A 144179-nucleotide genomic window follows, 5' to 3' on the forward strand; every position below is an offset into this window, starting at 1 on the left:
CGGTTCAATACTTTGGTTAAAATGGGCAATCGAACTACAACATATCCAGGTAATGAGTCATGTACTTATTTCTCAGTCTTGGTTCTTATACGTATCACATGATGGCAAACTTTTTCAGGATGAACTGTTTCTTGACAAAGATGGCGGAGGTTACTTCAACACTCAAGGTGATGATCCTTCAGTTCTCCTACGTGTGAAGGAAAACCATGATGGCGCAGAACCCTCGGGAAACTCTGTTTCGGTAATCAATTTAGTAAGATTGGCTTCTTTGGTTGCAACGAATTCCGACCATTACAGGCACAACGCAGAACATCTACTGGTATGCTCTTGATATGCTAAATACTGCTATTCTGCATTAAATTAATACTTATAAGTTCTGAAGGTCTTGTTAATGCTTCTGTTGGTAATAAAGTATTTTAAACTGCATAGCAATATGAGGGTTACATTTATATCTTGTACGACACAGTCATGCATTGAAGTTGCTCCCCAATATAATCAATGTACAAGGAGTACTTCCGCACGAGTTGCATAGACAAGCGCTCCTGGAGTCGCCTTTGTTTTATTCCTTTTACCTCTCAATTTGTGATCTTACAGGCCGTCTTCGAGAAAAGGTTAAAAGAATCGGCAATGGCTGTGCCTCTGATGTGCTGCGCTGCAGATATGCTTGCTGTACCTTCAAGAAAGCAAGTTGTCCTATCTGGTAACAAGTCTTCTCCGGAATTTGACAGCATGTTAGCCTCTGCTCATGCATCCTATGATCCTAACAAAACAGTAAGCACCTCTCCACAAACAGTACTACTCAGATTCGCCTTCTCTGATTTACATCCTTAGATCTTTTCGTGGTCTTTTGGTATTGACGACAGGTGATTCATATAGACCCTCTGAATGCCGAAGATATGGGATTCTGGGAGGACAAGAACCAGAAGATCGCCATGATGGCTAAAAACAACTTTGCTTCCGGCAAGGTAGTGGCTATTGTGTGCCAAAATTTCACGTGCAGTCCTCCGGTGCACGATCCCACGGCTCTCGAATCTCTGCTCCTGAAGATATCCCATATCTAAAGGCGAATATGTCAGCGTACAACGATACTAGGAATTGATGTAAGATATTAGGTACCAATGTAATATGATATCCCACTGACAGGAAGAATGTTGTTTTTGGAACTTCAACTTAAGAACAGAGGTTTATAAAAGTATATGAACAATGGTTGAAGATATCAGTGCTGTGCTGATTTGGTAAGTATTTTCCAATTATTCGGACGACTCGATATGAATGCTATTTGCACGCCATCTCCTTTCAGCAGCTGGCACAACGGAACGGACATAGGAAATTTTGCTTTTGTATTTATAATACATGAAAGCATTTTGATTTATCTGAAAATTCAAGGGAGACAAAAAGCAAGTCTCGAATATCGAGATGAATTTGAAATTTTCACAATAATTAAAAAATTATTAATTGAGAATTTAAATTCACTCTTAAGTTATTTTGTTTAAATGTATAAAGGATTTAAAATCTTTAATTTGTTGAATTTAATAGTAGAAAGATCAAAATAAGAGGAAATTGATTTGTGTATTATTTTAATTAAACACTTCTATGTATTTGTATGGTTAAATACTTCTTGCAAAGAGATTAGTACATAAAATGAAGATTACAGTGTTATCGATCAAACCAACAACCTACAAATATATATAATACTTCAATTTAGATGATTTTAAATGTTGTCTCATTAAAATCTTGAACGTAAAATCTGATAGAAAAAAAACACGAACGAAAGAAAGAGAATACAAAAATAATTACTCTCCTTGAATTCAATCACCAAGTATCATTTAATTGATACATATCTCTCTTAGTCATCAATTTCTTGAATATGACGTCGACCACGCATTTGTGAATAAATTATTTTCGCTACAATAAATTTGTTGGACATTAATATCATCTTTCTGTTGGAGTTCGTGTGTATAAAAACTTTAACGAAATATACGTTGTTCTATTTCCTTTTATTTGTGCAATGTAAACAACATTATCTTTGAATATAGCTGATAGATTCTTGAATATGCTATGTCATGGATCTTAACCATTTACATCCTCGACTTGCTTCATGTATTGCAATTATTTTAGAGTGATTCGATATGTTGTTAAACATTGTTCATCGATTTCTATGATACAACAATGCAATATGGTTTTATGTGGATTTAAAAGATAGTCTACATCTGCATACCTAAAGGTGAATTTAATTTTGATGAATAAAATAATCTCATGTCTGTTATACTAAGAAATACCAAAATTTATACTTTACACCATTTTAATGTCTTTGGGTTGGAGGAAAAGAGATATATCTTGCTAAAAGGTTAATAAAAAAAGTATATCTGATCTAGTTCAAATTGCAATATATGATAATGCACAAATTGCATTAAGATATGATTTTTCATGACCAATAAATATTTCTTCAAGTGGACGAAAATTATATTTCTTATTGTCAAGCCATCGAACAAATATTGGTGATGTCAATGGATATGTTTTGTCCATTTAAAAATGTTTTTAATGTTTTTATAACGTATGAAGATTTATTAACAAATATTTCTTCTGATAAATGTCCAATCTGCAATCCAATACAAAATTTTGTTTTTCTCATGTCTTTCATCTCAAATTCAATTTTTAAATAATTGGCAATTTTGGCGAGCTATTCGGGAGTTCTTATAAGATTAAGATCATCAACATAAACTGCCACAATTGCAAACTCTCGTATGTTTTTTATATATATATAAAAATACATGGACAAATAGAATTATTTATGTAACCTTCTTGTATTAAATACTTACTAAAGCGATTGTACCATATGCACCTAGATTATTTTAATCCATATAACGACTTTTGCAATTTTATTGTGAACATGTTCATAGGGGTTGTGTCATTTTCTTCTAGTGGTTTAAATCTTTAATAAATTTTAATATATATGTCATTATCAAGTAAACCATATAAATATGAAGTGATTGCATCCATAAGTCATATGTCCAGTTTCTTCCGAAACAACCAAGCTAAACTAAAAATTGAAAAATAGTGGCATCCATCACAAGTAAATATGTTTCCTTGTAGTTGATTTCATGTCTATGAGAGAAACCTTGGGCTACAAGTCTGACTTAATATCTTACAATTTTGGAATTTTCATTTCTTTTTCGTACAAATATCCATTTGTATTCTATAGTGATTACATTTTTGATGTTCAAACTATAGGTCCAAATACTTTACGTTTCTCTAGAGATTCCAATTTAGCCTATATGGCTATCTTCCAATTTGGCCGATCATACTTTTGTTGACAATCCCTAACAGATTGTGGTTTGGGATCTTCATTACTGGGCACGATATCAAAGACTACATTAAAGGGTGAAAACATTATCAATTCATTGTATTACTACGATGCTATATCTTATGAGATATCAAATAATTTGTTGAAATCTTAATATTTTCATGTGCATGTGATTCTTCAGGAATCGTATTATCCACATTTGATTCATTTATTTGTGTTACCGTATCATGTAAAATTATTTTTTTCTAGAGTTTTTAGTTCTTATTTTTCTTGTACTTTTTTCTTTCGAGGTACTATATCATTCGAACCAAACGATCGACCACGCTTCTAGGCTATTTTATTTTCATTTGCAGGAGAATATTACATGGTCCTGCAGGAATATCGATCTTCACTATAGTATTCTTTACTTGTATGTGTGAATTTTCATACAATTGGTTTGCAATTCTTTGCAAGTGAATGATTCTTTCAACTTCTTGCTGACTTTGATTGTTTCGGGGATCCTAATGAGATAATGTTTTCTCATCCAACAAAATTTTCATTGTTCTTCACTTCACGATACAACTCCCCCTTTTGTGTGATAAATCCTTCATCAAAGTGAAAATATGCAAATCTTACCGTAAATAAGTCACTAGTTAAAGGTTCTAAATATCTAATAATAGATGGTAAATTATATCTCACAAAAATTATTAATCTACGTTGTGGACTCATTTTGGTCTGTTGTGTAGGTAAGATGGGGACTTGTATTGCACAACCTACTCGAAGACGAGAAACTCTAGATTCTCAAACATATGCAAGTTTCAAACATGAGTATTGGTGATAATTAATTGGTCTTACATGAATCAATGATGTAGAGTGTATTATGGCATGACCCCAAGAAGAATATGTTAGTTTTGTTTTCATGAGTAGTGGTCTAGCAATTAATTTAAATTGTTTAAATAAATGATTGTACAATATAATTTTGTGTATGTACATGGAAACTAAATGCTCAACTTAAATCCCGATTGACATAAAAATTCATCAAATGTTTGTGATTTGAATTCAACACCATGATCAAGGCGAATTGTCTTGATTGGGTAATCAGATAATTGAGGTCGTAATTTAATAATTCACCCAAGTAGTCTAGCAAAATCCATATTTTGATATGAAAGCAAATTAATATGTTATCACTTATTTGAGGCATCAATCAATATCATGAAGTATCGAAATAATCCATAATGGGTGCATAAACCCACAAATATCCACATGAATTCTCTCCAAGAGGATTGAAATTTCAATATCAACCTTTGTTGGAGAATTTTTTATAATTTCTTTGTCTTGTGAACAAGACACACAAAGAAAAATCATCATGTAAAAGAATTTTCTAATTCTTTAAAAGATGTCCACATGAATTATTTATTATTATTTACATCATTGTTATCCCAAGGTGACCAAGTCGATCGTGTCATATTACAAAACTTTTCTTATCAACAAACTTATTGTTTGTGATTGTGTTTGCCTCAATTTCTTTTATTATTGTGCAATACATCCCATAAGGGAGTGTGCACAATCTTTCTTTTACCCACTCTGGTCAGATATAATAGATGTAATGAAAATGTATTCAACATTGTTTGTATATCTTAAAAACTAAGCAAATTTTTACTGGAGTTTCTAGAATAAAATGCATTTTCAATATATAGGTTTGTCTCGTTTGGTAAAATGGTTTTTTTCCATGATCTTCGATAAATTTTGATCCACCCGATATTGTTATAGCATTATTTTTAATAATATTAATTCCAAAAAATACCTTTTGCTTTGAAGGACGGTGTGTGTCGGACCACTATCTGCTAGACATTTATCTTGATATTCCGTCATTAATCTAAAAAAACAAATGCATAATTGAATTAGTTATAACTTGAAGATGATTAAATCCAAGGTTTATAAATAAGGCACTTAATTAAATGAAACTCGAAAGTAGTAACTTCGATTACAACTGAAAATAAGATTGAACTTCGAAAAGACACTAAACCGAATGATAGTTATTCCATACTTTCTTCAAACATCAATGACAACTTAAACGGAAACTAAAATTTTGTGATGCCCGAGATTTTATATCGTGTTAAATTACGATTATTGATTTTAATCGAAACGATTATGAAAGGGCTAAGCGAGACAGCATGTAAGATTGTTGATGCGAGAACCGAAGGTCTCGCGCATATGCGCGAAGAGTAAGCGCGCATATGCGCGAGTAGTGCTGAAGCCCATGATGCGGGACAGAACACTGGGCGCACATGCGCGACTTGTATACGCGCACATGCGCGAGAGGTCCAGAGAGTTGGGTGCACATGCGCGACTTGTATACGCGCACATGCGCGAGAGGTCCAGAGAGTTGGGCGCATATGCGCGGAAATGTGTCGCGCATATGCGCCAGCAGTTGGGAAGACACGCGCCGAGACTTAAGGTCTCGCGCATATGCGCCGGTTGATGTCGCACATATGCGCGAGACGTGTTGTTTAAAGGATGTGCCATTTGCCTTCTTGCATGTTAGGAAAGAAGAATCGAGAAAGGGCCGAGGAAGGAAAGAAAATCCTTACGCCTTTTGGGAGAAATCCGTCTATCTGATTTTGAATCTGACTTCAGTACTGTGTTCCTATTGACGTAGGCTACAACTGGACGTATGTTTTACTACGTTTTGATATGGTTTGAAATTATGGTATTGTCAGAATCTGATATGATTCTTATATGATGTTCTGGTCATGTTAGACATCGTATAATCGAAACCAAACTGAAGAATAAATACCATATGAAATTGTTATGAGTTTTGGAGTAGTTTTGGAGTCGATTTGATATCAGAATTGAATTGTTATCGATTATGAGGGTTGAGATTGATATCTGACTGATACGGTAGTGCTGGATATATTGAAATCATGACGTTATATTGTTGAAACAGAATTTGATTGAATTCTGATTATATCTAGTATTGATTGAGTGGTGTATTGATGCCGTACCCTCAATATTTTTATTGTCAGATTGAGTATTGACAGGCTTTGAGTTCGAGACTTCGACAGAGTCAGAGTATCAGAAAGAAAGGTATAAATTAATGTTGAGTTGGGATTGCACAACTCGAGTGAGGTTTGACTCGAGTTTTCCTAAATCACATACTTAGTTTATTGCATTGATATTTTTAATTGATGAGATTGATGTTTGTAGTCTATTGATTTATAGCCACTGCATGTATTGACTACTGATTCGCTAGTCATCGGCTGATTCGCCTAGTTACTGTATGCATGTATTGACTGCTGATTCGCTAGTCATCGGCTGATTCGCCAAGTTACCGGCTGATTCGTCTGGCTATCGGCTGATTCGCCTAGTCCCTGACTGATTCGTCTAATTATTGGCTGATTCGCTTAATCCTTGACTGATTCGTCAATTCTGTGGCTGTTTCGCCCAGACACTGGATATAGGAATTATATCGATGCCGTTTAGGATTGAGTCATTCCCATCGACTGAGATTCGATATAATTCTCAATATTCAAAACCGGGATCCCTAGATTAGGAATGAGTCGAGTCTGAGACGACGCGTTGTTTGAGTCAAGTCTGATACGACTAGTTGATTTACAGTTTTGATATCATACATGTTTGTTGATTGGCTGCATGTGAATGATAATTTTTATATGCTTTTGTATATGTTTTTATATGATTGCATGTTTACATTGTTTATACTGGGATTTATTCTCACCGGAGTTATCCGGTTGTTGTCTTGTTTTGTATGTGTGCATGACAACAGGTGGGACAGGTTCAGGGTTGAGGAGATGAAGAGAGATCGTGATTAGAGTGGAGGCTCCGGACTTGGATTAGAGATAGGGTTAGACACGTGATATTAGCTGTTAAACCTTAGTTGAATAAATGTATGTGGTACAGGACTTGTACTTTTATACTGAGATGTATATACGTTTTATTTCACTACGTTCCGCATTTAAAAAAAAATTTAGACCCTGTTTTATAATTGATTAATTAGTCCCGATGATGATTAAGAACATGATTAGCGTCCGGGTCCCCACAACAGGTGGTATCAGAGCCATAGATCCTTTAGACTGAGATAGAAGCTAGTGAGCGGGGTAGATTGAGTTTTCTTTCCTTGCTTGTGATTGCTAGTATGCTTTACTGCTTTATATAATACATGTTACTTGACTCATCTGAATTGATTTTGTAATATGTATTGTTGGAAACGAATTTGAACCGATTCTCGATCAGCAGTAAGATGATCGGAGGAGGGACTGAATTGAAACAAGTTTGTTGGATTGGGTTACTAATCCTTTTGATATTCAGATATGCCTCCTAGAAGAATACCAGAACAGGGTAGCACATCGAATCCTCCAATGGATGTTACAGCAACTCCGATGGAGACATTATTGAAAAGATTTCAGTCGTTCAAACCACCGACACTGAAGGGTACTGAGACATCAGTTGAATGTGAGAGTTGATTAGATAACATTGAGATGCTGTTTGATTCACTGGAGTACAGTGATGAGCGCCGAATTAAATTGCTGGGCACCAGTTGCTTGATGTTGCAAAGAACTGGTGGATTACGATGAAGAGGGCCTTGGAACAGCGAGGTACGACTATTACTTGGGATGTATTTAAAACTGAGTTTTATCAAAGATTTTTCCCAGTGTCGTACAGGAAAGACAAGGGGGCGGAGTTTGCCAATTTGAGACAGGGTCAGCTGAACATTGAAGAATATGTGACCAAGTTCTCTACCTTATTGAAGTTTGCTCCACATGTGGCTGGAAATGACGAAGCCGTTGCTGATCAGTTCATCAATGGCTTGAATCCCGATATATTTACATTGGTGAACACAGGGCGACCGAATAACTTTGCTGATGCCATGAATAGAGCAAAAGGCGCTGAAGCGGGCCTGATAAGGCAGAGAGGAGCTGCAGATATTCCTCCCGCACCGAGACCACAGCAACCACCTCCCCGATTTGAGAGTGATAGTAGCAGTGGTGGAAAGAAAGATTTTCTGAAGGCTAGAGGAAAGCAGTTTAAGAAGTCTGGCGGCAGTTCTTCTAGCTCCAGTGGTTCCAAACAGAGTTATACCGGAACTTACTGCGGAAATTGTGGAGGGAGACATTCCACTGAGCAATGCCAAGGAGTACTTGGTAGTTGCCACTTCTGCAAACAACAGGGACATTTTGCCAGAGTGTGTCCACAGAAGGGTTCTCAAAGATTCCAGGGAGCCGAATCATCTGGATCAGCGGCACAGTGGAGTAGACGATCAGCTGCTGTTCCTTCATTTTAGCCAGCACCATCTCAGTCACAGCAGAGGCCAGGAGGAAGCCAGACAGTTGGCCAGCCTCCTAGACAGCAGGCCAGAGTATTTGCTTTGACCGAGGAGCAGGCTCAGGAAGCACCAGATGATGATGTTGCAGGTAACTGTTCTTGATGTAGTTATCCTGCTTTTGTATTGATAAATACGGATGCTTCCCATACGTTTATTCTTGAACGATTTGCATTGAGTCATGCATTACCTGTTGAGTCTTTATCTACTGTAGTGTATCTCTTTACCGGTTAGGGAGAGTTTTTATATCAGTGAATTCTGTAAAATATCGTATACTACAGTAGGATGAGAATGAGATTGAGTTAGATCGTGTGGTAGCTTGTATTGTACTAGTGTTGTCTGGTTTTGAGACTGCATTACTGATATTGATATGCTGACCAAGTACAGAGCTACCCTAGATTAGTTCCAGAAGATGGTGAGAATCGGACCTGAGATGGCCAAGGGATGAATAGTGTACGATAAGGATTCTAGATTGAGAATTCCTTTGATAATTCGTACTATCTATAACTTGATTATTACAGAAAGGAACAGATGGATTCCTTATGTATTCAGTTGATTTACTGAAGTTGAGTCTATCATTGGCTGATTTACCAATGATAAGAAAGTTAATAATGTTTTTCCCGATAAGACTTCTGATTCGATTCCAATCAGAGAGATTGATTTTAGCCTTGATTTGATATCAGAAACAGATTGCATCCTGATTGAGACAGATTGCATTCAGGGTATGTTATATCTGAAGATGATGTATCTGTTGAATTTAGCAGAATTAAATCGGAATTATTTGGCCGAGGTGGATATCAGTGTCAGACATTTGCGGTTTATGAGTTTAGCAGATCACTACCGATGAGTGATGTTTTGAATCTGATTGAAGCTTGCTGTTGTTTTGAATCCGTGTTTGAATCAGGTAAGTAATACTGTATTGTATATGAATAACTAATCTGTTGTTCCAGATGTTCCGAATTTAAAATGATAAATATTGCCAGACAGTGTGCAATAATCTATGCGGTATGCATTTTGATAGCTGAAAAGGTGTTGATAGAATGCTTGAATCTGCATATATTAGGTGTACAGGATGATGTACAGATAAGATCAGACGATCAAGAGTTATGTCAGAAGAGTGATTAGACTGCATTGAATGCCAAAATTGACTATATCATACCATAATTTTCGGTTGATTTTGTATTTTTGGCAGAATATATTATAAAATCCTTCACATACTGTCTATAGATTGACGGATAGTCGGAGCAAACTATCCGGATACTGGAGAATATCCAAGAACTGTAGTGCTGGATTTTAGCACTAGTTGACATGATTTATTGTCATTTATGAATTATCGTACAACCACAGCTATCAGACGAGTATTGAAATGACTTCTTTCGAAGCGTTGTACGGAATGAAATGTTGATCCCCTCTTTATTGGGATGATATCTCTGAGGTTCCTGAGATCGGATCTGGCATGATCAGAGATATGACTGAAAAAGTGAAGCTGATTCAGAAGAAAATGAAGGCAGCCCAAGAAAGACAAGCCAAATATGCCAATGTCCGACGACGACCGTTGGTATTTGAGGCTGGAAACTGAGTATTTTTGAAAATTTCACCTTTCAGTTGAATTGTCAGATTTGGCAAGAAAGGGGAGTTGTCTCCACGATATATTGGGCCGTATGAGATTCTTGAGAAGATAGGAGATCATGCATATCGACTAGCTTTAATCGCCTTCATTATATGGGATACAAGACTTTTTTCATGTTGTTCTTGCGAAAATACCTGTCTGATGCTTCACATGTCATCCAACCCAATGAGGCCGAGTTGGATGAGACATTGAGTTATTTCAAAAAGCCGATTCAGATTCTTGATCGGAAGGAAAAGTAGCTCAGAACGAAGACTATTCAACTTGTGAAAGTTCGGTGGAGTTAACATGGCATTGAAAAAAAAACTACTTGGAAAACTGAGTCTGATATGAGACAGAGGTTCCCAGTTTTATGTCACTAAGGTGAGTGGTTTACTTAACTTCTTCTATATACCTTCTTATTGATACGATTGATTGCCTGTGATTTCGGGGACGAAATCGTATCTTAGGGGGGGAGAAATGTAATGCCCGAGATTTTATATCGTGTTAAATTACGATTATTGATTTTAATCGAAACAATTATGAAAGGGCTAAGCGAGACACGGATTGAAAGTTTGCATGTAAGATTGTTGATGCGAGAGCCGAAGGTCTCGCGCATATGCGCGAAGAGTAAGCGCGCATATGCGCGAGTAGTGCGGAATTCCATGATGCGGGACAGAACACTGGGCGCACATGCGCGACTTGTATACGCGCACATGCGCGAGAGGTCCAGAGAGTTGGGCGCACATGCGCGACTTGTATACACGCACATGCGCGAGAGGTCCAGAGAGTTGGGCGCATATGCGCGGAAATGTGTCGCGCATATGCGCCAGCAGTTGGGAAGACACGCGCCGAGACTTAAGGTCTCGCGCATATGCGCCGGTTGATGTCGCGCATATGCGCGAGACGTGTTGTTTAAAGGATGTGCCATTTGCCTTCTTGCATGTTAGTGTATGAATATATATATATATATATATATATATATATATATGCACGAATTCTTCAGAAAAGGAGAGGAAAGAAGAATCGAGAAAGGGCCGAGGAAGGAAAGAAAATCCTTACGCCTTTTGGGAGAAATCCGTCTATCTGATTTTGAATCTGACTTCAGTACTATGTTCCTATCGACGTAGGCTACAACTGGACGTAAGTTTTACTACGTTTTGATATGATTTGAAATTATGGTATTGTCAGAATCTGATATGATTCTTATATGATGTTCTGGTCATGTTAGACATCGTATAATCGAAACCGGACCGAAGAATAAATACCATATGAAATTGTTATGAGTTTTGGAGTAGTTTTGGAGTAGTTTTGGAGTCGATTTGATATCAAAATTGAATTGTTATCGATTTTGAGGGTTGAGATTGATATCTGACTGATACGGTAGTGCTGGATATATTGAAATCATGACGTTATATTGTTGAAACAGAATTTGATTGAATTCTGATTATATCCAGTATTGATTGAGTGGTGTATTGATGTCGTACCCTCAATATCGTTATTGTCAGATTGAGTATTGACAGGCTTTGAGTTCGAGACTTCGACAGAGTCAGAGTATCAGAAAAAAAGGTATAAATTAATGTTGAGTTGGGATTACACAACTCGAGTGAGGTTTGACTCGAGTTTCCCTAAATCACATACTTAGTTTATTGCATTGATATTTGTAATTGATGAGATTGATGTTTGTAGTCTATTGATTTATAGCCACTGCATGTATTGACTACTGATTCGCTAGTCATCGGCTGATTCGCCTAGTTACTGTATGCATGTATTGACTGCTGATTCGCTAGTCATTGGCTGATTCGCCAAGTTACCGGCTGATTCGTCTGGCTATCGGCTGATTCGCCTAGTCCCTGACTGATTCGTCTAATTATTGGCTGATTCACTTAATCCTTGACTGATTCATCAATTCTGTGGCTGTTTCGCCCAGACACTGGATATAGGAATTATATCGATGCCGTTTAGGATTGAGTCATTCCCATCGACTGAGATTCGATATAATTCTCAATATTCAAAACCGGGATCCCTAGATTAGGAATGAGTCGAGTCTGAGACGACGCGTTGTTTGAGTCAAGTCTGATACGACTAGTTGATTTACAGTTTTGATATCATACATGTTTGTTGATTGGCTGCATGTGAATGATAATTGTTATATGCTTTTGTATATGTTTTTATATGATTGCATGTTTACATTGTTTATACTGGGATTTATTCTCACCGGAGTTATCCGGCTGTTGTCTTGTTTTGTATGTGTGCATGACAACAGGTGGGACAGGTTCAGGGTTGAGGAGATGAAGAGAGATCGTGATTAGAGTGGAGGCTCCGGACTTGGATTAGAGATAGGGTTAGACACGTGATATTAGCTGTTAAACCTTAGTTGAATAAATGTATGTGGTACAGGACTTGTACTTTTATACTGAGATGTATATACGTTTTATTTCACTACGTTCCGCATTTTAAAAAAAATTTAGACCCTATTTTATAATTGATTAATTAGTCACAATGATGATTAAGAACATGATTAGCGTCCGGGTCTCCACAAATTTGAGATAAAAAAAACACTAGAATTAAAAGTGACTAATTCCATTTTTTATAACACACTACCATTCATGTAATCAATATTCCCACTTGGATTATCATGCTGTTAGATATTGTTTTATATGATTAAACACTCGACTATTGAGTTATGCTTGATTGTGTTATTGTTTTTATTTTAATTATTGAAGTCTCGTTAACTTTGATAATGCTTTATATTGTGAATTAAGTCGAAAGAATAGTTTACAATAGAAAAGAGTAACACATACTGTGGTTTTATAATTTTCATAGACATATGAAATTGAATATATGTTGATAGTCATAGTCCAATAGGTCGAAAATTATAGGATTTCATGAATCATGTCACGCCCCGAAACTTAGGGTTGACACTGGTGTTGTTTAACAATCATACAATCGAAAACAACCAGCCTCGTAGCACAGTATAAACCGAAACCAGTTTATATATCATAATTCAAATGAGATAACAATTGTTTTTACAACTCTCAGAAACCCAAAAAAACGACATAGTCTAATGCGGAAACGTAAAACTGAATAAAAAGTTCAACTTAATCTAAATTTCGAAGTCTCGAATTTCACCAGTTCCAAAACTGGTCCGACTCCTTTTCCTCAACATGTTCTTCGGATTTATCTGGGAGGGGAGAATAAGGGGGATGAGTATTTGGGAATACTCAGCAAATGGAGGCGTATCGAGCACAACACAAAAAAATATTTAATCCATTTTTGAAAACAACACATAAATACATCATGCTTTTCGTAACGTAATATCATATTCATAACATAACAGCACTGCGATTTTTCCACCTTCTATGGTTTACTGATATCAGTCCCTAAGTTTTAATCCTCTAAGGGGGCGAGGCCATAAGACGGTTCTATCCCACCGTGAAGGGCCATATGTTGGAATTTCACCCATTTTCAGGGAATCCTCACAATGCCAACACGTAAACGTACCAAAGTTTCGAAAAAAAAGCGAACAGAACGATGGTGCTCGACCGTATTTATGAAAAAAACGAACATATGCGAAATCTGAAAATTTAAACATTTAAAACAGCTCACTTACAGTATTTTTAATTGCTAAAAACGTAGGTGATCGGCTTCGGGAAGTGGATCGTTCCTTGTTCTTCACTCGGCGGCACATCGGCTTGATTTTCTTGGATGATTTTGAGCAAGTTTTTGGCTAGGTTAGCTGCTGAATTTTCGAGTTTTTCAGCTAGGGATTTCGAAAATTGGTATGAGGAAAGGGCTAGGGATGATGAACTATTTATAGGGGAGAGGGTTAAACTAAATTTGGTGGCTAAATCATGACCAAAATTTGTGCCCCATTCTCATAAATTGACTCCAAATATCCTTGCCATGGCTGATGATTTATATTCCTAAATTGTGGGTTTTCTTCCTTGATTCCCACCCTTGGATGGCTCGAAAATATGGTACCTAAATTAGGGATTTGCTTCCTTTTTTGTGGCTTATTCTTGCATGTGATTATATCTTTAGGCATCACAATATTTATGCAAAATATTTAGTGGATTTTCGAAATTTGCTTGTAAAGATCAAGCCTTAATTCCTCTACTTTGTATGATATTCCAAATCTTGTAAATTCCCTTGCATATTTTTCGAAAATATGCATATTCATGAGTAGGGATATTAAAGATTGTATTTCCAAAGTATCACAAAATAATCCCTTGCATATTAAAGATTTGTATTTCCTAAGTGTTTTTTTAAAAAAATCTCACCTAAAATATGTACACCAAAAAATTACTAACTCATAAAATTTAAAGTTGCCTAGTTGGGTTTTCACAAATCATGCATGCAACTCACATTCGATAATAGTTAAAGACCTTAGATTATTTCATTTTGTCAAGCTGGTTTAGCATATGTAAGGAGTAGATGAACCAAAATTCCTAATAAATTCGTTTTAAATTGATTCTTAACATTTATTTTTATATTAATTATTTTCATTTAACATATAAAGTATATTTCACTTTGAAATTATAATAAATCACAAACTAATCTATTGTTTACACTTTATTAAAGATTGATTTATGAAAATAACAATTGTATGAGACGGTCTCTTTGGGATGATATATGTACTTCGTACATTATACTACAACTTGACTTATGCACTTGAGATTTATTCGAGCATAAAAGATATAATTTTATTTAAGAATTTACAGTGCAGGAAAAGCTCGATCAAGTTTTTAGCACCGTTGTTCGGGGACTGTTATTTTATAATATTATTTTCTTTTATTATTTTTAATCATATTTATTTGTATTGGTCTAATGCTCTTTGTTACTTCAGATATATTTCTCAGTGCATGTGACAATCGGACAATTTTGATTTTGATCATTTTGTTCTCGAGATCGAAAGAACTTTTTGAAGAAGAAGACAACAACAAAGAAACATGGACAAAATGGAAGGACCTAGACAAGATGAAGAACAACACGTCGATATGCCATGATGCATACCCATGCTGGAGTATGCACAAACTTTTCTTGATAGTACACGACCAAACGTAATCTGACCAGTTGTGAATGCAAATCGATTTGAAATCAAGCCAATCATTATACATATGATTCGGAACATAGTTCAGTTTGGGGAAACAACGCTTGATGATCCTAATATTTATATCGCAAATTTCCTTGAGATCAGTGATACTTTCGAACATAATGGAGTTTCTAATGATTATATTCAGTTATGCTTATTTCCCTTTTCTTTAAGAGATGGAGCTAAAGCTTGGTTAAATTGTTTGTATGTAGGTTCATTCACAACTTTGGAGGATATGCCCAAGACGTTTCTAACAAAGTACTTTACTCCGTCAAAGATAATGAAATTGAGAGCTGACATCACAACCTTTGCTCAATATCAGCAAGAATCGTTGTATGAAGCACGAGAGCGCTACAAAGACTTATTGAGAAGATGTCCACATCACGAACTGCCTATTGGACTTGTGGTATACATTTTTTACTATGGTTTAATTACGTCTAATCATACAATGATAAATGCAGTTGCATGTTGAACATCTTTGAAAAATACTGTGGAGGAAGGATATGAGTTGTTGGAAGATATGGTTGCTAGCAGTTATCGTCCTCATTGAGAGAGAAATGGTTAGATGAGGGATGTTGTAGTGAACCAAGTGAATGATTTTACTGCTTTGGTTGCACAATTGAAAGCTTTGAATAAGAAGATTGGTAATCTAAGTGTGAGTGGTACTGCTATGCGTTTACAGGAAATATTTTGTGATGATTGTGTGGGTGAACATTTTACTAAGGATTGTCAAGACGAAAATCTTTTTTATGTGCGTGATGGGGCACCAGTCAATCAAGTGGGTAGCCAGAATCACCGAAGGAACAATCCCTGTTTTAATACATACAATCTTGAATGAAAATAACATACAAATTTTTTATGGGGTGGTCAAAACCATCGGAATTGCCCTAAAATAGGCCAACAACATGGGAAACAATCGATGTACAAGTCTGAGCCTCAAGAGGAAAAGTTTAGTTTGGAGCATATGATGTAAAAATTTATCCCTTCTACTGAAATTGGGCTACAAAATCAGGATGCATCAATTAAAGGCATGGAGAATCAAATAGGACAGGTGGCCAAGATGATTTCCAGTAGAGAATTGGACACCTTTCTAAGAAACACAGAAACGAACCCAAAAGAGCAATTGAAGGCCATCGAATTAAGAAGTGGAAGAATTCTAGAACAAGATGAGTGAAAGCAAGTCAAAAGAGAAAGAAGAGGAAATTTGGCTCGAGATCATGTAGATAATAGATTGCGAAAGCTTCGATCTATTCTTCAATCTTGAATCTACCTATTTAGACTAGAAATTCTTATAACGGTAATAAACTTTCTAATGATCATGTGTACTAGCATATGACAAAAGAGCATTGTTAGTTTCTCTTTATAGTGCACTGCATTTAATGTGCATTTAATAATTCTTGTAACTAACGACTTCTGCTTTTGAAAAGTTGATTGATCATTGATATTTTAGAAAGCATTCTTATAAACCGAACGTAATTTATCGCGGATATATGATTGCACAAGGATAACTAGCTAGAACCAATCTGAAACTTGAGCTTCTTATGCTATCTGGTTAGAGCTTGAATGAATCTTGACTAATCCAGTTGAACCTGAATCTTTTGGAGAACTCTATCCGTCTTTGATTTCATATTGTTCAACCAAAAAATTAAATATACGCAAATAACAGTTGGACCCTAAAGCAAATCGATGTTGTTTGTTATCATCGAAACTTAGTATATTTTAAAACTAACAATAACATTAATAGCATAAAATTGTATTTCTATCAATAAAAATAAATAAGTTAAATAACAAAACAAATTATGCAAGAACAACCACATATTGTCAATTTAAATATGCAACTACAGAGAATAACATAAATAAATATCATTTAACGATTATTTCTATGAGTTATGTGAGATGTACACTTAATGTTACATTCATGATAATATTTTTTTTTCGAGAGTAATAGATAAAAAATAATAAATAGATGTAATTGGATTTTAAGAGTAATTTTGTAATTTATAATAAAAAAATATAAACATGAATATAACCTAAAGTGTACACCCTAAATTTTATTTATTTATGTAGTATACTTGCACACTTTGTTTCTATTGTTTTACCTATTACTCAATTTCTCTATTTTCTAAAAGTAACAAATAAAATCTTGGTTCATCGGTCAAATCAATTTATGTAAAAGTAAATCTCTTCTGATATGATCACACAAATCTATGTTCGTGAGTATATTTATCCAATTCATATCTTCAATAAAAAAATAATATTTTTCCACACATCGGATCAAACTGAAAATATGTCTCACAAGATTGACATGTGAGATCGTGTCCCAAAAATTTTGATGTATAACTGATATGTCCTTGATTTTACTACATAAAATTTCAAAAGTCTATTTCTTCGAGAGCATTAATATAAACTTATAATATGTGGTACTTCAATAACATCAATATTAAATATATGTTACTTTAGGAACATTAATATAAAACCACACTCAATAACATAAAGCTAATTTTTTGCTGCTTCGAGAGCATCAATATTAAATCTAAATAATGTACTATTTTAGGAACATTAATATAATCATTAACATAAAACTAAAATTTATACTATTTTGAGAGCATTAACATAAAATCTATATATTAAATTTCTTCTAGAACATTCATACAAACAATAAGAATAAAATTATTTGTATGTATATTTCTTGAAGAGTATTCAAGCTGATTAACGTGTTTCATGTTATAATTTAATAGTTGAAGTATAAAAAAATAAGAGAGAATTGAGTTGTCTATTATTTCAACTAAATATCTCTATTTATAAGTTGATGGATTGATACATAAAATAATAATAAAATAATATATCAATCAAATCAACGATCACTTACTATCGTCGTTATATAACATAATTTATACTTTATTATTATTAATATTTTAAAAAGTGGATGATTTTAATACACTTAGGCCCAGTTTGGTTAGTAGTATTAAGGTTGGATAAATTATTAATATTTTGTTTGCTTTGATTTTTAAACTTGACATTGACTATTTCTTTGACAACTTTTACTGTTTGTGTTGGAGAAGAAATCTAGACATCGAAGAAGGATAAAAACTATCCGACTAAACCATAAAAGAGTAATGACCTAAATACCCCTGATTTTAAATATCAAATTTGCAATTGTGTCTTCTTTACGTCATTCTCCTAATTTCTTCAGAAGACTCTTGACATTGACCGCTGCTGAAGAACTTCGAAATCGACGGGGGACTACCAAATCCTCCTTTCTATTATAGATCTGAAGAAATTTGAAGCTTATTCGAAGGTAAAACTTGATAAATTACAGCTTTTAAGCTACGTTTGATTAATGATGTTGGATCTGTTACATAACGCCTTTGACAGTAGATTTGTGAGCAATTTATGTTTTTGTGTTTTCGCTTTCTGGTAAGAATGTATTGTACAAAACAATAATGTTATGTTGTTGTTTGTTTGGTGTGTTCTTCTATTGTACTGAGAATTTATATTTTTAGAAAAATCCTAAAACATTTAGCTCGTCTTAGATTGTAGTAGACATTCGTTGTCATTTTCTCTTCGGGTGTTGTACAAGAAATATTTTTTTTTGTAACATGTATAATATTTCTGTATTCGTAATGATGATGTACAAAAGTTTTAATTTTATTAACAATATTTGTAAGATTTGTTAATTTATGTATTGGTTTGATCTAACATTTTTTATATTTTGTAAGTAAGTGTGCGAAATGGACCGTAAACGTCATAACATTAGAATTTTCCTGCTGCTACACCAACTGATGATCCGTACAATTTTTATGGTTTGTCTTTTAACACGACATTGCACAAAATTACTCGCCGAACGACGTCGTCAAGAACGTAGAACGTCAGCTTCGTCCAACATGATGGGAAGAATGAATGCACAAATGAACCATTTAAGAAGAATTATTGAAATCGGAGATGTTCAATGTGTGTTTAATTTGAGGATGAACATAAATTCATTTGCACAACTATGTTACTCGTTAACTCATGTCGGCGGGCTGGATCATTCTACATATGTTAGGATTGAAGAAAAGGTGGCTATGTTTTTGTCCATTTTGGCTCATCATAAAAAAAAAAACCGAGTGATCGGTCATGATTATATACGAAGTGGTCAAACAATCAACACACATTTCCATGAAGTCTTGGGGTCAGTACTGAAGCTACATACTATACTGCTTGTCAAACCTTCCCCTACCGATGAAACCTGCACTGACGAGACGTGGAAATGGTTCGAGGTAATATGAACATTTGATGAATACTACTTATTACAAATTCCATTTATAATGTTGTACATACAATACCTTTTAGTAGACATCCTGATACATATTATTCATAATTCTGTAACTTATTTTGCAGGGTTGTGTTGGTGCGTTGGATGGTACATATATAAATGTGAATGTGCCTATTTTAGAGAAAGGAAAGTACAGAACCAGAAAAGGAACCATAGTAGTGAATGTTTTGGAAGTGTGCAACCGAGATATGAACCTCATTTATGCGCTTTGTGGGTGGGAAGGATTGGCAGCGGATGCTCGAGTTCTTCGTGATGCATTATCACGTGATGACGGACTTAAAGTTGAAAGAGGTTAAAATATTGTTTAATATAGTCATATTATTTCAACATTCTTTTTTATTGGATTCCTTTTGTAATGCCCGAGATTTTATACCGTGTTAAATTACGATTATTGAATTTTAATCGAGATAATTATGAAAGGGCTAACCAAGACACGAAATGAGATCGCGTGTGAAAATTGATGTGCGAGGACAGTAGCATCGGCGCACATGCGCGACCGGATGCGCGCACATGCGCCAAACAGGTAGAAGACCTCGCGCATATGCGCGGAAGATGTCGCGCATATGCGCGAAGCCTATGCGAGTAACTCCAGAGAGTCACGCGCATATGCGCAGAGATGAGTCACGCATATGCGCGAGGCGATGTGCAGGATACGCGCGAAGACCGAGTGTCTCGCGCATATGCGCCGATTGGGGTCGCGCATATGCGCGAGACGTGTGCTACAAAGATTAAGCCACTCGTCTTTTTGCATGTACGTGGGTGAGAAAAGGTCGAGGGAAGATTTTGATTTGAAATTGAAGATTTTGGGATCCGTCCGTCCGAACTTGAATCGAGTACGACACCGTGTTCCTAGCGACGACAGCTACAACTGGGCGTAAGTTTTGTTACGTTTTGATGTCGTTTGAAATTATGATGTTATCAGAATTGAATAGGAATCATATATGGTGTTTCTGATACAGTGGACATCGTATAATCGAAGTCAGATTAAAGAACAGACTGGTTATGTAATTGTTATGATTTTTGGAATTGATTAATTGAGATTCGATTGTATTGTTATTAAAATTATGAGTTGCACCGATATTGATCATGAGTTCTGGTATTATATCTGTGGTGTTGGACTTGACGGGGTTATCGAGACTGTATTGTTATACCGTCGAAACATCCGTAAATTGATATTGATCAGACTCGGTATTGGTTGAGATGGTATTGTGGTATCATATGTCGATTGGCATTGATCGGATTATGTTTTGATTTGAGTATTAATCAGAACAGGTTTTGAACTGAGTTATATACTGATATTGTATCTATTCGATTGTCATTATCAGATTGGGTATGGACAGAGTTGACTTCAATACTTCGTCTTCGTCGGACCGAGAAGATAAAGGTATAAATTAATGTTGAGTTGGGATTGCACAACTCGAGTGAGGTTTGGCTCGAGTTTCCCTAAATCACATACTTTACCTTATTGTATTGATTTGATTGATGTACTTGTTCTCTTGATTTATAGACAGCAGGTATTAGATGAGTAATCTTGTGACAGAAGTGCCTGATAGTGGTGGGATCGCCACGGGCACATTGCACGATGTCACAAGATAGTGTATTGGCGATTGTGCCAAAGTCTGTCACCGGATGTTTGGCTATCGATGTGGATAGAATTATAACTTCTTCTATTACTGATGATCGATATTATATCGATGTGGATAGAATCGGAGCTTCTTCTATTACTGGTGATCGGTACCGTATCGATGTGGATAGAATCATAACTTCTTCTATTACTGATGGTCGATATCATATCGATGTGGATAGAATCGGAGTTCTTTCTATTACTGGTGATCGATACTATACCGATGTGGATAGAATACGAGCTTCTTCTATTACTGGTGATCGATACCATATCGATGTGGATAGAATTGGTATTTCTTCTATTACTGATGATCGATACCATATCGACGTGGATAGAACTGTAGTCTTTTCTATTACTGTTAGTCGATATGGGAATGCTAACTTCTGGAAACCGGGATCCCTAGACTAGGATTGAGTCTAGTCTTAAATGTGAAGTCATGAGTCTAATTGACAGTTATATTGATTCATGTTGATTATATTCCTGAATATGGTATATATGGATTTATGTTCCTGATGATGGTACATGTTTAGAATAGGATTTATTCTTGATATGGATTTATATTCTGATTTGAATACATGTTAGAAATATATGTTATATGTTTTTATATTGTTTTTATGATTGCATGTATACATGATTTATACTGAGAATATAATTCTCACCGGAGTTATCCGGCTGTTGTCTTGTTTGTATGTGTGCATGGCAACAGGTGGGATAGGATCAGGGTCAAGAAGAGAAAGAGGCTGGAATAGATAGCGTGGAGATCCGGACTTCGAAGCAACTTAGGATTCAGCACTGATATATAGTTGAACCTAGTTGAATTCTTGTGGATAATAAAAGAATTGTATATTTATGTTTAATATGTAATTTGAATTGAATTACATTACGTTTCCGCTTGTATTTTAAAAAAAAAAATTAGACCCTGTTTATTATCATTATTTGAATTAGTCCTAAAGACGATTAAGAAGATGATTAGCGTCCGGGTCCCCACACCTTTTGCATTAATGTTTAAAATTGAAATTTATTAACGAAATATATGACTTCGATGGTAGGTTATTACTATTTGTGCGACAATGGATATGCAAACGTCCAGGGATTCTTGACTCCATATAGAAGAGTACCATACTATAGGGATGCTTGGGGCAATCGCACAAATGCTCCACAAAATTATAAAAACTCTTCAATTGGAGACACAGCAAAGCTAGGAATGTGATTGAAAGAGCTTTTGGCTTGCTTAAGAAAAGATGGGCTATTCTGCGAAGTCCTTCATTCTACCCACTAAAAACTCAGAACAGAATCATAATGGCTTGCATTTTGTTACACAACTTCATCCGATCTCAAATGCCGGATAATCTTGTTGATGAGATTGAAGAGAAGACATTAAGCCCAACGCCACTGACTGAGAATTACTTCATTGAGGATTTTAATTCCTCCGATGTATGGGATATGTGGAGAGATAACTTTGCAATGTCGATGCACCACAACTAAGACAAATGTTTTATGTTATTGTATTTGGATTGCAAACTTGATTTTTTTTGGTAGTTACGTACTAATTATGTTTGTCAGAATAATTGTTTTGTGAATTATGTATTGGATTGAGTGTTGTATTTTAAAATATGTTTTCAAATGTGTTTTTCATTTTTGCAATATAATGTTGCCTATCTCATTCTAACTTCTCACATTATTTTGTAACAGGTTAACATTGCAAACACATTCGAATCAATGGATAGCACAAGTGTGAATCCGAAAGGTAAAAAAACAGATAAGTTGCGTCGTACTTGGACAGCCCCTGAGGAAGAGGTTCTAATTGTGGCATTGAAAGATATAATAAGCAAAGGATATAAAACGGAGAACGGATTCCGTAATGGCTATTTACCATTATTGGAATCTGCACTTAAAATGCTTTCAAAGATTCAGATTTACGTGGGCATCCCCACATAACTTCGAAAAATACATGTCTGGAAGAAACATTATGGATGTTTGACAACAATGCTAGCAAAAAGTGGGATTGGTTGGAATGACAGAAAACATGATAGACGCTACAAATGAGGCATGTGATACGATACTCAAGGTTAAAAATTTTAGTAAAATGTTTAAGTTTAATATTTAAAATGTATACTCTATTAAAACGAAGATTTTTCAGGTGGACAATAGTGCTCGAGTTATGCGTTACAAGCAGTGGCCACACTATAAAGATTGGTGCGAAATCTTTGGCTACGATAGGGCAACAGGTGATCGAGCGGAGACTTTTTCAGCAGTTGTTCATGATGTCTTGAATATGACTGAGAATGAACCCATTGACATGGAATTTGGCATGTATGACTTTTACCGCCCACTGGAAGGAGATGTTGAATCAATGTCTGTAGCTCAGACTCTCCCTTCAAACCCAAAAGAAGTCTCAAAGGTGAGGTCAAAGAAACGCAAGCAATTAGACGATGTTGAAAACCAAATTGTTGCTGCAATCAATAATTTAGCTGACATCACAAAGGAGACAATGTCAAACCTCATCAAAGAAATGTCATCTGAGTAAAAAATTGAATATGCTATGGATAATATGTTGGCCACCTTAGGAACCATCCCGGAATTAACTTCAGACAAGAAAGTGCGTGTGGCGGAGCTACTGGTGGATAACCCCAACAAACTAGCTTTGTTCTTGCGGCTTAACCTTGAAGGAAAGATCGGCTTAATTAAACGGCTACTAAATCCATAAGCTCACATGCTATGCGGTACATGAACTTGATGGTTTTGGTTTTTATGTAATGGCCCAAAGTATTTTGTGTGTGGATGTTCCCACTTTTGTATGATGATGTATAAGGTATCATATTTTGGCACATTATTATAATACCTATGTTTTGGTGTATGAAGTTTTGCTGGTGTATGTACATTTGCTGGTGATATGTACATTTGCTGGTGTTTCGGTTGGCAGTTGGTCCGGTCTTGGTGTATGTACATTTGCTGGTGCTATCGGTTTCCTCTTCTCCGTAGATTCATATATGAATTTACATGGAACAAATGACAGTGTTTTAATACTACCACTTGAAGTTATGCCAAAATGCATTAGGACCAAACTTGTAATGACTATGATGAGGAGAGTCATTATGGAGATTGCTATTGCTTTTAATACTCATAACAACTGTGAAGAGCATAAGAGATTTGAAATATTATAAGGGTCAAAATGGACAAAATTGACAAGATTGCTATCGTCAAATTACAGTCCCAAGTTCACTGAATCATTTATGTTTCAATTGTACGTCGTCCAAAAGCAGAAAGGCCTATTCCAGCACTCGATTTTCTTAGTTGGTGGAAATATCACTGCCGCTGGAAGATTGTTTGGTCGTGGAGGTGTTCTTGAGGTAAACAAACACGCACTTATATTGAAATGAACTCATTGTCGATCACTTTCTCGAGCCTACTAATAAATATAAAAAGATAGACTTCAATATTCATATCGAAGTTCCGTTGTGATATTAAGACAACACTCTAACAAAGAAACAAAATAACATGGTTGAAATCGACGTAAGAATAGCTTGGAGTTGGAATATTTAGTCGCAAAAAGTCAATTTAGTCATTAGTTAAATATCCACATTTACAGTGTCATCCTTCTCCACATGATGCTTTAACATCCAAAAACAAAAGTTGATACAAACACCACAACGACATACGTCTCGCAAAGCAAACACCACTTGCGATCGAACGTTTAAAACAAAATGTGGATGCATACAGGAGATAGTCCGTCGAAGAAAGATAAATAAGGTAGCATAATTATGATATACTTGTCCGAAGTTTCATGTGGAATGCGCTGAGTCATCCGAGCTACTGATTAACACATATCCATCTGTTTCATGCTGCCATAAGGTTCTCTTGGAAGGGCGACCAGTGGGAAGATCGTTGGAACGTTTGTTGCATGCTTTGAAAGGTAGCATGTTCGTTTTGTAGTAGTCTTCCAATGACTTCTTGCAGGGATTGTTGTTGGTAGTGCTTAGTTTTGGTAGATTCGAAACTTTGATTGAAACATGCTCCACTTCCTTGCGCACATCAGTATATGCTCCTTCTTCATTCACTTGTTCATCATCCGAGATGATAATCACATCCACTTTGTACTTGCTAGTTACACTCACTTCCGAAGACGATTTGTACGTGACAGACATTGTGGGTGTGTTCTGCAGAATTAGCAAAAGTTGATAAACTAAACCGAGCATATATTTGTGGTGTGGCCCATGAATGTGTGCTAATTTAAGTAACACAAACACATTAAACAATGTTTACCAACCCAAGAGTAAATGCTTGTCATTCAAAAGAGATAGATGATCATATTGATTTGATATCCCACCATATGTCAACATCTATTGTCATAATGATTTTGGGTAGTGATCAAGTGTAAACAGTCATAATATGTGAAGGTAGACGCCTAATTTGGTGATCAAGTGTAAACAGTAAATAGCTTGTACAGACGACTCATAAATAATAAATGACAATTCTGAATAAAATAAAGAAAATTGAGAAGACCATTTACTAATAACATAATACATCAATGCAATAAAATATGTTTTTGTAGCATTTACATCCACCAGTTCGAATTTTTTTTTGAAATAGATCCGTGTTTAACAAAAATCTAACTCATATTTTAAATAAATCATATGAACGCTTACCTATTATGACAATTTATTAACCCCCTCCCTAAATGTAGACTCCTCAACAAATCACCATTGCAGAGAAACACTTGTTTCATAATCGATATAAATCGCGAGCATGTACACCATTTCGCATTAAACGCAGAAATATGTAAAATGGAATAACATTAAAATCATATTTCCAAAAAAATTACTTACCCGTCACTACTTTGTAACGTTCACTGCTACACTTAATGACTTGTGTTGTATATATGATTGAGCTAATATAGGTGCTCATCTTGTCGCACATAAAACTAAAGAAAAGTTAAAAATCAGACAATTGTTCATAACTAAATCAAAAACCATGAACAAATCCAAATAAATAACTCCACATAAAACTTGTTCGTAGAACTTGCACACAACACATATGTCTCATATGTCAAAAGTTATGCAAGTAAATGTCATAAAGTTGGACAAAACAATTTTAAGACACCAGTACATACAAAAAAATGCAATTTATCAGAATCTCAAGAGAATGACTATAATGAGGAGGATAAGAACGCAGATCAACGAACATGTGAACCCAAAACAACAACAAACATGATCACGTGAATAAGGTGTACTCTTCAATCCATGATTCGGTAACTCATATCTTGTACTTGACATGCTACGTTCCATTTCATAATATTGGTTGCTGGCATGTGGATGAGCTTCCTTCGAACGACGAGCGTATGGCCCGGAGGATGAGTTCATTGACTCCTTCTTACAAAACATTGGGGTACTAGTATGACATGAATGATCTTCAAAATTAGTTGAGTAGTTTTCAGATTTATACGACTGTTCCTCGGTGGGTGTTACATTCCTTCCATGGTACTCAAGGTACCAAGAGAAACTTTTCCGATGTTTCAGACCCGCTGGACATACATAGTAATAGTGCCCAGGACGAGTCGAGTAATCCCCAGCTTTCCGTAATATCATTTCTCCGTTTCCACAATTGCACTGTGGTGGTGTATTCATTTCCATGATACCTATAAATCAGTACCTCATTTTTTAAACCCTCGTACACAGATTCACAAAAACGAATTATGTTGGATTAGTTATTCAAGTGACGTATTTGTACATCTATGTTGTAAAGTATGTTTGAAGAAATTACTGGATTTGAGAACAAAGTAGGAAAAATTTCAGCTTAAAAACACAATCTTTTATGTATTTTCATAATATCATTCAAATAATAAAAAATTCGATGAGTGAAAAATGACTGAGACAAGAACCATAATAGGATACAAAACTAAAAAATGTTAAGCCAAATACACATAAAAAAATGTCTACGCTGCGTCAAACTAGTTAAATTTGGTTTCTGTTAAACTCGGAATTAAAAGATTACTTGAATAAGAATTTCGAAAATTACTCACAATTACTTGTTTTCACACGTAGCTCTTGCTCTCTTCCACTGGATCGAACGATTTTTGTAGATTAATATATGATCTCATTTGTTAAAAAAGAATATTAAACTCAGAAAAACATGCTCAAGGTCTCTGTTGCCTCTTCACCGAAGAAAAGTGAGAGGGTTTACAATTGACGTGTGCTTTTTGAAAAACAAGCTGTAGGTTTGGGGAGGAATAAAACTTTAATGAGAAATAAATTAAATATTAAGCTGAATGGTATTTTTGTTATTAATGCATTTATCATGATTTTATCCATCTCACTAATTTCACACCACACATGATATTATATATCTCTCAAATTATATATCTTATCATATCAAACATTTATCAATCAAATTATTAATCATTCAATTATCACATTCTACAGACCAAGCGAACCCTTAAAGTAAAATACATGGTTATTTTCAACAAGATAAATAAATATTTTTTAATTAAAAAATGGAATATTTTTACCAACTCAAAATAAATTACATGGCTAAAAAATATTTTTAAAAAAGTGAAGAGCATAAATGTTTTTTTTTTAAAAAAGTAAAGTACATAATTCTTTTAAAAAAAATAAATAAATCCGCTCGAAAATAAATAAAGTACCCAATTGATATAAATTAATAAATAAGGGACATTTTGCAATTTAGTCGTCTCATTGTGTCGGGGAAAAAGCTGCCGGAACTCGAAGTGCTGACGCCATTCGCAGACGGCCTTGAATTGCTAAATATCCGATAGATGAGGGCTTAGGGTTTTGTGCGAGTGATGGTGGAGAGCAGGAGGAGGAAGCCCTTGGTGCTTGCTTCCACTGAAGCACTTGTTAATTCCTTGCTCAATCCTTTTAAACACATTGATGAAGAAGCCGAAGGAAGTCACCGGATCGCCCCATATCCATTGCAAGTAACTGCTGGAATTCTTAGACTCTGCAAGGACGCAACTGTAGATTTTCCTACACTCGATGATTCTTCATTGGTTGGGTTGTCCGCTTCTCTGCTTAAAAGATTATCCATTACTTCAGGATCGCTGGTAATGGATTTACGCCACTTTTGTGTTTTACGGCTACTCGGTGATGTTTATTTCAACAGATTGTGAAGTTACTATGCTAAAGCAAATATTCCCCTTTGTCTCAAGTTTGCTGGCATGTCAAGTTCTCATTTTTTCTTTTAAAATCTGGTGTTCTGTTTGGTATAGAGGAAAACAGATGGTTGATGAGTTGTTTAAAAAAAAATTATTTGCCTTTCGATTATGTGTAGATACGTATCAAGAATTCTGATGCGAACATCAGTAGAATTGGGCAAGCTGTTGCTTTGGACCCTCCCAATGCCGATGAAAACTCGTCGGGTGATGGTTCACTCTGCTCGCAGTCTCCGAGGACGATGGTGATCTTTCCATCATACTCCTACCCTCGAATTCAGTCAGCAACTTTGGATCCTGGAGTGGCTTTTTTATCTCCGATCCTAGCATTTAACTTGAACTTGCACCATTCATGCTTAAAATCTGTTGTGCAGCAAGGCATAGAGACTCTGTCATCTTTGTTTGAAGTAAAAAGGGATGGTGAAGAGATTGGGAAAGTAAATGAGTCGTTTATTACTATAGGACTTGAACCTTGGGTGCAGTTACCTAAGTATGCCTCACACTTGAGAGCATCTTTTGTAAAGATACCAAAGTGTGGTACCCTTGAAAGTCTTAAAACTAGTTCATCAGTTGAAGCAAAAGATCGTCAAGAGTTGATCGATGTGGCTTTAAATGCGTACTTTTCCGTTGACAGATTTCTTTCTAGAGGTGATCTCTTTGCTATCTGTGCACGATGGAGCTGTAAATCAGAGTTGTGCATCTCCTGCAACCGAAAGATGTTGAATGGTGGCGATGATTTGATATACTTCAAGGTCAGTTATTTTATGAATAGGCTGTTACCTGTTCTACACATCCCGAGAGTGTCTTGAGGATTCCTGATCGTATATTAGATTTTTTTACCGGTTTTCAGGTTGTAGCTATGGAACCATTAGAGGAACCTGTTCTGAGAGTCAATCGCACTCGAACTGCACTTGTTCTAGGAGGGGCCGTCTCTTCTGCTGTTCCTCCAGATCCTTTAATTTCACAAATAAAAGGTTTTTCACCTTTACAAGAGGATACAGTGCAGACTTTAGCCTCCATACTTGCACCAACATTGTGTCCATCAGCGCTTTTATCAAAATTCAGGGTTGCTATCCTATTGCATGGTCTTCCTGGTCTGTTATAAATTTTTAGCTCCGGTTGTTTGAAAATGTCCTTGTACTTATCATAGTTCCCCAGAATAAATTAATTTGTGAACAAACATCTGAATTTGCTAGCCTGTGCTGATCCCAAAGCTAATTGCAGGTTGTGGGAAAAGGACTGTGATCAGATACGTTGCTCGTCAACTGGGTTTGCATGTGGTGGAATATAGTTGTCATAATTTCATGACATCTTCTGAAAACAAAGCATCAGTTGCTCTGGCTGAAGCCTTCGATGTAGCCAGCAGGTATTCTGATGCTGTTATGGTGTTGAACGTTAAGCTATAGTTCCTTTCTGTTTTCATTTTCTTGCATGGGGTTTTGGTGGAATGGGGCATTTGCTAAATCCTTGCTCTGTATGCGTCTGTTCTTATCTCTTCTGAGCTGGTGATATTTCTGTTTTATTCCATTCAAATTCCTAGTATTTTTTACATGCTATTACTATTGTAGATATCGTCCAACCATTCTTCTTCTTCGACATTTTGAGGTTTTCAGTAAACCGACCTCTCAAGATGTGTCATCTCACGAGCAAGTTGGTGTTAACTCAGAAGTTGCATCTGTTATTAAGCAGTTTACAGAGCCATTTAGCAAGGATGAATATGGCTACTTTGAAGAAAACTCACCTGATGATTCTGTAAGCTTGCTAGTTATCGAGTGTATATCACTTTATTTTCTCTCTTATGTGCAGTAGCCTCTCTCTCTTCCGCAGAAGTATTAATTGCTTCTAATCAGACTTGATGTCACGGTCGAAGATAGATTCTTTGTTTATTTTCATTTCCCCCTTTTCAACCAATAAATCTTATATAAAATAAAGAAGCAACAGTTACCATAAACACTATTCAGAACTAAAGGTTCTGATGCTTTCTGTTACACTCGCATTGTAGGGCATATATTAAGCAAAAGATCAAGTGTAAAATGCTGAAATTTTTTTATCTAGCCAACTTAGTTTGGTCATTGGAAACCTTCATCGCTTGATATCCATTTTTGAATTGCAACTCAACGCATTTGTGTCTTGAGTTTCATTCTGAAATATTAACGGTTGGCTGATCTGATTTTTTTGGATAAATACCTCAGGATGGAAATGCAAACCTTTCATATGCAGCATATAGCTAATGACTATTGAAGAAATGATTATAATATTCGCTTGTTTCTTTTGTCCAGAATTTAAAATTTGATGAAATGATAAACTGTCATCCAGTAATCTTGATAGCCGCTGCTGATAGTTCAGAAGGTCTTCCTCCAACTATTAGACGCTGTTTCAGTCATGAAATAAAAATGGGACCTCTCAGCGAAAAACAGAGGTTGCAATTGCTGTCTCAGTCCCTTCAGAGTGTTTCCCAGTCGAATTCAGATGTATGTTATTTTATTATTTTCCCCTTGATTTTGCAGTGACGTCTATGCATACCCTGATGATTTTAGTTGATACCATTTTACTTGCCTTTATTCTCTCTCCAATGGTCTTATAAAATGATTAAAGTGATCTTACCATTTTACTTACCCTGAGTATGTTTTTTGTACTATTATGCTGAAGGTGCATGTTGTACTTATCTAGCCAAATTTAATAATTTAGCCACTAGAAGTAGATACTTGAATAAGAGCAACGTCATTTCAATGCTTTTGTTGCTGTGTAACAACCTTTTGTTTTGAGGTTTTGATTTTTATTATTTGCATCATTTCATGCAGACCTCTGTTAAGAATATGATAAAAGATATAGTTGGACAGACATCTGGTTTCATGCCCAGAGATTTGCGGGCTCTAATTGCAGATGCAGGTGCAAATTTAATTTCTGACGGGGGAATGGCAGACACTGGGTTGGAAGAGAGAACATCTGAGTCCAATTTGATTGAAGATGGCAAAAAGATAAGTGCTGCACAATTAGGTCTTGGGAAAGACAACTTAACCAAAGCTTTGGAACAATCCAAAAGAAGAAATGCATCAGCTCTTGGTACTCCAAAGGTGAACCAGACAAGGTCTTAATGAGAACTTTTGATAGTTCAGATATTGTATTTCTAGATCGGCGGTGATATGCTTTTGATAACGTCACCGCAAAAAATGAGCTTCTCTGTTGAAAATTTTTATGATGGAGAGAGAAGGAGCTCTTTTAGGTCTTACCTTTGCCTGCAATTCATTTGTTTCAAAGAGATACAATTTATTCTTTGAGATACTCTTCCATTTTCCATATGGAAAAATCCTAATTATCTTTGATGATCCTACTATAGGTACCAAACATCAAATGGGAAGATGTTGGTGGACTTGAGGACGTTAAAAAATCAATTATGGACACCGTTCAGGTAAAAAACACTCACTGGAAACATGTACGTCATTTTGAGTCCTTGACTCCTAAGAATATACAGAGGTTATGTCCTGTTTCGTTAGGTAGTTGATTATCTTACTAAAATTGAGACTGTCTGCTTTCAACTGGAAAGGCTGGCAAATTTACTTCTCATTCCTTATTTTCAGATGAATGATCATTATTGACGAGTAAATTGACCATCACATTCTTCATGAAAACTTACTCTCTGGCCAAGCATGTTGTAGATGTTGTAATCAAATTGGACTTCCTTTTACCCGATCCTTTAGCCTGTTTTGATACTCAGTGTTCTGGATTTATATTGCCAGCTTCCTCTTCTTCATAAGGATTTATTTTCGTCTGGTTTGCGTAAACGATCAGGGGTTCTTCTTTATGGACCTCCAGGGACTGGAAAGGTAGGTTCTGCTTTGAACATCCCCAATTTTTTCCATTATGATGTATCTGATAAATTCTTAGATTAGAATCTAGTATTATAATTTTTTCTGGTGTTATTTTCAGACATTACTGGCAAAAGCCGTTGCCACAGAATGTTCCTTGAACTTTCTGAGTGTGAAAGGACCTGAATTGATAAACATGTACATTGGAGAGTCAGAGAAAAATATCCGAGACATTTTTCAAAAGGTAGAAAGTGTTCTTTTTCTATCCTCAGGAGCACCTTAACTACACAAAATATTCAGGTTCAAATTAAGAACTGTTTTGTTGAATTTTACCTTATTTTTTTAGGCCAGAACAGCTCGCCCATGTGTTATATTTTTTGACGAACTAGACTCTCTTGCCCCAGCCCGAGGTGCTTCTGGAGATTCTGGGGGTGTTATGGACAGAGTTGTTTCTCAGGTAAGAATAATAACAATCCTTTTGGAACATAATTGGAATTCCCAGACCTCATGTAAGAAGAAAATGTCCTCATGAGACCAAGACTAACATCAGTTTGTCATGGTCCTAGGTTTAGGTCATGTTATGGGATGATCAATGTATTTTGGATAGGGTTTTGAGGCTCGTTTTGAGAGAACCTCGCGATCTCACATTTACTATTTGATTTTAGAATTCTGGATATTCTTATTCCTTGCAACAATAGTTATTTAAATACAGGGAAGACAATTAATTTCCCTAGCAAGAAATATACCGTAATTCCCCTATCCATGGCTAGAATGCATGTAATAGCTCGCTACATTTCATATTATTGTATGTGATGTTCGAAATCGCTGTTTTTCGATTCTTGTTAAAAAAAAACTAAATAAAATCTTTATAATTAATTCCTTATTTCTGAATCTTCCACCATTTAATCCTTGATTTTAGCAGTTTGTCATTAATTCTTACGCATTACATCTGTATCCCCTTGGAAATCGTGACAAGCACGAAAAAGAGAGATTCCAGGATCTTCAAATTGTTGCTGTTCTCTTTCTATTCTGAAAAATTCTCCACTACTTCAAGAACAATCGTCTTAGTATCTCAAGGATTAAGCGCAAATGGCGGTAATTCTTAAATTCTTCCCACTTTAATTTTGGACGATCTCATTACCATTTGAGGGACAAGGGCTCACCAACGCACTCAAAGTGGAAAGAGGCCAATCCTACCTTGTCTTTCTCTGGTCCGTGTTAGTGGCGAAAAAACTTTTCACATTGACTAAGATATCTCATCAAGTCTGATTGACTATTGTACTGGGAAAATCTAGCTTCAAATTTTGAGATACTTTTGATAAGTCGTCCTCCCTGTCTCGATGTCCTTCAAAATGTTGGTCTGTGCGCCTCGTTGATTGCTGCTGTCTTTGCCCTCAATCTTCTTCTAATCGTATGGTTGACAAACATTTTGATATCTCCTCCAATTGATCAGGAAGAGCTTGCTGCCTTTTTCCATTGGCTTCCATGTCCTCTTGATGTAGCTTTACAAAAGCTTCAAATTGTTGTTATATATAGTGCTTGGAATCCCCCCATGAGGACTGACTCTGATACCAACTTGTTATGGTCTCAGGTTTGGATCATGTTATGGGATAATCAATGTATTTTGGAAGGGTTTCGAGGCTAGTTTTGAGAGATCCTCGCGATCTCATAGTTTGAAGTTGGGAGAGAACCTTAGATCCCGTGACAATTGTGAATAATTTTACTGATAATTTTATTAATAGAATACCACTATTTATAATAGAGTACAATGATTCAAATAAAGAGAATCATATTATCCTAACATAAATAAAAAAATCACACTGAGAAATTATCTTATTTATTTAAAAATTAAATAAAGGATAAGATAACAACAAAGCCTACTTTGGGGCTTGAACTTTCCATATTGGTGCAATGGGCTCTTGATATTACTCCCTTCTTGGAGATCATGGTTGTCCTCAACCACGTGAAAAGTGTAGGCAACCTCCTCAGTCCACGCAAGGAGGTACTTGGATCTCTTCACGAATGATTGTTGCTGTTGGAATATTTCAAAGATTGGGCATAGGTGGCGGTGGTTCTTAAATTCCTCCTACTGTAACCATGGACAATATTTTTCCAGCTTTTAAAAACCGAGTAAGACATTGGTCTCAAGGTAAATAAAAAAAGCCAATCCACTCTTTCCTTTTTCCGGTGTTCATTGATGCCAAAGAATTGTTGGCATCGGTTTAGCCCTCCTAGTGGATCGGACATCCCTCTGTGCTTTGGAAAATCCCATTTTGAATATTTGGGATTGGGCACACGTGCTGCCGTATGCTGATCCGCTGCCATGCAGCTCCCTGTTTTTCTGGTCATCCATACCTTTCGTATAGCTTCTATCATCCTTGTTTGCCTGTGCAGTTGGTCTAGCCGCAGCAATGGACAGTGACAATGTGCTGCCATCTGTGGTTTCGCCGCCACGCATCTCCTTAGTACTTCTGTCTTTGTCCTTACCCCCTACTGCTTCAGTTCTGGTTGCAGAGATAGTTAAGGATAATGCTTCCAGCTGGGCATGGAGTTATTGCTGCCGACGCTTGTTTGCAGCCCATTTTCTTTGTACATCTGGATAAATGCTTCGAATTGTTGCTGCAAGGTGTGAAAATCCTCCATAACAGTTGGCTCTGATAGCAATTTGTTGTGGTCCCGGTTTGGATCATGATATTGGATGATCAATGTATTTTGGATAGAGTTTTGATGCTCGTTTTGAGATAAATTCGCGATCTCTTAGTTTTAAAGGCTCGTTGGGAGAGAATCTTATATCTTGTGACACAATATTGTGTATAATTTGCCTGATAATTTTATTAATAGAATCACACTCTGTATCCTAATGTAAATAAAAGTTCACTCTAAGAATGATCCTATTTATTGAAACTTAAATAAATGATAATATCACAACAAATCCTACAAAAAATTATAGCAAAATAATCCTTTGGGGTTTGAACTTTTCATATTGGTGCAATAGAGACACATGACACAGTCGATGACATGAAATTTTAATTTTCATTATATTTATAGTTTGTATCAGTCATGTGATTGCTTAATTTGATTTATTTATGTCTAGATGCTCGCAGAAATCGATGGGTTGAATGATTCTTCTCAGGTTTGTTGTAGTACTTCACTGCAGTTACTTTTTACTTTTCTTTCCACATCTATTTTTTTTAGTTGATTCGCCGCCTTTATTTTCTTCTTCCACTTCATTTTAGTTCGTGATTGTGGGGTTCTATAGGACTTATTCGTAATAGGTGCTAGCAACAGGCCAGATCTCATCGACCCTGCACTTCTGAGGCCAGGCAGATTTGATAAGCTCCTCTATGTTGGTGTTAATTCAGAAGCATCGTTCAGGGAGAGGTTTGGTTTGTTTTTCAACTCTTTGGTAATTCATGTTTTCGATATACTTACATTAAAGTTTGTCCATTCTCTTTTTTCAGGGTCCTTAAAGCTCTTACGAGGAAGTTTAAACTGCATGAGCATGTGTCATTATATGAGATAGCACAGAAATGCCCTCCAAATTTTACTGGTGCTGATATGTACGCTCTTTGTGCTGATGCTTGGTTTCGAGCTGCAAAAAACAAGGTACGTCCCCAACTTGTCTTATCATTCCGAACTTGACATCTGAGTAATAATTTCATCGTGTTGCCAACTTTTCACATTCCTTTGTCTCTCACTTGACCAAGATAGAGATTATAGGAATCAGATTCTTCCTTTGATATTTCCAAGTATGTTTTGCAAATAGAACCAGAGATATAAAGGCACTACTATACCATCTTATTGATTTACAGGGAATTAAGAACGTTTCTTTATAACCATTTTTATAGGCGTTAAGTGCTGACTCTAAATCAAGCTTGGATGATCTATCGGACTCTATCGTTGTTGAGTATGAGGATTTTATTGAGGTACGATAGCCTATGTGCAAATGTCAAAGATTTCACATATCGTCTGATTAGATTCAATCTTCTCTTTCTTTACTTGTGGCTGAGTCATTGTTCTGCACTTTGAAGGTCTTGAGAGAACTTTCTCCTTCCCTCTCTATGGCTGAGCTGAAGAAATATGAGTTGCTGCGGGATCAATTCCAAGGTCCGTCGAGGATGAACTAACTCGGTGTTGTGTACTTTTAATATTTTGTTATTGTTATTTTATAACAATCCTAATAATCTCCGGTTAAGCTGCCACAATATTCAATGCCTTCCCAAATATTGATGTATATGTAAAAGTTTCAAGTCAACCGATAGTTAATATATATTCCACCGCAAATTGTCCCCTGTTTTAGTTCACATGCATGATAAATAGAAGATGGAATTCAGAAGTGTGAGAGATAAAATAAAGGTGGGAAATCAAATAATGTCCCAAAGTTATGAGTCACCTAAACATAAAACTATTGCCTAAAATGCATTTCTTGAAGCATATTCTTTGCCACCTGCACAGGAATTCTAATATTTTACCTTACCTGTCAATGAGAACCTCGTGAATGTCAATTCCATGGCTTCACTTCACAGGAACTTTTGGGCCCTATTTATGTTACTAGAAAACAAAAACTCGTTCAAAATAAACCAAGTGGGGGCGAAAATGCATGGCTGCCCCTTTTTTAGTCGAAATAAATTCAAATCTGAAACTTTAATTCATCTGGAAATAGATTTTTGTTATTTTATGCAGATGAGGTAACGTGGCTATTGGCAGCCTAGTGTGACAAAAAATTAATGGATAACTATGGAAAAGATTGGCTAAACTCATGGTCTACGAAACTTCCATTGAAAATAGCGAGCGGTGTAAATTTCTTCTGCAGTTTTGAGAATTGGTGGTGCATATAATCTTAGAAGCCAAAAAAAACAGAGCAAAAGAGAAGTGGAAAATGCTGCAGGCAAGATATACAAGGACCATAATTTTTACGTAGGCTTGAGCAATTTGACCGATAGCCTAGTTTGTCGGAGCTCGGGATATATGTGGTAATGAATACTTTGATGAATTGATTATTTTACCATGAATAAGATTTAAAATATTAAGTTTATAAAAATGTTTGATTAATTAATAGTTTAAACTTGTTTATATATTAACAATTTTAGTTAGATCCTCAGCAAATTTATTTATATAAAAAAACATAATAAAATTGTCGCTTTATATTAAAAGGGGCGATTTTTTTTTTTTTAAAGAAAAAAGAAGACTGTTTATTTGATTGTTAAGAGGTTTTCTTTTCAAGATATATTGAAAATTTTAAATGAATTATTTAAATATGGCAAAAATTTGTGTGAGACTGTCTCACGGGCCGTATTTTATGAGACAGATCTCTTATTTTGGTCATCCATGAAAAAATATTAATTTTTATGCTAAGAGTATTACTTTTTATTGTGAATATCGGAAGGGTTGATCCGTCTCACAGCTAAAAATTCATTAGACTATCTCAAAAGACACCTACTCTTTAAATATTACCACACTTCTTAGTTTTTAGTAATTTATAAGCTTTGGCATCGTGCCACACTTTCCCATACTATGAAATTGAATTGGTGTTCGAATAAGTTGTTTTCTTAATGCAACAATGGTCAATGGTATGTAAATAGGGAAAAAAATTAGAAAGAAATCCCTCTTTTATCACTCTTCTTCTCTTCCAGTATCTGATGAAACACTGTCATTTCTTTTAGCGCTCTGATTGTTGGCAAAAACACTGAAATGCCCTTTTTTTTTAAAACCCCTTAATATTATTTCTTTTATATTTGAAAAATCAATTATAAGTAATTATTATGTAAAGAAGTTATTTTTCCTCGCGATTCATATGACGCGAGAAAAATCGATATTCGGATATAATCTTTTTAGTACAGACGTCTACACCGATGACCAGGCGAAGAATATCATCCAAAGTGAGGGCAATTGCAGGCACGTTTAAATCATCTAAATCGACGAACCGAAAAAGATTCGTTTTTTTCACCTGAATTATGTATTTCATGTTACAAACTTAACTAAATGCGTTTTTTTATTTTTTTCCGAATAAAGAAGATTATTAATGTTTTGTTGTTGATTTTTTTGTCCTCATTTTTTATATCCCTATTGTTTATGTTACGTTCTGTTTTTTTAAATGTTTTGTTGTAGATTGTGTTGCTAGTACCTATCTCGTTCACATTGTTTGTTATTTTTATTATATTATGTTTTCTGAATTTTTGAATGGTTATTCTTAATTTTCATAATTTTCTTTTATAATTGTTGATTTTAAATCGTATATCCCAATTTGTAGCTTTCTTTTATTTAATTTGAGAGAATTTTTTTCTGTTGTTTTTGTATTATATTATTTATTTGAAATGCTTTAATATTATGCTTAAGTTAATTAATAAATTTGTTTTTATTTCTTTTTTTCATTTGTTTATCTCGATTTTTTATATTTATGTCGTTGAATATTATATATATATGGTTTATGTTTGTAAGATTTTCAGCTAAACCGTAATAGTTATATAATTCAACGACTTGCCTGAGTATGCTAAATCTTTTTTTGTCGTAATTTTTATTTTTGTCTTGAAAATTCTCATGAAATTAATTGCTTGTTCAAGTGTTTTGAGTTTGCATGGTAAATGAAGCTTGATTTGTATTGGTCGTTGTCTTTTTGTTGTTCCGAAATTTGATTCTTTTGTTTAATGTATAATTGATGCTTTGATAATGTTAATCATTTTGTCTATTTTTGAAATATTACTAACATATGCGGAAGAGGAAATAGTTGATCATCTTTTTCATGTTCAATTGTATAATATTGTTCACTGATGATAATCATATTACTCAGGCTATGTTTGGTAGCCATGATAAGGGAATGATTATTAAATAATCATCACTTATCTCATGTTTGGTTCATTTTTAATTTAGCATGGAGGCCCTTGATTATGATTGAAAGTCATCACTATTTATGTTATTTGTGTGATTAAATATCACTCCTCATAGGTGTGATAATGTATAATTTTTGAATAGTGATAATGATAAATTAATATAATATTTAAATTTTTATTATATTTTTTTTATAAATTAATTTCATATATTTTTATTATTTTCAATCATTTTAACGAAAATAAATTGTAATGCAAATCTATCTTAAATTAAATTTTTATAAATTTCTAATCTTGTTAATTAATTTTTTTATAAAAATAAATATTTATTAAATTCTAATTTATTTTGTTTAATGATTACCGTAATATTTTCAAATTTATTTCTAATAAATATATTTAAATTAATTTTAATAAATGTAAATTATAATTATAAATATTTAATTATCTATCCAATTATTTTAAGAATATATATTTAATTAACACTTGGGGCATTTTGGTCATTGCAATAAACTTTACAAAATTAATCCATTATTTTAAAATCATACCAAACACCATGTTATTTATCCCATCATACTATTAATATATATATCTCATTTCTTTAATCACTCTAATTATTAATCATTTACTTATCTCATCACACGTACCAAACGGAGCCTATAATTTTATCTTTCTTTATATGGATGATTTTAGGATGTTTTTTTGGACAGAGTGGCAAAAGAAAACAATTTTTCCAGTGGTGAAGTTTCAATGAGTGACCTAAGTCGAAAGCAATTGTTATTGAAGATGATAATTCTGAAAGTAGTAATGAGGTCAGTGTGACCGATGATAATTCTTTGAAAACTGAGAAAACCACCATTGTCGTCCAATCCACTATTTTTGATAATGTAACAATTCTTTGAACGCCTCTGTGTCAGTTTATTTTTGTAAAAAAAATTGGACAATTAGCGACGGCTTTTTAAAAACCGTCGCTGATTTGCTAACACGCGGGCCCCATGGCTTTTTTTATTATTTAATTATTTTAATTATATTTTCATTTGGGGTGCTCCAAACTCGATGGGCAATTGTCAGAGGTCCAGCTCGTTATTGGTACAGAAAAAAGTTAAAATATATTATGTTAGCATGCATTATTTTACATAACATGATTGTCGAAGATGAGGGGGTTCACGTGACAAATTGGTACAACGATGAAGGTGACGAACCCGCACAACCCTACAAATAATGAGTGTGAATGTTAAAATGAATGTGGGAGAATAAATGTGTTAATGTAATGTGTATGTGGCATGTGAACCCTACGAATTTTTACGAGGGATGATCGTGTGAAGTAAAGGAAACCATCAATTTTTGTGACTCCATCCATTATTACGCCAGAAAAGGAAGGGCCGCAAAAAGGTTTGACTTAAGCCGCAGAAACAACTGTACAATAACAGTATATCTAATTCATAATTAAGCACTTATGCTTTCGCCTTTCAGGTGCATAATTTGAATAAAATAAGATTTGAAGTGAACTTGACAAGTTCCAATAAATTAGATTTGATGTCAACAAAAATCGGAATAACTAAGGTTTAATATAGAACTATGTGGGATATATAAGGCACAAAAACATAGGTTTTGGGTTACTGGAAGATGTGATCATCACATTCAATGCATAATAGTAAGTTTTTTTGTAAGACGATATCACAAATCTTTATCTGTGAGAAATGTTAACCCTACCGACATTCACAATAAAAAGTAATATTTTTAGCATAAAAAGTAATACTTTTCATGGATGACCCAAATAAGATATATATCTCACAAAATACGACCCATGAGACCGTCTCAACTCTCACACAAGTTTTTGCTCAATGCATAATACCCCCAAAAATAAATAATCATTGTGGCCGAGACATGAATCAATATACCTTCCTGTTAAACTTTTTTTTACTAGAAATATCTATCATTAAAAGGCTTTGACCAAAACTACATGTCAAAATGATCCTTTCACTAACATATACCTATCGTAAATGGAATAAATACACTTTAGCCATCAACCCCCACCACGACACCAACCCTTTCCCTCATTGTAATAATAATAATAATAATAAATCATTACTTCAACTTCGTGAGAAGCAGGGATAACAACTTTTCTACCAGAAAAACTCGAAACGAGAATGGAGATTCTTGATTTTTTTTAGGTTTGGGTTCGAGAATTTTTTAAAATCTCCGATGTACATGACGGGTATGAGATTACTATCTGATATTAATATTAATATTATCACTAATAATAATAGATAATAATAAGTTTTAATTTGAGAAAATCTCCGAATCCGTCATCATCTTGCAATATTAATATTTTTGAAGCGTGGATGGGAAGTTGATCCCAAAAGTTTCGGGTTTGAGATTTCCTCGAACCCGAAAAAACGGGGATCAGGAAAGATATGGAGGTGATGATGAAATTCAGAGACGGAGATAAGGACGAGGATGACAAACCCAACCCCCGTCCCATTGCCATCCCTAATGGGAAGTAACTTTGGGTTGAATTTAACAATATATTATTTAATTTACATAAAACAATACGTGTAACAAAATTAGAATTGCCAAAGTTAAAAACTTTTGCGAGGCGTTCCTCTGTCAGCACGGCAGCCCCATAGGTTGGGTAGATGGGGGAGGGGTGGCTGTTCAACAGCTGGAATACTTCTCCGAACTGCTGGCCTACCTTTGGACACAAGAATGGGACATACAACCTTTTGTCTAGATAATGTTAAAATAATTATATTTATTTCGTTTTTGCCATTTTCAATGTGTTATTATTTTCAAAACGAGTTGGTCTTTGGTGAGACGATCTCGCGTATTTTTATCTGTAAGACGCGTCAATCATATCGATATTCACAATAAAAAATAATACTCTTAGCATAAAAAGTAATATCTTTTCATGGACGACCAAATTAAGAGATTCGTCTCATAAAATACGACCCATGAAACTGTCTTACACAAATTTTTGCATTTCAAAACATTTAAAACACACATACACGATATCTAATCCAGGATTATACCTTTTCTCACATTTCAAAAAATATTACACATTATTTTTCTTTGTAATATTTTCATATATTAAAAGTTTTTTTCATCGTCAATTGACTTAAAAAAAACCCTGACAAGACACGTGACTAAATGATTTGGAATCAATCCCTTGACTAAAAAAATATTTCGTTCAGAAGCTAAAAACTTCAAAGCTATTTTTTTAAAAAAAATTTCTTATATTTTGATAATATATTTAGGGTGGGTTTAACTTTATATATAAATCTATTGAACATTTTTATATACTCAAGATTACAAGTCAAACTCAGGATCTATGGGTTTTTTAATTTGTAACTTATATGTTTAACATGTATGATTGCTCCTTAAAACTGATCTTTCGAAATATCTCAAGCATTGATTCAACGAACAATTTCTTCAAAATAAATTCGAATCGTCATCAAAAAATTGGGGTGAGACGATACTATACAAAAACGAGTCGTTCTAACGTAAAAAAAAATTGAATTGAAGTGATCTTCATAATATTTAAGTCTCGTAGCTATTTGCATATAGGAATGGAGTCTCAATCAATATAAAATCCTAGTTAATACAAAATAAAATTATTGATGCTAGAAAAAAAGATCCATGTATATCTTCCAAATATCACGACATATATTAATAAGATAATTAGAGATTGTGTCAGAATTTTACGATATGGTCAATATAAATACAAAATATCAAGTATTAATAAAATTTTAGATTTGATGAAATGTAACCATTTACCTACAAAAAGTGAAAACATCTAAAAACAACTCTTGTGAAACTATTTCACGGGTCAATTTTGTGAGAGATATCGCCGATCTGACCTAACTCATCAAAAATATTATTTTTTATGGTAAATATGGATCGAACTGACGTGAAATCATCTCATAAAGACCTACTCAGAAAACTATTTTATGTGGATGTGTAATAAATCAGAATAAAAAAGCTTCATGTTAGACGATATTATTGATCTATATTTGTGAGACGAATTAATCGGAGAGTAGGACTCTGATGAGACTGTCTCACAAATATTTATCTGTGTGAGACGGATCAATCCTACCGATATTCACAATAAAAAAATAATATCTTAACATAAAAAGTAATATTTTTCATGGACAATCCAAATAATTTTTTTTTTCGTTTTCAATTCTGTGAATCAGAACATTTCGTATTTTCCGTATAATACTGTTTTTTTCTTTTTTCGTTTTCAATTTTGTCACGCTATTATGATTAATTTATTATGACTTGGTGGTATATGATCGAAAGAATAATTATTAAAACAATTTATTTATGAAGAAGGAAATAACCCGGTTACCGTCCGCCATAACCAGAGAGCTTGTCTCCTTCTCGTTGTTTTTATCTTTCCGTATTTTGATCTCTGCAAAATTTTCAGCTCATCGATGAGATCTCTCGAGATCACACAACACACGATCCCACGTTCCGCGCTACCAAAAATCAAATAGAGCTATCGAAGTTCGAGTTATTGTGCAACTTCTTTTTCCTCGAGTGTTAATAGATATCTGTTCGTGGCGGGTGAATACATCGGATTATAAATCTGATCAAGAAGAATAATTGGTGGGTTCTCCGTGTTTTTCTATTTTGTGAAAAGGGTCATTGAGATTTTTGGCGAGAAGTGGACGGAGAAAGAAACCAGTTAAATTCAATTTTAGTTAATGTTTTTTTAATGATTTATGTGGGAAGCAGAGGTGGGAGAACGGGTTAGAGTTTGGGCTGGAGATGGAAGAGACCGAGCTTGAAGAAGGCGAGGCACTGTGCTATAATGGTGTAGAAAATTCCACGATTGACCCTGATGTTGCTTTCTCGTACATTGTAAGAATTTTTTTATTTTCCTTTTCACTTTTTTTTTCCGTGCTGTAAAGTAGTTATTATCTTTATGACGGTACGTCGAATTTCTGACCTTGTTTTAAGTTGTATGGCACCTCTGTTAGCTCCCAAGTGTTGACAGGTGGTAGTTTAGTATTTTTGTTCTCTCTGTAATTATTCCGGCTTTGATCAGTTTCTGGATATGAATATGCTGTTTCTTTATATTCTCCGAAAAAGGCTAGTGTTCTTTATTGGGGATAGTAGTTACCATTTTTGGATTGGCCGTAGTGAATTTTGTATCTGTAGTTTGTTCTATTTAGGCGGTATATCTGTGCTCAGATTTGATGCATCTTCTTGTACTCTAATACGAGGACATGTGCACTAATGTTGTTACACGAGCTCTTTCTGAACCTTCTGTTGTAGAGACGAGATAAAATAAAATTCACGCATTACACCTTGCTTGAGGTGCTATCGTTCTTGGTCTTGAATAGAATATTAATATTAACGTTTTTCGATTGGCATTCGTTTGAAGGGGGAGAAACTCCGAGATGTTTTGGGGCATTTCCAGAAAGATTTTGAAGGTGGCGTTTCAGCTGAGAATTTGGGTAAGTTGAAAAAGAGTGCGACATAACAAATGTGAATTCAGAACATGATGTGTCGAGTATGGATTAAGAATTTGTTGGCTTAACAGGTGCAAAATTTGGAGGCTATGGTTCCTTTTTACCTACTTATCAGAGATCTCCATCTAGGTCCCATGCAAATACTGCTCCAGAGATCCAGGAAAATAGTATACCAAATTCCGCGAAAAGGTTTCATTTGGAGGTAGACGCTGATGGATATAAATTTACGTACTTTTGTGTTGACGATCTTTCATTACAAAATAGACTAGAATGTCTTGTTGCAGGTTGACTCTAGCTAATTGACATATTCTCTGGTTCAGGATCAGACACAAAGCTCATCAGCTTCAAGAAGTGTTTCGCCGACTGCAAGGCTTCATGCCGCTTCAGGAAAAACCATGTTGATGGGAAATTCCTTGAAAGTAGATGTAGACTTACCGTTTAGACAAGTTAATGAATCCAGTTTAAACCTTGGAGTCTCCAAGAAATCTGTCAAAACTTCTGGTCAGAGAATTCTGAAGGTCCGAATCAAAGTTGGATCTGATAAAGTTTCAACACAAAAGAATGCTGATATCTACAACGGACTTGGTCTTGTAGTTTCTCCATCTTCTTTGTTAGATGAAAGTCCTGCCACTAGTAAACCACCGAGTCATAATCTTTTGGATTTGCAGGAGGGCTCTCCTATCAGTATTCTTCAGGTAAAACTAAATAATTTGTTGTGATTTATGATATGTTTGGGTCTAGTAGCGCTAATTCCTTTCTAAATGAATTCCAAAAATTCACTTCATTCTTTGGTGGATCAGACAATGACATCCTTTTATGGGGGTCTACTTTTATCTCCTCTATCAGAGGATTTGATTCATCTGATGGATAAAGGAAATCTTGGAGTAATTGGTGAATCTGAACTCGACAAGATGGGCACTAAGAAATCTGGGATGTTGGTAAATGGATCTCTTTCTAGTAGGTGTGATCAGAAAGTCACAGAGCGGAAAAAATGGAAGCCATCTGAAAGTGATTCTTCTTTCACCGAATTAAAGAATCATATGAGCAGCAGTGATAAGAATTATTCCGTCTCTGCTCTGAAGAAGGAAAATGAAACTGATATCGACACAGTAGAGTGTGATGAACTTGTATCCAGTGCTTTGAAACTTCCACTTTTATCGAATTCACACTATGCCAGTGATGTGGTAATAGGGATGGATGGAGATTTTATCTCCTCTGGAATGGCAGGGAAGAAATGTTTGGATGCTGAACCTGCTCAAGATATTTGCAGAGCTGAAAAGTTAACTGAAAGTCTGGGATTGTCAACTGGGTTTTCAGAAATTAAAAAAGGAAAATTTGACAGCGGCATCGCTGCTCGCTCTCTGCACAATGTACGTAAAGCAGAAAAAGCTCTTGCTTCAGGTGAATATGAGTCAAATGATTGTAAGGGGACAGAAGACAACAGTGCTGAACCGATTGATTCCTTGAAACAGTTTCCTGTTCAGAAGGAAGGATCTGGTAGCGAGAAAGGTTCAAAATCAGCTCTCAAGAAGTCATCTTCTGGGGCCCACAGGAAACTAGTAAGAGTTCCCAGCATAAGTTCTAAAGTTGCATATATGTCAAAAGATAAGTTGAATGTTGATTTTTCTTTGAGTTCTAAAAGGGGGAAGAGTTCTCATCCTGACAGTGACAGTCTCGTGTCTAAAAATGAATCACATGATCTGCGAAAGGAAAAACACGGAGACTTGGGATTCGAAAATGATAACGAATCCATTTCAGGTGAAATGTCATTTACTGGAAGGATAAAGGACCATCAACACATGAGTAGAATAAGTGAGAGTGATTACCATGACGGATTAAAAGATAATTGTAACAAATTAAAATCTGAAAATCCACATTCCTTGGAAGTATGCTCCATGTCGGCTTCTCATAGAATCCCTCCTGGAAATGGGCCGAGTTCTGAAGCTCCAACTGGAATAGCTGCTCCTCTTAATGAAGATTGGGTCTCTTGTGACAACTGTGGGAAATGGAGACTTCTTCCGCTGGGTACAAATCCCAAGAGTCTTCCAAATAAATGGCTTTGTAGGATGCTTACCTGGCTGTAAGTTCTATCATTCTTGTTGAGCCATCCTTTTTATGTGACCACTCTTATACCATATTTTTCTCGTGTTTTGTAATAATCTGACAGAACTGATATGTGTTCATGACTTGGTGTCTTATTTTATCCGCCTAATAACCAAACACAGAGTTGAGTTAAAAACTATAATTGTAGTGTGTTTGATGATCGAGCTAGGCCTCTTTTTTGTTTGTTTGTCAAGGTTCTTTAATCCAAAAGGAAAAACTTATGTTCTGCCATTTTCGTAGGCCTGGGATGAACCGATGTAGTGTCCCAGAGGAGGAGACAAGTAATGCATTAAGGGCCCAGGCCCTTTACCACCCTTCTGCTTCATTTCAGCTCAACCAGATAAACAATTCTCTGGGAACTTCTGTAACGGTGCCTTCAGTTCAGACACACAATGATAATAAACAAGAGCCACTTGTCAATTGTTCTGATACAGGTATTACAATGAGTACCATCCTCAAGTTGTCCTTTATGTATGAAGGCAACATAAGTCTAATTGTCAAATCTTGTCCTTGAACCCCAATCTTCAGCTTCTCCTTAAATTTCTTATGCTTTTGTTCAAATGTGCATAGTTATGAATTCGATGACAAGGAGCAAACGAGAGTCTGATTTGGATGGTTCTAGAGCATCTAAAAGACTGAAGGAAAATGAGCAGTTTGATTATGAAAAGAGGATTTCTGATCATGGCGGAGCTTCCATAAAAGCAAGTAGCTCTATTAACAGTTTGAAGCCAGAAATACATACACCTAGTACATCAGATTATCGTCTGCTGCATTCAAGCATACATGATAACAAGGATTCCGTTAGGAAGAGGAAAGGAGAGGAACATCATGGTTCTCAAAGTCATGTGAAGCCTCTTTCATTTTCAGGACACTGCCAACAACGCTCTGGTGAATTTGTGGATGAAATGTGTGAAAGTGACCATATGAAAGAAAAGAAAGCTAGAGTTTCCAATTCTAGAAACCAGCAAAATGGGCATTATCTGAGCAATTCTCAGGCTGAAGATTATTTGAAAGGTGATAAGAGTTTGGTTCGATCTTCTGTTACTGCCAATTCAAGTTCTTCCAAGGTATCTGGCTCACGTAAACCTAAAGCCTTTGCCCAGGAAGTTAAAGGGTCCCCAGTTGAATCAGTGTCTTCATATCCTTTGAGATTTTATAATGCTGATAAGGTCACTTCTACGAGAAAGAACCTCATTGGAAAAGATGATTTTCAGGATTCTCACTCCCTGACTGGCATGAGCCCGAAAAGGTTTTCAGCTGGTGAAGATGACAGAGGGAATGATCAAACAGGGATGGTGAAAAAAGATGCAGTTGTATGTGATATTCCCTTAGGTGATAAGCATAGTGCTTCTGAGAAGTATTCTTTTGAGCAATGCCAAATAGAAGGAAAAACAAATGCAGGCCTTGCTCATGGTAGTGTATATCACTTGAAGAAGCGGGAGAAGGGGCTGGCTTCACATAAAGATAAGACTCAAACTTCTGGATCTGACTCAGGTAAAGAAAAAATCAAGGCGTTTGATTCTTCACGTGATTACTTGTATCACGGGCGTGATGAGGAGAAGTACAAGAGTCGAAGAAACAAGTTTGACGATGAATCCAGCCCTCCAGGTAAGGCCGAGAAGTTTGTTTGCAAAAAAGATACTGCAGGAGGAACTTTAAGTGAGAGCAGTAAAGGAAGAAGAGGTCAGATAAAGTATGAAGGTCATGATGGCCAAGAAGTTACCATAAAAAGGCATAATCTTCTGCAGGAACATGACGACAATAAATTACGCAAGAAAAGTGACCAGGTTGAGGTTAATGAAAACGGTAACTCACTCTCACTTCCACCCTTAGCAAGAATTCAGACTGAAACAGTTGCTAGTCTCCATCCTGTCTCTGGATCTCATAAAGAAAACATCGAAAAAAGTGCATTTGGTAATGATGATGCATTAAAGGCATCAAGACAGAGTATAAAACCTGAGAACCAGAATGTTCAACCCAGTAGCTCTAGGAATCCAAAATTGCACAAGGCTCGGGATGCTGAAGTCCCAAGTCCTGTTCGTAGGGATTCCAATAGTCAGGCTGCTAATAATGCTTTGAAAGAGGCAAAGGACCTCAAACACCTGGCTGATCGTCTCAAGGTTTACTCTCGTCGTGATAATTCTGACATACTTATTGTATTGTTCCAATGTTAAATTTATATCAAGGTTCTGTGTGACAGCATTGTGGATCAGGGGAAAGTAATGGGTTATACTTCGAAGCTTCCCTCAAATTTCTCCATGCCGCCTCATTGTTAGAATCTGGAAGCACTGAAGGCTCGAAGCATAATGATGTGCACTCAATGAATATATACAGCAGCACTGCAAAGCTTTGCGAGTGAGTTATGCTTAGCATTTATAAAATTCTTATGTTGGGAACAAAGTTTATGCATTTATTTGTGTTTAAGTCATTTTTTCCCAAAGAAAATAAAGTTTTTGGTTATTTAAACGTTAGCCAAATCTTACGAGAGGTTATGACATGAGTTCTATCCTGATGGTGAATCCTTTAAATCCATTAAATGTTGGTTTCTAAGGCATCATAGACTTCTTTCTTAGCTTTTTGCTCTGTTGCGCTCTCATAGATTTTCTTGTTTCTAATGGTGTTACTTAATGATAGGTTTTGTGCTCATGAATATGAAAAGTCAAAAGACATGGCTACTGCTGCTTTGGCATATAAATGCACCGAGGTTGCTTATATGCGAGTAGTTTATTCTTCACATTCCAGAGCAAGCAGAGACAGGAATGATTTGCAAACTTCTTTGCAGATTTTTCCCCCAGGTATCAATTAGTCATTCTTTATGATGATTTAAAATGAAATCCAAACGATACTGTTATTACACTGGTCTCAGTTTAATAATTGAAGGACTATATCTTCTTGACGATCGTGATTTATAATTTTATCATCATATTACCTTCAAATTTTGGTTTTTTCTTTTAAGTAATGAGTAAAGGGTGATCTCTCCATTGGTTACTTCCCTTGGCCAATTTTATAGCCCAAGCGCAATTGTTGGTTTTCTTCTGTGTTGCCTTATTAATAGTAGAGTCCAATAATAGAAATTGCAGAATGACTCTTTTTCTTCTGGACTTGTTGAAAATCCTTGAGTTGGTATGTTTATTTACGGGTGCTAACAGTTGATGCTTTTGTGGAGATTATTCGCTATGACTGAATCATGTGAGAGAAAATGTTTGGTCATAAAGCCAAGATGAGAGTCAAAAACTAGAAAATTAATCTTTTAGGTGGGAGAACCCTCTAGGTAATTAACCATTTTAGGTTTTGCTGTATAATTTGATATGGGTATGTGATATCACCAGCCTTTGAGAAGGCAAAGCACACCAAACACATGCACCTTTGTTCAGCCCGTGACTCATATCATGTTATCGGGATTGACCCGATGATAGTCCTTTAGGACACATAACACCCTGCAACCAAGAAAAAATTGAGAAGGGATGAATTATATTCCTCTTTTGGCTATGGTGTAATTGTGTTTCACCTAGCATTTATTTAGTGATTTGTAAAATATAAAGTTGCAGCTATGCGAGAACTTTATCTTACTTGTTTAGTTAAGAACTTTGACGACTTTACAGTCCTAATTGTGGATTCTTGTGCTTACGATTACCATTTAGGTGACTCTCCTTCTTCCTCTGCTTCTGATGTGGACAACTTAAACCACGCGTCTGCAGACAATTCTACCGGCTTAACCAAGGTTGGAGAACCTGGTAGCCATGTCATCACTTCACAAAATCGTTCTGGTTTCTTGCGGCTCCTCAACTTTGTAAGTCTCGGGATTTGGGAAATCATGGTTTGAGGGAGTTGTTCTTAAACTTCTTTTTTTAAAATTAAAAAAAAAAACTGTTTTTTTTTACTAAATACTGTTTTTCTTTTAAAGGCTCAGGATATTACCTTTGCATTGGAAGCCTCGAGGAAATCAAGAAATGCTTACGCTGCTGCTAGTTCAAAACTCGAAGAAACCCTGCATGCAGATGGCATCACTTCCCTCAAAAAGGCACTTGATTTCAACTTCCAAGATGTACAAGGTTTATTGCGCCTTGTGCGAGTCTCAATGGAAGTCATAAATAGTTGAAGTGGACATTACCTTTCTTCATGCCAATCTTGGATCTTCCCTTTCCTCCATGTTCTCGGATTGAAAAGGATCTTACCTGGTTGATTACAAATGGCAGAGAGGGGAAATGATATTCACTCAGTTGTTAAAAGTTTGTCAGGATGATTTAATGAGCCTCAATTTCTGCAATTCCTGCACAATTTGATCGTAAGATTTATCGAGCCACCTCTAAATCCACGGCAAGCTCAAGATATCACAACTCGATACGGGTGACACATATATATTCAGAAAATTCAATCAAGAAAAGTGGATTATATTCTCAGGTTAATTTTCCTAAAATTTTGTCTATGCTAGATCAGAATTCCCCCTTTTTTGTGGTTCTTAGACAATGTACTTAAATGTTTTGCAGGTCCGTACATAGTGTTTCCACCCCAGCACTGATAAGATTTTACCTGTTTTATTCATCAGTGGACATGTTCATTTATACTCTTCTTTAATGAATGGGGTTGGGAATTACCCTCCTTAAAAGGACTACATGTAAAATTATTTTTGCATTTCTTCGTATAAATGTCAATTGCATGTTTCTTTTTTCTATTAATGAAATGTAAATGAAATTTGTTTTAGTCGATCAATCTACGTTTCAGGGACCGTTTATAATCGTGCCATGACTACCATAAACACAAATCATCCATAAATAAGTATGAATGGCAGCTCCCTCCAATTTCTTGGTAGGTAATAATTGTTAGAGTAGATGTCTTGTAAGTCAACTATTGGTTAGAGAATTTATTAACTCAGTTGTAATAAACAATCTTTATTTTAATATAATTCATTATTTCATGGTTTGTTATTTTTTTTATATGTATACTCATGTGATCAACATAGATAAATACATTGATTATACTTTAATACAAATGAATCGTAATTCGATGTTGGAATTCATTTGTAAATATTTTATAATCTAAATTTGTTCTTAGTCGATTCAGCCTCTTAAAACATGGATAAATGTCGCTTGAGCTCGAGACTAGCATATGTGATGTTGCGTACCGCTTTCTTGGTAAGGGCATATAGTTGTCAAACATACAGATGGGTAGTCATATGATGATTATACCGAACTATCCTTCCTTGGACTTTCCAAGTGTTTATCATTCGTCGAGAGGATAAGTCTGTAATTATGATTGTACATCATTAGTCCTTACAACCCGGAACAACATCGAGGCTCTATATGCTAGGACTGTGCTTTGACTTGTTTACCGACTCCAGGAGGGTCATCAGGTGGCGAGATTGAGTACAGTTGCAACGCATGTAAGAGCCAGTGCATTGTAGTCGGGAATTCACCTCTCACCTACGAGTGTAGATATCCTATGTGATCTGATGAAATAATAGTGTATGGAATCTCTGGCCAAAGTATGAGATCTACGTTAGAAAAAGAGTTTTTCAATTGTACATGCGATGTCACTATTTATTCTCAAATATGGGTCACATAGTTATCGAATTATTATGCAACACTCGATGAACCAATGGTTGCAGATTCGATCAGGATATATGAGATGAAGGGACCGTACTGTACGTTAATCATAATCGACTGGTTCTTGCAGGCACTATCAGTGATACCTAGGGAATCATGAGACGATGCTACTAGATGCTCTTACCATGATTCGATGGGTTTAATTAAAAATATGATTTCTGACAATCTCATGATCAATTGTTGATACATAGAATGAGGAAAATTAGGGTAAGCAAGAATAAAAGATTATGTCTTGAATCACAAAGAATCGTGAACCCACGGCTAGCTGTATCCTTGAACCATTGAGGGTCACACAAGTACTGGATCATTTGTTCTCGTTGAGAGAAAAAATAAATTCAAGGAGTTGAGTTTATATAAATTAGTAAATTCAAGGAGTTGAATTTATGATAATCAAATTTTGAGAAAATAAATTCAAGGAGTTGAATTTATGAGATAGTAAATTCAAGAAGTTGAATTTATGATATTTAAAATTTGGAGAGAATAAATTCAAAGATTTGAATTTGTGGAATATGATAATTTAATTTATTAAATTCAAATGTTGAGTTTATTAAATATTAAATTAAATACAGTGGGAAGTATGTTTAATGAGCTTCTAGGACTACAATTCCAACATACTAAATAATTAAAGTTCTTAATGGATTTTGATTAATTAATTAAACTAGTTGTACTAGTCCAATTAATTTATCAAGCTCATTAATGTTAATTATGGAAATTAAGTCATCACTTGATTATAAAAGATAGTAGAGAAGCCATAACCCTAGCCACCAAGCAAACCTACACTCTCCTTGCAAGTTTTCGAAAATTACTCTTCTTTTCTCTCAAATTTTCAGCCACCTTGAAGATTTTTAAGGGTTGAGTCGTCTCTCGAATTTTGATCTCCAACATCGAAACTTCTTCCAAATATTCTAGTGCTATTTGGAAGAGAAACTAATCTTCTAGTCGTAGACCTGATTCGAAGATAAAAGAAATGAGTTCTCAAAGAAAGTTCGTAGGAAATTCAACAAGAGCTATATCTGTCAATATCAGAATAGTTGGAGTCGAGTGAATTAATTCACTAAAAATATAAACTTTAACTCTCTATGAATGTAGTGCTCAAACAAATATTTTGATTATCAAAATAAAATAAAATTTTTAAAACTTCCGCTGCGTTTGGGTAAGAGAAAACTGAGATTCATGAGTGATATCAGAGTCGGATTCTCTATATCGTATGATTTTAAATATTGAATAATTTATTTCTAATCAAACAAGAAATTTTTTCAGAAAATTAATGCACCATAAAAACTTTTATTTTTTCAGAAATAAAAAAATATCGAATCTACCTGTAACTGTTCCGGGCAGACCGTGCGCGCAGCATATGCGCGGCATCGGCGCAGCAAGCGGGCACGACCATCACGCAGCATGCGCGCGCGCAATTGGGCGTGCCAGCATGTCTGCCACTGCCCGATACGATCAGACAGCGCGGGCGGCTGCCCAGGAATGTCTCGAGCACCGTATTGGGTAATTGACTTGAATTAATTGGGCCTAGGGTGAGATTTTCTAATTTTTCAAAACTTTGGATAAAATTGACATTTTATGAAAATTAGTTCAATTTATCTTTTGAAAATTTTAATTTTTGAAAAATTAATAATTTTTTTTAAATAAATAATTAGAATAAAATTTTAATTATTTATGGCAAAATTGAGTTTTTCAATAAATCAATTATTGAATTAGTTGGAAATTAAATAAAGGTGTTTATTTAATTTATTAAATTCTTTAATAATTGTTGTGGTTAGTAATAAAATTATTAGATACATAATTTATCAATTAATTAAATTTGTTTAATTAATTGATGTTAATATTTTTATTAAACGCATGAAGGATGATTGAGAGCCTTGAACAATGTGTCAGTTGTATGTTATGATATTTTACTGTTTTATATATTTTGTTAGTATTTAATATTCTTAAAATAGGTCTGGTTTATGGCTATTTTACATTTTTGCAGTCACTATCAGTGATACGTAGGAAATCATGGGACGATGCTACTAAACGCTCTTACCATGATTCGATGGGTTTAATCAGAAATATGATTTAATGTCAGTTGTTGATTCATAGAATAAGGCAAAAATTAGGGTATGCCCGAATAAAGGATTATGTTCTGAATCACAAAGGGTTGTGAACTCACGGCTAGTTGTATCCCTAAAGTATTGAGGGTCACACAAGTACTTGATCATTTGTTCTTGTTGAGAGAAAAAATAAATTCAAGGAATTGAATTTATATAAAATAGCAAATTCAAGGAGTTGAATTTATGATAATTAAAAATTTTGAGAAAATAAATTCAAGGAGCTGAATTTATGAGATAGTAAATTCAAAGAAGTTGAATTTATGATATTTAAAATTTGGAGAGAATAAATTCAAAGAGTTGAATTTGTGGAATATGATAATTTAATTTATTAAACTCAAATGTTGAGTTTATTAAATATTAAATTAAATATAGTGGGAAGTATGTTTAATGAGCTTGTAGGACTACAAGTTCAACAAACTAAATAATTAAAATTTTTAATGGACTTTGATTAATTAATTAAACTAGTTGGACTAGTCCAATTAATTAATCAAGCCCATTAATGTTAATTATGAAAATTAGGTCATGACTTGATTATAAAAGATAGTACAGAAACCATAACCCTAGCCACCAAGTAAGCCTCCACTCTCCTTGCAAGTTTTCGAAAATTCCTCTTCTTTTCTCTCAAATTTTCAGCCATCTTGAAGATTTTTAAGGGTTGAGCCGTCTCTCGAATTTTGATATCCAACGTTGAAACTTTTCCAAATATTCTAGTGCTATTTGGAAGAGGAACTAATCTTCTAGTCGTGGACCTGATTCGAAGATAAAAGAAAGGAGTTTTCAAAGAAAGTTCGTAGGAAATTCAACAAGAGCTATATCCGCTAATACCAAAATAGTTGGAGCCGAGTAAATTAATTCACTAAAGGTAACTTTAATACCCTATGAATGTTTATGTTCTTTAAAACCATACGAGTGTTCAAATAAATATTTTGATTGTCAAAATAAAATAAAAATTTTAAAACTTCCGCTGCGTTTGAGCAAGAGAAATCGATATCCAACAATAATAATATTGCATCGCCTCTCTCCTCCGCACGAGTCATGGAGTACTGATCACACTTCTCTGCACAATTAGGCACAATTAGCAGCCTTGGGGACCATGGCATGAGCCACCTGGGGAAACAGTGCGGGGGGGCTATTCAACAAGTGCAAAACCAAGACCCCATCATGCTCGTTACCGGCTCATACTTGGTGTAGAGTTCTTTTTGTGGCTCATATTTGGCTTAGGCAGCTTTGACGACGCTTGAAGCTGTATCTTAGCTGCAAAGCCGGCTCAATGCATGTGAAAAGCCAGTTATTGAGCAACGACCCAAGTTTGTGGTGCAAACTTCAACTGATGTGTTAATCTCACTATGCTCGACGTAGTCGCTCATGCGAGCTTGCCCGATCAAATTCTAGAGTTTGATACCTATCATGTATCTCATTTGATATGATTTAATCTTTTTATAAAAGGGATTTGTGGGCGACCAGATGTGACACACCAAGACATCAAACACTAAAATGTTCATATCTTCATCTCTCTCATATTCACAATAGAAAGGTTCTCGGTGTCGTGAATTATCGCGACTGTTCTCATAAAACTCATGTAGCGTAAGTAAATTCTGTTTGTCATCAAGATTTGGCCCCGTTTGGTAGTGGTGATTAGAAGTTCCATCAGTGTGCAAAAGGTGTTAGGATTAGTCACTGGTCCAGCGTTTGACTCGTTTTTGGAAACAAAATGGATTACCTCAGGCCCGTGAAAAGGTCACTGTTCAATCTTGAAAACCCATGAATTATGTCCCTACTTGACATTGGTATTTACACTCCACATTTGTACAGTACGAAGGGTTTTTCCCAATTTTACCCTGCGCCCTAGAAAACACACCAAACGAACTTACCCTCTTTCAAGAGAACTGCCGCAGCAGCAGGAGTTCGTGGAATCACTCTCATTGATCGAATTCATCTGTAATATTAACATGTCACAAGAAAATCTTAAAATAACATTTCATATATTTCAGAATAATGTTTTTGTATATTAAACACGCTTATTTCCTTCTTTGTATAATATAAATAGGTCGAAGCTTAGTTTGTAATAGTTAGTTGGAAACAAATAAACACTTCTCAGAAAACGGGTGAAGATTTCTTACCGCCAACTCTCGTCTCATGCAAATCAGTTCCTTTCTTTAATTTCAACATGATATCAGAGTAAGGTTTCTTTTCTGAAAATTTATTAGAGTTTTACTGCTCATAATTGATCGGTAAATTCATTTTGGAATCAATTATTTCATCGTCTCCCATTCTGATGGCTTCTTCTGCAATCGATGTTTTCGATCCACTTTATGTGAATTCATCCGACACTCTAGGGCTCAATTTGATCAATGAACAACTGGTTGGTACTGAGAACTACGGAATTTGGAGTCGCGCAATGCAGATCGCGCTGCGAGCTAAGAATAAACTTGCATTTGTTGATGGGAGCTATAAGAAACCAGATCCTGGATCAAATCGAGTACTTCAGTGGGAGAGATGCAATGTGATTGTACTGTCCTGGATAATGAATGTTGTATCGAAGGAAATCTTTGGTGGTATTGTGTATTCCACTGATGCTGCGGTGGTATGGAATGATCTAAGGGAGCGGTTTGACAAGGTTAATGGCTCACGGATCTTTGCACTTCACCGAGAAATAGGCTGTCATGTGCAAGGTAATAATTCGATATCAACATATTATTCAAAGCTTAGACAACTATGGGATGAGTATGCTTCTCTTGAGACAATGCCTATCTGCGCATGTGAATCTTCAAAGAAGTTCATTGAATTTGATCAACAACACAAACTTCTTCGGTTTCTCATGGGACTTAATGAAAGTTTTGTTCACATCCGAAGCCACATATTAATGATGGATCCACTTCCTACCGTAAGCAATGCGTTCGCTATCATATCCCAAGAGGAATCACATCGAAGTTTATTGAGTGTGCCCCCTCAACAACATGAATCCTCTGCTTTCTTCTCTGCTCAGAATAAAAGGAAGAATGACGTTAGATGTGAGCACTGTAATTTACTTGGTCAGAATAAGGAGAACTGCTTCAGACTAATTGGCTACCCTCCTGGACACAAATTCTATAAAGGACCAGGGAGGGGTGGGAACCAGAGATACAACAAAGAACGATACAACAAAGGAAATTTGATGGGAAAGGCTAACACCTCTGCCGTTAATACTGGTGAGATTGAGCAGCCAAGTGTGACTAAAGATGCATGCTCCTTCTTTACTCTTGATCAATACGCTGCCATTTTAAAACTTTTGGCCAAAGGAAAATAGGATGGTGAGCAAGGTGCTACCACTGCAAACATGGCAGGTACTGGAAAGTCTCCGTTTCTTGATATTGAATGGATAATTGATTCTGGTGCTAATGATCATATGATTGGATATCATGGAATACCACATGTTCTTAATTCCTATGCAGAATCCACGGGTTCAATACAATTGTCAAATGGTAGTTCCACAAAAATTAGTAGCCTAGGTACCATTCCTATCAATCAAACCAGCTCACTTTCAAATGCCCTCATTGTTCCTGAATTTCATCACAACCTTCTATCCATATCTAAGTTCACTACAGACCATCAATGTTTTGTCACATTCTTTCCACGGTTTTGTGTGTTTCAGGGCCTCTCAAATGGGAAGATCATGGGGATTGGTAGAGAGAGACAAGGACTTTACTATCTCGACAATTCAAGTTTGAAGCCTTTAGATGCACAACCCGATCTCACATTACCTGTTTCTAGATTACCTTTGTATAGGTCATTACTTTCAGCTGTAAATAGTGCACAAACCAATAATGTATCACAAGAAACCTTATGACATCAACGTCTAGGACATATATCTTTGACTCGAATGAGAAAGTTACCTTTCTTACCAAACTGTTTCGAATTATCTCATTCCGCTATTTGTCCCTTATCGAAACAAACTCGCATGGTCTTTCCGGAAAAAAGGTCTTCTCATTCATCTTTTGCTTTCAACTAATTCATATGGATGTATGGGGACCATTCCACACACCTACATACAATGGAGAACAATACTTCCTCACCATTGTAGATGACTACACACGTACGACAAGGGTCTACCTCATGCATTCAAAACTAGATGTACTCCATATGGTTAAGAGCTTTCTGGCACTCATTCAAACTCAGTTTTCTACTGCCATTAAGATTATTAGAACCGACAATGCCATGGAATTTTTTCAACGGGAATGCACTGATTTATTTCATGCTTTAGGCATTGTGCATCAAAGTTCATATCCCTATATCCCTCAGCAAAATGGTTTAGTAGAGCGTAAACATCGACATATTCTCAATGTTGCTCGATCCTTGAAGTTCCAAGCTTTTTTTACCTGACAAATACTGGGGCCATTGTATACTTACCTCAGTTCTTATTAATCGAACACCGACACCCCTCTTATCCAATAAAACACCTTTTGAAGTTTTGTTTGGTGTATCCCCTTCTTATTCTCATTTACGAATCTTGAGTTGTCTCTGTTATGTATCCACCTTACCTAAGGGAGATAAGTTTGCTCCTCGTGCAAGTGCATGTGTCTTTCTTGGTTACTGCAGTTCACAGAAAGGGTATAAAGTCCAAATTTACTCACACATAAGTTCTTTACCTCACGCGACGTTGTGTTTCATGAATCTATGTTTCTGTTTTCACACATTTCCCACCATGAGACCATTTTTCCCATTCCACCCATCGAATTGCAGGTTGATCCCTTACCTCTTTACACACAACCACACGTTACTCCTCATCCATGCCTTCCTTGACATTCCACTCACACTCCTCGGCCACCAATCTGGTCTCATGATTACGTGTGTTCTTATTCTTCCTCTCCACATCCCATTTCTGCTTATCTCACTTATGATAAGTTGTCTACTTCATATCAATCATTCCTTTCAAAACTTTCTGAAAATAGAGAACCTACTTTATACCATGAGACAGTGCTTGATACTCGTTGGCTATCTGCTATGGAACTTGAGTTACGAGCCCTATCTAATAACAATACATGGGAGATTGTTGATTTGCCCCCGGGTAAAGTTCCCATTGGAAATAAATGGGTCTACAAAATTAAATATAACCCTGATGGTAGTGTGGATCGCTATAAGGCTCGACTTGTTGCCAAGGGTTATACTCAACTTTATGGAGTGGATTTTCATGACACATTCTCCCATGTAGCTAAGATCACCACTGTCTGATGCCTTCTGAGTGTTGCAGCTATGTCCAGTGGCCTTTGTATCAAATGGATGTCACGAATGCTTTTCTTCAAGGAGACCTTGATGAGGAGATTTATATGCCCCTTCCTCAGGGACTTCGAAGTCAAGGGGAGAGTTGTGAAGGACTTCGACGTCAAGGGGAGTTCGAAAGGACTAATGTATGTAAGTTGATGAAGTCCTTATATGGCCTCAAACAAGCCTCAAGGCAATGGAACATTAAATTTGCATCAATCATGAAGTCTGCTAGTTTCTATCAGTCAAAACATGATCATTCAATGTTAGTCAAGAAAGAGCAAAAGGCTATTACCATATTGCTGGTATATGTAGATGATATCGTGATCACATGCAATCATCAAACTTCAATTGAAGCATTAAAGAAACATTTACACAGCCATATCAGGATCAAGGACTTGGGAACATTGAAATATTTTCTTGGTATAGAGGTTGCTCGATCAAAGGATGGAATATGTTTGAACCAAAGAAAGTATGCTCTGGAACTTATATCAGATGCAGGCTTGGCAGGTGCTAAGGCTTGTAATACGCCTATGAAACAAAATGCTAAGTTCACTTCGAAGGAGTTTGATGACAGTGCAAAGAAAGATGCTGATGATGATCCTTTGTTGGACAATGCAAGTGAGTATAGAAGGTTGATCGGTAGACTTCTATATCTCACTGTTACAAGACCTGACATATGCTATGATGTGCAAACGTTAAGTCAATTCATGAATACTCCAAAAACATCACACTTGGAAGCAGCCTTGAGAATACTGCGATATCTAAAGTCTTCGCCCGGAAGAGGAATTTTTCTCACTGCCCAAAGATCATCACATCTAACAACATATTGTGATTCCGACTGGGGAACGTGTCCTATGACAAGAAAATCGGTCACTTGCTATTGCATTAAAATTGGAAGCTCGCTGTTGTCATGGAAAACCAAGAAGCAAGCAACCGTCTCGAGATCTTCAGCTGAAGCGGAATATAGGGCCATGGTAAATACCACATGTGAAGTAATCTGGATAATAGGAATTCTGAAAAATAGGGGAGCGGACTTAATGCTGCCTGTGGTTATCTACTGCGACAACACTGCAGCATTGCATATCGCGGCCAATCCGATGTATCACGAGAGAATGAAACATATAGAAATTGATTGTCACCTAATACGAGAAAAGATATGTGAGAAGCTGATCAAAACATCTTATGTTTCAACGGGAGAGCAGCAAGCGGATTTGTTTACTAAAGAACTTGGGAAAAGCCAGCATCAATATCTTATGTCCAAGCTTGGAATGCTGGATCTATTTCAAGTTTGAAGGAGAGTCTTAAAATAACATTTCAAATATTTCAGAATAACGTTTTTGTATATTAAACACGCTTATTTCCTTCTTTGTATATAAATAGAGAGAAGCTTAGTTTGTAATACTTAGTTGGAAACAAATAAACACTTCTCATAAAACGGGTGAAGATTTCTCACCGCCAACTCTCGTCTCATGCAAATCAGTTCCTTTCTTTAATTTCAACAGAAAATCCTGAAATCCCATACCCAATTTTCCATTTCATTTCATTTCCAAGCTTATGTATTCCAAAACTCCGATTTTCAATCCAAGAAAATCGTATCTTTCGGAATTATATCTACTCCTACATATCACCCTTCCTCCAGTTTTCAATGATTCTTGCTGCTGTTGTGGCTACAGAGGGCTTATCCGACGCAGCTCCAGCTTAAAATCTGCGCTCTGCTGTTCCTCATCGCCAACTCCATTTTCTTGCAAAATGCCGCGTGCATTTCCAAGATGGGTCCACGGATCAGATGGGGATCCGGCTAAGATTTTAAATCCGAGATCTTCCAAAATGGGTCGGCGGGTGAGACTTGGATAACAGAAAAGAGAGTGATGAACAAGATCTATTTTAGATTTTGCTCGGTTCAGAGGTAAATTATAATTATAAAGTGGGAAGAGGTAATTTGGTCTGTGTGAAATATTTTCCAAATCATTTTATCCCAAATAATAAATATCCTTTACATAAAACTTACTTATCCCTAATAATCTCATCCTATGTCCTAAGGGGTGCCTAAGAGAGTATGCAATAAGAGGTCCTAGATCAACGTTTTTCAATCTTTCTGGTATCAATCAACTGCTAATTGGTGTTGCTTGTTGGCAAGTCTGTATTTTGGAGGGGAAAACGAAAACAAAACAGAAGGAAATTGTTAACCACTGAATGAAAGCGACAGCATATACTAATAGGAACTTGATTTGGAAAAATTTTCTTGAATTTTATTCCAAAAAGAATAATTTGCATTCAAAAATACATGAATCATCACACCACTTCAAGAAAAGAACAACATTTATCGGCCGGAATGATTTACTGCCTCTGAAACGTTTGCATATGAAGAAGAAAGCCCTTACAAAAAATACAAGCCTCGCTTTTTTTAACTCCTGCACCGCGTGGCGGCGGAGCAAGATCGAGTGTATGGATTAGCTTGCGCACCCGGCCGGCAGTTGTAGTACGAAGCGCCTCTCCTTGAGCATGGGACTCTGTTCGCCTGCAGCGCCCCGTAGCTGATGTACCTAGTGGTTGCTAGAATACGCCGATTGACTTCCGAATCCATTTCGAACTCGCCGCCGCTGTCGGCCATGCACTCAGCTATTGATCCTTGGCAGGTCGCGGACATTTTGATCGGGATCCAGCTGAAGTCGCCGTCCCCGCCAGCTTCGGCGGATCGTTGAAGGAGGATCAATACTAACACGGCGGATAGGAGGGGGAGAAAGGTAGATTTGGCCATTGATTTTTGTCCGATGGTCTCTTCTTCTGAAGATTAGGAAAGTGACGAGTGTCTCTCACGCGGATTCAGATTAGTACAGAGGAAAAATGGTGGTAAGCACGTTGATGCAATTCTACTCTTACAAATTAGAAAAAGGTAATAAATAAAATAAAATAAAGGTATTTATATTTATAAATATATTAGACGGTGGAAATTCCACCATATATTAATATATATTTCCGACAAGGTTCTAAAGTCACGGCAAAAACTTGCGTGAGACGGTTTCACGAATCGTATTTTGTGATACGGATATCTTATTTGGGTCATCCATGAAAAAATATTAATTTTTATGTTAAAATTATTACTTTTTATTGTGAATATCGGTAGTGTTGACCCGTCTCACAGATAAAAACTGATGAAACCGTCTCACAAAAAACATACTCTGAAGTCACATACCATATTTCTTTTAAGGCATAGTTTGGTACACATGATAGGATAAACATGTGATATATAATATAAGGATAAGTTAATGATAAATAAGACGTATGATATTATATTTAATGCTTGGTATGATTTTAATAAGAGTGATTAAATTTATATATTAGATTGTAATGACAAAATTAACCTTATCATAATAAATTTTATAATTTCAAAGTTGTTGCTTGAGTTCATATTTTTTATCTGTTCATGTGCCGATAATGCTTGCATGATTTATTTATTTTTACCTAATTTTATATATTATATAATATGATAATTGAGCCCTTGATTTTGTGAGTTAAGTCAAATATCAATTTTTAAGGTTAATCGAGTGATACTAATAATTTTATTGATATTTATAAAAATTATTTATATAATTATCTAGAGTTTATTTTTATATAATTATCATATTATATAATATATAAAAATAAATAATTTCTACCTACTAGCATAGATTTATAAAAATCATTTATAAATTGAGGGCAATTAAGTCATTTGTAGTGTATTTTATCATTAAATTAAAATTATCACATCTAATAGAAGGGATATTTTATCATTCAAAAAAATTATTTATCAATATCATGGGCTTTTTAAAAAGTTACCAAACATGAGATATGGTGGATTTTTTATCAATCCCTCCCTTATCCCATGTACCAAACTATGCTTTACATGAAAAACAATCACAATTAGTTGTATAAACAAATGAAAACGAACAGAAACATTAATAAAAATTTAAGATTTGATTATTATTTTTTTGAATTAAGTATTATTCGAGTTTAGATTCAATTCGAAGCTCGAAAATTAAATTTTTTTGCTTGAGTTTGGTTCGAAATGTTCGAACGTATTCGTGAGTTATTCGAAGTATTGTTCGGATATTAAAGTTCGAATTTTGTTAAGTCGGGAACTAACTCTTGTAAAACGTTAAAGCCATCTTGTAATAGCATAATGCAGAAAGAATCACTGTCCATTGTGATGAGTGCAAGGAACTAAAGTTTTAAAGGTTATTTTTGTAATTTTAATGTGATGGGTATCTAATAGACTATCTTATAAATTGGGTTCAATAAATTGATTATTCATATTTGCTTATTTTATTGTTGAGTGATCATTTTCATTAGATATTGGTTCTATATTATTTTAGAATTCTATTCAAATTTATTTTCCTTTTCAATTTCTTAATAATTTATCACAATTAAATTAAATTACATCTTTATATTAGAAAATAACTGTAATAGTAATTGAAGTCTTATTTTACTATTTTTACTATTAATTTGAGTGACAAAAATGTCATATACAATTATATCTATTACTTTTAAAAAATTTACTGAATAAAAACATATTTCATTAAATATTTGTTTTAACTGTCAAAAATTAAATCTTTAATTTTGAAATTTGAGAAGAGGAAGCATCCGGAACAACAAGAAATTCAAAGGCAAAATCTTGTATGAGACGGTCTCACGGGTTGTATTTTGTGAGACAGATATCTTATTTAGGTCATCTTTAAAAAAATATTATTTTTTATGCTAAGTATAAAGATTTATTCTAAAATAATAGGCCACAAAGCATAATAAACATGAAATAGCGAAAATGGTACACGGTAACACGAAAAAGGGTTATATTTTAATTTAATTCAATTAAATTAAATTACATTTTAATGTTAGAAAATAAATTTAATAACAATCGAGGTCTGATTTTACAATTTATTTAAGAATAACAAAATTGTTATTTACAATCATATCATTTACTTTTAAAAGTGTATTGAATGAAAACTTATTTAATTAAATATATATTTTAACTGACAAAATTAGATCTTTAATTTTGATATTTGATAAAAGAAAATATTCGGAACACCAAGGAGATTCGAATTATGAAAACCAAAGGACATAGAAAAATAGATTTGAGATGATAAAGCATCTGAACACCAAAGAGATTAGAACGAGGAAAAAAAAAAAAAAAAAACGGAAGATCAAGAGTCAATTATTATTTCGAAAAATTTAAATATACAAAATAAAATACACATTTGATTAAAAAATAGGTTTCTTGTGAGACGGTGTCACGAATCTTTATCTATGAGACGGGTCAATCCTATCGATATTCACAATAAAAATTAATAATTTTTCATGGGTAATTCAGATAAAATATTTTAACACGAATTAAAATGTAATCCACAGCTGGCAAATGTCTGCTCACTATTCTCATATGGTCTGGTAATAACTATACACACGAGATATTTCAGATGTATATTATATTTGTGTGTGGAACAAGAAAGATGCAAATCAGAGCTCAATAAGCCGCTTGGCTCCGTCCAAGGTATTCTTCAGCAGCAACGCGAAGGTCACCGGTCCAACGCCACCTGGAACCGGCGTAATGCATCCAGCTACCTTGCACGCTTCGTGGAAGTCCACGTCTCCCACGAGCCTGTAACCGGACTTTTTACTCGGGTCATCCACAGCATTTCTCCCAACGTCGATAACCGCAGCACCTGGCTTGATCCAGCTGCCCTTTATCTGAAAATTATGGGTAAGAATAAAAGAAAAAGACTAGCAAAACCGAAAGAAACTTGCAGATATATAAATTGATTAGTCTGGTTACCATGGTTGCTTGCCCTGCTGCAGCAATGATAATGTCAGCTTCACGAATTATACGCTCTGGTTCCTTGGTGCGGGAGTGAACCACGGTAACAGTGGCATCTTCTTTCAGAAGTAGCAGGGAAACTGGTAAGCCAACTATGTTACTTCGACCCACGACTACAGCCTTCTTTCCTCTGACGGAGATGCCACTCCGCGATAGAAGCTCTAGGCAAACCTGTTTCCTCAGGAACACAAACTCTCGCAAGATGTTAGAATTACCTGTCTGCGCATGTATGGTGCCTGTGTGATGTCATGTGAATACATGGATGGGACTACCTTTGGGGTGCAAGGGACGAACAAAGGATCTATGCCTTTCATCGCTAACTTGCCAATATGCGAAGGATGAAATCCATCGACGTCTTTGTCAAGGGATATTTCGCTCAAAATTTTCCCTTCACTGATATGTTTAGGCATAGGAAGCTGCAGCATTATACCTTCAACAACCACACAAGAAGAAAAATCATCCAACTAAACAAATGAAATGAATACACAAGCTCGGAAAACTACCAACCATGAACATCAGGATCCGCATTCAATTCATGGACTTTGCTGATTAGTTCTGCCTCGGGTACTTCCTCTGGCAGATTCAGTACTATGGACCTGATTCCGACTTCATCGCAAGCCCTCCTTTTCATATCCACATAGCTTTGTGAATTCTTCCCTTGCCCAACGACCACCACAGCTAATCCGGGCACCTGAAATTATCAAGACTCAAAAACTACAACACAGAAAATATCCAACTCGTGTGTATACGGTATTTTATGCAAGAAACATAGTGAGCAGTTAAAAGAACAAAAATGTTTAATTGCTAAGTAGCTTGAATTTTTTTCCCCATTTATAATCATGTGCAACAGCACCACATCAGCGCAAAATGCAGAAACGATCGATCGATGACTGGATTTCACAGGCGCAGAGATCATATACTTTGCCATAAGTCTGAGAGAGATGGCGCACTTCAGCGGAGATTTCAGACTGTATTATCTGGGCTATTAGTTTACCATCAATGATTGTGGCTTTATGATCTGACATAGTTTCGTGACGACGGAATACTCTAGTTAGTAAGGGGATGATGCTGGAATGGATATGGTGATAATGGAGGCTGCATTTTGGTTTTTCTTTTGTTTTGTCCCCTACAATTAACAATGTTTGTTGTAGTTTACTTCTCTCAATCAATCACTATTTTTATTGATTGTGTATGTTTCACGGGTTTTTTAAAATGATAACTTATTTAGATGCTTTTCAATAATTGAGTTTCATGGATGGTTTTGCTTTCGTTTTCAGAATTTACATTTATATCAGATGATTGTGATGTTAGCCAAGATCGAGAAGATCGGATTACAAAAACTAATTTCTTGTGATTTCAATTATATCTTTTTTACATGATCGATTGTTCTACGTATTTAATACGAATTACTTAATTACAACACACAGAAATTAGAGCGTGTATTCGATCTTTCTCTGCACTAGATCTACGCTCCAAACCTCCAAGCCTTCTCCGGTGTTCTCTCAAACTCTAAGCGTGGATTGTGTGTGGTCGCTTGTTACCATATCACACACACACACACACACACACACACACACATATATATATATTATATCTGTAATATCTTGTAACATAAAAGATAATGACAATATCTTTTTAAAATATAAATTTAAATGGACAGAATATATTATACCATATCTAGAAGATTAGATGATAAACTTCCATGTAATATAATAGTCCAGATAAATTTATCTCACATATACCATAAATTATAACTCATATAATTTATCCGAATTTATATTAGAGCCACCAAAAGAACCTGATCGGATTCAATTAAATTAAGCTCCAATAAATAATATGATCCAATCAACTCATGATTAATCAAAATAATTTATTAATCTTATTCTACTCCACTAAAAGAATAAGATTGCACTCTCAAATTAATTGATATTACTGAAGCACAAAATCAATAATTATATCCTCTGATTTATCGACCCAACATATCACCCATGTCGATCAATTAGAACATCTAAGACAGGGTATCATGACCATATAACCCATATTCGATATTCATAGCTTCTCAACCCTCATTTTCTATTTGACAGTCCCATGTGATCACATCACATAATTAACTCAACAAGAATGTTGAATTACCGAGCTCAGATTTTACTGTCTTCTAGAAGAACTTGTGAGTTTATGATCATACCTATTGACTAGGTGACAGATTCCATATTACGAACATATGTTCTTTGTTATTTTACTTTGATTCCTAAAAAAATCGAGATATTGACCAATAGTTTGGTCTTACTCATTGATGTATCAAAGAACTTCAAGTTAGTAATCAAAGTTCATTATCCGCTCAGGATTAAGGTGTTATGTACGAAAATCTAGTGATTTTGAATTAGTATGGTTAAATCAAATTCAAATCTCACGTGGTCCAGTCCAATACAACAAAATGTATCCCTAATTTTATTACCAAACCAAAGATAGTCTTCAATAAAATTGAGACGATCTTATCAAAATAATTTGTCCTAATTTATTTACCGATCGTGGAGAATAAAGCTTTGGATTGAATTAAAATTGAATCTTTCTGTGTTTAACGACTTAAACACTCAATTTATAATAATATAACAATCCAATGGACATATGCATTGCTCAAAATAAATTTATTTAAACAAACAAATGAACATTATTCTAATTTCAAAATGTCATCAACATATAACAAAAGTACTCGATGGGCATCATACTATCGAACATTATTTTATCCTCCCACTTGTCATAGAGTAAATGAGTCATGTCTAGTACACCCATATTTCGAATATGTTCTTCAAAAGCTCTAGCAGGTAAGCTTTTGGTGAAAGGATCAGCAAGATTTTCAGCAGATGCTATCTTGCACACTGTCACGTCTCCTCGTTGAATAATATCCCTCACTAGGTGATATTTTCGTTCAATGTGTTTTCCACGCTGATGGTTTCTTGGTTCTTTTGCATTTGCCACTGCACCACTGTTATCACAATATAAAGTAATGGCATTTGATGCAGCAGGAACAACCTCAAGGCTTAGAAAAAACTTTTTCAGCCAAACGGCTTCTTTTGCTGCTTCACAAGCCGCTACATACTCCGCTTTCATTGTGGAATCAACAATACATGATTGCTTGATACTCCTACAAACAACGGCACCACCACCCAATGTGAACACAGATCCTGATGTGGATTTACGAGAATCTCTATCAGCTTGAAAATCAGAATCAGTATAACTCACAGGTGCCAACTCTGAAGCCGAATAAACCAACATATACCCTCTAGTTCTGCGAAGATACTTGAGAATATGCTTTACAGCAATCCAGTGCTCTAGTCCTGGGTTTGACTGATATCTACTAACAATCCCAACAGCATAACAAATATCTGGTCGAGTGCATAGCATAGCATACGTAAGACTTCCTACAACCGAAGCATATGGAACTCTTTTCATGTATTCCACTTCACTTGGATTCTTGGGATTGTGGTCCTTTGACAAGTGAATTCCATGTCTAAAAGGTGTTTGACCTTTCTTGGAATTTTGCATTGCATATCTCACCAATATTTTATCAACATATGAAGATTGAGATAAAGCAATCCGTTTGTTCTTCCTATCCCGAAGGATTTGGATACCTAAAACATAACTTGCTTCTCCCAAGTCTTTCATGTCAAACTGTTGAGACAACCAATTTTTGGCAGAGGTCATCACCTCTAAATTATTCCCAATAAGTAGGATGTAATCCACATATAACACAAGAAAAATCACCTTGTCATCCAAAATTTTCTTATAGACACAAGGCTCATCAAGATTTTGATTGAAACCATAATCTTTCACAGATTGATCAAATATGATGTTCCAAGACCTAGACACCTGCTTAAGTGCATAAATAGACTTTTTCAGTTTGCATACTTTATGCTCTTGACCGTTGTGAATAAAACCATCTGGTTGTACCATATAAATGGTTTCGTCAAGATTTTCATTAAGAAATGCTGTCTTGACATCCATTTGCCACACCTCATAATCAAAATGAGCTGCAATGGATAAGAGGATCCGAATAGACTTTATCATAGCCACAGGTAAGAAGGTTTCATCGTAATCGATTCCTTCTCGTTTGCTAAAACCTTTGACTACCAATCTAGCCTTAAATGTCTCCATTTTTCCGTCTATTCATCTCTTTCTCTTGTAGACCCACTTACACCCTATAGGTTTCACCCCTTCAGGAATGTCTACAAGAACCCAGATGGAGTTAGTGTACATGGATCTCATTTCTGATTCCATGGCACTCCTCCATTGGTCAGCATCAACATCCTTCATAGCTTCTTTGTACGTGATGGGATCCTCCTCTTGTTCAATGGAAACCGCATCAAACGATTCTCCATAGAGCAAGTATCTAGAAGGTTGTAGAATGACCCTCCCACTACGTCTAAGTTATGGAGGTTCTTGGTTGATTGGAATTGATTGTTGTTGTCTTAAGTTATCTTCTTGACCATTTCCTTCATTCTCCATTTGGATATGATGGGGTGACCGATCATTGGAACCAATTTCTTCTACCACTTCATTTGTTTAGAAACCAGTGGTTAATGGTGGTAGAAATGTGAATTCAAACTGAGTAGGTTCAGTGCGGATATCTGGAGTAGATGATTTAGCAATCTCTTCCAAAAAAACCTTACTCTTTGATTCACTCTCTTCTATGTGTTTGTCCTCTAAGAAGGTTGCATTTGTACTTACAAATATCTTCTTGTCTTGAGGACTATAGAAGTAATATCCTCTTGTTCCCTTAGGATATCCAACAAACATGCATAATTCTGATCTAGGTTCCATTTTATCCATCTTTCTCTTTAGCACATAAGCATGACATCCCCATATCCGAATATGTCTTAGATTAGGCACGCGCCCATTCCACAATTCAAGAGGTGTCTTAGAGACAGACTTAGAAGGAATCATGCTCAATAAGTATATTGCAGTTTGGATAGCATATCCCCAAAAAGATGTACTGAGCTTAGAGAAACTTAGCATGGACCTAACCATGTCCAACAAAGTCCTATTTCTCCTTTCAGAGACACCATTCTGCTGAGGTGTAGCTGGTGCACTCAATTGGGATATCATTGTAAGGGACCCGACGAATCAGCCGGCCCTTACCTCACAGGACTCCTCCCCCCTAGCAGGGAAGTCCATGCCTCCCCAAGATTCGAACCTATGACCTCCAGGACAATCAGCCGGAGGTCATAGGTTCGAATCTTGGGGAGGCATGGACACCACTGCCAGGGGTGGTGAGTCCTGTGAGTGAGACCGGCTGATTCGTCGGGTCTCTACAATCATCCAATTATCTGATAAGTATGTTCTAAAGTCATTGGATAGATACTCGCCACCTCTGTCTGATCGAAGTGTTTTTATGATCTTACCTAATTGTTTTTCCACTTCATTTCTGAATTTCTTGAACTTTTCAAAAGATTCATATCTGTGGGACATTAGGTAAACATAACCGTATCTAGAGTAATCATCAGTGAAGGTGATGAAATACTCAAATCCACCTCTAGCTTGTACACTAATTGGTCCACATACATCAGCGTGCACTAATTCCAAAACTTCATTGGCTCTATGTACTTTAGATTTAAAAGATCTCTTAGTCATCTTACCTTCCAAACAGGATTCACATAGAGGCAAGGAATCCACCTTTAAATTACTTAAAGGACCATCCTTTACCAACCGTTGAATTCTATTAAGATTGATATGACCAAGTCTCAAGTGCCACAAATAAGTTTCATTATTGGGAGACAATTTAATTCGTTTGTTGGATTCAATGTGATGCAAAGAGCTGTCATCATGTTTTAAGACATACAAATCGTTATTCAAATGTCCCTTGAAAATAAGGGCTTTATTCAAGGTAATATCAACTACCATTTGTGAAAAATGGACATGATATCCTTGTCTAAACAATAAAACAACTGAAATCAAATTTCTAGTAATCTCCGGAACATAATAACAATGTCTTAAAACCAAATGTTTATTATTCGAAAAATAAAGATAAACAATTCCAACAGCTTTTGCAGACACCACAGCTCCTGTGCCAACCCTTAGAGTATGTTCCTCTTCATTGAGGCTTCTGATTACTTGGAACCCCTGCAAAATATTGCATATATGATTAGTGGCTCCAGAATCTACAATCCAAGTATCAGTAGAATCAACCACTAACAAGACTCAATAAAAGATAACTCACCACTAGCTTGCTTCTTGGAAGCTAGATATTCTTGGCAGTTTCTCTTCCAATGACCCTTTTCTCCACAATGGAAACATTTTCCCTTAGGCTTGCCATCTACCTTGACCTTTTTTTCATTTTGTTGTGGACCCTTCTTGTTGGGCTTCTTCCTTTTATTCCCATTTTTACCTTTCGGCTTGGAATAAGATGGCCCAGCAGAAGCAACAACAAATGCATCACCAGTTTTAGTCTTAAGAACACTTTCAGCAGTTTGGAGTTCCTTCATCAGCTCAGTCAGGGACATATTTAGCTTATTCATGCTATAGCTAACTTTAAACTGTGAGAACATCTCAGGGAGAGTCTCAAGTGCTATGTCAACCTGAGTCTCTGATTTGATTTCAGCCCCTAACACCTCAGCCATGTTAAACTGAGCGATCAATGCAATCATATGATCTCTCACGGGCGTCCCAGGTTTCATGCGCATGTTCATAATGGTTCTAATGGTTGCTTGTCGTGCCTGACGTCCTTGATGGTCAAACATTTCTTGGAGGCTATCCATGATTTTTGTAGCAGTGTCCATGTTCTGATGTTTCTGTTGCAGCACATTTGAGATGGATCCCAAAATATAGCAACGGGCCATCTTATCAGAGCTGATCCACTTATCATAAGCTTGCCTTTGAGCTGCTGTGGACTCCGCCGTAAGCACCGATGGACAGGGTTCATTGAGCACATATTTGTGTTTCTCCGCAGTTAAGACAATCAACAAATTACGTTTCCAATCAATGTAATTTTCTCCGACTAGTTGGTTGTTGGTCAATATCATAGACAGTGAATTTCCAGTCATTTTTCTGAAATTAAAATAAATTTAAATGAGCAATGCAATAAATAAAATTATGTGTTATGCATTAAATGCATTTGTAGATCCCAAAAAACTACTACAACACAACAATTTACCTAAAACTCCAAAATACACAATTTTTTCTTTAGGAAAAAAACATGTTATTTATAGTTAGGCTGAGACCCTCCCACTAAATTCAATATATCTAGCAACTCATGCAATATTAATTTAGTATTGCTTGATTTTGGCTATCAAAAGATATTGTAAAAAATATTCTATAGGAAATTCTCACAATATCATCGACATAAGTGTATACCTTTAAATTAATTATTTATCAAGTATCAAATTAATTATGTCACCTATAGGGTGGTCACAATTAATTTTACTATAAAATAATTATAATAATGGGTCCAATCAAGTAACCAAAACAATGTAGCCCTCCTATAGGGAGACCAATAAAATTGGCACGAGGCATACACATATTCTTACTAATGGACTAATAAGGGAGACCGTGGGCTTATTTAAAATATACCATCTCACACTTAATATTTAAATTTAATTTTGGGTTTTATCCGATTAATAAAATCATGACTATTTTAACTCTTAAAATAGTTCAATTATTAATCATAATATTTATTCTCTAAACTAAAAATATAATAGAAAATAAATAAAATTTTATGCATGACAATATGGTACCTAAAGCGGTGTTTATGCAACTACATGGCATGATGCATGAATGACAATTAATTTCGTAATTAAAGCAATATAAGCAATAATTAAACAAGAACAAATTTATGGCCCAACCTAGACACACAAAAAAAATTAAAGATCTAATTGATCCCAATTTGGCCCAATTCTTCAATTTTTAAAAAATGTGTCCAGTCCAAGTTATTAATCCAGCAACCTGGTTTGGCCCATGAATAATTTTCCGGATCCGACCCGAAAGCCCATGACCCGAACCTGCGATCCATCTTCTGCAACCCTAAAGAAAATGTTGCTGCCACCGTCGCTGCCGCCGCTGGAATCGCCGGAAACCTGCGGACGTGAAGATCTCCACCGCGCCAGTCACTGGGAAACCACCGAGACACCATATCCATTTCGAAATCGAAAATAGATGCCCGAGTTTTCCAGATCCAACGCATAAAAATGGTGATTTTCGCATCTCTTTCGCGCCCGCTCCACCGTGAAGAACAACGCATGAGAAGGACCGCAAACCACCTTCGCATACATTCCTCATCCTCGCGGCCGCGTGCTTTCGATTGTGCAATCCAGATTTGCTTTTTCATGGTGGTTTTCGGAGTTTTCTGAACAGGTCCCTGACATTTTGAAGAAGACGCACTCTGGTCCCTGGAATCTTTTGGACGAAATTTCCTTTTGGTCCTTATGGTTTTAATTGAAATTGCATCCGGCCCTCCAGTTCTTTAAACAGAAACAGAAAAGCTCAAATCCGAAAAATACAATAAAAATTGCACGAAAATAAACAAGGGGAAACATGGAGTCGTAATCCACCCCTTGGTTACAGACTAGAAAATACGAAGTACAATTTCACCAAAAAACTATGGCCATAAACTGTTCAAAAATAAATAAATCAATCTAATCAAACCACAATCGCATAAATCTAACACCGCTTTAAACTAAAACATGCATAAATAATTAATTAATTCGAAATACGCAAAACAATATCAAAACCCGTGGCTCTGATACCATATGTTAGCCAAGATCGAGAAGATCGGATCACAAAAATTAATTTCTTGTGATTTCAATCATCTCTTCTTCACAGGATCAATTGTTCTACGTATTTAACACGAATTAATTAATTACAACACACAGAAATTAGATATTACCCTTGAAGCGTGTATTCGATCTTTCTCTGCACTAGATCTACGCTCCAAACCTCCAAGCCTTCTCCGGTGTTCTCTCAAACTCTAAACGTAGGATTGTGTGTGGTCACTTGTTACAATATCATATATATATATATATATATATATATATATATATATATTATATTTGTAATATCTTGTAACATAAAAGATAATGACAATATCTTTTTAAAATATAAATTTAAATGGACATAATATATTATACCATATCTAGAAGATTAGATGATAAACTTCCATTAATATAATAGTCTAGATAAATTTATCCCACATATACCATAAATTATAACTCATATAATTTATCTGAGTTTATATTAGAGCCACCAAAGGGACCTGGTCGGATTCAATTAATGTAAGCTTCAATAAATTAATTTGATCCAATCAACTCATGATTAATCAAAATAATTTATTAATCTTATTCTACTCCACTAAAAGAATAAGATTGTACTATCAAATTAATTGATATTACTGAAGCACAAAATCAATAATTATATCCTCTGATTTAACCCAACATGTGACATGTACCGTATTAGTAAAATCCTGGATTTTTATTTAAAAGTAGATTTCCTTAAACATGTCATTTCGGTCTCAAATCTTGACCCCAGGGAGAACTTTTAAACAAGCAAGCCTGGCCAATATATCAGCACACCATGCGCTCACGTGCCTCCGCTGATCAAACAAAGCCTTAGCTTTTGTTTTCATCAAGTAATTAATGATAGGAACATGATGCAAATCAGCCAATGTGAAGCTGTCTCCTCCCAAGTATTTTGATTCGGCTAGCCGGGCTTCGTAAACATCAAGAATTGGAGCTAATTGACTCTGCAGTTGCTCCACTGCAGCTTCATCTGCAGTCATGCCTTTGAGTGGCTTCATTAGAGTCTCGGTGCTTAGCTTGGAAGCAAACACATCGAATTTCTGTGCTTCAACTTCTAGCCATACTGAGATTATTGCCATCTTCTTTGGATCTTGATGTATCAGCGGGGTTCCCTTGTCAGCATATTGGTGTGCAATGTATTGTGTTACTGCTCTTGATTCTGTAATGCATTCAAAAATGTCAAAAGGTTGTTAAGATAGTTGCATTTTTGGCCATTAGCAAATCCCAAAGTACAAGAATCATGATGTGTTGCTATTCAAATTTTTTTTCAAAAAAAATCAAATTTTATGCGCAATTTTTTTAAAAATATAAATATCACCCAAACAAAATACAATTAGGTGCCACACACTGCCAACTAAAATCTTGGGTTGCATGGTTTTCGGGGATTGAAAGAACTTTACCAAAGAGCTTTAAATCCCCATCTTCGAAACTTGGTACTTGACCAAATGGCTGTCAAGATATGAACATACAGATGTCAGAAACCATTGAATTAGTTGAAAATCGCAAGTTTATTATCATGGTATCGATTTATGGGATTTGTTTTTACATTGATTGAAATAAAGGGCTGGTTCTTCTGCTGAGCGGTTGTTAAATCAACAAACACAAACTCATATTCAAGATTTTTCTCTGTCAGGCAGAGAAGAACTCTCTGTGTTGCTGGAGAATATGGATGCCCGTATACCTTGATTGCCATAACTACTTGAAAACTAAAGTCAAGAAAAGTTTTGGATGATTGAGAATGGATGTGAAAGATGATTTATGGTGTATTAATAACATGGGAATGGCATTTGATTCTGCACATCACTGGATTTTAAATCTGGTACAAGTTGCCAAAATTGTTAATAAATCAAGTTATGATTTTTCATATCTGTGAATCAATTTTGGTGATTCTCTCGCATTTATAATTTGATTTTGAAGTCATTATGTTTCTCTGTCGTGAGTAATTCAATTTTGTTATGTTATATTTCTTAATGAAGCTTCAAAATTCGAATCTGGTCTTGTTTGTTTACCCCACATTCAACGGATAATAGCACAATCAACATTATTCAGATTTTATATTCACTAAATGCTCTCATTAACATCCACAATAGATATTCTTTAAATGAAAATTGAGATTTGTCAAAATCTAGACTTGGAAATTATTTCGTGCGTATTAGTTAGTAGTGATACTCCATAAGGACTCGGGTCATCGATGACCCGTGATATTAAACTGAATCTCCAAATCAGGGTCAATCTGTCGGAATGGTTCGTCAGAAGCCTGGCGGGTGAATGCCCGAGACATTTTCTTCCCGGGTTATCAGAAGCCAGGGCTCTCATATATATTTCCAGGAAGCTTTCTACCCGGGTTACCTCGGAAATAGCACTTCACTTGAGTGCATCAGTACGAGATACTTTATTCTTTACAATTATTACCGTCAGAACAACAGTTGGCGTGTCAGAGAAGTTGTCAGAAGCAGGTATGTGCAGCCATCTTGCTATAATTAATAAATTGGCACTGAAAACAAGGTAATCATTGACTTTATTTATATAAATACCTGGTTTGTTTAATGTTAAAAGGGGGATATATTTTTCTCGCTTACAGCATTCTATTATCATATTCTCTAAAAGCTCTACACTGATTTGAGCGTTAGAGTAGTCACGTCGGACTCTCTTATGGCGCTCATTCACGTGGTTATCTTTAGACATGTCAAAATGGGTTGACGGGGCGGGCCAGCCCGCCAGCTGCTGCAACCCGCCATTAGGCGGGGCGAGGCGGGCATCTAAATGGTCAACCCAGCCCAACCCACCTTGGGCCGCGGGTTAGGCGGGCCGACCCGTTTATTTTTTCAAGAAAAAAATTCTAAACATATTTTAGTCAAATAGTTTCATAAAATAATTAAAAATATTGAAATAAGAAATTAAGAAAACATACAACATAATCCATAAACAATAAAATATTTAAACCAAACATGAAGATTGAGACATGGAAGAGAACATAAAGTCGAGTAAAGAGACGGTTGTAAATTTTAAAAAATATTATGTCTTCAACAATACACATAATTAACAAACCTCCGTCGGGTCCACAAAATTTCATTGCAACTCGTCGGACTTCAAGCGAAACCACTTTTGGGTTCACAAACAACTGCTATGCTTAAAAATTATTTTAAGATTCATGAATAAAATTTACAGGAATTTCTTCCCTTTTGTTTTCTTTATCTATATCTGTAAATTTTTCTTTTTTTATTTTCTTTATGTATATTTATTGTAAGAGTAAATTATCAATAAATTTGTTCTAAGAGTAAATTATCAATATATTTGTTCTAAGACATGGAGGCGCATGAAACTTATTCCAATTTTTATATAAAACTCAAAACTTAAAAATATAAAATTTTATCCTAATTTGGCTGGCCAGCCCACCCCGTTTAGGCTCGACCCGTCTTGGCCCGCAACCCAAACGGGCTCAACCCATTTCGTCCGCCTCCAAACGGACTACTATTTTATCAACTCAACCCGTTCAATTTTTATAGCGGGACAGGACCAGGCCTAACCCAATTTGACAAGTCTAGTTAGCTTTGTGTTTCTGGGATAATCTTATTCTTCTTGGAAAAAGTGATGGGTTCGAAGCAGTGATCTCATTATCTGTTCATCTCAACAGTTAGACCCGGCGACCTATCTCTCATCGAATCCACCGGTCTTCATCAGTTAGCTGTCGCTGGGGATTCCCGACAAACTAATAACCAGTAGAATAATTAGAACTAGCCCATGAAGACGCACGTGTGTGTACAGAGAAATTTTTTTATTAATAGAAATGACTTTTGGCAGTTCTATAAATTAGTCAACATTATACGACAAATTTGTTTTTGTACTTTTTTCTAAATTAAAATTTACATCAAATAAATGGTAAATTAATTAAAAACAAGAAATTTAAGGTAAATTTTAAATAGCAAAATGACTTCACCAAAGGTGGTTTCTAAGGGTGTTGCCCTTTTTTTATATATAATAATAATAGATATGGATTTGGATTTTTTTTTTGAAAGGGATTTTGTCGAAAGAAAATAGTGTTTTTAAGCTCTTTTTTCTCTTTGAAAATAACCTTTATAAATACCAATACCAGAAACCCAAAAACACGAGGTTTTCCGACTTGTCTATCAAATATTAAACTCGTTTTGGTTTCTCTATATAAGCATGACAACTTCGGTTATTTTTAAAACCACACCAAAAAATTTCAATTTAATTGGAAATATCTAAGCTCCGTACATCAGAATAACCAAACCGACTCACGATTTTAGACTAAGCTTTCACGTATATCAATTTTTTTTTTTTTTTTTTGCAAAAGAAAAATCAGTGCTATGTATAAAAATATGATAGTGGCCACTTACATATGGACAAATGGCATGCAAAGAAACAGTAAACTTTTCCTTATTTGAAGGATTGTGAAGGTTTCTTTATTAAAAAAAAAAAGATTAACTAGTTTTCCAACAGTTGGATACTTCCGCACTCACAAATTTTTTACATCATGACGAGGCAAGAGATTTAAAGAGGAAGAAAATAAAGAGTGGAAGAAACATGGGAATACTTATGCACATATATATACCCACCATATACGTATATTCTAAAAAGCTTCTTCAGGCTTGAGGAAATTGTGATACTCCAATTGTGTCATTTCCCCACCAGTGGCTGGGTCAAACTTGCATTGATAAAAACTGCAGGTAATTTCAGTAAATCAGGATGTGATATTTATACACCATAAAAGGAGAGACGGTTTCGTTAACTGACCTTCCATCCAATCCAAGAATTGCCACTGTATTCTTTTGGTGTCCAAAAGCAACAATATATAGTGATCCTTCAGGCAGGCGAAACTGAGCCACCGACCATTCCGAGCTGAAATATTTGGGCAGCACTCCTACAAAATGAAATTTCAACTAAAGCCGAAAATCCCACAAAATGTCCTACATGCCAACTACCTGCTTGCAAATGCCAATTACTCGTTCTCTGAGAGAAAGGGTTATGCATATCAAGCTTTAGTTGCTTACATCTATTACTGGCAAAACAAAAAAACATAATAGAATATCTGGAGGAACAAAATGCCATATCACAACATACATCGCAATCAAAGCAATGTCGTGAATAAGTCCAGCTCAAAGATCTCGATAGTTTATTTCCAAATTGTATTTGGTAAAAGAATTTTGAAAATTAGTGTGATACTTTACTTCTGGAAAGAGTACTCGCATATCTTTGGGTGCCTAAATTGTTGTCGGTTTACCGGTAGCTGGACTACAGGCACAACTGAGATAAATCCAACCAACCAGTTTTGCAAATCCTTAATCTATCATAAGATTGATATCTTCTTTTAAAATATTCAACTACAATCTGATCAGTAACATCATTTCATTTGTTGTTAATCATGAAGAAAAATAATCATTTTGCAATACATTATCAAAAGAAACATGAATAACAACTTAATCCAATTATTTACCTTTAATGAAAGAAAGTGAAGAACTCGATACTACACCGGAAGGGTTCGAATCTGAAGAGCTATTGGCCTGATCAATTCCAACATTTGCAGTAGCCTTCAGGCTAAAAACATGAACAGTACCCTTATCGCTTGAGACTGCCAGCCACTGGGAAGTAGGCGAGAAAGCCAAGCTATATATTTCTGCTCTGTCTGCACCCCGCCTTACCTGTGTCATATTTTAAAGTGTTCCCTTCATATATTTGTTGTTTAATAAATGCTTGGTTTGAATAAATAATCTGTCAGTGCACATGGCTCGATAAGTTTTATAGTGGTGGATTACTGTGGTCAAAAGTATCCACATCCTCGTAGTTTCTATATATAGTCAATCCAAACCAGTTCGGGATTCAGGAAGAGTTTTCTCGTTCACATATAGTCCAGGAACCAGGTCGTTATCATGAGGGACTATCCTACTAAAACTGAAACTTAAATGAAGCATCACTGATCCAAACCCAAGCCCCAAAAGAAAACAATAATCAGGAAGATTCTAGCAGATTGATAGACGAGCCAAATTTAAACTTGAAATTAACCAATTCTCAGCTTGGCTTGTTTGTTTGCTCATGTAGCTCAAACCACAACTCTTATGCTATAATGAGGGGCATAATCACACAATTTGGAGTTTGGACTCTAGAACCACATTGTTGATTTGGATGACTCAAGAAGTTGATTTAACGTTATCTATTATTATTCGAGGTTTTAATATCTTTATAGTATATTTATTAAAAGGATTATGGTTGGTATCCACAACTAGTAGTAGACCTTTTCTATAATTTCAGTTGATTAGGACTCTGTCTTGGTTAAGTTATATAAATAACTAATTGGTTGCTCAATAAAATAATAATATTTGCATTCTCAATTTGTTCTTCTCTTGTTATTCTTTTATTTTGCTTCCCAAATAACCAATAAATTGGTATCATAGACACGTTCTTGAGAGATCTGACAGATTTCAAAATTTTCAGAATGAATTCAGAAAGTTCTTTCACCACAATTGCACCTTCATTGTTTGATGAAAAACAAATTATCAAGTGCGATCTATCAAAATGAAAGAATATATGGATGCTAATGATTTGTGGGAAGCTGTTGAACAATAATATGAAATTCCAAATCTGCCTGACAATCCAACGGTTGCTCAAATAAAAAATCAAAATAAGAAAAGCAAAAGAAATCTTGTTCACAACAGTCTCATCCTCTGTCTTTACCAGAATTATGACACTGAAAACAACCATGAAAATCTGAGATTTTTTGAAAAAAAAAGAAAATGACGTGAAATCGTTAAAGGGATGCAAGTGCTGAATTTAATTCGAGAATTTGAGATGCAAAGGATGAAAGAATTAGAAATGATCAAGAAATATTCTGACAAACTTCTCAGTCAAAAAGATCGGACTTCTCGATACAAATTTTTCAGGTTCTAGAATTGTACAAAATATCTTGGTCACAATTCCGGAAAAGTTTGAAGCCACAATCTCAACCTGGGAAAATTCAAAAATATGTCAAATATTGCCTTGGCATAATTGTTAATGCACTGCAGGCATAAGAACAACGAAGACAAATGAGGCGGAAATCATCTGCGGAGGGTGCTTTTTGAGCCAAATCACATAACAATTTTAATGACAAGAACAAGAAAAATTATGATAGCACTTAAGTCTTTCCACCTTACCTCTACTGCAAAAAACCAATCATCCACAAAATAAATGTTGATGGAGTGTTGAAGCAAGATGTCTGAAGTATGGCCAGTTAGGACACGTGGAGAGGATTGCATGACTCCACAACAAGGTGAAGGAAAAGTTACTCAAAGGAAAAGTTACTGAAGATCAACCTCAAGCGGAAGAATTGTTTGTGGCATCATGTTTGCATTGGATAACTCGACAAAAAGTTTTTTGGTCGATAGTGGTTGTACAAATCACATGATTTATAATTGAGATCTTTTCAAAAACTTAACAAGATAGTCTTTTCTAAAGTTAGGATTGGAAACGGACAATATATTGAAGTAAAAAACAAAGGAGCTATAGAAATTGAAGACATTCAGATTTAAAATTAATTTATGATGTTTTATATGTTCCTAAACTCAATCAAAACCTTTTGAGTGTTACTCGGTTGTTGGAAAAAGGCTATAAGGTGTTGTTTGAAGACAAAAATTGAGTGATCATAGATGTCAAAGGCATGGAGATATTTAAAGTCAAAATGCAAGGGAAAACTTTTGTCTTAGATTTAATGGAGGAGGAACATGTTGATGCACCTTTCATGAATAAAAACAATTTGGTGAAAAGTTCAGTTAAATGGAAGGAGAAGCTCCCAAAATATGTTGCCTAATCAATATGGGAAACAAACAAGGCTTTTATTTCAACAAAACAAGATCTGTAGGTCTACACAAAAGCTATAATTGATCCACATAAATGTAGGAGGACGAAAGAAGGTTTCAGACACTCGTCAAAAAAATGGTGCTATGAAGAGGACAAAGCATATGCATTGCGCTAGTGAAATTCATCTGGCTGGCGAGGCCAGATAGATCTATGTGAGGTCTCCTTCTCCGCTTTAAATGGGAAGGCCAACATCTTTTTGTCAAAAAAATTCCCAGATATGCTAAGGGCACAAATTTAATTGTAGCCAACCAGAACAAACCTCCTGACATCATCAATATATCATGCACAAACAAAAGCGAGCCTATGCATTCTTCGATGGCTTCGACATTGGAAAGCCAACGAAGTATGCAGCTTCAGAACCCATGAGTGTTAATTTGAATGACTCGAGAAGCTGATTAATGTTATCTATTATTATTCTAGGATTTTAATATCTTTATTATATCTTTTAGGATTCTAGTTGGTATCTACAACTAGTAGTAGACTTGTTTCTATAATTCTAGTTTGATTAGGACTCTGTCTTGGTTAAGTTATATAAATAACTAATTGGTTGCTTAATAAAATAATGATCTTTGCAATCTCAATTTGTTCTTCTCTTGTTATTATTTTATTTTGCTTCCCAAATATCCAACACACCTTGATCACAATCTAAGTATCTAACATTAGTATATCAATCATCTTAAGTTCCGAGACAAATTAAAATATTGGATTAAAAATAGTAAAACTCGAAGGGGACTGTGAAGTTAATTTTTTTACAAAAAATATCAATTTCAAGCCAAAAGAGGTAATTTGGTTTCGGTGAAGGTTGTGCCTCGTCATCTTAAATATATACAACACACAATAAAGTACCTCCTGTAGTAAACTCCCATCATGGGTGTTAAAAATTCTGACCAGCGTCCCTTTACTGCTCGCAGTAGCCAGCAAATTCCCATCCTGTGACAGCGTGAAGCATGCAATCCTGGAATCATGAGCCATGATAAACTTAGTCCTCTTGGACGCATAATGCTCCACTCTGACCTGTCCCTTCTGCAACCCTGGACAAACCAATACAAAGGAGCCCGTAATCTGTGACACTGCGCATAGTCCCTTCGGATTTGCAATCGTTTCAATCTGATGCAAGAGCTTCAAATCCGCAAAATTGTACACAAAAATCTTCTGTTCGAGAACAACCACAATTCGATCCCTCCTTAATCGAACACCACGCACTTCTGACCGAAAGGACAATTCCCCAATGCAACGGCCTTGATGATCGTCCCAAATCATAACTTTATTCAATGGATAGTGCGGTGAATCGCCTCCACCTACAAAAGCCAGGATGTTGCACCGGAACAGCATCTCAACAGAGCCCACGCCACCGTTACCTTCGAAATCGCGTCTAAATATCTCACGGAAGGGATCACAATTATAAATTCGGAACCCACGTTCGGTTCCGGAGGCGAAGCAGCCGTAGTCCTGGTTGAACGAGACGTGGAGGAGTTTAATTGGGCTAGGGGCAGGGACCGGCCTAGCGTGAGAAATAGGGTTAGGGTTTGGGAAAGTGGAACTACTGTCATTAGCAGGAGAATCGCGGACTTGGGCATCGGAAACGGCGTTATAGGGGCTCTCTTCCTCCGGCGGCGGGTCTGGTTGAATCCGCTGCTGCTGCTGCTGTTCGAGGTACGGCTGGAGCATGGGCGAGATGAAACTCGGATCCGGGTTCGGGTTTGGGTGGGAGGAGAAGCTGGAAAGAGTGGCCATTAGATTGAAGTAGAAGGAAAATTTAATTGAATAACTCTTATATATAGCAGGGGGCCTGCGAGTAGGCAATTTATAATAATGTAGGGATGGAGGGTCAAATTGTAATTTAACGGGATTGAACAAAGGAAGGCAGATTTGTCCTAAACTCTAATTAATTGGGTTTAATCTTTCTTTTGGTGCGTTGATTGGAGGACAAGTAATTTAAGATCTAACTTTTCTTTTTAAAAATATTACATATTATTTATAGTTTGCAAGTGTAGGTGTGTTGCAAATGCACAAACTTGTGTAAAAAAGTGAAAATTTTAATTTTTCACTTTAAATTTTATGATCTTCTAAATTCCTTGACATAGCAATTGTATTTACACAATTGATAGAAATCAAATTAAATATAAAAATACAATAAAAAATTGTTGGAATCTAGAAGGAAAATGATGTATGATGAGCGCAAAAAGTATTGTCGTTTTGCTTAACATTTCACGATGTTTTTTCCTTATCTGGCTTGTGTGCATCCTATTTTTATAGTTATTCATTTGAATTATATCTGTCGGGTAGTGTTGATGAAAGTTCGAAAAGATGAAGAAAATTTGTGAAAAAAAAGTCAACAAGTGGATGTCATGTAAGCAAGACCCTTGAATGAGTGCCGGTAAAAAGGAGAACAGTGGTCGAAGTTGAGCCAAAGGCCAAATAAAAGAACCCTTGCATATGTGTTTTAGCCGCTGATTAGAGATTTATGAAGTCGAGAAATTACGTCACTATCACGCACGCACCCACACGAGCGTGTATTCGAGCGAGGGTTTATGAGGAAGTTGAATGAGAAAATTCTATCACTACCACGCATGCAACCACGCGAGCATGCCTTCGAGTGTGGGATACCATAAGGAAAAAAAATCAGATTTTTGAATCCTTTCCTATTGGAACTCTATATTCTTCTTCTCAAATATATTGTGGCTCTATTTTGAGATATTTTTTGGGGCTTTTTGAAGAAAATATAAATAAAGAAGCCCAAAAAATGGAGAATCACTTTTGACATTGACGGCTAGAGTTTGGAAGAAAGGAATGACAGCTTAAGGACGTCATTCAAGCTGAGATTTTCAATCTCTCTCTTCTTGAATATTATTTTCATGGACTTATTTCTTTATTTCGAAATTTATGGAGTAATTTATTTTGACTGAGGGCTCTTCCCACCGACCAAGATGGCATAGTTACTTCGTGATATTATATCATTTAAGCAAAAGGATGGGGAGACTCTAAATTCATCTTAGGCAAGATTCAAAAAAAAAAACGTTGGGGATGTGTCCGCAACATGGCCTTTCAGCATGCCAACAAGTCCAAACCTTCTACAATGGACCTGAATCATCTGTACGTTCTATGTTAGATGCAACATCAAATGGCGGCTTGTTCAGAAAGACTCCAACACCAGCTTGGGAGATAATTTCCAATATGGCCAAATTAATGTGAGTTGGCTAGATGCTAAGCGAGAAAAAAAGGCTGGAGTACTTAAAATGGTTGCTTTGATAGCGCTCACAGATAAGATTGATGTTTTGACTCGCCATTTGTCTCAGCTGCAGTCAAATAGAGTGAACCAAGTTCAAGGAGTATTCATAGAGGAGCAAGCAATGTTTGACACCGGAAAAAAAAAATTGTGGGGAATTAAGGACAACAACAATACAATCCTTATGGAAACATCTATAATCCGGGATAAATCTGAAAGGAATATTTTATTCCTTATTTATTTTTTTCTAAATTGATATTATCAATTTAAGATTTTGCCTTTCTAGAATATATGATATTCTTTGATTTATTTCTAGATTATAAAATTTGTTTGATTTTTTTCTAGGTGATAAGATTGTGGTTGATTTATCTCTAGATATTATAAGATTTGTTTTTAATATTACTTTTATATCTAAGATATTTTATCATTGTTTAAAAGAATTTAATATCTAATCAAATCTTGTTTCCATATTTTCTATGACTCTTTTTCTAGGCCAAGCAAATGTTATATATAACTTCAACTTCACGGCCGCATGAAGAGTGGAGAGGAGAGAGTTAGAGAAGTGAGTCTTTTTCGTTTGAAGCTTTTTGTGTGAGTCTTTTGGTGTGACTCTTTCGTGAGGTCGGCAAAGGAGCGCATACATAGAAGAAAAATACAAAAGCCAAGCCTATTTTGATGAGACGTTTTTGTGTGATCGGATGATCACTTTACAGTGTATGAGAGCTGCTGGATTTTTCTGAACACACAGAGAGTTCAGATATTGAAGATTTTGTGTGATTGATTCACATAGACGCAGAGTGTTGATCGAAGAGTGTATTCGTTTGGTTTTAAGCAACACGCCTTTTTATTTTATGCATCTAGTTTTTATGTGATTTATTTTGATGCATTTTTAATTCCTTGGAGTATCAAGGAATTTGGTTTTGTTTTCTCACTAGTATTGTTTTGGTGTAAACGATTTACATATTTTTCTAGTGAAATTTTTGCCATGAGGCATCGCACAAGTATTCGTACTTGTGCATAATTTAAAACTGGTGTTTATTTATTAAAGTTATATTTGTGTGTTAATACTTAATTTCCGCTGCATGTTGTGTGCTCGTGTTAACAATACCAGAGCACAACACTAACTTCTGATACACACATTATAATATTTCAATTAATTTCCTGTACGTTTATGAACAACAATTCCTTACAAGTGGTATCAGAGCCAACGCTTGATACACTAAGTGATTGATTCTGGTTTATTGTTGTTTTTGTTTGCAGGAAATTTTACAGAATCCCAATGGACGTACTGTCTACAAACACTGCTGTTTTGAAGGGAAAATGCTGGCTGCAAGTCAACCCGCACGGTGTTGCCTCTGGTGTTGCAACACCGGGCCGCAACACCACTTCAAAATCCTTGTGTTTCAATGCTAAATCTCACAATGACTCAAGTAATCATGAAATCCAGGATACTGATTCTGATGAACTCACCTTTGAAAGTGTGCAGGCTATGTATGAAGAGCTATACGAAGATTGGATCAAAAGAAATAAAATAAATTCTATGCTCTCAAAGGAAAATACTGAGTTAAAGAGTAGCATATCTCGACTGGAAGTCTTGTTGAGTAAGAAGGACCTCGAACTGTGCAAAGTTAAGGATGGTCTTGAGAAGGCCACAAAGACTATTGCTAAATTCAGCTCAAGTCCATCAAAACTTGACTCAATGCTAACTATGGGAAAGGACAACAGAACTGGTCTTGGATATGTTGAAAGCACATATGAACATGGTGAAACTTCCAACTCTAAATCAAAATCAACCGTGTTTGTAAAGGCAAGTGAAGACTGCTCTGTCCCCTTAATAGTGAAACCTCCCATGAAGACTCTGTCAATCTCAAAGCAAGCCTCGGAACGATTGCTGAAACAAAACAGAGCTTCCTCTTCTCATTTGAAAGTTGACCCGCCAGTGAAGATGCCACAAACCAAGAAGCCAGTGTCAACTTCTAAATCAAAGCAAAGAAAGCGACATTTTATTTGCCACTACTGTCATAAGCCAGGTCACATCAAACCTTTCTGTTTTAAACTGAGAAATGACTATATGAACTGGCATGCAAATTTGGTGTTGCCCAACACCAGGCGCAACACAACAGTCAAGAAACATCCTGTGAAGAAAGTTTGGGTACCAAAAGTTGTTATTCATTGCAATGTCATTTATACTTCTTTAAAAACTAACATTGCAGGTGCATGGTACTTTGACAGTGGGTGCTCACACCACATGACCGGATCTAAAGAACACCTCACGGATTATGTTGAAGTAAAAAGTGGGCGTGTAACCTATGGTGGTGGTGCTAAAGGAAGAATTGTAGGCAAAAGAACCCTGAATGTTGACGGACATCCTGAACTTCATAATGTTCTACACGTTGAAGGACTTAACTCAAACTTAATAAGCATAAGTCAACTTTGTAACAATGATTTATATGTTAAGTTCAATAAAAATAATTGTGAAGTTTTTAATGATGTCAATGTTTGTGTAATGTCAGGTACTCGTTCTGCTGACAATCGCTATCAATTGGGAGAAGGTGATGGTTGCCTAAATGCCAAGATCTGGCAGTTAAAAAACCGGAGGATGATGTAGAATAATTGCTGGATATAAGTGAGCCACTGACCAGAAACAGTGTTGAGTCTGGTGTTGAGACCAGTGAAGCAACACCAAGCACAACACCGCCTCTGAACTAAACAGAAATTGTGGATAATGATAACTGTGATAATGATGATGTGGTGATCAATTGTGAAAGAGAAATTCCCAACAAGATTCAGAAGAATCATCCATCATCACAAATCATTGGTGAATTACATGATGGTGTGCAAACAAGAAACAAAGAAAAGGTGGACTACCGCAAAATGATTGGTTTAATATGATTGAGCTCCATGTTTTCCCAGGTAAGTCACTCGTGTTTTGTGCCTCAAATTGAACCCAAGAATAATAATAATGGCATTTTGAATGAGGAAGCCTATGTCAGTCAACCTAAGGGATTTGAACATCCTCACCACGTGGACTATGTCTACAAATTGAAGAAGGCCCTGTATGGACTGAAACAGGCTCCACGGGCATGGTACGGTAGGTTAGCTGACAATCTGATAAACTTGGGCTTCAAACGAGGTGAGGTTGACAAAACCCTTTTCATTCAAAAACTGAAATCTGATATTTTGATCTGTCAAGTGTATGTAGATGATATTATTTTCAGTGCTTCATCTCAAATGCTTGTGGATAACTCTGTGGATTGCATGTCATCACAATTCGAAATGAGCATGGTAGGAGAACTAACTTTCTTTCTTGGATTGCAAGTTAAGCAATTACATGATGGTATATTGTGATAACTCAAGTGTTATAGACATTTCTAAGAATCCTGTTCAACACTCTCGAACAAAACACATAGATATAAGACGTCACTTTATTCGAGATTTGGTTGAAAAAGGCATAATTCGACTGGAATTTGTTAGTACTGAGAATCAACTGGCTGATATATTCACGAAACTTTTGGACTTTGAGAGATTTTCCAATCATTCGGAAGTCTCTCAGCATATGCGTACAATAATCACACACACATGTTGTCATTGGTGTTGCCAACACCGGTGACAACACCATTTTTGCATGTCTATTTTTAGGATGTTAGGCATACTGCATAATCATAACCATCTTATTTATTTGTGTAATGTCTGAACAGTGAAGGCAATTTCTGAAAGGTACTCTCTGAGTGTTCATACTTCCAATCAAATGTTGAGGAATAAATTATGCTCAATCCAAGGCATCAAGTAGTTGAGGATATTCATGAAAATCGTGATCTTGTCTAATGTGAAAAAGTGACTTGGAAAATGTGAGCATAAGGAGAAAAACAGAAAATAGGTAAATGAAAAAAATTGTTTAGAAGAAAATGGAAAAAGCTACCTAGAGGAGTCCATTGAAGACCGTTCTTCTAGTGTGGGAGCTACCACTTCTAAGTAAAAATAGTAATGGAAAAAGCTACCTAGGGGAGTCCATTGAAGACCGTTCTTCTAGCGTGGGAGCTACCATTTCTGAATCAAAATAAAATTTTATGGAAGTTTGAATAAAACTCAGTGGTATTGTCAGGAGGTGTTGCCAACACCAAGTTCTGACACAACACAGTTTATACACTTCCTGACATTTTGATAATTCATCATATTGGAGGCATATTTAGGACATGCATATTGATTTTTGTTTCGTGAATTCATCATGTGCAGTGACATATCAGTGTTGACCTATGACAGTTGATAAAAACCTTGATTACCTAGATTTTGAATTTATGTGTATAATTGTGTCATTGAGTTAAAATCGACGTGGGTTTTACTGGATATTCTTTTGAAATCGTCGTAACACGAGTTTGAATCAATTTTACTGTTTGATTTTGGTAATTACTCTTGCTTGTTCTCATTTACCCTTGCAATTTTTTTCTCTCGTGATTTCTCTTGTGCGTCTTTGTGTATAACTCCTGATATACCTCTATAATTTTCTCTCATATTCTACAAGTGGCTGAGTAGATGGTGTTTTGGAAGTTGGCTTACATTGTGGCCAAAAAGGGGGAGTAGCAGAACCAAAAATGACACATAAGAAGATAAAGGATGAATACTTATGTTCTGTCTGTAATGTTGTTTTTGGGTCTCTCTTATATCTGTTTGCGTGATTATTGAATTTTTCTTTCGTATGTCTCCTTATGTTTTCAGGTGTTCTAATGATGGTGTTGACAACACTGTCAACAACACCAGTGCTCTAACATGTTCAATTCAGGGGGAGATGAACTTTGACTCAGGGGGAGACACACTCTAATGCAGGGGGAGCTTAACTGATTGCGATGCTTACCAAGATTATCATTTTTGGATGTTTTGTCCAGAAAGGCAAAAAGGGGGAGATTGAAAGGAATATTTTATTCCTTATTTATTTTTTTCTAAATTGATATTATCAATTTAAGATTTTGCCTTTCTAAACTATAAGATATTCCTTGATTTATTTCTAGATTATAAAATTTGTTTGATTTTTTTCTAGGTGATAAGATCGTGGTTGATTTATCTCTAGATATTATAAGATTTGTTTTTAATATTACTTGTATATCTAAGATATTTTATCTTTGTTTAAAAGAGTTTAATATCTAATCAAATCTTGTTTCCATATTTTCTAGAACTCTTTTTCTAGGTCAAGCAAAGGTTATATATAACTTCAACTTCACGGCCGCATGAAGAGTGGAGAGGAGAGAGTTAGAGAAGAGAGTCTTTTTCGTTTGAAGCTTTTCGTGTGAGTCTTTTGGTGTGACTCTTTCGTGAGGTCGGCAGAGGAGCGCATACATAGAAGAAAAATACAAAAGCCGAGCCTATTTTGATGAGACATTTTTGTGTGATCGGGTGATCACTTTACAGCGTATGAGAGCTGCTGGATTTTTCTGAACACACAGAGAGTTCAGATATTGAAGATTTTCGTGTTGAAGATTTTGTGTAATTGATTCACATATACCGTGTTGCTGATTGGTGTTGCCAACACTTAAGAACAACACTGACGCAGAGTGTTGATCGAAGAGTGTATTCGTTTGGTTTTAAGCAACACGTCTTTTTATTTTATGCATCTAATTTTTATGTGATTTATTTTGATGCATTTTTAATTCCTTGGAGTATCAAGGAATTTGGTTTTGTTTTCTCACTAGTATTGTTTTGGTGTAAACGATTTACATATTTTTCTAATGAAATTTTTGCCATGAGGCATCGCACAAGTATTCGTACTTGTGCATAATTTAAAATTGGTGTTTATTTATTAAAGTTATATTTCTGTGTTAATACTTAATTTTCGCTGCATGTTGTGTACTCGTGTTAACAACACCAGAGCATAACACTAACTTCTGATACACACATTATAATATTTCAATTAATTTCCTGTACGTTTATGAACAACAATTCCTTACAAAATCATCCAAATTTTTCTTGGAATTCTACGGAGAATATGCTAAACCGGCCCCAACCCCAAATGCAGTCAAGACTACCACAACTCCCCTGCACCACCACCAGCAAAACAACAATATGTAGCAATGGTACCTGCTACACCTCAATGATTCAAGCAAGAGGAGTAAAAAGCTGAGTTTTGAAGATGTTATGATGAAATATGTAGTTGGGACTGAAACAAAGATATCAGGAGGTGATACTGAATAAGTTGGAAACTCATTTGGGCCAATTAGCCAACCAGCTAGCCACACGAGTGTCAAGATCATTGCCTAGAAACAGATAAAAGAATCTTAGGTATATAAATGCTATCATGGTAGTGACACAACCACCAAAGGAGGAGTCTGAAGAGACTGCCAAGAGAAAGGATGCAATGAAGCCAAAGCTTGAAGATTCAAAGGAAAGCCTAGCTCTGCAAAATCCTCGACTGCAGTTTAAAAAAGGCAAGTGCTTAGATTCTAATGCCTTAGCTCAAATGCTGGTTTATGATAGCTTCTTGAAGGAAATATCGACAAACAAAAGAAAGTTGAATGATCTTGAGAAGGTTACTCTAATTAAGAATGTTCGTATGTGCTCCAAAACAACCACCAAAATTTTAAGATCAAGAGAGTTTCTCTATACCTTGTGATATTGGAAATATTTCATTTTATAAGGTGTTATGTGATTTAATTTCGCGTATCAATTAATTACCTTATTCACTTGCTAAGAAATTAATTGTAGAATCTTTTGAACAGACCACTGTCTCTTAAGCTTGCAGATCCATCAATAAAATATTCTAGAGGGATAGCGGAAAATGTCTTAGTTAAAGTGGACAAACTCGTATTTCCAGTTGATTTTGTTATTCTTTATATGTACGAGGATTGTAAGGTTCCTTTGATCTTAGGACGCCCTTTTCTAGCCACGAGTAGGGTGTTAATCGATGTGCGTGTAAAAATGAAAAATTGGTCTTGATGATGAATTATGATCAAGTGATGTTCAATAACGTTGATGTTATTGATGTTTGTGTTGGTGAAAGTGTACAAGTAAGAGATGTCACCAATTCACTCTCGTTGAAGATGGAAGGATTGGTTACAAGGCCACAAAATCCACTACTTTTTGTCAAAGAGCTAGCCTACTACACTTAAATCTAAATTCTTTCTTTCTTATTTGAATTATTGTATGGTAGATGATTCAAATATGCATGTAATAGTTTTATCACCTTTGACAGGTAAGAGGATACAAAACTAGCTAGAATCTTACGCGATTATATTCACACAATGGGGTGGAGAAATGATGATATTAAAGGACTTGGACTCAAAGTGATGGTGGATGGAAACACAAATTGGTGGGAATCATGGCATTAACAAACGTAAATCCACGTTAGTGAATGATCCACTTTGTCACCTTGAGCTTGAAAAAGGAATTAAAGTCATGCTATAGACTACAAATTTAGCGTTAATTAGCAGGCAACCCAGTATTTTTGTTTTTTCCTCGTTTATTCCGATTGTATTATATTTTTATCTTTGTTTTTATTTTCTTGGTTTTTATGTTTTCGGATCTCGACGTTGATTTGGGTGTCATATTTGGAACATATTTAAGTGTGAATTGATCGTTGCATTGATAACCATCCGAATAAACCATTTTAGGGAAGTGTTTTGCGTTTATGCTTTCTTGCTTCCATTTTTTTATTTCTCATTACACCGAGGACCACGTAAATTTTGAAGTGTGGACTGAGGTATCTTTTGCAAAAATAGACTTAGAACTTGCAAATTCCTCTAGCAGCATAAATTCTTTTCTAATATTCATTGTGACAATTTGAATATGATTGCGTGAGACCCTGATTTGTTCACTGAGATTTGGATTACAAGAGAGATTTAATTGTGTCTAGTATTGAAATGGAGATATCGTAATTGTAAATTGTAGATACATGGTGTTAACTGTTTTGGGTCAAGATATTGAAATAAATTACATCACTTAGGGCAATGCATATGAATCAATTGTGAATCGGGAAACGTATACACCATAAATGAGAGATGTGAGCTTGTCTGACATTAAAAGAGATGTCTTAGGAATGATTTAGACGATTTTTATCCGTTTGAGCCTTTCGAGCCAACCAAATATATCAGTTCTTTTACCCTTAGATTTCTCTTTGAGCCTAATTTGAAAATCGAGTGAAGTTTATCAAGTGCACACAAATTATCCCCCGCTTTTAAATTTTTTGAAATCTCACATCAACTATCTAACTTTAGAAACTTATAAACTAGCCCTACCAAATTTTGAGGGAAGTAATTTTTGTGAGCTTAAAAGGTTGCAAAAGCTCCAATATTTCAAGAGGAAAAAAAATTATTTGTGGAGGAAGTTTGAATGTGAAAAATGATGAAATTCAATAAAATAGGTGAATCAGAGATGAGAACGCACTATATCGAAAAAAATAACTTCTATAATTTTGGAATTACCTATATTTTATTGTAGATATGATTCGTCACATACCGTTATATACTTATAAATACCTATAAACTGAGCCAAAATCATCCAACATTTAGTGGAAAAATGTACGAATGACAGGTATGTGAAACTTTTCACAAGAGATTGAGTGAAAGCAAAATGAGATATATATTGGAGCGCAATCTTGAAATGAAACACAATTGGCAATTATCATGTTTGACCAACATAATACACTCATGTCATTGTCTTGATCTATCCTCATTAAAGTCCCAAGACTTGAAGTTGTAGTGAAAGTAAATTTCTTGATTTTTGAAGCACTTTTCCTTTAGATGGGTTGATATATTTTGGTGGGTGAATTTGGGGTAGATTATGTCATGTGCTTAAACGAAGCTTTGAATATCTTAATTTTTTTCTAAATTTTGCCAGATGACAATCAAAAGCTAAAGTGTGGGATGTTTGATGAACACAAAAAGTTTTGTTTTTCATTATATTTAATGTTGTTTTGGTGCTTAATTGACTTGTTTGCATCCTATTTTTACGGTTATTAATTTGAATTATATTTTTCGTATAGTGCTGACGAAAGTTCGAAAAGATGAATAAAATTAGTGACAAAGTCAACAAACGAATGTCATGCAAGCAAAGCCCTCGAAAAGTGCCTAAAAAGAGGGAGCAGAATGGTCGAAGTTGAGCCAAGTATCAGAAAGAACCCCACATGTACACCCTTAAGCCGTAGACTTGAAATTTATGAAGTGGAGAAATTATGCCACTACCGCGCAGGCACCCATGCAGAGTGCATGCGACTGAAGATTCTTATGACTCCAATGACTACAACATAATCGACCATTTACAGCTTATACTTAATCAATGTCTCAAGTTTGAAATGAGATTTCGGATTTGAAATTCGATTGCATTCTCTCCTGACTCAAAAAATACTATTATTATAAGAATATATCAGTTATCGCAAAATTAGGATGGATCGATAGATTTTAAATTTATAAATTTTAAATGTATTTTTGTTGTCGAGATAAATAAGATCATAAACTTAAAATACACGTCTTATATGTTTATATAATATTTCATATTAATTAAGATGAATTTCAAGTTCATTCAATAATGATGTCATTTAAAATTTACTCAATAATGATGTCATTTGAAATACATTATACTTTATATTATTAATGTGTAAATAATTAATTTGTAAATTTAAAATTTGATTAATAATCGAAATTAAGAATTTTAAATCTATCTTCTCAATTGCACCTTTAGATTTCTTTTAGATTGAAAGAAATGGATTTGAGAATATATGCAAAAATTCAGAATCAACAAGAAAAAAAGTGACCCATAAAAGAAGTCAATGGCAACTAGTTTCCTAAATGCCAAATTCAAATCCAACCAAATTTTGATTACATGCGAAAAACAGGGTATTGTGCGAATATCACAAGTAATTCTACAAAAAATATGACAACATAGAATCAGTCCTGCCGAAACAGAAGCTATGGTGGATGAAAGCTGTCTCGAATCAGATCGAGCTTAGCAATGAGGGGAAAAAGGTATAGTTCTTTACAACAATAAAACCTGTGTACCAGAAGTATTAAATCTCTCACAATCTGCCCAACTCAATATGGATGGGCAGCAATCGCATTCTTCTAATAAAGATCACATCTCAGAAACAGACCACATATATGCTTCCATCTCTGTAGCTCGTTTTTCATTCGTCCTTTTAAACATTTCTTTCTCATATCCTACACAACAGAAGCGGCAAAAGACATTATAAACTTCCATCCATTTTCATATATATTCAACGCACATTAGATGCCGCATTCTTATTTATTAAAATTTCTAGATATGGAGTGTGGATAGGTGAAACGGTAGCAAAGAGCTCACCATTACTGCGGTCTACACCATCCCAGTGTCTTCCTGGTTTGATTCCATACCGGTTTGGAGCAGCTTCAAGTCTTCTCTTTATCCAGCTGTGACTCGGGATTTCCTGGGGAATTATGAATCCAGATTCTTTCATCTTCTCACTCTCACCAAGGTCTGGAAGAACAGGCAGAGAGTGCTTCCTCTGTAAGAGCAAATCTATTCGAGTAAGCCAAGAACCAGTTGGGTTGATAACAGTGTAGTTCAGAGAATAGAATTACCCATTTTAAAACAAAGTATAAATGATATACAACCTACCGTCACCAAATGTGCCATAGGATCACCCCATCTAACTCTTTCCTTCAGCATTCTGTCTAGATCAGCGTCATCCCTAGAGAAAAGTCAAACTGAAAATAAGTATAACACACTAAGCCTTCCTATTTCATAAGAAACAGCAACAAAGCACCGAAATCCGAATCAACAAGACGATGTAATTAATATTTACAGGAAAAGCTGCTATCTAAATAAAGATGGACTTTTTTGGATGGGAATCCAAATGAAAACGAAATTGATTCTCAATTGGTTAGTTCTTTATCAAGAATATTATTAGACAGAACTCTAAGGATGTACTCTGGCAATAGAAAGAAGGATTAACACGGATATACCCTAAAACCCTCTTCCTCTCCCCCTCTTGGACACCATATAGTGTTCCCCTATCATTAAACCCATAGTTCTAATAAGGACTGAACTGTGATATTTTCCAGAACTGATGAAAATTCACAGAGTTACTAAATCAAGTAAACCAACCAAATCATAATCAAATAATCATAGCATTTCCAATTTTAACACGCAAGTAAATTCACATTATGTGTGGGTGCGGGGTGCTTCGAGCATCCATGCACTGAAAATAAACTTAACCACATCTAAGGAGAAAACAAATTATACTGACTTAATCTATTTTTCAAATTTTACAGGAAGAAAGTGAGGTGCCAGCGAAACCTACCGAATTAGTTGCTGGACATTCAAGACAAGGGTGGAATACTTGTCGATGTTGCTAAGGATAAGTTAACTTGTTTATGAATGTATTCTATGAGAAACCAGCTTCAACCACATTATTGATGATCAAGACATTCCAATATTGCGAGAATATTAGCTCTTCATGTTTCCGCATCTCATTTGAACATGACTGGCATATTTACTTCTAAATTATATTTGAACGGATTCCTCTTGATCCTTTCTATTACCTGCTCCGTGCAAATGGTTTATCCTTCTCTGATTTGTATTCCTCAAGTTTAGCTTCAGCTTCCCGCTTTTGAGCCAATCCTTTAACCCATTCCAGCTTTATTTCCTGAAGGTAAATCATGGTCATCACTTGAAAAAAAAAAACATGTATCATTAAATGTGAGACATCCAAGGCAAAACGACAGGCATAAGATACATATACATCTGCGGAGTTCATTCAAGCCATGATATGGGTATTACAGAGACTAACGCGATATTATCAGAAAATAATAATTATGATAAAGAAAAACATGATGAAAGAAATACGCGAACAAGTACTACAAGGCCTTTGGTCTCAAACTAACGAACAAACATGCAGAAGCAATTGTTTAGCCAAGTTGTGATATAAAAAATGCATTTGTTTCAAAGCGAAGTGCATATCCTAATTTTTTCACATACAATATTATAACTATTATTATCACTGTGATAACTTCAATAAACAAAATTATAATAATCAGCCGAGTTCAGCAATGAAACGATAAAGCATAATAAGATATGGTGCAGAGATAAACCCTCCGATATAGCGTGATAACTAAACTAAACCCCAAATCCCATGTACTCTATAAATCTCACCAAGGCCCCTAACCATATGTATAGTCATAAACTAAACATGCCCAACATTCCATATACTCATATCCTTGTCCATTACCTAAAAAGTGTTCATATAGGGTGAGCGAAAAAGAGCTCACTACAGTCCCCACTATTCAAGCAGCTACCCATGTCATGATGTTGAATCGCATGCTCAATATGACAATAGCATATACATAAACATACATGATGCTTGTGAGTCACTCAGAAACACATACTGACACATTTAGAGTTCAAATGGCCTTACACAAGCTCATATTCACTGCTACTAGGAAAAATTCAAATCAACACGCATGTGGGACTTCTGAGCAGGGAAACTAGCAACTGCCAGCTTCAGATGCACGTTCAGGATGGATTAGGAAATCAGAAAACAGGAAGGGGGATGAAATGAATTAAGCAACAGCACTGGTGCAGAATTCTTGATTATCCATTAATAACTAATGCCCCAGAACTGAAAAGGAAATGCAGACAGAAACACATTTAACTCACGGTCCATTAAGCCTGGATGTACCTAATATCCTGAAGAATTAAATGTAGGCTGGTCAAAGACAGTAAATGACAGTCAAGTATGCCAAGTATGACAAAACTGGTGAATTCTTATCAAAATGATATTTTAGCAGACCGACCACTGAATGTTCATTTAACATTTAGATAATTTCTGGTACAATCCTCTTAGTAATGCTGATATACAAAACAATAAAAGAAAACAAAGGGGTGGGAAGGACGATACTACATGAAAAAGTAAGCCATGTTCATGAAAAAAATTTCCAGTATCTTGGAGTTCAAAAAAGATAAACAAAAGTGGCACCTTAGGCTTCTCTTCTTTCTTCTTTTTATCCTTCTGAGATTTTAAAAACTCCTCCTTTGACATTCGTTCGCCTGCAACAGAAAGGATATAGCATATCATGTTTTTTTCCTGCTGAAAAATGGCATACGACCAAAGAAGATACATTTTCTCACCTGTAGATTTGTTTCGGTATACAGCTTCAGCATTTCGGCCACTTACAGAAGGATCCATTTCTTTGAATCTACAGAAACATGAGTTTTGGACTTAGGTTGAGAATCTGAGGAAGCATAGGAAATAAGCTAAATAAATATATCTTTGTAAAGTGGGATGTAATTATTCATAGATTAATGTTAATCCACGCATTTCAACCTCATATGGTGCCAAAAGGAGACTCAGCAACTAACACATATAACAAAGTAAATAAAGCACCACAGGGTGGATTAATACGGAAACCTGAAGTTATCTCTCTATGTGATACAACTCATACAAGTATTTTTTTTGGTTAAAACTCCTTCAGAATGCTTTCTCTATGTCCTCCATCTATCCATAAACTTGGCTATATAATAAAATACAGCAAAAACAAGACAAAACCCATTTATAACATGCTATCCCCATATTCTATTCCAACATAACATCATTTCTTAAACCAAGTTCTGAGAGTCAAATATGAATATATGCTTGAGCCTTGAAGCTCTACTAACTCTTCTAACTCAGAAAAATATTTGAATGTAGTTGAAGTTCAAGTAAGTTCCGTATCATTCTTCAGGGGGGTCAAAATCAGACCAAACAAATATTCCATGGGGAAAAGACGGATGTTTGAGCAGTAGAGAGAAGATCTCGGACACAATATTAATGAAAACATAATAGTTACCTTAGCAAATCTTCCTTTTTCTTTCTATCAATTTCTTCTTTAATATCCACACCAGACACTAAACCAGTCTTTGCACGATCAATCAAAAGAGGCAATTCTTTACGTCTCTTTCTTGGGGGAGAAAGATCAGAAACTGAAGAAGTTGAATTTACAGTGTCATCACCCGTTTTGAATATTGACTTACTAGTAGAGATATGCATGAAATCTGTTTTACCATTCTTGATCTTTCTTGGAAGCGAAAGATCTGTCGCTGAAGAAGCATGGGAGTCATCTCGATATCCAGAGCCACGAGGAGCACGACGAGGAGGAGAAACATCTGAATCCATGTCCCCAGTATGTGAAGACTTTCTTCTAGGCTCCGGAGATGACTTAAACTTATCCATTTGCCTACGAGGTGGGGACAAGTCTGAAACTACTTTATTGGGATCTGAAGCTTCATTATAGGGATCATGTGAAGGTGAATCACAACGGGCTCTCTGGCCCCTTGAGACATGCGTTTTTTTGGCTTCTGGAGAAGCACTATGGAAATGCTTGCGCAGCTGCCGAGGTGTAGATAAATCGACATCTGACACACTGACAGGCTCTTGATTAGGTTTAGGTGATGGAGTGTCATTTCGATGCCGTCTTTTGGGAGGAGGATAAATATCAGAATTCTGGTTTTCTATCTCCAAATTTTTAGAATTCTGAGATACAGAAACCCAACCACTTCCATCCTCAGAAATGGCCCCAAAAGGACGCCTGGATCTGAGTTGCTCCAGTCGTTTCATATGCTTAACTTCAATATCTTCATCAACCTGAGGCTTATCTTCATCTATAACAGGTTTGATTATGGTAATTGACATAATTGAGCCAAAAATTGTGATCATAGGCTGAAAAAAATGTCTATTTGTAGTTACCTGCTGAATCTTCTTCTTCATTGAGTTTCACTGGCCTTTGCCAGGTAGGATCTTCATCCACAATAAGAACACCTTCAGAAACAGGTTTACCCTTTTTTATCTTCTTCTTCTTTTTCTTTTCTGCATCATCGTTACTTGTGTATTTCTTAAGGTAGTCTTTAAGTGACGTCGACTTTGAAGACATATCAACCATATTCACAAGAAGTTTCAGCTTTATCAAGAAAAAGTAAAGTATTATGATTCAGTTGATTAATTAACACATGTATGTATATCCCAGGGGTGGGGTGTGGACTTCAAATATTCAATAAGAAAAATTACACCCTAGACCCAACAAGCAAATGAATCAACATGAACTCAGATTTCTCTCATTTAACAAACAAATATAGTCACACGATACAATGACACTAATACACTCCAAACAGAAAATCAAATTAAGCTACTTTACTTTCAGCTCCAGAAACAAACAAACAAAAAAAATTACAGAGATCTTGCCTAACATAACAGAACAGCCAGTTCTTATATGTGGCTTTTAAACAAGGCAGATAAGGTATAACAAAATTCAGAGCAATTAATACTGAAGTAAACACCTTGGGAGTGAAAGGCAAATGAAAAATCCATCGAGTTTCGCCAAAAAAAATAAAATAAAAGATCACTAATTGACTGAGAAAATACAAATTGGTTTTTGAATTTTCTTTGAGAAGCAATATAAACTGAATTTAAGAATTACAAATACCTGAATTGAAATTGGCTTCTAGCAGAGCAGGCAGGTAACACAAAACCCTAGAAGAAAATTTTAGAGCACCATTGGTGTCCCGTGAGCATCTCAAACCGCGCAAAGCTCGTGTGCCTGAATTCGGTTTTAACGAAAAAAAACTGGATTCGTTTTTTGTCATTTGATATTGTCTCTTGGTCCATTTTTCAAATATCTTCTATGGTTTATCGATATTTTAAAAACAAAAACAAAAACAAAAAGTTTGATGGGTAAATTGTAGATAAATCTCTGGAACACAATTCAAATTTATTCTAACTTCTTATATCTAAAAACATATGTTTAAACTCTCTAAAAGGTTAAAAATGACATAAATACCCCTTATAATTATATTTTCTAATGATTGATTTTCTGGGCCTAAAAATGGTATCAGAGACATATGTTGATTTATTTCAAACTCAAAAATTATTATTATAAAGTAACTAAATGTTTGAGGAGGGGAATTTCAAAAAATTATGAATCCGAACTTATGTTCGAGAAAAATAATTTACAAAAATTATTCCAATATTTTGGAATATATACAATAGCATCTAATTATTGTTGGATATCAGGAGCAGAAAGGGACGCTACAACACCCTCAGGTAAACTTATGATTCAAGCAAATAAGTTTCTGGAGATAGTACTAGATTCCTCTAAACTCTCTTCGGATCTTAGGGAAATCCAGAAAATGGTATAAAATTATGGCAATATGATATTTTGTACCCCAACGAGTTGATAAAATCCTTGAAAACCAAGAAGAAATTCTTGGAATTTAAAGGATATTCAAACCAGAATTCAAAAACCAGAATAACAAACCAGTTCTAGTAAAAGAACTTCAGGAGGATGGTTACCACCATCATTTGGCAGTGAACATTTGTTACATCAACAAGGAAACGCCAGAGTGGTGTCAAAACCTTTAACTGAAGAAGATAAGATGATCAATCTAATTAAATATGTCTCAGAAAAGAAATTAATATGATGACAACTTTAGAAAGGATTGGTCTAGAGGATCTACAAGAGCTTGCGGAATCTTTCGCAAATCTCAAAGTTATAAATCTGAAGATGAACACAGCAGGAGGTGAAATACCTGCTATAACCTGGTCATCTTCTCAGGAACCACCAAGGAAAAGTGTGGGATCTCAAAATATAAACATGAGAGAATCTCAACCCGATTTCCATACTGGTGGAGGATCACTTCCAGCGGGAACAAAGACAAGGAGAAGTCAAATTCCATTGCACCAAACACCCTATGGGAAAACTGTTTTAGATCATATACATCTTTATGGGGTTATGCTTAACCTTGATGTATTAGATTTTAAAAACAGAGAAGATCTCATAGATGACTGAACATCTGCTATGAGAATCGCAGCATGAACACTTGATCTCAACAGAGAAGGATTCGTTAAACTTTTAGAAATGAGTCTTATGGGATCAGTAAAAATTGTTTGGGACATGACTTCATTGGAAACAAAAGAGTCAGTCTTAGCTGGTAAATCTCTCAGTGAGATCGCTGGAAAAATGGCTACCCTATTCAAAGCACAATTTATATGGGTAGACTATTTTAATAGTCAAGATAAAGAGAAGATGAAGAAATATACTCAAGCTCTATATAGTCTTGAATTACATGATATATGCTTAGTGGATGAATACATTATGTTATTCACTAAATATAGATAGAATTCAGGAGTCGAAGAAGATATAGCTATGCAGCTTTTCTTCGCCAAAATGCCAAGTCCCTGGAGAAAAATGCTCATAAGAGAATACGTACCTAGAAATTCATATACGTTGGCACAAAGAGCCTCTTTTCTCAAAGGAAAATTGGCAGAATTGTGCCATATGGCAGCATTACAAAGGAATTACAAACGCTTAAAGGGTATCAACAAAAGAACTCATTTGTGTTGTAAGGAAATTAATCTTCCAACAATTATTGGAAGTAAACCACAGAAGCATAAAAAAAAAAGTTTTAGTACTCATCCTTATGCTCGAAGTGGAAATAGTTCTTGGAAACCAATAACAGTATGGTCTAGACAGAAAGCCAGATCTTATAAATCTGAGCAAAGAAGTTGACCATCAAGAAGTAGGATATCATCCCAAGCATCGAGTACATCTCGAAACACAGGAAGAACACCCACTAAGAAAACTTTCAGGATAGCTCATACTCGAGCCAATGAAAGTTTCAAAGATTGTAATTGCTAGACATCTGGAGCAAGAGGCCATATCTCGACCAACTGTACAGAGAATGAAAAAAGAGGTATTAAACGCTTCGATCCAACCTCGGACATTGAAGAAACAGTTTATTATCAAGATCTTATTCTGGTATACCGATTCGAGGATATTGCCTCAGATGAAAGTATATATGAAGAAGAAGAAGTCTTAAGTCAAGGAGAATCTGATGGAACTGAATCAGAATCTGACTGAAGATGAAGTGTTTCGACATGAAACACATGAAGATTTGTCTGGTTTCTTTAGCCAGACAACAATATCTCATAACATGGTCCAAAAGATTATGAGAGAAAATCCTAGTCTTCAGAGATATCAAGGATTCTCTGCAGGACAGGTAGAAAAGTTCTTAGGAAGTCTTGGCCTAAGAAACAGAAAGCATCATCTAATCTATAAAGTTTCTAGAAGGGAAATGGCAATCCCGATGGAACTTATGGGAAATAGAATGGAGATGCAGTTAATTCCTTCCGAAGAAATTAAGGAGGAATTACAAAAACTCAAGATAGAAGTATCAAGAACTATGTCTTGGATTCATATTGGAGCAATCCAGATTATGATAAAAGCTACTTTCAAAGAAGGAATAGATTCACCCATCGATATTGCTATATGCGATAAAATAATGGAGAACCTTCAAGATTCAGTACCGGGAACTATCTTAAGAAATCTCTGCGCAGGAAAAATTGTAGTAGTAATCTATCCAAGGATAGCCTACAACTTGGTCGATCGAGAATTTAGCCGAGCCTTGAGATTACATCAAATTTTCAAGGAAAAAAAGCTGATGAAAAAAGGCAATAGATCATATTCTATTACTTATCAGATTTCATATGCTATATCTAATACACATCATTCCGAGTTGTTTATTAGAAATGAGTTCATTGAAATACCTGATATATTCGAAAAAGTTGCCCAGGCAATTTATCCAGAACGAGTTGAGTTTTCTTTAATACAGGAAACATATATCCAAATACAAGACAAACCGATTCTACAAAGGAATCAAAGTCTTAGATTGGAATAAAAAAGACTATCTTTTCAGGAAGATAGAATTACAAGTTACAGGTGGTGAAAAATGCATGTCTAAGAAACCCAACAGGAGCTAAAAAGTTTTTCTACAATAGGAAAACTTAGATGACCGGAAGGGTGGAAGGAAGTAGAAATAATATTTGATATTACGAAGCAAAGGAATCAATTTCCTTGTAATACATTATACTATTTGGAACAACCTATGATAGAAACTTACCAAGGACTGATTAATATCGGCGAATTGAAAGTTCATATTCAAGGAATTTCAGGGAAAGAATCAGATCGACTGATTCTTGGACTAGAGTTTTTCGAGGAACACAAACCTTGGAAACGTCTAGAGTACGGAATGGAGTTTATGACAGATAACAAAATGTGAAAAATCCAATGACCACAAGCTCATTCTCCATATACATCCCAGTAGGAATGTTATATGAACAATATAAGGCGGAATATTTTGCTGCTTCTATTGATTCATGTGCTGGAATATGTACAGCAAAACGAGGAGTTTTTCCAAATAATTTGGAAGAAGAATTACCAAAGATTGCTGGAAGAGATTTTCCAAAAGAATCTTAATCTTATGCAAAGGAATTAAGATGACTGAAATCATGATTGGCGGTGCTGAACAAACACCTTGATACAAGGTAAAAACACCACCAATTTATTTTCATGATACAAGAGCTGACATATTGTTAGGAAATAATTTCTTACACATGTTCAAGTCCTATACTCAAGAAAATGAGACTAGACGATTAGTGTTAACACCCTGTGATCACAAAATCATAATCCAGAGACTACGAGAGGCATTTTTACATAAAATTGCCGATCCAGTTTCGCAGCAAGCGTGGTGATGAAGGAAAACTTCTGAACCCAAAAATGAAAGATTCAAGACGGTTTGGAGAAACAATGCTCCAATTAAGAGCAGATAAAAAAACTCCAACCAGAAAATATAGAATGCCTTAAGATAACTCTATAGATGAATGAAGTAGAGTTTTAATCTAAGGTATCATTGGAAAATGTCAAGAAAAGGATCAAAGAAAATTACAATGAAGATCCCTTGGCATTGTGGGACAGAAATCAACTCAAAGCTTGCCTTAAAATTAAAGAAGGCAAAGAGTATGAATTTGTCCGTTGCAAGCCTATCCCAATGAATATAATTGATCAAAGGGATATGCAGATTATAATCAGGGAACATTTGGACCTTGGTTTAATCAAAACAGAAATGTCACCATATAGCAGTCCAGGTTTTCTGGTAAGAAATCATGGTGAGATAAAACGAGGTAAACCCAGATTGGTTATTAATTATCAAGAAATTAATAAGATTCTGGAGTTTGATGTGTATTTTATACCTAGTAGAGAACATCTAATCAGTTGCATACGCAATGCCAAGATCTTCTCTAAATTCGATTGTAAGTCTGGTTTTTATCAGATTCGAATGCAGGATGAAATCAAAAAATTCACAGCTTTCTCCACACCCCAAAGACATTATATTTGGGAGGTATTGTCAATGGGATTGGCTAATTCACCTCATATATTTCAAAGGAAAATGGATAATCTTTTTAAAGATTATTTTAAATTTATGTTTGTTTATATTGACGATGTTTTGATAGCATCTAAAAATATGGAAGAACATGTTAAACAATTGGAGATTTTCTCTAATGTTTGCAAAAAAGAAGGACTAGTTTTTATCTTAAAAGAAAGCAGTCATTGCAACAAAAAAGATTGAATTCCTCGGAATTGAAATCGATGAGTCATGAATAATTCTGCTAGAACGCATAGTCGAAAATGTGCATAATTTTCCAGATAATCTCAAAGACAAGAAGCAACTTTAAAGTTTCTTAGGAGTTATTAATTTTGTTGGGATGTTTATTAAAAACTTAGCAAAACATAGAAAGGTGTTTAGTCCATTATTGAAAAAAGATTCTAGATTTATATGGACAGAAGAACACACAAAGGGACTAAGCCAATTAAAAGAGATTTGTAAAAATCTCCCGAAAATGACTATTCTTCAAGATGAAGATGATCTGGTATTGTACACAGATGCCAGTGATCATTGGTGGGCAGCAGTTCTTACCAAGATCACACCCGATGGAGAACAACCATGCAGATATTGTAGTGGTTTATTCTCAGATACAGAAGCCATAAGATGACATATCAACGAGAAAGAATTTTATGCAGTAAAAAGGGCTTTTGAAAAATGGCCATTATTTTTATTTGCAAAAAAATTTACTTTGAAAGTTGATAATACACAGGTGAAAGCTTTTCTGAGAAACAAAATTGAATCCAAACCAGAAAAAGCTAGACTTTTAAGATGGCAAGCTTTATGTCAAAATTATATTTTTGATATAATTATTATTAAATCTCATGGAAATATTCTTGCAGATTTTTTAACAAGAGATGGACAGTATTGACATTGATGTTATTATCAAAATGCAGAGGCATTTGAGGGAACACCTTGAAATGCTTCAAACCGAGTTTAACAAGTTAGCAATGAACGCGGAAACTGAGGGAAGGCTTCAACAAGCAGATAAGAGAATTGTCTCTGACGGAATCACATGATGTTTACAGGCATATACTCAGTTATGGTCTGTGACACAAATGACTATCCTCCAAGGAATCGAGAAGCCATTGGTTTTCCGTATGGAGAGTTTTCGAGTACATGACTTTATACCTGGAGCAGGGGATTCACGTACTTCTAGCACAAGTGTTAAGCCGAGATCATCTTCTGATGAGTCGGCCAAAACAAAAATTGAAACTCCAGATTCTAATCTCGAGTCTTCAAGTCAACCCTTCACCTCGGGGATTGAAGAGGGAGAGATCAACCTTAGACCCAATATTGATAGGGGCAAAGCTAAGGTTGTTACTAATGAAGCTGCGATTTCTCCATTCCAGGTTTACCAATAGACTTGGGAGAAATTAAACACAAGAATTGACATCAACCCAGCCATGATTCGAGTTGATGTTGCAGGAAAATATCCTAGGGTATGAATAAAACAAAATTCATATCCAAAAGAGATCAAAGCCTGGTATGAATTTGGGGCTCTTGCCTCAGTTTATACTACTTCACCCAATTTCCCGGAGATTTCAGCATTACCAAAGTGGATACAGGAAGCGGTACATGAAACTTGGATGAACAATGATCATTTGTCTAGAGGAGATATTCTGGAACTGTATTTTTTCAGTACAGCACCAGAACCAGCAGGAAAAAGGATCACACGAAGCCTTTCATTTTATCAAGCTAAGGAGGCCAGAAATTCATCAAAGATCCTCCTACAAACGAAACACCCCTAGTCTCTTCATTAAATGAAGATGATATATCTACCAGGAGAGCATGGAGAGTTTGAGTCTGTCTAACAGAGATGGACAAAGTCAAGTATCCATTTAAGTTTTACCAAAATTCTGTAAATAGATCTTTCCTGTTGAATACAATGACAGGAAAAACAACGAGCTTCGCAGAAGATCTGTTCGAAAAGAAAAAAAATCTTCTGTGGAACAGCAAGCTACCGGCAAGCAAAGAGACTTGCCGAAAATTCTGTAATATGGCACATGTGGGAAGATGGTAAGAAAACATCTGCCCAAAATACCAGAACCAGAAGGAACCGGAGTTTGGTAAAGGATTCAAGCCGATATCTGATCGGAAAGACTTTACCGAAACCAGTACAAGTGGGGAAGGACCACAATCACGTTTTCCTCGAGGACACAGAAAACCAAAGATTCTCCGACAAAGCTAAAGTGAACATGTGACCATCCCACTAGCAAAAAAAAGGTCCACCATGTGAGTGAAATACAATGACCACCAATAATCGGTGGTAAAGGAAAAAGAACATTGGATTCCCCTATCTTTAAAGATAAAGGAAATCCAATAAAAAGACACAAGTTAGTGGACAGATGACTAACCCACTAAAAAGCAAGAGAATCTGGACCTAATTACATCTATAAATAAAGAGTAAACGGGAACCAAAAAAATAAACAAAGCCGGAAACAATGAATATGTATAAAAATATTTTCAAAGTTTCCAAACGAAGAATCAAAGCTACAAGAAAATCACTGAAGGTTTTCAAAGAGCTATATCAAGTGCTTAAAGAAGCAGGGAACGAGATATCAGCTGATATGATCCAGACGCGTATATACTATTTATGTCAGGAGATGAAATCAGAAGAACAAGTTATTTCTAGATTTATGATCTTGGAAAAATAAAAGTGGAGGGACCACTCAACCACTAAAGAAAGTGATCTAGATGCAAGCTGTAAAGGTTTATTAAGATTTGAAATCCGAGTTTCAAATCCGAAGAAGCCTTCTATAAATAAGGCAGGAAGAAGGAAGTTGGGATCATCGAACATTTCCTCAATTTCTTTCAAAAACAAGTTGTAATATTTTAAGTTTACGTGTTTTATAAGTTCAGCTACTAAACAAGTTTCTCCTCTTCTACAGTAGGTTACTATGTAATAATAAATGTTGGTGTTTGAATAAAGAAAACCTTTGCTCTAGCCCCTCTCATGTATTATTTTCAAAATTTTATTTTTTTTTATCATACACCCTAAGATAGGAAACGAATTAGGGTTGTGCCAAGTGCTGCTGAAGGAATTTGCGTCAGTAACCATCTGTTGCGACTGCGTGGTTAGGCTGTGAGGAGCAGTTTGTAAAACACGGTGGATATAACCAGGTGGCACTCCGGTCAAAGAGGTAAAAGATTTAATTTATATTACGGAAGCATGATGGGTCTTTTAAAAAAAACGATCATTTGAGCATGGTATATAGACTGAAAACTTTGTATAGCTGTATGTCTTAGAGCTATATGCTTCAAGAACAGGCTCGATATGTATAACAATGCCACGTACCAATATAAAGGAGTAAGGGTATTTTTGGAAAATTTAAAATATTGGGGAGTTAAAACAAAGAATTGAAGGGATAAGAAGTTGGGATAAAGTTGAGAGGGGATGTAGGGAGTTATTGAAAGTTTGCCCAAGTTTGATCAGATCTAAATATAAAAAAAATCATTTTATTTTTAATTAGTCTATTTTATGACTAAAATTTGATAAAATTAAATAATATCGAAGTTTTTCTTATATCAAAAAATCAAATTAATTAGACAATAACACTTGTGTCGTCGAATTCAAAATTTTTAAATAATAAAATTTAATACGATATCATAATTTAAAATAATTCCTAAAAATGTATTTTTTTACCTTACTTGAAGTTTTCTAATATTACAAAAAAAAAAAAAAAAAGCACCGATTGATTTTAAAAATCACATCTACATCTCTTCACCTTTATAAGAATGTATAAAATAATAAAAAGGATAAATGTATATAATATCTTCAAAAACATTTCATAAAAAAATTGATTTGTCTACATGTAATATCTTTAATTTAAATACATAAAATTGTAATGGTTTGTTTATTATTTTAAGTTGATCGTATATGATTTAATAGATATAGTTATCACAAAACAAAATTAATTGAGGTAAAAACTTGTGTGAAACGGTCTCACGGGTCGTACTTTGTGATATAAATATCTTATTTGAGTCATCCGTGAAACAGTATTAATTTTATGCTAAGAGTATTACTTTTTATTGTTAATATTGGCAGAGTTGACCCGTCTCACAGATAAAGATTCATGAGATCGTCTCACAAGAGATCTATTCATTAATTAAAATGCATTCAAATTTGATAGTAATTTGAAATCAAAATTTTTAAATATTAAATTTTTTATTTTATCTGAATAATTATTACTAAAAAAATAATTACAAGAAACATTAAAACTTACTGCCAAAAATGTGTTGGTCAAGTTGTAATAAGTGATGTTAATAAAAGCATACGTTTGGAATGTTATAGAAATTTTAAGTATTAAAATATATATTTTTATTGATTCATTGAATAAATAATAGGTATCTTATGATACAATTTTATTGATATTTAACAATGAGATGTGTCAATTATGCTCATATTTATCATAATAATTAATACTTTAACATAATAAATAATATTTTTTCATGAGTGACTCAAATAAAAAATATGTCTCATAAAATTGAATCGTGAGACTATCTCACAAAATTTTATATTTAGTAAACGAGTAAAAATATTAAAAGCATATGGTTGTTATTTTTAAATTCATTTGATTTTTAAAAAAAATTTGTTATAAAGTAAGAAGGTTATCAAAGTAATTAACCACATTTTTAAATTATACGATTTAATAACTATTAATGACCAATAATATATATGATTATTAAACCACACACATCTTAAAGAAAGTGTAGCTTCAACTTATTAGAACAATTTTCCTCAAACAATAATAGCAAAGTGAATGGATGAAAGGGTTACCTAAAGAATCCCCAATTCTCACAATTCCTTCAGAGGAGAGAATATGCTATGATCATTGCAAGGTAATATTTACAACAGTGAGAAGAAATTTCATAACCAACCAACAAAATGACAAGTCGTAAGGTCCAAAATACGATAACGTAATCTAACTGTATGCAAATTTAGGTACAATGAAAAATGACTATAGTTTTAATGGCATGAATTGATTATGAGGTGCATGTTTACATATTTAAAATATGATTTTCTGTTAGAATGCATAAAACTGTGTTTTAAAGGTTATTCGAGACGCGATCGAGGAACGGAGATCGGGGACCATATGAGAGAAAATATTTGTATTAAATAATTATTTTTAATTGTTTGTTGTGTGGTGTATTTTAAATGAAATTTTCGAAAATGAGGTGTTTTTATACGCCGAGTCGTATTTTAAACCGGCAATCGATTTTCGATAAAAATAGGGACTTTTCGAGAACTCGGCTAATAATTTCACAAAATTTCCTTAACAAGATATTTTAAATATTGTCTAATGGGCTTAATTGACCTATTATACTAGGTTAATGGGTCTTAGCTTGCACCATGTGTTTTAATTAGAATAAAATTCTAAAACCCTACATTCAAAGCCCATAATCACATGCCCCAACCCCTCAAAGCACTAGGACTCTTTCATCAGCATTTAAAGCACACAATCACACGTATTTTCGAAGGAAAGTCACGTGAATTTGAAGAATTTCAGCAAGGGTCCATCTTCGCCAATGTTCCTCGTATTGCCAAGTTATTTTCGTGCGTAATAAACGCAAAGACACGCTTTAATCTCCTTTTTTTCTCATCATTCATACCATAGTATACACTTGATACATGCTTGCATGCAAAAATATGATCAACGTGGTATATTTTCGTTTTTATGGCTTTATATGCATAAAAATAGATTTTTTTTAAAAAAAAAAACTCTTCCTAATGATGCACAAAGGAGCTGCCATGGTAGGAGAACTTGAATGGACGTTTCTACAACACGTTAAGGGTCTATAGATGCATAAATAATGGTTTCACATGTAAGGTTGAGGGCTTGAATGAAAATTGTATGTTTTTGAGGACTAGGGTTTTCAGTTAGGATTCCTTGAGGGCCACGACTTCCAGCAGCTGTTAAGGCATGCCGAGGAGACCTAAGAGGGCTGCATGATGGTCCTAAGATGGCTGCACAAGGGTAGGTTCGAAGGGCAAGGGCGATCGCGTGAGGTTTGGGGGAGCCGTGCGCATGCCTTGGGGACGGGTTGAGGGGCTGTGGGCTCTAGGCTCTAGGCTTCTCAAGCTCGGACCATAGGGTCCATAGGGTTTGGTTAAGGTCGTAGGGTCGATGGTTAGGGGCTGGACATGATGGTTAGGGCTTAGGCGTGAAGAGGCTCAAGGTGGGTTAGCTAAGGTTTTTGAACATGCACCAAAGAAATTCAGTAGATATCCTAGTCTGGTCCAAGGATTTAATTGGTTTGGTTTGGGATGAAAAAGGGCTACTTAGGTGTTAATAAGCTTTGGTTCAAGTTTGGTAAAGTTTGGTGAAGTTTCGAGTCAATACGAGTCAAAACCGGGATATACGTTTAAGTTTAAACACGAATTGAGAAATTAGTCGAGAAGCCTAAATTTACGTCTAAGAAATATTTATGGATGAATTTTAAGGTGTTATGTTAAGTTTGGAATGATTTGGGCCGTTGTTTTAAGTTATAAGGATAAATTTGGAAAGTTAGGGTTTTATGGGTAAAACGGTCATTTTACACCCGAAAAATGTTAGACGTCCAGGCAGTGCCCTGAATACTGTAATAAATATTAAAATATTTATTTCAAATGTTTATGGAATTTTATGACAAAACATTAATTCTAAAAGACATGTTGCATGCTTGGTATAAAAGAAAAATGATTTATATGTCCATGTATTTTTATAAGTGGTGGAAATATGAGAAGTTGAAGGAGGTGAATTGATTGTGACTAATACGATGAGACGATGATACGATAATATGTAAGGTCAAGGCTTAGTTGACGGGTGAGAGTATCGTTGATGTCTCCGTCGTCCGGTACCGTAATAATACGTAGATGAATCCATCGACCTACAGCTAATACGAAAGTCACAATTGAGAATTTGAATTCAATAAAAAGGGAAATGTATACGTATATGATGAAAAGAAAATGTATATGATGAAATGAAAAATGTTTAAAATTTATGTTTATGAAAAGTTATTTTAATAAAAAAAATTTCACTGTTGCTTGTGAATGTATATGTATTACTTGCTATCATGGTTAAGGTTTATTGAGTCTATAGATTCACTAGGTGTGATCGATGCAGGTGAACTCGATATTGATGGAGGTCTTGATGGTTGAAGTAACTGTACTGAAGGTGCACACAACTCGAGGACCGTTGCTAGTTTTCCGCATATGTCTTTGAAATGTTTTGAGATATTTAAGAGTTTATGCTTTATTTTGATAAGATTATATATATATATATAGTTTCATTTTGGCCGAAGAGATGAAAAAAAAATTTCTAGTATATTTTAAAGAAAAACAAGTAGTTTAGGTTTCACAAGCAATAACAATAATAAAACAATGGTAGAGCAACACAGCAACATGAGATTTTCAGCTTAGATGCCGGTGAAGAGGCGGCACTGCAGCTCCCAGTGCTCCTTAACCTGCTGAAGCCTCTCCATTTTTTCGGCTTTTCGGCGTTCTTCCCAGTACTCTTGAGGACACCTGCTCGAATCAAGATATATGTTACCAATTGAAAACCAAAATAGTACACCAGATTGTCTTTTGCGTCGAATAATTATCGCATTACCTTCTCCGCAATAGAATATGCAGCTCTTCTAAATGTACAGCAGCTTCATATACTCCGGACTGGTATAAAATTAAAATCTCAGAGTATTATATTTTGATCATCTAAACTTAATGTATATTAAATCTATAGTTGATATTATCTAGCTACATGAAGCAAAATATACAAGAAGAAGACCGAATATGATACCTCCCGGCATATAGGGCACTTTTCGCTGTGATTTGCTGTAGGAAGCCCATCTACAATGGTCACTGAGGCAGCTTTGCAAGCACACAGATAGCATAAGATATGGCCACACGTAAGAGATACTGGTTCAAAGAACGTCTCCTGCGACAAAGAAATATACATAGTTTATACAGGTTTCAGTAGATTTATTTTCGACATGTTGAGCAAAGATTAAGGCACCAACCAAGCATATAGAACAGGTCAAATCTATGTCAAGCTTGACTGAATCTAATAGCTCACAAGAAAGAGACGGTTTTCCATCACTAAAAGCCAGAGAACACCCCTCGAAAAGAGCCGGAGCCGGGCTGGAATTAAGCGCTTTAGACTCCCTAAGGTTTATATGAAAGGCCATAAGTTCACAAAGCCACGGAGATTGAAGGATCTCGACGTGCATACTTTGTGCTTGAGACTTGAAAGCTAGGCCTTGTTTAGAATAGTGAATCTGCCATGATCGAGACCAAAACAAATGAATGGAATAAGATCAGATTGATCTCTTCGTATATATATATACTTTTGCACTTGATTTTTATATAATTAAAAAGTATACCTTATCATATTTCTTGAGTATTTTACGCATAGCAATTGCGTTAATTATCGCATATGTAACAAGTTCCCTGCCTTCTTGAATCAATGTGACGTGATTTCCTTGCAGTTTGTCTTTGAACCAGATAAAGCACTTGCTGAATCCCGAAGCTAAGTGCAGCTCAAGCAATTTCTGGGCTTTTTCATTGAAGAAACCAACTACTGCAGACATTTCCTGAAGAAGGGATGGAAAAAATGTTCCATCGCAGACTACATGCAAAGCATATCAGATTTAACATACATAAATAAAACATATTAAAAGCCAGTCGATTTTGATTGGTTAACATCTTGGCTCATAATCAAATTTTTGGCTAACGGAAAGGAATTAAATAATGACAGATATCGTCGAAGAAAATCTGCCGGCATTTTACCAAGCATATATCTATGCAATAATAATTAATCATTATTATCATTCTCTATCAAAGATTAAGTCGTCGAAACTGACAAATCTTACCAAACCCCCATTTCCCCAGCAGGATTTTGAATCACCGCCCAAAACCCAAAGCAGAAGATACAAGAATCCGTGGTTTGAATAATCACACAATTGATCAAGAATATAACATACCTGGGCAGTGTTGTGGGCAGGTTGGCAAGTCAAGAGGGATCCCATCACCATTTAGATGATCTTGATCAAGAACAACTGTATCCTTACGAGAATCAATCTGTTTCCTGCATCTCTTCAAGATTTTCTTGAGTTTCTTTAAACCCACCCGGGGAAATTTCTTCTGCTTCTGTCCCAGCATGTACTCCTCGTATTTCTTGCAGAACTTCATCTCCTCGATTTAAAACGTCGACCCTTTGTCTGAATTATCAGAGACGTTTTGCGCAGTTTCTGTAAATCTTCTTTGATTCAAAGGAAACCAAAAGAAAATGAATGAAAATGCAGCTGAAATCCTTCTCAAAATGTACCAAGCCTGAAAAGTGGATTCTTGTGTGTACTGTGTACGCGGTTACGTGGTTTTGATATATACATCTACTAGATCAACAAAAGCGGACGACTTTGTGCCTTAACCGGATGATTATCAAGTTTTGATATATTTTTTTATCTTGTGTTCATTTTTATATTCAACGATGAGTCGACGCTCACCTTAAATCCAATGAAACATATTAAAATTGTTTATCTACTATAAAAATGACGAGCACGATTGATGCAAAACATATCAAAATGTATTTCAATATATATAAATTTAAACAACAAATTAATAACAAACTCTTGCAAAATTATAGCAAATTCTGTTGATTAAAGGAGAGTACGTAAGTATAGTTTCCCTTCAAATTCGCTCCGTTACCATTGAATATTGAATCGATTAATCTGTAATTGTTCAAATTTGGATATTGATGTCAAATAAATTATAAATCTTTTATGTATTAATTTTATTTCATTTTAGAATTTATTATAATCTGTCATAATCAATGATTATCGAAGATAATGACGAGCAGATATGAAAGACTATACGTGTCTTTCTATTTTTGGAAAAGCATTGTTGACTAAAATGAAAAATAAGATAAAGAATTTAATCTATTTTAATGACCACGAAATCGAATTTTAAAATAAATAAACATAAATCAAATTAGGAGTGTTTATTTCTACTTTAATGATTTACTTTTGTTGGCTAAAATAAAAAATTTACACAAAAACTCTTGTGAGACGGTCTCACAGATTAATTTTGTTTGGGTCCAAAAAAAATATATTATTTTTTACGCTAAAGAGTATTACTTTTTATTGTGAATAGGATTGACCTGTCTTATAGTTAAAAATTCGTGAGATCGTCTAATAAGAGACTTACATCAAAAATTTAAGAAGACCATAATGAATGGAGAGAGTTACGACAAGGGAAGGGGGTTGGGAAGTGCCTCATAACTCTTTATTATAGACGATCCAAGGAGATACCACATTTTATCAAAATCTAACTAAGAAGTAAGGTCATATCGGCAACACTAATTAGACGGTGTTGACATTTTTTATGTCACGATAACGCTGAAAAAATAATTAAAAGTGAAAAATAAAGTGAACATATTGAATTAAAATGATTAAAAATAGAAAACGTGTAAATTATACGGTAAAATTTCGTTTGTGTGAAACTGGCATATAGCAGTAATCTCGTGAATTTTGACACGATAATTTCCAACGCTAAAACTTAGAAGTTGCACATTTGTGTATTACGCTGGTGTCATATAAATCAGAGAAAAAGGTAGTGTTTTTGGCAAGGAATGCGTGAGAAGTCAACAAGTATAACCTTTTTGGCTTATTCTCTTTAATAAATCGGCGGGAAATAAATGAATTAATATATTATACCTTCACGTCTTTCAAAGCGTAACTCGTGCCGAAATGAAGCTTTTGTTTGACGGGATTAATCACACGTTGATTCGATCTAAAGAGTTTTGTTCGTCTAATATGATTTGATCTTTTGAAAAAATGAATGGTTTAGAAGATACAGCAAGTAATTTTAAATACTATTTGCACTGATGTACGCGTTGCGTGCTTATATAATATTTTTTATAATTCATTTGATTTATATTTAAATTAGGATCAAAATATAATTATAAGAAATAGCGAGAGACTACACTGTAATTTTGATATATAAATTAAAAAATAAATTGAACCTAATAAACTCCAAGAAACAATTACTTTATCCGCTGAATTACATATAACTTATATTAAAATTTTAACATTTTATTAATATATATAATTATTAAAACATACCATGACACCAAAGTTAGTTACTTTAAGTGTCTCAAACTTGATAAAATAATAATAATATAGATAATATAGATATGTGTTAAGAATCGGTTTCACATTATTTAAAAGTTGTGTCGTGATTGAGTTAAAAAATCAAACTATTTTTTTATCTAAAATAATTATTCTATTAACTTTATATGATAACGTGGAAACAACCCGAATTAATGTAAATAATATTTTGGTTAAATTGATAAAAAAATATAATAACATATGAACGGGTATGTGTCATAACTGATTTATGTAAAACAAATAAAAGAACACACAAGTCTGTTTATGGAAGTTTGATGACAAGATCTTTCTACTTCTCTCCCTCCTCCATTCTCATAAGGTTTTATTAGAAGACTTTGATTTATAAAAATATGTTGAATAAACACATCTTAATTGATGTCACGCCCTCAACTAAAACTCATAACACTCTCAGTCCACCGCAACAACAAGCTCCAAATCCCCTACAACCGATCAGTTAGACGACAAACCTGGCAATCAAATCTCACCTCTACATATGTTATTCTTTATATATCGAGTCAAAATTGTCTGAAAGTTGAGTAGAGGTGCAAGTACAGCATGTTGTTGCAAAGAGAGTAAGTTGATCCTTGAAGATCTGATATAGATGTTGACGTCATATTATAATACTTGAAAGTTCTCCTTGTTGGATAAATGAAAAAATTAAATGAAGAATGAAGAGTGGTGAATGAAAAAGGGAGTGAGAGTTATCCCATATTGGAAAATTAGAAAAGCTTGGTCTCCGTTATAAGCTCCAATTTGAGCTAAGAATTTGGGCCCAGGGGGTACCACAAGTTTTTAAAAGAATGAAGACGCTGATAGGCTGTGTCTCGGTGAAACACATGTGCGCGTCGCCGGCCGGCTAGGACAAAAGCTCTCGCGCTGGTGCGCGATAGTATGGTCCGCCCCAGCGCGCATGCTGCCTTTTGGAGCACATGCACAGAACCAGGCGCGCTGGTGCTCGCAAGGAATGTCGCCCTAGCGCGCCTCCTGCTGGTTTGGAGCGAAAAAATAGAACCAGGCACGCACGCCTCAGCACGCCTCCCACTGTCCTTTTGCACATGAAACAGTGTGTGCGTCCTTTCTCGAAGGTTGTGTTTACTCCAGCCTAATGTTTGCACCAAACAATATGTCCTTTCACTACTCGCAGAGAGTTGTGACTCTTCTACGCATTCGGTCCAAAAAGTTGAGACTTTTCTACGCATTCGATCCGAAAAATCGTGTCTCTTCTACGCATCCGATTATCATTTATAACTAATCTCTCATCCATTTTCGCTGCACTTCTTGCCAATTTCGCTGCACTACTTCTTGCCATCTTGCTGCATAATACTTCACTTCATTTTTTGAAAGTTGTTGCGTAATTTTGTTTGCTGCTTTCGAGAGTTTGTAGTGCTGCAATCTCTCGACTTGAAATTTTTTGTATCTTAGGGACGATTGTCTGCAACGTATAGCACTTCATACGGACAATTTCGTCTTGCGGAGAAATGAACATCCTTGTCTGGACTTGCAGTTTATGTGCTTGTTCAAAATCGAGAGAAAATCAACAACACTCCTTAGCTAAGTTGACGTGGCAGTGAAGTGTGAATATAAAAAAAGATGCTTGTCTGTTGGGAGATTGGACATTCATTGTGATTCTATAACTTTGGTCATTCTTGACAATATTGATAAGTCTTCTCCGTGTTCTTGATAAATTTTTTTCTCTCTTTTTGCAATCTTGAAGTTTATGTAATAAGTTCTTCAATGGTAACAAGTGCTTTTTTATAGAATTCATTCATTTGTCTGAAAAAGCTTGTTGTATTTTATCATTGACAATAGATACATTAATTGTTATTGGATTTTGTTCTAATAACTATATGTTTAAAGGTGATTCATCCGTTCTGGTTAATTTGGTTTTCGTCTTAGAATCAATGTATGTACCGAACTTACATATTATATTATCAGTTATTTCTTTACATAAAAACTAAATATCCTATCAATTATATATATATAAGATGATTATTCTCATCTTAAGTGAGGCAACACATCATTAAAAAGTGATAATGAAAGTAGGGATACTGAAAAGAATGAAAGACTTGGTAGCAGTGGATTAGTGGAAGGAACCACTACAAAATGTCTCGTGGAATCAGATTTATTCATGATTGCATTTGATATTCGATGATTTGTTTTAATAATTAGCTGACTTTTCACATATATTTGTTGGTGTAATAATGTATTTGATAGTGGCACATAAAAATATATATATGAAAAGAATATTGTATTCTTATTTAATCTATACTCCATTTAAATGAGATATTACGATTTTGCATTTCTAGACTAATCTAAAGCGATTATATGATAAAATATATTCCATGTATTTGAATTGAAAACTTATCTCTAAGATTTGATATCTTAGCCTAAAATAGAGATCAATTCCTAATAAACTGTTTATTTTCCTTGTTTACAGGATCTTGAGCATCTAAGGAAAGAGATTGAGAAAAGGAAAAGAGATATATAAAAAAGGAATAAGGAGAGAAAAAGTGGGGAGACGATCACAACTGAGAAAAAGAGCATTGCTGCAGGATCTTCCTCGGAGTTGAAGATTTCGGCGTAAAGTCGTTTGTGTGATTGACTCACGTCACAACCATGTTGTTGATCGGTGTTTCCAACACTCAAGAACAACACTGACGCAGAGTGTTGATCGAAAAGTGGTTTCAATTAGTTTCAAGCAATACGTTTTTACTTTATGCATCTAATTTTTATGTAATTAGTTTCGATGCATCTTTAGTTCCTTGGAGTGTCAAGGAATCTGGTTTTATTATTCTCACTAGGATTGTTTTGGTGTAAACGTTTTTACATAATTTTTCTAGTGAATTTTTGCCATGAGACATCGCACAAGTATTCGTACTTGTGCATGATTTAAAGTTTGGTCTCTGCTTATTTATTGCAATTATACCTGTTTAAGTAACAAATAATTTCCGCTGCAGTGTTGTGTACTGGTGTTGACAACACCTTAGCACAACACCAAAATTCTGATATATCAATTACTGAATATTTTCTGTAAGTTTATTAGCAACAGCACTTTCAAGTGGTATCAGAGCCAACGCTTGGTACACTAAGTGATTGATTCTGGTCGTCTGCTGTCTTTACAGGAAATACACTAATAGTTTGATGGATCCGTTAGCATCTAGCACTGCTTTTAGACAACCAGTTTTGGATGGTTCAAACTATGCACTCTGGAAAGTTAAGATGAGGATGTTCATCAAATCTATTGAAGAAAGAGCATGGCAACGAGTCTTAGACGGCTGGTTTCCGCCTAGGATACTTGATGATGATGGAGATAGTAGAAGTAAACCAGAGAATTCATGGTCCAATGATGAAGTTCAAACCTCGAACTTTAACTCAAAGGCACTCAATGCTATATTCACCTTTGTTGATGTCAACATGTTCAGCCTCATCACCAACTACATATCTGCCAAAGAAGCATGAGATATTATTCAAAAGCACTGCGAAGGGTCTGAAAGTGTTCGCAGAACCAAACTCAGGATGTTAACCTCCAAATTTGAAAGCCTGAGAATGGAGGAAAATGAGACTATTGTAGAATATGATCGAAGATTACGTGACATTGCAAATGAGGTTTTTATTCTCGGTGATCCTATGTCAAATGAAAAGCTGGTTAGCAAGGTCCTGAGATCTCTCCCTGAACACTTCAATATCAAAATCTGTGCCATTGACGAGTCCAAGGACACCTCTACACTTAACCTGGAAGACCTGATCAGTTCACTTCGAACGTTTGAAATTAATCTGGACCTACGGAAAAGAAATAAAGGGAAGGCCATTGCTTTACAAACCACTGATGACTCCATGAACAGTCTAATTCAAGAGGCAAATGAATCTGATCTTGGTGATGAGTCAATCTCCCTGATTACTGAGAAGTTTGGTGACTACTTGAAACGAATGAGACACAAAAAGAAAACTGTGTCAGCACCAAAATATTCTTTTGTTCCTTTTGAAAGAATAAAATGCCTGAATCTGTTCAAGGGAATTTTAGATCAAAGAATGAAGCTTTGGGTCGGCCAGAGGGAAAGAAACTTGACTCAGTCCAGTGTCGAGAATGCTCCGGATTTGGCCATTATGCAAATGAATGTGCCAACCGACTTCGAAGAAATAAAAACATGGCAGTCACCTTGAGTGACGAGGACACTGATGAAGGCCGTGATTCTAAGGAAGGAGACGATTGTACCTCCCTTACTGCCATCCAGATAGATATGAAGAAACTGCATGTCAACCCCTTTGGTGTTGCTACTGGTGTTGCAACACCAGGCTGCAACACTAAGTCAATATCACGATGTTTTAATGCTAAATCGCTGGAAAACTCAGATCTCGATAATATCCAGGAATCTGACCAAGAAAAACTAACTGTGGAAACCATCCAGATGATGTACGAAGAACTCTACAATGATTGGCTCAAACGAAATGAGACAAACTCCATACTGTCAAAAGAAAACACTGATTTGAAGAGTAACTTGTCACGTCTTGAAGTCTTGCTGACTAGGAAGGATCTTGAACTGTGTAAGGTCAATTATGATCTTGAAAAAGCATCAAAAACACTTGCAAAATTCAACTCAAGTTCATCAAAACTTGACACAATGCTGACTATGGGAAAGGGCAGCAGATCTGGGCTTGGGTATGTTGAAAGTATGTATGAACATGGTGAGTCATCTAACTCCAGTTCAAGGACCACTATTTTTGCAAAGGGTGTTGAAGACTGTATTGAACCCTTACCAGAAAATCCACCGATAAAGACGATGCAAAGCTCAAGGTTGGTCACTGAACAGAAGCTGAAATCATCCAGTTCATCTCCCTCACCCTCAAAAGCTCACTCTTCAGCAAAGGTGTCACAAGTCAAGAAACCTGCTTCAACCCCAAACTCCAAGCCAAGAAAGCGTCATTTCATGTGGCACTACTGCAATAAGCCTAGGCACATCAAACCCTTTTGCTATAAACTCAGTAATGACTACCTCAGGTGGCATACAAATCGGGTGTTGCATAAGGTGTTACCCAACACCACGTCCAACACCACAGTCAAAAGTTCATTCACTAAGAAAATTTGGGTACCAAAAACTGTTATACGATGCAATGTCATTTATACCTCGTTAAAAACTAACATTGCAGGTGCATGGTACTTTGATAGTGGGTGTTCTTGTCACATGACTGGATCTAAAGAACACCTCATTGATTATCTTGAAGTAAAAAGTGGACGTGTAACCTATGGAGGTGGTGCCAAAGGGAGAATTGTAGGCAAGGGAACCCTGAATGTTGATGGACTTCCCGTACTTCACAATGTCCTACATGTTGAAGGACTTAATTCGAACTTAATAAGCATAAGTCAACTTTGTGATGATGATTTACATGTTAGGTTCAACAAAAATAATTGTGAAGTCTTTAATGATGAAAATGTTTGTGTTATGTCAGGAACTCGGTCTGCTGACAATTGCTATCTTGTGGGAGAATGTGATGATTGCCAAAGTGCCAAGGTAAGCAATTTGGATATATGGCATCAAAAACTGGGTCATGTGAGCTTCAAGATCTTGAAAAATCTGTGTAAGTTTGAAGCTGTGAGAGGGAAATCTAAAGAGGATAATACTGAAGGACTACTGGATACAAGTGAGCCATCGACTAGCACTGGTGTTGAGACTTGTGTTGAGTCCAGTGAGGCAACACCGGGCACAACACCACCGAACAGAACAGAAGCCATGGAAAATGAAGATGTTGATGATGATGACGTGATAATCTACAGCGGGAGAGATATCCCCATCAAAATTCAGAAAAATCACCCATCATCACAAATTATTGATGAAATACATGATGATGTGAAAACAAGGAAAAAGGATAAAGTTGACTACCGAAAGATGATAGGATTAGTGTGCATGAGCTCTACATTTTTCCAGGTAAGTCACTCATGCTTTGTGTCTCTTATTGAACCTAAAAATGTTAATGATGCACTAAAGGATGAATTTTGGGTCAAAGCAATGCATGAAGAACTGGAACAATTTGTGCGCAATGATGTCTGGGAAATAGTTCCTAGACCTGCGAATATCAATGTTATTGGAACAAAATGAATTTTCAAAAATAAAACAGAATTTGGTAACATTATTCGAAATAAAGCTCGGCTGGTAGCTCAAGGGTACAGCAGGTTGAGGGGGTGGATTTTGATGAAACCTTGCTTGCCATAGCATGTTACATGTGCATCAAGTTGTATCAAATGGACGTAAAAAGTGCTTTTTTAAATGGAATTTTGAAAGAGGAAGCATATGTGAGTCAACCAAAGGATTTGAAGACCCACACCACATGGATCATGTCTACAAACTAAAGAAGGCAATGTATGGACTGAAACAGGCTCCATGAGCATGGTATGATAAGTTGGTTGATTACTTGATCAACTTGGGTTTCAAACGAGGTGAATTTATAAAAATATTTTCATTCAAAAGATCAAACATGATATTTTGATATGTCAAGTGTATGTAGATGACATTATTTTCGGTGTTTCATCTCAAACACTTGTTAATAACTTTGTTGAGCGCATGTCATCACAGTTCGAAATGAGCATAATTAAATTAAACTTCTTCCTTGGATTACAAGTAAAACAATTGCATGATGGTATTTTTCTGTGTTAATCCAAGTATGCCAAGAATTTGATTAAAGGGTTCTCAAATGACAATACTAAGCATATGAAAACTCCCATGGGGTCAAGTGAGAAACTTTCTAAAGACGATGTTGCCGACGGTGTTGACAACACCATGTATCGCAGCATCATTGGTAGTCTTTTGTACTTAACTGCTACTCGCCCCGATATCATGTTCAGTGTGTGTCTGTGTGCTAGGTACCAAGAAAATCCAAAAATATCACACCTAAAAACTGTGAAACGTATACTGAGATACATTGCAGGTACACTAGAATTAGGATTGTGGTACACTCAAGAGACAAACACAAATTTGGTAGGCTTTTCTGATGCTGACTAGGCTGGAGATCTAGATGATAGGAAGAGCACTTCGGGTGGTTGTTTCTATCTAGGCAATAACCTAGCGTCATGGTCTAGTAAGAAACAAAATTGTGTATCTCTATCCACTGCTGAATCTGAATATGTAGCAGCGGTTAGTTGTTGCTCACAACTTGTCTGGATGAATCAAATGATTGAGGATTATGGTTTTCATAGCGATGCAATGATTTTTTATTGTGACAATTCAAGTTCTATAGACATTTCTAAGAATCATGTTCAACACTCTCGAACAAAACACATAGACATAAGGCATCACTTTATTCGAGATTTGGCTGAAAAAGGCATAATTCGACTGGAATTTGTTAGGACTGAGAATTAACTGGCTGATATATTCACGAAACCTTTGGACTTTGAGAGATTCTCCAATCTTCGGAAGTCTCTCAGCATGTACGTACAATAATCACACACATGTTGTCATTGGTGTTGCCAACACCAGTGACAACACCATTTTTGCATGTCTATTTTTAGGATGCTAGGCATATTACATAATCATAATCATTCTATTTATTTGTGTAAAGTCTGAACAGTGAAGGCAATTTCTGAAAGGTACTCTCTGAGTGTTCATACTTCCAATCAAATGTTGAGGAATAAGTTATGCTCAATCCAAGGCAGCGAGTAGTTGAGGATATTCATAGAAATCGTGATCTTCTCTAATGCGAAAAAGTAACTTGGAAAATGCAAGCATAAGGAGAAAAACAGAAAAGAGGTAATTAAGTTAAAGAAGAAAATGGAAAAAGCTACCTAGAAGAGTCCATTGAAGACCGTTCATCTAGTGTGTGAGCTGCCACTTCTTAGCAAAATTAGAAATGAAAAAAGCTACCTAGGGGAGTCCATTGAAGACCGTTTTTCTAGTGTGGGAGCTACCATTTTTGAATCAAAATTTTATGGAAGTTTGCATAAAAATTAGTGGTGTTGCCAGGAGGTGTTGCCAACACCAAGTTCTGACACAACACAATGTACACTCTGCCTGACATTTTTATAATTCATCATATTAGAGGCATATTTAGGACATGCATATTGATTTTTTTTGTTTCGTGAATTCATCATGTACAATGACATATCAGTACTGGCTCATGACGGTTGATGAAAACCTTGATCACCTAACTCTTGAATTTATGTGTCTACTTATGTTCGTGGGGTATAATCGACGTGGGATTAATTTGGAATAACCTTTGGGAATGTCGTAACACATGTTTTGTGTAGTGTCCAAATTCAGTACACGTATAACACATGCATTTATTTAATTATTAAAGCATATAATTAATTTTTGAAGGAGTCTTAGCGATGCATGATTTATTTAAATACATTATTTAAATTATTCATGTTATGTTATGCACGTTAAAATGTTCTTTGAGTTTCATGTTCAGGCGATTATTCGAAGCTGGATCGAGGAAAAGACCGGTGACGATTTTTGGGCAATTTCAAAAGATGGTATTTTATTTTAAATTAAGGATTGAGCATTTTAAATAATTTATTTAGTTTTAACATTTTAAAGCCTTATTTATGTATTTAGTAATTTAAGAGTTTAGAACTTTTAAAATTAGTGTGTAATTATTTTAAATGATGAGTTTGATTAAATTAGTGTGTGTTAACCTTTAATTAGTATTTTTAATTAGTTAATTTAGCACTAATTTCTCCTAATTAAAAACCCACACACACGTTACACACACTCACACACACTTACACGTTTTTACACACACTAAAACACACAACACACCCTACACATCTCATTTTCAGATTTTTAAAAAAGAGAAAAACCTAGGGTTCTTCCACTTTCAGCAGCCGCCCCTACCCCTCTGATTTTCCAGCGTATTTTCGTGTGTTTTCTTCAAAGATTTTAGCGCCACGATCGTCCCGGATCAACCTCGCATCTCTCCCCGCTTCGGTATTGTCGTTACGGTATTTTGAATATCAAAGGCACGTATATTCTGTTCTTTCTGCATCGATCTAGTCATATTATGTGTTGTGTTAATTTTTATGCGTAAAAATTCATGCGTTACATTCGTCGTTTGAGCGGAAAATGGTTCGGATCAGTTTTGAAATAATTTTTAGATCTGAAAACTCGTTTTTTGCTGTCTTTTTAAATACTGCGATTTTTCGGTCGTGATTCTGAGAAAACTTTCAACACAAAAATTGTAGAATTTTTTGATGCATTCAATTTGACAATAAATTCGAAATATTTGGATAAAAATTGAGTGAGTTATGGTGTTTTTCGTGGGGCTGCTCAAACTGCGTTTTTCAGAAAATATGTGTTGATGTGTTCTTGAGATTTTATTGTTGCAGGCTTCGTTGGGGATCGACGGGTGATCGTTGCTGCGTCTAGGTATGCTTAATATGATGTTGGGTTGTTATTTGATATGTCGTTTAGTGTCGATAGGCAGTCGAGTACCTTAAAAGTCGTAGGAAACGTTTCGATGTCAATTGCCACGTTTTTGAATGATATGCGTCGTAGGGTGAACATCGTTGCTTTGGGAGTTTGTACGAATTGGTTTGGTGTTATGGCATGCTAGGATGGGTCTCGGGGTGTCGGTTCATGGTCCATACAATCGAGTCTAAAATGACAAACATTGCGTGTTCAGAATTTTCGTGAGTTTCCAATTACCGCAGGTACTCGGACCCTTTCACGGACCCTTACACGGGGCCCGTGCCTTTGCTCTCTTCAAAGTGTCTAATTTCCGAGGCTACACGGACCCCTAGACGGACCCTAGCACGGGGTCCGTGTCCCTTCTTCTTCCCGAGTCCTTCCTTTTGCGCACACACACGGACCCCCACACGGAGCAGAGCACGGGGTCCGTGCCTCCCTTTTTTCCCAAGACACACTTCACCGCATGGACACGGACCCGGAGCCGGACCTAGGCACGGGGTCCGTGTGCTTGTTATTTTGGGAAATATTTTTAGTATACTTTGGGGTTGGTGTCATGGTTCAGTTCAACGATTTACGAGGTCGAGACATGGGAACTTTAGAATGTCCTAAGGAAGTGATTAAGCTCGTAAGTAAGTGATATTTACGTCTAAGTTATGCAAGTTAAGCATGTCAATTCATGATTAGTATGTACAGCGACGGTCCCGATCGAAGTCCAACGAATCTCTCAACGCCAAATAAGTATGTTCGACGTGCAAAGAAAATATTTTAAAATTTTGAGTTATGCTAAATGTCTTGTGACCAATTTATGAATGGGTTTGGAAGTCGGTGAACGTGGCCGAGGACCTCTCCACCCTGTTAAATCATGAACGGGTTTAGATCGTGATTGGAAAGCGTTAAATCATGAACGTGGACCAATCAGCCCGTTAAATTATGAACGGAGATCTCATGTATGTGGCAGTGGATACGTCCCTGTCAGCCCAGTACTGTGGTTTATTCTGATCAGACGATTATGTTATGGGTCACTTGCTTTGAAACATTCTCTACGCAAAATTGTGAAGTTCGTGTATGTTCAAGTATGCGCAAGTATGCAAGCACGGTACGTTACATTTTGAATCCCAGTTACCGTTTGATTTTAGGAGTAAAGTTGTGATTAAGTTGAGGGAGAATTTTAAAAAGTTACCGTTGAGACTGTAATCGGCTGTTCTGAATTTATTTTACCGTTACTGTGCGACGTTTCTGGAAGATAATCTTACCGTTAAAGCATCTCTTACCCTCGCTCTCAATTTCACTGCGTAATTTGTAAATTCTCACAGTTTCGCCTCTTACTCTCTACAGATGGCAGATAATCAATTTGACCCATGAGATATTCGTAGTGAAACGGCAGCAAGCCGTGGTGTTCCTCCCTCTCCCTCAACACCACCAACAACACCATCAACAGCCCCTTCTACTGATAACCCTCTACAGATTGTGGTTGCTGATCCAGAGCCCATTCCACTGGAGGAAATTGCTCCAATAGAACCTGGAAATCCTTGGGATGCAGACAATCTGTGAGTCCCAGGGCCAAAGAGGGCGGGAGGTGATCGTCGGTGCCATGAGGTTGCACGGACAATGAGCGGCTCCTAACAGGCTTCTAGGTGGAGGGAACATGAATGAACCGATTCCACACCGGAATGAGAGGGATTCCGATACTTTTCAATGTAATGGACTGTACAGTTGAAGAGGGACATAAGCACGCTGGAAAGACTCGTCTTGGTACAGTGAGGACAATCGTCAAATCTATGGTATTACACAATCCGCCTGATTATGAGGCTTATCGACGGGCCTTTCCCCCATGACCTCCAAATTATCGGAGACGCTCAAAGCGACAGGCAGGATACAGTCCCGATTTTTCTGCTCCTAAGAAACCACGCATGGCCACCTATTTCACACTCGATCCGGATTTTTCATCGAGGGACGACTCCAATGATGAAAACTTCGAGTTGGTTGCTCGAAAGAAGTCTAATGTCACTCAAAAGGCATCCGCCTCCGTGTCTACCTCTGTTGTCCCATCTGCGAAATCTCCTGATCCTCCGCAAGAGGTATGCTTTTCATCTGAGGATGAAAAATCTCTGGCTGATTTTCTGAACAGCTTGCGAGACACCAAGAAGGGAAAGGGCTCGGTACCAGAAACTTCCGAGAGGGTGCCACCAGAATCCGAGTCTATGTCTGAAGTAGAGAACTCTGATGAAAGCTCAGAACGATTAGCTGAGTCTGTGGAAGATGTTGAAGCAACTGAGCACGGTGTTGAGACAGTGTTTGACAACCCTGATTCGGAGTACTACGATCTTACTACTTCTTTCTCCTCCAAATTTACTCTAAGTCTGGTGTGGTTCAATGGTGCCTGTATACACACAGAGAATTCTTTGAGGAACGAAATATTGATTTTGAAGCATACGGGAAATACAACTTGACCACCTTCCTCCAGTCCCGAAGGTTAAGTTCAACGGTCAATTCAGTTATGCCATATGCTCGGAAACCAATCCTGGAATTCTACTGTAATCTGACCTCTAGTGTTGGAGATGGTAGATCTGCAAAGTATGGGAGGGTATTTGTCCGAGACACCATCTATGATTTCTCTCCCCACATCATAAATAAGTTCTACAACACTCCTGAGGCCGATGATGAGGATGATCTCCCACACATTGACGACAATACTTCTGTTCTAATGGGGGGACTCATCACGCAATTTCCAAGCCGCCCAAAGCGTCTTGCAGCGGCAAATTTGACATCATTTTACTCTATCCTTCACAAGATTGCAATTCGCAACTGGACTCCCTCATCCAACACAACTGTGGTTACAAGACCACAAGCGATTACCATGTTTGCCATTGGCATGGGCCGCAACTTTAATGTTGGGCAATTGGTGTTCACCATTTTCCTTCAATTTGCAGAAGGAGAAATGAAATCCACAAAGCTCCCATTTCCCTCTTTGATTTGGAATCCTGGAGTCTCATGGATTTGTTAAAGAAGCTGAGGAACAGTTGATAGACGTTGGGGAATCACTCAAAATTTCCCCAGCCTACGTTAAAGGGAATAGAATTTTAGATCTCCCCTGGTCTGCTACAGGTGCTGACCCGATGGTTGGGAACAATGCTCCTTCGTCTGCTACTGGTGTTGCCCCTGGTGTTGGCAACACTGCACCCTCTTCATCATTCGTCCCTGAAGGATTTATATTGATTACCACTTCAGAGGTCCAAGCACAAATTGCGTTTGGACTCAAGCAAATTCAACAAGCACATGACACTATTACCTCTGCCCTTCAGCAGATTACTCAGGCCAAGACCACCATTGCCTATCATGAAAATCTGATCGCTGACTATCGGCTGCTTCTTGAGGTTGAATTGCTTTCTGGTCAAAAAGGGGGAGATCGTCCTGCTGGGGATAACATGGGAGATGGAGATACTGCTGGGGATGACACTGCTGTGGACTGAGTTTTTCTTTCTTTTCTTTTTCTTGCTCTTGTGTTTTCTCTATCATTGTTCTAGCTGCTTAATTCCTTGTGGTTTATTTCTTGCTCCCTTGCGCTTGAGTAATGCAATTATATTTTTCTTAAATCCAACTGATTATGTGTTATGTGATCGTGTTGACAACACTGTCAACAACATCAATAAACTACCGCGTTCAATTCAGGGGGAGATGCAACTTTATAACTCAGGGGGAGCTATACGCTAAAAACTCGGGGAGAGATTATTTTTGGAAGTTTTGTCCAGAAATGTAAAAAGGGAAAGATTGAAAGAAATATTGTATTCCTATTTAATCTATACTCCATTTAAATGAGATATTACGATTTTGCATTTCTAGACTAATCTAAAGTGATTATATGATAAGATATATTCCATGTATTTGAATTAAAGACTTATCTCTAAGATTTGATATCTTAGCCTAAAATAGAGATAAATTCCTAATAAACTGTTTATTTTCCTTGTTGACAGGGTCTTGAGTATCTATGGAAAGAGATTGAGAAAAAGAAAAGAGATATATAAAAAGGGAATAAGGAGAGAAGAAGTGGGGAGACAATCACAACTGAGAAAAAGAGCATTGTTGTAGGACCTTCCTCGGAGTTGAAGATTTCGGCGTAAAGTCTTTTGTGTGATTGACTCACGTCACAACCATGTTGCAGATCGGTGTTTCCAACACTCAAAAACAACACTAACGTAAAGTGTTAATCGAAGAGTGGTTTCGATTAGTTTCAAGCAATACGTTTTTACTTTATACATCTAGTTTTTATGTGATTAGTTTCGATGCATCTTTAGTTCCTTGGAGTGTCAAGGAATCTGGTTTTGTTATTCTCACTAGGATTGTTTTGGTGTAAACGTTTTCACATAATTTTTCTAGTGAATTTTTGACATGAGACATCACACAAGTATTCGTACTTGTGCATGATTTAAAGTTTGGTTTCTGCTTATTTATTGCAATTATACATGTTTAAGTAACAAATAATTTCCGCTGTAGTGCTGTGTACCGGTGTTAAAAACACCTTAGCACAACACCAAAATTTTGATATATCAATTACTGCATATTTTTTGTAAGTTTATTAGCAACATCACTTTCAATATATATTAGCATTTGAAATTGATACCATCAATATGTTTAATGGTATTCTTGTTAGCATTTTCTATATCCTTGTCCTGTTTTTGGTAATTTAATTAAATCTCTCTCATTTTTTTATATCTCAATGTCATAGAAGGAAGTATCCTGACGCATATGTTGCGTAACAGTACTGTCTGTTTTTCTTAAATAAAATTTATCTTTCAATTAAAATAATAAGGTAAAATGATTGGGACAACATAGTAAACACTAAATTTGCGGGAAAAAAAGGAAGGGTAAGAAAAATAGATAAATTTTTTTTAAAAAAAGTAATCCAACCAATTTGTTCGTCTACTACTGCCCTCAACAGGAGTGAGAATGTAAATGAATTAAGTCGTTTGTGGAGTGAAAATATAAATGAACTGAGTCGTTTGTAAGCTATTGAGAACTCGATTTCATAAAAGATTATTTGAACTTATTTAATGAGGCTCGTTAAGATAAATGAATCAAACTCAAGCTTTACAATATTTGGTTTGTTAGCATGTAAATATGTTTGTTAGTAGACTCATGAGTTAGTTCTTAGATTAAAAAATAATAGTTTTGGTATTTGATTTATAGATTTTACACTTTTATTTATGATAATAAATTTATTTATAATAAAAAATTACAAATTTAAATAAAAATATTTATTTTCTCTAAATATATTTATTTTAGTTTTAAATTAATATTTAAATTTATAATTTATATTTCTTAAACTCATTTAGCTCTTGAATAAGCTCACGAGCCATGAATAAATTTTTAAATAAAGTTTGAGTTCAGCTTGATTATAAATTAGTCAAACTTAAGCATTCAAGATTTCAGTTCGGTTCGATCATAAACAAGTCAAACTCATTAATTCAATAGTTCATCTCAGCTTGATTGTATCCGTAAATAAAATATGGAGATGAAAAAAACCAGACTGGTTCGATTTATGACAAAAACTCAAACAAACAAATATTTTGCAATTTTGAAAAATTGCAAAAAAAAAAAAAAAACAAATCAAATCAAACCGTTAATAATTAAAAATCTAATCGAACTTAGGTTCAGTCTGTTTGAATGATCAATCTAAATTTTTAAATATTTTAAAACATAATTTAAATTTATTAACCTGCAAATATAAATGGATAAATATCAACATGCAGACATATATTAAACAATTTAACATTATAATGTATGATATGACATAACGAATTTCTTCTTAAAAAATTGGTTTGATTGATTTAAAAATCAATCTGAACCATAGTCGATTAAAAATCAATCCAAATCAGCAGTTTTGTTGTGCTTTCTAGTTTGTCTTGACTTCTGCTAACCCATTGTTTAATTTTTGACATTTATTTCTCAGTACGATGGTGGGTACAATTGAGTCGAGTCGAGTCGAGTTGAGCTCGAGTATCATACTACTCGACTCCACTTGAAAAAAAATTAAAACAATCGAACTCGAGCTTGACTCGACTCGACTCGATTCAAGTATTAATTTTCGAGCTCGACTCGTACATACCGAGTTACTCGGGCTCGAAAAACTCGATTTCGATTTTATTTTAATTTTAAATATATATGTGTGTGTAATTGAGTAGCTCGTGCTCGAGCTCGAGTGTTTGCATTCCTGGATATGATTGACATCAGCTTACTTTGTAAACTTTTTTTCTAAAAAAATCACTAAAAATTTTAAAAAACTCAAAACACGAAAGTTATAGTCACTCAGAATAGATTTACAACGACACATATGATTCACCCGATTTGGGGTTCAAATGTGTAAGTTACAGAATTTCTTAAATGGCCTCCTGCAAAGCCTTAAATTAAGTTGGTTTATCAAATTAGCTTAAATTCCAAATATAACCTTTTAAACTTTTTCCCCTTCTTTTACAATAATTTTTTCCCATGTTTCCCTGTCAATTGCAAGAATTTGTGTGAAACGTTCTCACGGGTCGTGTTTTGTGAGATGAATTTCTTATTTGGGTCATCCATGAAAAAGTATTACTTTTTATGTTAAGAGTATTACTTTTTATTGTGAATATCGGAAGGGTTGACATGTCTCACGGATAAAGATTCGCGAGACCGTCTCACAAAAGATCTACTCACTATCAATTTCACATTAAGTTTGCTCACAATCCTATGTATTGGCAGATAATGAGTTTGTTTACGCCAATAAAAACAAAATTCCTTTCTGCCTTTTTATTCATGCATAAGCAGTCCATTTTTATTTCTACCGGAGAAGGAAGGAAAAAGAAAACTTCAAATTCCCACATTTATTTATATACATAACATATTTTTTAACATACGAAAGCCTAATTAAAGCTCGGGAATTAAGTATATATTAAGTTATTGTAATTCGGATCTACAATTTATCATTTAAAAAAAAAAACATTAGCGACGGTGTCGCTCAAACCGTCGCTAAAAGCTTAAAGCGACGATTTTAACGATGGTTTGGCGGTCCGTAACAGAAGTTAACCGTCGCTAAAAGTTTAAAGCGACGGTTTTAACGACGGTTTGACGGTCCGTAACAGAAGTTAGCGTCGCTTTCTCAAAGCGACGGTTTTTCAACTCCCGTCGCATGTAGCGACGGTTTTGTTGAAGAAGACAGTCGCTCATTAGCGACAGTTCATATGCCGACCGTCGCTAATGTAAGCGACGGTTATATGAAAACCGTCGCTAATGTAAACGACGGTTTTCGAAAACCGTCGCTATATTAAGCGACGGATTTTCAAAAACCGTCGCTATATTAATCGGCGGTTTTTTAATAAAACCGTCGCTTAATGTAGCGACAGTGTGTAATGAAAGTCGCACCTGATGTGCGCGAAGATATTAAATTTACGCAAAAAATAATGTATTAAATTTACACAAATAAACTAATACGCAAAAATTAAAATCATGTATTAAATTTTCTGTAAAAAAAAAAAGCTTTAAAACCTGATGTGAGCGAAGATATGCAGTTTCACGTAACGCTGGAAGATCGCTTAAGAAAAATGTTCGCGAACCTCGGTATATATAGAATCATAGCGACGGTCTTCGATAAAACCGTCGCTAGTTGCGACAGACATATCTTTAACCGTCGCCAATAGCGACGGCTTTTTCACAAACCGTCGCCGATCTAGATCGGCAACGTTTTATACTTAACCGTTGCCGTATATTGCGACGGGTTGTATTATACTGTCGCACATGCGGCAACGGGTTTAAATATATATGTCGCCCAAGACGACGGTTAAAAAACCCATCGCACAACTTTGCGACGGTTTAGTGAAACTGTCGCAATATTAGCGACAGTTGTCCAAAAAACTGTCGCTAAAATAGCGACGGTTGACGATTTATCGTTGCTAAAAAAGCGACGGTTTTTAGTACACCGTCGCTTATTTTGATTAGCGACGGGTTTATTAAAAAGTTTATCAAACAATTGCAATATTAGCGACATTTTATATTAAACTGTCGCTACAGTGGCGACGGTTGACAATAAACCGTTGCTAAAAAAGCTACGGTTTTTAGTAAACCGTCGCTTATTTTGAATAGCGACGGTGTTATTAAAAACCGTCGCATAAAATTGCGAGGATTTATTAAACAGTCGCAATATTAGCGACAGTTTTGAATGGAAATAAGATTTCGATTTTAAATTATATATTTTATTTATTTTCCTAATAGAATTTTTTTTGTTGATTTGATTGAGCAAATATTTAATATGATTTTGTCTTCCTTAGATAATGAGATCTTAATTCAAGAGATATGATATTAGTGTTTAAAAAGAGTTTATTCCTAATAAAACTCTCACTTTCCATGTATTTTAGGTTTCCTTGTGGAGATATGATTCTTCACCTATAAATAAGAGATAAAGCTCATTGATAAAGGCTGCGTCAATATCGACCATACAAACACACACGTAGCAGAAATTTGCAGAGTAAAATTATTCTCGAAGCCGTTGCTGTTTGGAGTGGTGATTCCCGTGTTGCGCTGAATGTTGCAAACATCTATAGACAACATCCATAACGATGTTGACTGATGATTGGATCTAGTTGATAGTGGTTTCCGGGATCAAGTTTTTGCTTTCTTGATTACGTTTATTTTTTGTTTTGGTTATTTATTTTAGAGAGCTTTTATTTTCTCAACTTGTTGAGGAAATTGATTTTGATACAATCACTAGTGATAGGTTTTTTGTATAAACATTGTGGTTTTCTAGTGATTAATTTTTGCCATAAGGCACCGCACAAGTATAATGTTCCGCTGCATGGTGTCCGAGATGTTGTAACATCTGGAACAACACATAATTCTGACAAAGCACAAATTTACTATTTCACATCGTATACTGATATTTTTATTAATTTTGATATCTTTCGGACAAAATAATCCTAACAAGTGGTATCAGAGCTGACTCTTGATATACTAAGTGCTGATTCTGATTTTTGTTTTTGTTTGACAGAACTAATCCAATGGACAATTCATTTGCAAGCACAGCACTTCGACCACCAGTTCTAGATGGTACCAATTACAGCCTATGGAAGGTCAAAATAAGATACTACATAAAATCTCTAGATGAACGGGCATGGCAGCGTGTCATCAATGGATGGACTCCACCAGTCATGATAGATCAAGAGGGTGACAAATGGCCAAAGCCTGAAACTGACTGGACTGCTGATGAAGTGCAAAATTCGAACCACAACTCAAAGGCTTTGAATGCTATATTCACATCGGTTGGCATGAACATGTTCAGTTTAATCACAAACTGTACTTCGGCTAAAAGTGCATGGGATATTCTCCAAAGTCACTGTGAAGGGTCTGAGAGTGTGCGACGAACCAGATTAAGGAAGCTTACTTCCAAATTCGAGATGAACTTGGACATGCAGAAGAAGGATAAAGAGAAGACAATTGCACTCCAAGCTTCAAATGACTCCTGTAATGAACTCCTTCAAATATCTCAAGAAGTCAATGATTCTGATCTCTGCGAGGATTCTATCTCCTTTATCACAAAAAAAATTGGTGATTACTTGAAAAGAATCCGAGATAAGAAGAAGGAAGCACAACCATCTAAATTTCCTAGCTTTCCTGCACCTGAAAAGTCACAAAAGTACCCTGCCAAGCAACAATTTCAGCCACGAAATGAAGGCAATGGACAATACAATCCAAAAAGGTATGATTCGGTGCAGTGTAGAGAGTGCAAGGGCTTTGGAGACTATGCCAATGAATGTGCTAACCGATTGCGAAAAAACAAAGGCTACAATGTGTCTCTAAGCGATGAAGAATCCGATGTTGAGGAGAAATCCACTGATGAAGAAAGTCAAACCTCCTTGACTGCACTATTTACAGAAAATCGCTGGCTGCAGATGAATCCTTTAGGTGTTGCCCTAGGTGTTGCCACACCTGGCCGCAACATCTGCAAAAATTCAGTATGTTTGAAATCCACAACTTCTGGAAATTTGAGTGGAGATGATGAATCAGAAGCTGATTATGAAGAACTCACTCTTGAGAGTGTGCAAAAGCTTTATGAAGAGCTGTTTGAAAATTGGACCAAAAGAAACAAGTTAAACTCAAGTCTCATGAAGGAGAACGTTGAACTAAAAGCCGTAGTTGCCAAACTTGAAGTAATTTTGAGCAAAAAGGATTTGGAACTTGGTAAGACCAAAGAAGAACTTCAAAAGGCAACTGAAACCTTGTCCAAGTTTAATTCAAGCACATCCAAGCTTGAATCCATACTTTTGATGCGAAGAGATGACAAGAAAGGCTTAGGGTTCAAAGACAGTATGTTTGAAATAGGTAAATCTTCCAAGTCTACTGTTTTTCTGAAGGAAAAAGCTGATACATCTCCACAACCACAATCCAATTCACCAATCAAAAGCTCTTCATTAAAAAGACAACATGCTGCACCAATTTCTAAGAAACGAAAACACAGGTATGTATGTCATTACTGCTTTAGGCCTGGTCATATCAGGTCCTACTGTTTTAAACTCAGGGATGATCGCAAGAATCAAAAGTCGAGTCGGATGTTGCCCCGAATGTTGTCCAATATTTCCCGCAACACCTCCCACCATCGACCTACAGTAAGACAAATTTGGGTACCAAAGGTAAAAACACACTGTAAAGTTGTCTATACCTCGTTAAAAACTAACACTGCAGGTCATTGGTACTTTGATAGTGGAAGCTCGTGCCACATGACTGGATCACGAGAATGTCTCACCGATTATGTTGAACAAAAAGGTGGCAAAGTTACATATGGAGGGGGAGCTAAGGGAAAAATTGTTGGAAAGGATACTTTGAAAGTTGAAGGACTACCAAAGCTCCACAATGTGCTTCATGTTGAAGGATTAAATTCAAATTTGATAAGCATAAGCCAATTGTGTGATGATAATTTGCATGTTAAGTTTGATAAACATACTTGTGAAGTTTTTGATGAATCTAACAAGTGCATTATGACAGGTTCAAGGTCTTCGGATAATTTCTATGAAATAGGTGAGGAACTTTTGTGCAAACATGTGCAAATCACCGAACTTGACCTTTGGCATCAAAAACTCGGACATGCAAATTTCAAAACCTTGAAGAACTTGAGCAAGTACGATGCAGTACGAGGTATGTCTAATCTTTCATCTGGAATATCATATGTGTGCGGAGATTGTCAAAAAGGAAAACAGACGCGCGTGTCGCACCCAGTGTTGCCAACATCTGGGATAACATGCTGTCTGGAATTACTGCACATGGATCTTATGGGTCCCATGGAATTACTGCACATGGATCTCACGGTTTTCATGGGTGAGCTTCATTAAGGAGAAATCGGACACTTATGATGTGTTTAAACAATTGCTCACAAGAATCTAAAACTTCCATAATTTAAAGGTGAGAAGGATCAGAACTGATCATGGTAAAGAATTTGAAAACATATCCTTCTCATCCTTCTGTGATAGGAAAGATATTTCACACGAATTATCAGCACCAAAAACCCCACAGCAAAATGGCATTGCTGAACGCAAGAACAAGGCTATGCAAGAAATGGCAAGGGTGATGCTAGCTTCAAAGAATATTTCAAAGCGTTTTTGGGCAGAAGCCCTTAATACAGCATGCCATATTTCGAATATGGTCTATTTAAGAAATGGTTCAACCATGACTTCTTATGAAATCATAATGGGAAAGAAGCCTAACCTTAAATATTTTCATGTTTTTGGTTGTGTATGTTACACTTTGAATGACAGGGATCAACTTGCAAAGTTTGATTCAAAGAGCGACAAGTGTTTGTTTTTGGGATATGCCACTAATAGTCGAGCTTATCGCATGTTTAATCTAAGAACTAGGACTATTATGGAATCCATTAATGTGGTGTTTGATGATTGTGCAGATCTCAAGAGGAAAACTGCTGAAGATGACGTTGAAGACCTTCTGGGCAATCCAATCTCACTGGAAAATGCAGATGTTGCCCCAGATGTTGCAACATCAACATCTGGCACAACATGTGACACTTAAGACACTGAATCTGAAGAACCGCATTGCGATGATGATACAGTAGATGATGGATCGTGTATTCCAAGCAAAATTCAGAAAAATCATCCATCATCTCAAATAATTGGAAACATGCGTGGAGATGTTCAAACTCGGAAGAAAGAAAAGATTGATTACCGAAAAATGGCTGGACTGATTTGCATGAGTTCTACTTACTCACATGTTAGATTTTCATGTTTTATATCCAATATTGAGCCTAAAAATGTTGATGAAGCTTTGAAAGATGAGTTTTGGATTAATGCTATGCATGATGAGCTTGAGCAATTTGTTCGAAATGATGCGTGGGACTTGGTTCCACCTCCTGACCATGGTAACATAATTGGTACAAAATGGATTTTCAAAAATAAACCCGATGAGTCTAGAAACATCATTAAAAACAAAGCAAGATTGGTTGCTCAAGGGTACACACACGTTGAGGGGGTTGATTTTGATAAGACCTTTGCTCCTGTAGCCCGTATTGAGTCAGTCAGACTACTACTATCCGTTGCATGCTACATGAAAATCAAACTTTTTCAAATGGATGTCAAAAGTGCATTTTTAAATGGTATTTTGAGTGAGGAAGTATATGTTAGACAACCTAAGGGTTTTGAGGATTCACACCATTTGGATCATGTCTACAAGTTGAAGAAGGCACTTTATGGCTTGAAGCAAGCACCACGTGCATGGTATGGGAGATTGACTGAATATCTACTCGAAATTGGCTTCAAACGAGGTGAAGTAGACAAAACTCTTTTTATTCAAAAGTCCAAAGGTGAGATTCTTATTTGTCAAGTATATGTTGATGATATAATCTTTGGTTCTTCATCTCAAAAGCATGCTGATGATTTCGTTGAGTGCATGTCATCTACATTTGAAATGAGCATGGTTGGTGAGCTAAATTTCTTTCTTGGTTTGCAAATTAAACAAATGCATGATGGCATCTTTTTGTGTCAAAGCAAGTATGCTAAGAATTTGATTAAGAAATTTGCAAATGAAAACCCAAAACACATGAAAACTCCTATTGGCTCGAGTGAGAAATTGTGCAAAGATGATGTTGCCGAAAATGTTGACAACACCTTATATCGTAGCATCATAGGTAGCCTCCTGTATTTGACTGCCAGTCGCCCTGACATCATGTTTAGTGTTTGCTTATGTGCTAGATATCAATCCAATCCTAAAATTTCTCATTTGAATGCTGTTAAACGTATTTTACGTTACATAGCAGGAACAATTGAATTAGGATTATGGTATACACACGAAACCAACTCAAACCTGGTAGGATTTTCTGATGCTGATTGGGCTGGGGATTTAGATTATAGAAAAAGCACTTCTGGGGGTGTTTTTATCTTGGCAATAATCTCATTTCTTTGCATAGTCGAAAACATAATTGTGTTACTTTCCACTGCTGAATCAGAATATGTGTGGGCTGGAAATGCGTGCACCCAACTTTTATGGATGAATCAAATGATAGAAGTTTATGAGCTTAAAAGTGAATCCTTAGTTGTGTATTGTGATAATTCTAGTGCAGTTAACATTTCAAAAAATCCAGTACAACACTCTCGAACAAAGCACATTGACATAAGACATCATTTTATTCGAGATCTTTTAGAGAAAGGATTGATCCGAATGGAGTTTGTTGATACAAATAACCAACTGGCCGACATATTCACCAAAGCATTGGATTTTGAGAGATTTTCCAACATTCCTAAATCTCTCAGCATGTGTTCTGCCTAATCATTCTTGGATGTTGTCTCAGATGTTACAACATCTCGGAAAACATCTCAGTTGCATATACATTTCTAGGACTTAGACATTCTGCATTGCATTCATACTGTGATATGATGTGTTGAACATGTCTAGCATAATTCTCTGTTACACCTACAATTCCTTGTTATCTTTTCAAACTTCACACCTTTACATGTGAACTTAGTCACATAAAGATTTGAAGTGTGGTCACTTGACTCTAACCAATGTGACAAGTAAACGAAGTAAAATTGAAAAATCAAGTGATGGGTCTGTGATTAGAAGGAAAGATGGAAAAAGCTACCTAAAAGAGCCCAATGAAGGCTGTGCTTTTAGTGTGGAAGCTACCCCTTCTAAAATTAACACAGAAATAGAAGAAAATGGAAAAAGCTACCTAGAGGAGTCCAATGAAGACTGTTCTTCTAGTGTGGGAGCTACCACTTCTAGGTTAAAAATATTATTAAGTCACTGAGTGTGAAGATGATCAAATTTTGTTTTCAGGAATTGTGGGTGTTGACTGGAGATGTTGCCAACATTTGTGACAACACTTCATCTGTAAACATATCTCATATTTGCTCTCATGTTTTTATCTATGTTCCATTCTGTTTTTAGGCATCCATAAGCCATGCATAAACATAACATTGTGAACTGGGTCAGAAGGTTACTTGTATCTCAACAAAGACATTTTGTGAAAAATCAAATTTTTGCAGGAAATCGAATTCATGTGATCCTTAATGTTAAGTGGCGTTTTAATTCAATGTGGGTTTTCTCTCTGGAACTATTTTGAAAAACTAATTGCACATAGTTATCGCGATAAATTTCTTTAGGGAGTAACGGTTATTTTATTTGCCCGTTTGATTTTTTTGCCGTTGGAATCAGTCATTTACTGATTTGGAATGTTACTGTTACACTGTAATTTCATGATTATCTCTATGATTTACACTGCCTAATTCATCACTGTTAGCTTAATCAGTTCTCGAATTTTCGCACCAGCATCTCGAAATTTCTCTTTGAAGGAATATTTCATCGTTTCAAATTTTTCGACTCTCCTCCCTGTTCGTAAATTAATTTTCGATCTACCATCAATGGCAGGAAAGGGATTTGACCCCCATGATATTCGAAGTGAAATGGGACACACAGATGATGTTGCCCCCAGCACGACAACATCTGTTACAACACCCACTGTGGAATCGCCTCTACCTTTGATACTTGCTGTTGAAGACGCAGTTCCCCTGGAGATTATTAAGCCAGGTGAGCATGGAAATCCACAGGATATTGATAACCCACCTATCATTAGGGTTTTCGATCCACCCTCTCCTCCAAAAAGACGCTCAAAACGACAAGCTGGGTATAACCCAGACCTCACGCCGGGCAAACGTTTCCGATACAAGGGTCAGCCATCCACTCGCCCCTCGCTGATTGATCCAGCAGACACCTCGGGAGATGACTCTGATGATGCAAATTATGAGTTTTTGGCCCGCAAGAAGAGTGCCCCTCCTCCTACGGAAGGCAAGTCTACCTCCAGCAATGCCACTAACACCTCTGAGCAAACAACCCCTGTTCCTCCACAAGAGCCCTCTCCCTCCACTGAAGAAGAAATCATGTTGGCCCAATTTATGGCCAACCTGAAAAATCAGAAAAGTGAAGTCTCTGCTGATACTCCTGCTGCAGTCAATGAAGCCCCTGAGCAAACAAGGCAGTGGACGAGGATGCTGTCAACGATGTTGCCGACACCTCTGACAACACTGATCTTAGCGAGTATGATCTAGACGATAGCTACAACTCCAAGTTTTACAATGAGAAGTCATTCTCAAACTGGGATCTCTATACCAACAGGGAGTTTATTGAAGAACGCAACGCTGATATGGCAGCCTTCTCCCGAAACAATTTGATCGAGTTTCTTAAAACTCGTGGTCTGCTCTCTACCGTCTCTTCTGTATTGCCTTATTGCCATAAAGCTGTGGCTGAATTCTATGGCAACCTCTCATCGGGGTTCAGTGATCCAAGATCGGCCAAATTTGGCAAGGTTTTTGTACGGAACAAGATATATAACTTTGACCCGCAAATCATTAATGATTACTACAGCAAACCTTTTGTTCCTGAAGGCCCTCCACCAGATCTTGATGAGGTAGTCTCTGTACTAACTGGTGGATTGATTGGCAAATTCCCTGCCCATCCACACAAGGTCTCAGCTGCAAAACTCACGACCCTATACTCTGTCCTGCACAAGGTTGCCACCCGGAATTGAACCCCGTCCACAAACACCACGGTGGTTACCAAGTCTCAAGCACTGACTCTGTTTGCCATTGGCAATGGCACTCTTAATTTTGGGCGTATGATATTTTCCACTGTGATGCAGTATGCTGATGGGGGATTAAAGTCACCTAAGCTCCCGTTTCCCAGTCTGATCTATGGGTTACTGCTGTCCCAGGGGTTTGTTCGCAATGTTGATGAGGGACTGTCTGATTCCCGAGAAACAATCAAAATTGCCAAAGCCCTGTTCAAAGGAAACCGCAAAGTTGACCTTCCTTGGAGAGACTCATCCAAATCACCTTCTGCTACTGCGTCTACCTCTCGTCCACCTAAACCTGGTTTTGTGAAGATCACTGTACCTGGTGCTCAGGCCCATTTGGCTCATGCTCTTAAGAAAATTGCACAGGCTAAGGAGGACTTGGCCTACTATGAGAGTTTGGCTGCTGCCATCAGTGTCATGTTAGAAATGGCCGTTCATGGACAAAAAGGGGGAGATGATCAAACTGATGCTGGTCCGTCAGGGACCAAGGAAGATGAAGAGGAAGAGGACAGTAAGGATGAAGAGGACAGTGAGGATGAAGAAACTGAGGATGAGGAGGATGAAGATGATGATGTTTAGATTTTGTCGGTTTAAATGTTTCTATTTCTGCTCTTAATTGTCTATTAATATTTCTGTTTGTATTCTTGTCTTGGCTAATTTCTCTAACTGTTAATGGAACTGTTGCAGGTGTTGTGTTAAGTGTTGCCAACAATTCTAACAACACCCCGTACTCACATTATTTTATTCAGGGGGAGAAAATCTAAAACTCAGGGGGAGCTGATTTGATCTTAACAAGGATAAATGGGTTTGATCTCATTTTGTCCAAGAAAGGCAAAAAGAGGGAAATTGAAGGGAAATAAGATTTCGATTTTAAATGATATATTTTATTTATTTTCCTAATAGAGTTTTCCTTGTTGATTTGATTGAGCAAATATTTAATATGATTTTGCCTTCCTTAGATAATGAGATCTTAATTCAAGAGATATGGTATTAGTGTTTAAAAAGAGTTTATTCCTAATAAAACTCTCACTTTCCATGTATTTTAGGTTTTCTTGTGGAGATATGATTCTTCACCTATAAATAAGATATAAAGCTCATTGATAAAGGCTGCGTCAATATCGACCATACGAACACACACGTAGCAGATATTTGCACAGTAAAATTATTCTCGAAGTCGTTGCTGTTTGGAGTGGTGATTCCTGTGTTGCGCTGAATGTTGCAAACATCTACAGACAACATCCGTAACGATGTTGACTGATGATTGCATCTAGTTGATAGTGGTTTTCGGGATCAAGTTTTTGCTTTCTTGATTACGTTTATTTTTTGTTTTGGTTATTTATTTTAGAGAGCTTTTATTTTCTCAACTTGTTGAGGAAACTGATTTTGATACAATCACTAGTGATAGGTTTTTTGTGTAAACATATAATGTTCCGCTGCATGGTGTCCGAGATGTTGTAACATCTGGAACAACACCTAATTCTGACAAAACACAAATTTATTATTTCACATCGTATACTGATATTTTTATTAATTTTGATATCTGTCAGACAAAATAATCCTAACAAGTTTATTAAAAATTGTCGCTAAAATAGCGACGGTAAATTATAATCCGTTGCTAAAAAAGCGACGGTGTACTAAAACCGTCGCCATTATAGCGACGGATTGTGTAAAACTGTCGCTAATCCATCCGTTTTTTTGTAGTGTTTTGGAATTCGAGATCAATGTATACCGATTGATTCCAAATGACACTGTAATTTTATTGAATATTTTGATTTAACCCTTTTTTTTGAATTAATTTAAGAAATATTTGCACTATTAATGCGTTTGACAGAGAAATGTATCATCTGCAAAGTGAGTTCCTTTTTCATGAAAAGAATTGGTTGTGGGGAGGAACAAGGTAAATAACTCGTGCAGCCCACAATCTAAAATGTCATGAGCTTGCATCGTTAAAACTTATTTGTAGAAAAACTCAAAGGAAAAAACTTACGAATAGGAAAAAGAGCACCCCACGGTTAATTAATAAAAAGCGGTAATATAGGAAAACAGAGATCCTGCCCGACGTA

At 35.7% G+C, this 144179-nt stretch overlaps 11 protein-coding genes and 1 non-coding gene across 17 annotated transcripts in view; 5 read left to right on the forward strand and 7 right to left on the reverse strand.

Annotated features, from left to right (window-relative positions):
- LOC142545861 (uncharacterized) overlaps positions 1-1216 on the forward strand; it is a 5200-nt gene extending 3984 nt beyond the window's left edge. The window contains exons 12-15 of the mRNA XM_075653275.1: positions 1-49; positions 119-319; positions 595-771; positions 864-1216. The exon at positions 1-49 is cut by the window's left edge and continues 176 nt beyond it. Coding sequence (XP_075509390.1) covers positions 1-49; positions 119-319; positions 595-771; positions 864-1061 — 625 coding nt within the window. The 3' untranslated portion in view covers positions 1062-1216. The remainder of the gene's footprint in view (positions 50-118; positions 320-594; positions 772-863) is intronic.
- Positions 1217-15605: 14389 nt separating this feature from the next.
- LOC142521363 (small nucleolar RNA R71) lies at positions 15606-15712 on the reverse strand. The gene has a single exon (XR_012814142.1). It is a non-coding gene; the product is annotated as a small nucleolar RNA R71 (small nucleolar RNA).
- A 3543-nt stretch (positions 15713-19255) lies between these two features.
- LOC142519197 (uncharacterized) lies at positions 19256-22867 on the forward strand. Its single transcript, XM_075622138.1, has 3 exons — positions 19256-19581; positions 19703-19928; positions 22311-22867. Exons 1-3 carry the CDS (start codon positions 19291-19293, stop codon positions 22469-22471), a joined length of 678 nt encoding a protein of 225 aa, XP_075478253.1. The 5' UTR covers positions 19256-19290; the 3' UTR covers positions 22472-22867.
- A 5063-nt stretch (positions 22868-27930) lies between these two features.
- On the forward strand, positions 27931-36534 carry LOC142545870 (peroxisomal ATPase PEX6). Of its 4 annotated transcripts, none has more exons than XM_075653295.1 (16): positions 27931-28321; positions 28549-29181; positions 29280-29523; positions 29654-29795; positions 30043-30181; positions 30709-30900; positions 31231-31503; positions 31767-31838; positions 32167-32253; positions 32357-32479; positions 32582-32692; positions 35330-35368; positions 35495-35616; positions 35697-35841; positions 36084-36161; positions 36267-36534. In XM_075653295.1, the coding sequence occupies exons 1-16, from the start codon at positions 28061-28063 to the stop codon at positions 36360-36362; spliced, it is 2757 nt and encodes a 918-aa protein (XP_075509410.1). In that variant the 5' UTR covers positions 27931-28060; the 3' UTR covers positions 36363-36534. The 4 variants fall into 4 exon arrangements, 2 of the variants coding, with proteins under 2 accessions (XP_075509410.1, XP_075509403.1); XM_075653288.1 differs by having other exon boundaries at positions 27932-28321; positions 29998-30181; XR_012820376.1 differs by lacking the exons at positions 36084-36161; positions 36267-36534 and having other exon boundaries at positions 29998-30181; positions 35511-35616.
- Positions 36535-43368: 6834 nt separating this feature from the next.
- Positions 43369-51308, forward strand: LOC142545889 (cysteine-tryptophan domain-containing zinc finger protein 3-like). The gene is made up of 13 exons (XM_075653310.1): positions 43369-43667; positions 43797-43922; positions 44449-44521; positions 44608-44738; positions 44857-45231; positions 45337-46616; positions 46880-47073; positions 47210-48759; positions 48840-48994; positions 49274-49434; positions 50281-50429; positions 50544-51040; positions 51127-51308. Exons 2-12 carry the CDS (start codon positions 43830-43832, stop codon positions 50736-50738), a joined length of 4356 nt encoding a protein of 1451 aa, XP_075509425.1. The 5' UTR covers positions 43369-43667; positions 43797-43829; the 3' UTR covers positions 50739-51040; positions 51127-51308.
- A 13615-nt stretch (positions 51309-64923) lies between these two features.
- On the reverse strand, positions 64924-66617 carry LOC142519206 (bifunctional protein FolD 2-like). Its single transcript, XM_075622148.1, has 5 exons — positions 66351-66617; positions 65938-66121; positions 65703-65860; positions 65389-65601; positions 64924-65303 (listed from the first exon to the last, which is right to left on the reverse strand). Exons 1-5 carry the CDS (start codon positions 66453-66455, stop codon positions 65073-65075), a joined length of 891 nt encoding a protein of 296 aa, XP_075478263.1. The 5' UTR covers positions 66456-66617; the 3' UTR covers positions 64924-65072.
- Positions 66618-71380: 4763 nt separating this feature from the next.
- On the reverse strand, positions 71381-72467 carry LOC142511371 (uncharacterized). Its single transcript, XM_075619644.1, has 2 exons — positions 71645-72467; positions 71381-71547 (listed from the first exon to the last, which is right to left on the reverse strand). The coding sequence occupies exons 1-2, from the start codon at positions 72465-72467 to the stop codon at positions 71519-71521; spliced, it is 852 nt and encodes a 283-aa protein (XP_075475759.1). The 3' UTR covers positions 71381-71518.
- A 2424-nt stretch (positions 72468-74891) lies between these two features.
- Positions 74892-75906, reverse strand: LOC142519215 (glutathione S-transferase APIC-like). Its single transcript, XM_075622160.1, has 3 exons — positions 75760-75906; positions 75614-75662; positions 74892-75372 (listed from the first exon to the last, which is right to left on the reverse strand). Exons 1-3 carry the CDS (start codon positions 75904-75906, stop codon positions 74927-74929), a joined length of 642 nt encoding a protein of 213 aa, XP_075478275.1. The 3' UTR covers positions 74892-74926.
- A 2681-nt stretch (positions 75907-78587) lies between these two features.
- Positions 78588-83828, reverse strand: LOC142545894 (autophagy-related protein 18a). The gene is made up of 4 exons (XM_075653324.1): positions 82911-83828; positions 79669-79873; positions 78969-79095; positions 78588-78895 (listed from the first exon to the last, which is right to left on the reverse strand). Exons 1-4 carry the CDS (start codon positions 83796-83798, stop codon positions 78805-78807), a joined length of 1311 nt encoding a protein of 436 aa, XP_075509439.1. The 5' UTR covers positions 83799-83828; the 3' UTR covers positions 78588-78804.
- An 11198-nt stretch (positions 83829-95026) lies between these two features.
- LOC142545901 (uncharacterized) lies at positions 95027-100859 on the reverse strand. 3 transcript variants are annotated; one of them, XM_075653350.1, is made up of 10 exons: positions 100701-100859; positions 99968-100178; positions 99286-99882; positions 99072-99204; positions 98374-98441; positions 98222-98292; positions 96789-96892; positions 95863-95935; positions 95569-95749; positions 95027-95426 (listed from the first exon to the last, which is right to left on the reverse strand). In XM_075653350.1, exons 2-10 carry the CDS (start codon positions 100158-100160, stop codon positions 95341-95343), a joined length of 1506 nt encoding a protein of 501 aa, XP_075509465.1. In that variant the 5' UTR covers positions 100161-100178; positions 100701-100859; the 3' UTR covers positions 95027-95340. The 3 variants fall into 3 exon arrangements, with proteins under 3 accessions (XP_075509465.1, XP_075509451.1, XP_075509456.1); XM_075653336.1 differs by having other exon boundaries at positions 99072-99882; XM_075653341.1 differs by lacking the exon at positions 100701-100859 and having other exon boundaries at positions 99072-99882; positions 99968-100400.
- Positions 100860-112787: 11928 nt separating this feature from the next.
- On the reverse strand, positions 112788-114820 carry LOC142545920 (E3 ubiquitin-protein ligase NLA). The gene is made up of 7 exons (XM_075653358.1): positions 114798-114820; positions 114454-114720; positions 113854-114098; positions 113491-113748; positions 113271-113408; positions 113085-113143; positions 112788-112999 (listed from the first exon to the last, which is right to left on the reverse strand). Exons 2-7 carry the CDS (start codon positions 114659-114661, stop codon positions 112891-112893), a joined length of 1017 nt encoding a protein of 338 aa, XP_075509473.1. The 5' UTR covers positions 114662-114720; positions 114798-114820; the 3' UTR covers positions 112788-112890.
- Positions 114821-135049: 20229 nt separating this feature from the next.
- LOC142511387 (uncharacterized) lies at positions 135050-138065 on the forward strand. The gene is made up of 5 exons (XM_075619645.1): positions 135050-135953; positions 136005-136229; positions 136731-136900; positions 137018-137350; positions 137445-138065. The coding sequence occupies exons 1-5, from the start codon at positions 135050-135052 to the stop codon at positions 138063-138065; spliced, it is 2253 nt and encodes a 750-aa protein (XP_075475760.1).
- The last annotated feature ends 6114 nt before the right edge of the window (positions 138066-144179 follow it).

This window comes from Primulina tabacum, chromosome 1 (assembly GCF_025594145.1).
Source record: "Primulina tabacum isolate GXHZ01 chromosome 1, ASM2559414v2, whole genome shotgun sequence".
Lineage (NCBI taxonomy): Eukaryota > Viridiplantae > Streptophyta > Magnoliopsida > Lamiales > Gesneriaceae > Primulina > Primulina tabacum.

Bases quoted from the DNA above. Each gene is read 5' to 3' on its own strand.
- LOC142519197 (XM_075622138.1), top strand. From the start codon at position 19,291: ATGAACATAAATTCATTTGCACAACTATGTTACTCGTTAACTCATGTC. The intron at 19,582-19,702 runs GTAATATGAACA...CTTATTTTGCAG, and splicing joins AGACGTGGAAATGGTTCGAG to GGTTGTGTTGGTGCGTTGGA. The intron at 19,929-22,310 runs GTTAAAATATTG...CTTCGATGGTAG, and splicing joins CGGACTTAAAGTTGAAAGAG to GTTATTACTATTTGTGCGAC.
- LOC142545870 (XM_075653288.1), top strand. From the start codon at position 28,061: ATGGTGGAGAGCAGGAGGAGGAAGCCCTTGGTGCTTGCTTCCACTGAA. The intron at 28,322-28,548 runs GTAATGGATTTA...GATTATGTGTAG, and splicing joins CCATTACTTCAGGATCGCTG to ATACGTATCAAGAATTCTGA. The intron at 31,839-32,166 runs GTAAAAAACACT...TTATATTGCCAG, and splicing joins CAATTATGGACACCGTTCAG to CTTCCTCTTCTTCATAAGGA.
- LOC142545889 (XM_075653310.1), top strand. From the start codon at position 43,830: ATGGAAGAGACCGAGCTTGAAGAAGGCGAGGCACTGTGCTATAATGGT. The intron at 48,760-48,839 runs GTTTACTCTCGT...TCTGTGTGACAG, and splicing joins ACCTGGCTGATCGTCTCAAG to CATTGTGGATCAGGGGAAAG. The intron at 48,995-49,273 runs GTGAGTTATGCT...ACTTAATGATAG, and splicing joins AGCACTGCAAAGCTTTGCGA to GTTTTGTGCTCATGAATATG.
- LOC142519206 (XM_075622148.1), bottom strand. From the start codon at position 66,455: ATGTCAGATCATAAAGCCACAATCATTGATGGTAAACTAATAGCCCAG. The intron at 65,602-65,702 runs GTAGTCCCATCC...CTGAGGAAACAG, and splicing joins TCGTCCCTTGCACCCCAAAG to GTTTGCCTAGAGCTTCTATC. The intron at 65,304-65,388 runs GTAACCAGACTA...CATAATTTTCAG, and splicing joins CAGCAGGGCAAGCAACCATG to ATAAAGGGCAGCTGGATCAA.
- LOC142511371 (XM_075619644.1), bottom strand. From the start codon at position 72,467: ATGACTGGAAATTCACTGTCTATGATATTGACCAACAACCAACTAGTC. The intron at 71,548-71,644 runs GTGAGTTATCTT...AATATTTTGCAG, and splicing joins TTCCAAGAAGCAAGCTAGTG to GGGTTCCAAGTAATCAGAAG.
- LOC142519215 (XM_075622160.1), bottom strand. From the start codon at position 75,906: ATGGCAATCAAGGTATACGGGCATCCATATTCTCCAGCAACACAGAGA. The intron at 75,663-75,759 runs GTAAAAACAAAT...ATATCTTGACAG, and splicing joins AGCCCTTTATTTCAATCAAT to CCATTTGGTCAAGTACCAAG. The intron at 75,373-75,613 runs GTAAAGTTCTTT...AATGCATTACAG, and splicing joins TGGGGATTTAAAGCTCTTTG to AATCAAGAGCAGTAACACAA.
- LOC142545894 (XM_075653324.1), bottom strand. From the start codon at position 83,798: ATGGCCACTCTTTCCAGCTTCTCCTCCCACCCAAACCCGAACCCGGAT. The intron at 79,874-82,910 runs GTACTTTATTGT...AATATGACACAG, and splicing joins ATGGGAGTTTACTACAGGAG to GTAAGGCGGGGTGCAGACAG. The intron at 78,896-78,968 runs GTCAGTTAACGA...AATTACCTGCAG, and splicing joins ATTCTTGGATTGGATGGAAG to TTTTTATCAATGCAAGTTTG.
- LOC142545901 (XM_075653336.1), bottom strand. From the start codon at position 100,160: ATGGTTGATATGTCTTCAAAGTCGACGTCACTTAAAGACTACCTTAAG. The intron at 99,883-99,967 runs GTAACTACAAAT...AACCTGTTATAG, and splicing joins TGAAGAAGAAGATTCAGCAG to ATGAAGATAAGCCTCAGGTT. The intron at 96,893-98,221 runs GTGCCACTTTTG...ATTTACCTTCAG, and splicing joins AGAAAGAAGAGAAGCCTAAG to GAAATAAAGCTGGAATGGGT.
- LOC142545920 (XM_075653358.1), bottom strand. From the start codon at position 114,661: ATGAAGTTCTGCAAGAAATACGAGGAGTACATGCTGGGACAGAAGCAG. The intron at 113,409-113,490 runs GTTGGTGCCTTA...TCTTTGTCGCAG, and splicing joins TGACCTGTTCTATATGCTTG to GAGACGTTCTTTGAACCAGT. The intron at 113,144-113,270 runs GTATCATATTCG...ATTTTATACCAG, and splicing joins AGTGCCCTATATGCCGGGAG to TCCGGAGTATATGAAGCTGC.
- LOC142511387 (XM_075619645.1), top strand. From the start codon at position 135,050: ATGGACAATTCATTTGCAAGCACAGCACTTCGACCACCAGTTCTAGAT. The intron at 135,954-136,004 runs GTGTTGCCCTAG...GCAAAAATTCAG, and splicing joins GCTGCAGATGAATCCTTTAG to TATGTTTGAAATCCACAACT. The intron at 136,230-136,730 runs GTAAGACCAAAG...CTAACACTGCAG, and splicing joins CAAAAAGGATTTGGAACTTG to GTCATTGGTACTTTGATAGT.